This window comes from Alligator mississippiensis, chromosome 10 (assembly GCF_030867095.1).
Source record: "Alligator mississippiensis isolate rAllMis1 chromosome 10, rAllMis1, whole genome shotgun sequence".
Taxonomy (NCBI): Eukaryota; Metazoa; Chordata; order Crocodylia; family Alligatoridae; genus Alligator; species Alligator mississippiensis.
The window spans coordinates 64,679,321-64,823,499 of NC_081833.1; the positions used below are offsets into that span (position 1 = coordinate 64,679,321).

At 40.8% G+C, this 144,179-nt stretch overlaps 1 long non-coding RNA gene across 1 annotated transcript; it reads right to left on the minus strand.

The window, feature by feature from the left end:
* Positions 1-23,786: 23,786 nt before the first annotated feature.
* LOC132243462 (uncharacterized) lies at positions 23,787-101,631 on the minus strand. Its single transcript, XR_009455046.1, has 4 exons — positions 101,539-101,631; positions 96,915-97,040; positions 95,947-96,036; positions 23,787-24,088 (listed from the first exon to the last, which is right to left on the minus strand). It is a non-coding gene; the product is annotated as an uncharacterized LOC132243462 (long non-coding RNA).
* Between the last annotated feature and the right edge of the window lie 42,548 nt (positions 101,632-144,179).

A 144,179-nucleotide genomic window follows, 5' to 3' on the forward strand; every position in this document is an offset into this window, starting at 1 on the left:
TCATAAGTGCTGAGCACCCACGGTTCCAGCTAAAATCCCAGAGGGATCTGCAGGTTCCTCAGAAAGATGCCCCCTGCAATATGCATTTGGGATCCACCCCATTTTGTCACTAGCTGAATGGGTTTTTTTTATACAACAGAAATATTACTATGTTCTAGATATGCCTCACATTCATTACATTTTTAGCAATAGTATAAAATGTCACTTGTGTACTTTTATTGCAAGTTCCTAATAAAAGGAAATAAAATAAAATAATTCTGCTGCTAGGTATCCCATAGCATATGATTTTGATGTATACTTTAGCCAATGAAAATACCGACTGCTGAAAAGGTCAGTCGTTTCATCCCATCCCCACAAATTAACAAAGAAGAAAAGCTGAAGAGAGAGAAGTTGTAAACAAGGAAGAAAAGTGGAATTTTCAACAATCCGTTTATAGAATATTGAAAAGGTCAAAGCAATACTGCATACTTCTCTAATTCTTTGAATATATGAGGCATTAAAATTCTGATACTTCATTCAAGGTTGTAATGAGAACATAACACAAATGTGAACCTATTATTTTGACAGTGATTGTAATGAGAATGTGAAATGATATAAACTTAATGATACTGTGAGGGACTCTGTTGTCGTCTTCCAGCTCAGCCCCCTCCCCACCCTCCTTTCTAATAATAGAGTTCAGAATCTCCTCACTTTCTTTTCTACCTTGTAGGCTATAAAAGTAAGTTGAATAAGGAAAGGCATCAAATTCCCAAATAATCACAAGGTGAGATGATCTATAGTCGTCGCTTAGGTCAATTCTTTGCTTCTTTTCCCAACGTAAGTGGGCCATCTTAGAAGTTACAAAAGGCGACATAACAGTTCATTTATTCCTGTACATCTCACTCTTTTATTGAACATCCCTGGGCATATAATTCAAGATTGCCCATTAATTAATTATCTTGTAAAAGGATTGTAACAGTAATGCATTCATAGGATATTTGTGTGGTTAAATAAAGCATTTGCAAAGTGTTTTTAGAGATTAGATAGATAGTACTACAATAAAGCATTATCAATCTTTTATGTAACCTTCAACTATCCATCCATTTTTCTTTGTCTTCCCTTTTGCTTTGGCTTTAAGATTAATGTTTGTCTGCAATTTCTGCTACATCTAAATTTGAGAGGCAAGGATTTCTTAGGGTGATATCTTTTATTGGCCCAACTGTATATAACATCTCTCTAACACCACTACATTTAAATTCATATATTAAAGGATGAGAGATTGCTAGTTTTCTTGTTGGTAAGCAATATAGCCTTAAAAGTACTACATACCTAGTTTAGGTTTCACTTCAAATGGCTCTCCTGCCTTAAGAGTTTGGATAAATGGAGTAAATCTTCCTGTGTGTTTCATGACACTACATTTATTATTTAGACAGCTCTTAACTTTATAAAACTCTGAATATAGACAAAATGATAAAGACAGGTTTATGGAATATTAATTGAAATAACATTCAGTTATAAGCAGAGTCATAACGCTTATGGGTAAAAAAAAAAAAAAGTACCCTTATTCTACTCTATCAACAACACTGCAATCACATTGATAATATAGTTAAATCTTAAAAAAAGAGCCTGATCAATTTTGTTAAATATACTGACCACTTTCTGGTTTCATAAAAGTGTATTCATTGCAACAACATAACTTTCACAGTTATTAACAAAATGACACATCCACACATGCATTCTTAAAATGTCTCTGTCTTTATTTAGTATTTACAGTAGATTGAGACCATGTAAGACAAGCTAATTCAAGTAATTCACTTTCAAGATTTTTTGTCTCACCCCCCCCCCCCCACACACACACCCCCCCTAAGTGCAGACAGTCAAAAAGCCTGAGGCTGAATGAATTCAATCCTCACAGGTTAGTTTAAACTGCATAGATTGAACTGATAAGCAAATGAACATTCACTTTTGATTCTGGAAATGCAGCCACATGCCTGCAGTGGCCCAGGACATAAGCTGGATGGTGCTAGAACATGTGTTCCTGATCAGCAGGAGCAGACAGCTTGGGCCAAGGCTACCCCACGCACCCAGTGAGAAGAAGCTTCCTGGGGAGGTGCAAAGCCATCCTGGGATGCTGAGGGACTGAGAGTTAATTTGAATCTGGAGGGGATCTGGGGCAAAAGTTTGATCAACTTAAATCAGCTAAGTCTGATACTACATTCATCCATGTTTATCTTAAACTGACTTTTGGCCATTTTGAAAAAGGTTTATGTGCACTGAGTTCCTATTGTGTTACATATTTGAACCAGTTTCCTATCACTTATGTTGGTTTACATGTCATTTCTGTCCCTAGCCATACATATACATATACAAGCTTAGTCTGTCTGCCTGTATGTCTGTCTGTGTATCTGTCTGTCTGTAATGCCTTTGGCCAACTGCGCATGTGCTGCTGAGAGGGTGAGTAGCAATTGGCTGTGCGGCTCGGGCTGTGTGGGCCCAAGTCTGAGCTGCTGTTGGGGAAGTTTGTGGTGGTGGCGAACATGTCTGGGCCACCCAAGCAGCAGTGCTTCCCTACGCCACCCTGCTTGAAAACAAAGAGGAGGGGTCATGGTGGTGGTGCCCCCCTGCCACCCATCCCTGATGCCCCCCAAAACAGCTAGCAGGGAAGAGAGGCAGTGGGCAGAGAGGGAGGGGAGTGGGGTGGAGGGAGGTGAAGGGCAGAGTCACAGTGGTGGCTGTTGTTGGGGCCAGGCAGCAGGGAGGGAGGGGAGTGCAAAGGGGGCCCCCGACAACAGCCAGAAGGGAGGGGGAGGCAGTGGGGAGGCAGGGAGGCTGCATGGGCCTGGGTGGGCATGGGGCAGGGGGTGGCAAAGGCAGGGGGTGTCATGGTGGTGGCTGTTGTTGGAGCTGGGCAGCAGAGAACAAAGGAAGGGAGGGAAATGGGGAGGGGAGAAGAGGAGTAAGGAGGTGGGGGGTCATGGTGATGGCACCCCCCCCCACCTCCCGGCTCTGACAATAGCTGGCAGGGAGAGAGGTGGCGGGGAGGGAGGGAGGGAGTGGGGGCGGGGGGGGGGTGGAACCCTGCTTCAGGGTGGAAGAGGAGGGAGTCCCCATGCCAGAGGCTGGAGAAGGTCGTGGTAGCAGTGGAGGGAGTCTTTACATAGCCCACCCCAAAGGGTGAGTGGGGGCAAGGAGGGGCTATGTAAACACTTCCTGGAATCGATCACACACACATCTACTCTCTATTTTGAAGCCTGTGGACCAAATACATATAATGTATCAACACAATATATATATATTTGGCCTACAGGGTTTATAATAGAGTGCATTCATTATCTGGAATTATTCAATAGGTTGTTTTGGGTTTTTTTTACTGAATGATTCCTACTTTGTAAATTTTTCACTGAATAAGCAACATGCCACAATTTGCATTGTGTTGATACTTTAAATGAGCTATACAGCATTGTTTGGATAACTTGCATAATTAACCAACAAAGAATAAATTGAGAATGGAACATACAATTGAGTCTGTGCAACTGATTAGTTGTATGACATCATGTCTGTTCTTCAGTTGGTTGACATTTGTTGCTATCCAAGGAAACAATTTCATATAGTGATTTATCAGCATAGATCCTTTCATCTATGTTAAATCCAATTGAAGTCATTACCCTAAATCTACTGACACACACCAAGTATCCTTTCATGATCAACGCCCACAGTGATAATCTTTCAACTGATTGGCATATCTTTCCTTGATGTCATGGCATTTGAGTTGTATATTGCAAACAGACCAGGGGATGGGCAAAATATGGCCCATGGGCTGGATCTGGCCCACCAAGGGATTCTATCTGGCCTGTGGCAGCCTTGGCTGTAGCATGTGTGGCCATTCCCAAAAATGAGGGCATTCAGCAGGATTGGGGTGGTGCAGTGGCCAGATTCAGCTTCCCAGCAGTCCCTGTGGTGGCATCTCACTCTGCCCAGATGCTGGTGCCAGTCTACCCCACACTCACTTCCGGGGCACCAGATGGATCAGGTGGGATGGGTAGGGTCTCCATGGAGACTGACCCAGAATGCTGTAGGCAGGCTGTGCTCAGCTGGGAAAATGGGATGGAGCATGGGCAGGCAGAGAACGGCATCCAGGAGCAGGATGGATGGGCAGGGACCAGGGCCAAGGGCAGTGACAGCATGGGGTTGGGGCAAAGCCACGATCCATTCCCCACATGACCCTGCCCACAGAACTGGTGCCAGTTGCAGCATGCACATCCATCCCACTCACCTGGCTGACCACACATAGCCCACAGGAGTCCCAGTCTGGTCTCCATGGAGACCCTGTCCACTCACACCATCCACTCCCCTGCTGGTGGGTGTGGGGCAGATGGACCTAGGGCTGGTTAGGATCAATTGCATCCCCCTCCTGCTACACCAGACCAGCAATACCTGCCTTGCTATGCCGTTCTGGGTCATTTCCCTCCTCTCCTGGCCTGCAACAGCTCACTGTCCTTACATGCCTCTACAGCCCAAATAGACCCTTAGAAACGTTCACCAGATTAATGTTAGCACAAAATAAATATGAAATATTATTTAACAACAGGGAGCAGAGATAACATGAACATACATAAACTAAGGATTGTTTTAGAATGGGCAAAACATTGGCAATTTCTCCCCACTATTTTCTCATGTTGTTTCATAAGCACTCCTGAATGAACAACTTGTGAGTGATTTAGGTAATGATTTTTACTTTTATTATTTGCAAGTTGCTCACAAAAAGATATTTTTTCAAATTTAGTTTCTCTTAATCTGTTAGTTTTTAAAACAATTCTTGATTCTTGGACAGCATACATGTAGTTGGTTTCATAAATTAGAAGTCTGAGCTGCTCTGCTTGGAAATTCAGGGTGCATTATTTTCTAAGCCAGTGGTTCTCAACCTTTGGTACCTTACGTTCCCCTTGCCGATTGATGTGGCAAAAGCGAACCCAGAAGTTCCACCATGGCACTTTTGGTTTCACTGCCCTGAACAGGGTCCCACCTTTTCCTTACGGACCACAACCCAGGCAAAGCAGCCTGTGCAGGGCCTCCCTCCCTGTCCTCTGGCACACTGACACTGGGGACTGAAAGCCCCGGCACACCAGATGTGGCGGGAGGGGTGGCAGCTGGAACTTCTGGCCTGAACAGACAAAGATGCCTCCAACCTACTGAGCAAGGGGGTGGGCCAAACTCAAAACGCAGCACCCGTGTATCCCCTGCCCATGTCTTGCATACCCCTATGGGCACACGTACCACAGGTTGAGAAACACTGTTCTAAACAAGGAGTATAATCTTGTTTTCTGAAACCCTGTACTTGAGCTTTTGCCTTTTGCTTGTTTTAATGCACTTTCCACTAATATTCTACTATATTCACCTAAAATTTGCTATTTCTGCAAACATCATTGCCTGTAAAACCATTGGCTAGAAAGTCTACTTAAATCAAATGTAAATGAGGGTAGCAGAAGAAAATTCATATGCAAGTCTGAATAAATATTCACATAAAATATATTGCACTATTTATGCAGCACCATTGAAAATTGTTCGAACATTACCAATGTTTTATTCACATATTGACCCACTATATAAGAATTAACTAGAAGAATGATCACTTAATGAGAGTCAGAAGTCATTGTCATTCAAATAAGAATAAAAACACCAAAGATTTTCTCTATAGTAATGTTTCTATGACAAATTTCTTCCTCAGTCATAAAGAAGTGCATTAACAGAAATGTGAGGACACTTTTCCAATTTCTCTCTTCGCTATATCTCTCTTTAGTGTCATTAGTTCTTCACTTTGATAAATATAAAATTTTAAAACAAAAGACTTCCTCTTCATTTTAACCTTGAACATATCCATTAACATTATGCTGATGGATAGATAAGCCTTTAAAAAGCCAACTTTCAGGAACTTTTAGCATGTTGTATATGAGGGACAATTTAGCCATTGAATCAAAAGATATAACATGCTTAGGTGGGATGGGCTTCACCTCTCCCCCAAAGGTAAGCATGTGTTCTCTTCCAGGTTGGCTGATCTCCTCCAGTGGGCTTTAAACTAGGCATGTCAGGGAAGGGGGAGGAAGAGGACCAAGGAAGCCACAGAAAACCAAACCAAGAGACACCCACAAGAACAGCCCAGCCAAGTCAGGTGATGAGCACAAGAAATACCCAGGTAAGAGACAGGGGCCCAGACAGTCTGGGGAGGCACATACACCCTCAGGAGGCCTTAAATGCCTCTACACTAATGCTTGCAGTATGGGGAACAAGCAGAAGGAACTTGCCCTCCTGCTAGCTAACACAAACCCAGACATAGTAGGGCTCACTGACACTTGGTGGGATCCAACACATTACTGGGTGTTGAACATCAAGGGCTATAGGCTGTATAGTCTGGATAGAACAGGGAGGAAAGGTGGGGGTGTGGCACTCTACGTCAAAGAGCAATACACATCCTCTGCAAACAACATTGGGTCTGAGGTGGGGCAGATGGAGGTGCTCTGGGTCAGAATACAAGGGGGTCAGGGGGAAAGGGACCTAATGGTGGGGGTCTACTACAGACCACCTAACCAGGGAGAAGAGCTGGACTGGGAATTCTCAGGTCAGCTTGCAGAGGCAGTGAAGTCAAGGGACCTGATCATCATGGATGACCTAAACTACCCAGACATCTGCTGGGAAGAGCAGTCAGCCAGGTCTGACGGCTCATGTAGGTTCCTAGCTGAGTTACAGGACCTCCACCTAACCCAGGAGGTGCACAGCCCTACCAGGGGAAACGCCTTGTTGGACCTGGTCCTGACCACATGCGATGACCTGGTGAGGAGACTGTGGGTGCTTGACCACCTGGGTGATAGTGACCATCACCTACTGGAATTTACTATCCAGCACAGGGTGTCAAAGGCCTGCAGCAAGGCAATAGCCCTGGACTTCAGGAGGGTGGATTTCAATGAGGTAAGGAGACTAGTCAGGGAGGCACTGAGGTCCTGGAGGGGAGGGGAAGGGAGTTGGGAGTCCAAAAAGAGTGGTCGTTCTATAAGGAGTTGATCCTCCAAGCCCAAAGTGTGACAATCCCCACATGGATCAAAGGGGGCAAGAGTGGTCAAAAGCCCCCCTGGCTCACCAAAAGCATCCATGAATGCCTCAAAACCAAAAAGGAGGCATACACCCAATGGAAGGGAGGGGCCATCACCAAGGAGGATTATACCTCCTTGGCTCAAGATTGTAGGGGGGCTATTAGGAAGGCTAAGGCAGAGATGGAACTGGGACTAGTGACCTGGATCAAAGAGAACGAGAAGTCCTTTTTTAAATACATAGGGGTACCAATAAATAAAAAGAAGGTACCAAATAATGTGGGACCTCTTCAGGACATGCTTGGTAATCTGGTGGTAGCACCAGGTGACAAAGCTAATCTCTTTAACAGATTCTTTGCTTCCATTTTACTGAGCAGGGACAGGGACATCCCCCCACTGGAATTCCAGACGGAACCAGGGGAGGCACAGCCAGGCCCAGAGTCAGTGAGGACCTAGTCAGGGAACTTCTGGAGGGACTAGATGTTTTCAAATCAGCAGGTCCTGATGATCTCCACCCCAGAGTGCTTAGGGAACTGGCAAAGGTCATTGCAGGAACCCTGGCACAGCTTATGAGCACTCGTGGTGCTTTGGTGAGGTGCCTGATGACTGGAAAAGGGCCAATGTGGTTCCCATTTTCAAAAAAGGGAGGAAAGAGAACCCAGGAAACTATAGGCCCATTAGTCTTACCTTGGTCCTGGGGAAGCTCTTTGAGAAAATAATCCAGGTGCACATCTGTGAGGGGCCAGCAGGGGAGTTTATGCTTAGGGGCAACCAACACGGGTTCATTAGACCAACCCAGTGGCCTTCTATGACCAGGTCACAAAAGCCTTGGATGCAGGTGTTGTGGTGGACGTAGTCTTCCTGGACTTCAGGAAGGCATTCAACACTGTCTCTCACCCCCATCCTCATTAATAAATTAAGCGTCTGTGGTGTCAATGCCTACACAGTCAGATGGGTCACAAACTGGCTGGCAGGCCACACCCAGACAGTGGTGGTGGACAGATCATTTTTGACCTGGAGAGATGTGGGCAGTGGGGTTCCCCAGAGCCTGGTCCTCGGGCCCACACTGTTCAATATCTTCATCGGCAATTTGGACAAGGGGGTGAAAAGCACCTTGTTCAAGTTTGCGGATGACACTAATATGTGGGGAGAAGTGGCCACACTAGAAGAGAGGGACAGGCTGCATCACGATCGACAGGTTACAGAGGTGAGCAGATGAGGATAGAATGGGTTTCAATACGGACAAGTACAAGGTGTTGCACCTGGGAAGGAAGAACCAGCAGCATACCTACAGGCTGGGGAACTCCCTTCTCATCAGCACAGAGGCAGAGAAGGATCTTGGAATCACTATTGAACATGAGCTGCCAATGTGGGGACGTGGTCAGGAAGGCTAACCACACTTTGTCATGTTATGTCATATGTTATGTCATGCATCCATCACGAGAAGGTCCAAGGAGGTGGTCCTCCCCCTCTATGCGACATTGGTCAGGTCGCAGTTGGAGTATCCAGTTCTGGGTGCCGCACTTCAGGAGGGATGTGGACAGCATGGAGAGGGTCCAGAGGAGGGCCACTCGCATGATTAGGGGGCAGCAGGGCAGGCCCTACGAGAAGAGGCTACAGGACCTGAACCTGTTCAGCCTCCACAAAAGAAGGCTGAGAGGGGACCTGGTGACCACCTATACACTTGCCAAGGGGGACCAGCAGGCAATTGGAGAGTCCCTGTTCCCCCAAGCACTACTGAGGGCAACAAGGAACAATGGCCATAAGTTAACTGAGAGTAGATTCAGGCTAAATATCAGGAGGTACTACTTCACAGTCTGGGTGGCTAGGCACTGGAACCAACTTCCAAGGGAAGTGTTGCTCACTCCTACCCTGGGGGTCTTCAGAAAGAGGCTAGACAGCCACCTAGCTGGAGTCATTTGACCCCAGCACCCTTTCCTGCCCATGGCAGGGGGTCAGACTTGATTACCTGCTTAGGTCTCTTCTGACCCTACCAACTATGAAACTAAAACAGAATTACCTTGTCCTTCATCCTTGTCTGGGAAAGAAAAGGCACTGGTACCTCTAAGACAAGACAAACCCAATGATGTATGACAGAATTATGATTATCCATCCTGTATACTGTATAGAGAGGAGGTCAACTTGGCAAAGTTTTCTATGCCAGTTTTTACTATGTCTGACAACAGGTGGTACCCATTTCCCATGGTGGGTACGTTCACATTGATAGAGAAGATAGTGTAATGTCTGTGGTCTTGTAAAGGAGAAATACCATTTTTGAGATTTTTATTAGAGGTAAAAGTGAGATTTTTATTAGAGGGAGGAATAAACCCCAGTAAAGATCTTTTTTCCTGACACACATAAGAGAAAGTCAGATTGGAAGCAAATTTAGTTACAAGGATAGAGTTGTAGCCCTTGCTGGTAAAAAATATAACAAAGTGGATGTATTGCAGCTACATAGAACTACCCTATGTGCCCACTAACTTCTCATCCCTGCACAAGAGGTTACAAATATGTTAATCTCTCTCGCTGTTTGCCCAATTTCTGAAACAGCAGCTTTGCCTTTTTTCATTCACTTGACTCCCTGGGATTGTCTAGATCATGAGTGACTGGTGCTTCCTGAATCTGGGGAGGCACCTGCAGAAGTCACCGATGGTGGTAGCCCTACCGACAGCATTAGTGTTGCCCGTCGGGGGGGGCACTGGCCACATCGGGGGGGCACATGCATCCCCATGCACCCCCTATCAGTAGCCTATGGTCTAGACAAGCAGAAACATGGTTTTTGAGGTGCTGCAAAATGCATGTGGCACATGTAAAAAGGTCCTCCATGCTGCATATTTTCAGTGCAAAGCCAAAATTAGATACCAGGAAATCCTGGTAGGTAAAAAAAAAAATGTGCCAAAAATAAAAATCCAAATAAGCAAGACAGTGCATGTGGCTGCAGCAAGCACTGCCCAAAACCAGAGCCTGGCCTGCCAGAGTTGCTACGCCACCCAGGGCAATTTGCTGTGTGCCAGAGCAAACATTGAAGGGCATTCCCGGGGACAAACAGCAGCAGCAAAACTACGTGCTGCAGCTATTTGTCCCCAGGGAAATACATGCATGTGCTCATGGGGATGAGTCTCCTGAGTCTAAATACCATTTATTTTTCTGCTTTCCAATCACTTAAAACATCCTCTAATAAAATCAATTATATGAACATCCTGATCTTCACTATGCTCAAAATATTAACATTGCATTTCCATTCCTTTGCCATCATAACCTATAAGTGCTTTCTGTAATGTATATTATAATTTAATGTGTGTGTGTGTGTGTGTGTGTGTGTGTGTGTGTATTGATATTAAAGCACATAGTCAGGTTCAAAGCCTTCTCTGATATTCTTGTACAAAGAGTGCTAAACAAATTAATCCATACTGTGTTGTACAAGATAGCCTGGAAAAAAACATATCCATGTTGCATTTTCTCTAGTAGACAAGACAGATTAACTACAAAATGTAATGCTGTGTCTGTTGAAGGTTGGAAGCAGGCATGAGAGCTGATGAAAGTTACAGCACAGTAAAGATATAGCAGCAACTTTGAAAAATGAAATCAAGATGTAGGACCATTAGGGCTCTCTAAAGCTGGAGGTTATTATGAATGAAATATCCCAGGAACTTAAAGATTAAATGAGAAACAGTATTTAGATGCTTTGGAGACATTTAGATTATTAAGCATTATCAGTGAACTGGGAACCATCAACCATAAAGGGAAACTGGATTGCTGCATCAGGTGATTATAATCTATATCTGACATTGACAAGTCACCAAATAAATATTCAGTATTGAATCAGTGCAGAGATGCTTGAGAAATCATTGCTGAAACCTTTTTTTGTACAAAGTGTTGTTTGAAGAGAGAGCTGAAGGAAGAGAAGAGTTGCTATCATTTATTGGAACAGCAGTTTTTAAAAAATCCTAACATCAAATCAAACATTTTTCCAAACTTATTCTTCAGTCACCCAGTGTTGTATTACAAGTTGACATCTCTCTGCTATTGGTGTTCAAGTGACAGCTGAGCCCTTTGCCTTCAGCACGAAAAACCCAAGCTTGTGCCTATAGAGTAGTAAGTTAGGATGGTAAATGCACTTACAGCGCTTGAAGCAGCTCTGGCAAATGGGAAAATATTGAAATACATTCACAACTAAACACTAGCCACAAACCCGGGCTCGTGTAGAAGAGGAAGTAAAGAGGAGGTAAAGATTAGCTGGAAGATGGATGTCTCAATAAGACAAATTTACTGTGCCAGCTGTAATACTGCCAACTACTTGTATGGTAGAAGCCTACTTAAATGACAATAAGGCACTAGTAATATGGGAAGGTTCCCTGCATAATGTACTGGTATCTGAAATGAAAAATAAGGCCTGTCTTGACTACTGTTGCCAAGTGTTTAAGTGCTCTTCTTTCAGCATTTACTTAGAAAGCCTTTTCACTGCATCTGGGACTGCTGCTACTACCTAATGCGTTAGTCTGTATCCTGAGAATAATAGCCCAGTTGGCATTCTTAAAGGTAATACGGAGACATCTCCACAAAATGAGTCTGCTATTGTTTTGAGAGCAGAGGCCCATTCATTTTCTCACAAGGGTAGAAATAATATGGCTAAAGTATTATTAGAATCAGCATGCTGTTAAAAAAATGAGAAACATTTGATCATGACTCCTTTAATACTATAAACACAAGAGATTTTCAAACTGGGAAATGCAGACCTCAGGAGTTATATGAAGACTTTTAGGAAGGTCCACCATGGTGCTTCTGTTCTCTCTATTAATAGAAGAAAAAAGAACAAGACTTGGCCATTTACAAAAGGCATTAAATCATATTCTGTATAGATAAGTTACACAACTAAAAAAAAGATGGCACATTGCATGATTGATCATTATTACCAATTGTATTGTTAATTCAATAAAAATATTAATGTGTTTTATTACTATCTATCAGTACTTTCTTCAGGGAATGCATGATGACATGATAAAAAGACTAATCCTGAAGACTTTTTGTCAATGGAAATTTGATTTCCAAGTAGGGCATCAGGCAAACTTGCTAGCTTAAAGGATAAAGGGCAGACAGAAAGCAGTGATCTTACAGCTTGGTGAGGGAACAACTGGACCAACACCCATCACAATAAACAGGGTCATCCAATTGGTGGCCCTGGGGCTGCATGTGGCCTGCAAAGGGTTATGTTATGGCCCCTGGGCTCCCACCTGGCCACTGCTCACACTGGCTAGGGGCAGGCATTCAAAAAGCCTGAGCCTCAATTGATTGAGTCTTTGCAGGTTAGTGTAACCTGGCTAGACTGAACCGGTTTGTAACTGCAAAAACATCCCAAAAATGCAGGCACATGCATGCAGTGGCTCAGGCCACAAGCTGCGGAGCATGAGAACAACCCTCCCATCCCTCCCACAGCACTGAGCTGGGGGGGGGGGGGCATGGCCAGAACCAGGCAGGACACTCTGGAGGCAGGGAATTGATAACAGTGTTTATCACCCAGCCACCCCCCGCCCCCATGGCTGCCCTGCCTGCCCCAGCTCCTGGCCCTTTAAAAAAAAAGCAAAAAACAGATTTAGCAGCTGCTGCAGCATCCTTGGGTCTTCTGGGGGCTCCTGGAAGACCCCCCCCCCGTGGCATGGGGCAGTGGGAGCAGTGGGGATCACCCCCACCCTGCCTGGCAGGAGCCAGTGAGTGCAGGCTTTTTTTTTCAAAGAGCCAGGAGCTGGGAGAGTGGGCAGGGCAGCTATTGAGAGCGGGTGGGGGATGGGGCTGATTTGGAGATTCAGCCAATTGGGCTGTGGCTGAATCTCCAAATCAGATTCGGCCGAATCAATTTGGGGCAGTGATTCGAATCCTTGTCTGGAATCCTTTTTAAATCCCAGTTGTCTAGATTGTTTAAGAAAACAGATATCCTCAGCCTTCTCACCTATTTATAAGCATGCTGTCAGACTTGGACTTCACAGATGATACATGTAGCAGACTATCATCTTTTGTAAATCAGAAGCTGGCATCCTTTTGCAGCCATGGACCAGAGCTTGCAAACTCACCCCCTTGCTGTGACCCACAGTTCTCCCTATCCCCATGCAAAGCTCAGGCCACCTGCACTTACCTTCTCTGCAGATAACCAATCCCCCTAAGTACAGCCGAGAAAGCAGCAGGGAGCGTTGTGGAGGAGGGTGATACTAACATGATGGGCAGCACAAGACAACTGCATGCCTGAGCCCCCATGCCGCCCCAAGCCAGGCTGGACCTTCCCAGGCCAGATCGGACCTTCCAAGGTCAGATCCAGCCTACGGGCCATAAATTGCTGACCCCTGCCTTAGGCACAGACAAAGAAAGCTTGTATTTGGTAACAAGTTTGGGGCATTTACAAGCCAGATCAGATATAAAATAGCAACCAGGAATTCAAGGGTAATTTTTCTCTTAAATTTTAAATTTAGTCTGAAATGCTTTTACCTAATGTTACAAAATTCTGATTTTGAAATTACTTATTTTCAGTTTAAGTCTATCATACACTCATTTAAGGGCCTAGTTATTCGTTTCAATGAACCACAGGACAAAATTTTCAGATAGTGGCACAGAAATGCATGTGCATGTTTGAAATTTTGGTGTGCGTTGTTTGTGTAAATCAAGCATTGCTAAACCATTGTGCGTTTATGCATGGTGTAAACACAGACACATGTCATTATGACATGCTATATTAAAGGATGATATTTCAGTTACTCAGCTGCTGCAATCATGGCTAAGACTAGATAAACTTGGAATTAAATGCCTTCTTCAGAAGTTTAATTTCCTCAAGACATCCTTGACCAAGATCATTAAAAGATATAGAAAATCAAATTGACAGAGTGCAAGAAAAATTAATAAAAGCAACCGACTGGGAATATAGAGATTTGCTCTGACAGAATATGGACCACTGACCATGTGAGGGAAGCTATACTGTAACTTAAGCACATCTAAACCATTAAACCATTTACAAAATTAAAGAAGTATATACTTCTACCAGGTTTTTGAATATTTAAATATACCTGTGATTCAGTGAGTCACATGAATCCTCAACTGGAACACATTATTTTATAATCAGGGTTAGCTTCCTGATGTAAATATACCTAGACATATCACACACTGCAACAAGCAACTAAATACCATGCTCGCTCCAAACTAGCCACACAAAGAACTTAAAAATAATAGGTACAAGAGAAAGGCTTCTATTTTGGGCTGCTTTTTAGCTGAAGAATGTTTTATAGCACAGCCTACATTTGCTTTAAAGCACTGACATTATGCAAATTAACTATGTTAATCCCAAGCAGTCTTGTCACTTTTAAAGTTTTTCCCCCATTCGTTACCACCAAGATGAAAACAAAAGAAATAGATGCCTCCTGCCAAAAAATAATAGCTATATTCAATGTTGCTCTCATTTCCTATTGTTCAGAACGTGTCTCCTGCCATGACCTGACTTCAAATGCATTACTTGCACATGCTAAAAACCTAATTAAAATTTGAATACAATAAAACACTTCTCCAAAACTTCAGACAATCGGAGTTCATCAAGCAGCATCCTTTGGTTATTAGCTATTGTATTTTTTAAGGGTGGCAGGGCTCTGAGGAGTTATGATCTCCCTCCCTTTCTCCCAGGATCTACATCTGAGGTAATTATGTGCCTTTCATTACTGCAGAATGAGTGCCTCATAATCCTTACTTTATTTGTCTCAAGGAACATGCTTGCAGTATGAACAGGGAAGTATGAACAGCCCCATTTTACAGCTAGAGAGCTGAGGTTTAAAGCCTAAAGGGTAGACAGACAGAAGTTCTCAGATGCTACAATTCTCAAACATCACAATGCCTCAGGTCCAGACATCTCGGCTAGAGCCAGAAATTACACATAAATCAGTATAAGTGATCAGAAACCTGTTCAAATCTGTAACACAACAGAAATTCAGTGCACACAGACCATTTTCAAAATGGTGACAAGTTTAAGATAAACCTGGATGGATGTAGTGTCAGATTTAACTAATTTAGGTTAAATCAGTTTATTGAACTTCTGTCCCAGATCTCTTCTAGATTCAAGCTGTCTGCTCCAGCAGAGCAGGGAGGTATTCTCTAGTGCCCCCAGCTTCTGGTCTGGGTCACTGCAGGCATGTGGCTGTATTACTGGAATCAAAACTGAATGTCTGTTCACCTGCTTATTAGTTCAATCTAAGCAGCTTAGACTAACCTGAGAAGATTGAATTCATTCAGCCTTGGGTTTTTTGACTGCCCAAACTTAGCCCTGGACTCAAAAGTGGCATCAATAGTCCTAAATGATGCACCCAAGCTCCTTATATGTATAGTCCATAGGGAGAGTTACCAGAACAGGACTGGCAATCATCAGCATATCAGTCAGGAAGCTGCCTAACTTGGCCAAAAAGAAACACTGAAGAGAGAGTGTTTCTTTCATTATCAAGCTCTTCCCATCTCCAGGATTTATATGCCTACCTATAACCCAAAGTCCTACACCTTTACTTCCTCTACAAATCTCCATCCTAGAGTTAGGAGGGCTTTGGTGCCTAACTGATGGCTTTGGATTCCACAAGGCCCAGAACCTAAAAGTCCCTTTTCAGATATACCCTTTACTGATGGGATCAGATCACCCATAGATCATAACTGTCTCACCTTGTTTTGACAACAGGAAAAGTGTCCCAAAATTACAAATGCTACAGGTTCTGTTTTTCCTAGGTACTAATTCAAGAGTAAATCAGCCCCTACAACACCACCATAAGGTGGGCAATATGCCATAAAACAGAGGCCGTGTATGTAACCTGTGTGGACCTGTAAAAGGCCGCCTCTCCACATAACTCAATATTAAGTAGTGAGAGTGGGCAATACTGCTTTTCATCTCAGTTTTGGCCTTTGCAACTAGCCAGAAGAACGTCTCACATAGTGATATGGGAAGTGTATGGCAGTCACAACCCAGAGGCCTTTTTTTCAAATACCTGGTTTGAGACCACCTTCCTGAAGGGGTGCATTATAAACACAGACATGCAGTGCGACTGTTTTTCTTCTGACAATACTAACAGCAATGTGTTTGACTGCTCTATCCCTCTTCATGAAGCTAGTCAAAAATCCTGATCACACTGAATTACACAAATGTTTGACTCAGCCCTGTTTAAATCACAGAGTTATAGTGAATTAGTTCCAAGAACTGAGGTCTAAGTTCTGTGTATGGCTAAACAGGAGAAAAAATACAGGTTTTACAAGACTATATATAATAGCAATTTTTATATAAGTGTGGTTCAAGCAACTGAACACAGAAGTCATTAATAGATAGGAAGATTCCCTTCCTTTTTTACTACACTTGTTATGCAAGTGAAATGTATGTGCTATCTTATTCAAACATAACTAAAGGGACTGATTGACATTTCAACATCAGTTGGAAACTGTTGTAGAGATAGCATTAGAATGGATCGAAAAGTAATGAAAAGTGTAAGCTGTGACAAAAGAAGTAATGTCTCTCACTCATCATGTACTGGTTCATTTGGATATCTTTCAGGCACAGCAGTCATCTAAGTTAGCTTCTGAAACAAAGCTATTTGATTTTCTACATTTAATATTTTCAATGCAAGGGGAAAAAGCAGCTGAATGTGAAATAGATACATTACTACTGGTTTCCTAGATTTTTATGAGAGCACATGTAACATGCTGTTATTAGTACCAGCCAAAAATCAGAGAATTTATTGCTGGATCCACAAATATTTTTCAGAAAAATTAGACAGGTCATTGAGGACTCTATTCTTGAACCACAACAAAACACCATCTTTGCTTTTCTTTCAACACCTGAAAAGAGGACCAGAGCATTTATATGATGAAGTACTTTTAGAGCAGCCTGTTTTATTGTGATGAGCAACTATTTATTTCACTATGGGTAAATGAATACAAAGGGACATTTCAAATAGTACTGCAAATTTGCTTTTTGTGTGCGTGCATGCCTAAAACACACGCTGAATATAGCATGAAGGTGTAAGTAAAACAAAGAGGTACAAGTAATAGAAGGGAAGGTAATTTGCTTTGCTCCTGGCTGCTTTAATATTTATAGGGTTTGTTATTCAAACTGGTGGACATTTTTTTCTGTTTGTTTTTAAAAGCACTACAATGGCCTTGAATCAATATCCCCAAGCGGAACGACATTACATTTTGAACAACATATTTAGAGTAAACAGTTCTGCTAGTTCAGGGGGCTAGTCACAAACACGAAGATTTCTGGTGAGCTCCTACTCCAGTTTTCTGAGTAGAGGGAGGTGTCTTTAGCCTGAGCACAGCAGTAGCTGAAATGGGAGGCTGGTTTGTACCTTTTGATCTGCCTCTACTGTCCCTTCCTACCAGGATCCCAACAGCCCTCCCAGCTATTTGCTTATGTTTTTAAACTTAAAACCACAGGCAACATGCAAGTGCTGACAGTGAGTGGGCACAACTCTGGCCCACTATTACAGTGGGGAGTGCAAAACTCTACACCACCCCCCACCACCTGCACTGCTACCGGGCATAGGGTCTGGCCAGGCTGCAGCCCCACGCCCTGGCATTGGCATGGAAATCACGCTGCTGCCATCACCCCCACTACTGCTGAGCCTTGGTTTGGGCCAGGCTGCAGCCCTGTGCCCCATGCCCCACTGTCGAGGCAAATATGGCGCAGGGGGAATATGCCCCCCTCACCAGTTCTCCCTACAATGTGTCACCTATGGTTGAAACCATTACAAATCTCATCCACATAAGCTGAGCAGTACCACAGGGCTACAGAGTCTCCTATGGAGACATGACTGAGTGCAGTAGAGATTTGTACTGTTGCCACTGCCTTAATCACATGTTCCAATGATGTCTCAGTTTTTGTGAGAACGGCGGCCTTTTTACCACATGTTCCAACATAGCTGTTCATGTTGTAAGTTCGAGTATTGCATCTAAAGTATCCAGCTAACGCTTGGGACCCTTGTTTCTCTCTGTTTTGCGGTAATGGTTTGATGATGCTACTGGGAGATGTTTATTGCATGCATTATTCTCAAAGTATTTGGGATATGCATATGTTTCTTCATTTGCATTACTCTCCTCAGAGATTAAAAATTCAGTGATTATTTATGGGAAAGAGGAGAATAAAACAATCATCTGCATACTGTGAAACCAAACCAAAGCCAGGTGTTCTTCTTTATTGGGAAGGTTAAACAGGAAGGTGTGAGCAAAATCCAACCAGCTGAGCCTGTGCCAAATTTGCAGTGGCTTATCCAGCCACTGTACTTCAGAGTCTGGCAATAGTTGTAGAGTGTGAACTCCGGTAACCTGAATAACAAACAGAAGTTTATGATATACCTGTATCTTCCTGGAACAACCTTAATTTAATTTGCTGTAATATGTAGGAATGGATTTTCAATAGTTGACCAGTAAGATATTTCCTATTGGAACTGATTGAGATTAACAAATAAACTGAGGTCTGTTCACTGTGTATGGATAACTCTCAATTAGTTTGTTATGCAAGTGAGAAATGGTGTGCTGCCTGGAGAGAAACCCAGTAGTGTTGAGTGGTCTAAGGGCAAATGAAGCTATCAGGAGAGACTACATGCAAAAGAGAAAAGGGAATGGGAGGAAATAGCCCTGAAATATTCAACAGAAGATTGGAGAAATCAAGAATGTCATTATGGCTAGGTCTGACAGCAATGAAAAATGGACTAGAGTCTGGAGAAGCCTAAAACTGTGAAAACCAAGAAATGAATCTGGAGAGAAATGAAGGAGGTTTAGAGAGTTGTACTGAATAAGAGCAAACAGTCCTGAAGAGAGGTCCTTGGGGAGACCCTCTAGAAGTCAGATGGTAACAATAAAAAACAGGTGAGACTTGATAGACTGTTAGCCTGAATAAGCTGATGGACTGAAAAATACATGACAGCACTAATTTCTTTCAGCAGTTACCCTCGGATTTGCTTGTAACCCCAGGATAGATCACACAAAACTCATTTCCAAACACTTGAAATATTTTCTCAAAAACGCACACACCCAAACATGTTTCAGCATTCTGATGCCAAGGAAATTCTTGTAGTAAACAGCTGTAGCAACTAGATTTCATTAAATATATGGCAACAGCATATATGCCGCGAATAAAATATTTTTAATAAGCCAGTAGCTATAAGTGAATAATTGTATATTGAAACAAAAAGTTACCAAATTCACAATGCTTACACTTTAAAAGCTACCAATATAGCCTTAATTAAGATAATACTGAGGTAACCTTATCTTAATATAAAGTATCTGTCACTTTGATATCCTACTTGAGATACATAACAATTAGGTAGATGACCTTGGAGAAGAGGGGATATGCACACTGCATTATTCTGAACGCATTACGCCGGGATACGGAGAACTCTTTACACAGTTGTTACCTGTGCTTTACTGAGAAATAAACACACACCTAAGTGATATACTGACATTTTCGTGCCAATATGAAAATAATACACAGCCTCTGCTAGCTGAAATCCAAGGCCAAAAGGCCTAAGCAAAACCAAGCATATTACTGAATCTCCAAGAAAGAGCAGAAACACACCTTTTTCTCAGTTCTAGGCATATTTAGAGATAGTCCAATTATCAGGCTCCATCTTCCCCTCTCTCTACACACTTCATGGAATTAATTCCCGAGGGCTGCCCAGATGGGTAAGCCAGCGCTTGGATGGCAGGCCGGCAGCAATTTCTGACTTTACCCAGAGGAAGAGGATTTAACACAATCTTGAGCTACCATTAAACAAGGTATACACATGCTATCACAGATCCTGTGGACTTGATTTTCAGAAGTGCTGGGCACCAAGCCCTCCAGCTAAAGTCAATGAAATCTGTGGAGTCTCCCTCTGAAAATCAGGACTTTGCTCTCCCTGGGTAGAGATGGCATTTTCATTTTCAGAAGCAAGTCATGTAAAATCCTTCATGTTTTTTGAAAGCAATGGTAAAAAAGCTGAAACTAGGACTCAAGAATTATTCTATTCCTGCTAAATAGCACCAATCCCTGAAGAGGAAAAAGAAATAAGACGCTTCCTCGGGTCCACTGTTGCTTCATGTTTGGATTTTTATTTCCTCTTGAAACATCTTCTCAAATCCTAAGTAATGTCAGTTCCCTTGGTTATTATTAGTGGCTGTTCTAATTTTTGTTTATCTGAGCTGCCAGATAATGCTTTAACACTTCATAATAATCTCTGTCTCATTCCTTCTCCATTAATGTTTGTCGAAAGGCTGATTCTTATTCCATTGAGGTTTGGCTGGCTATGTCTGCCAATGTTTTATTTTAGTCTTCAGTGATGCTAGCTTGATTTTCAGGGAGGGGTTTTTCCCCCTCTTTATTTCAGAGTTGTCTGCTACATGGTCTCTCTCACTCATATTTTTAATTATTTTTGTTTTTCCAAGTTTAATACTAAGGGAACTTTGCCCTGCTTCAATTCTACAGTTTGTATTTCTTTAGGATAATGAACCACCTGCAAAGTGAAATTTATTCAGCACGGTAAATTTCTTGTGGTGTGTGTATGCACAGCTTCTTTCCCCTCTTGTTCAAACTCCTAATTCCCTCTGATAATTGTTTTTGCAAGCTTCTGTGTTTACAAAGTGACCTAATCTAGCCACTATGTGGTTTGCTGGTTGAGATATTCAACTTTTTTTTGTTTTATGTCCTTTATTTAGATATAGCTTAATGACAAACTCTGTCTTGGTCTTATTCACAATTTAATTACAGTGATTATCACCACAAGTCATGGTAAAAAAAAAACCCATGAGATAGAAACTCAGCTAAACATTTGTTCACACTACCAGTAATAAGGACAGAAGAATATTCTTGAAGTGCAAGTACTAGCCTGGGGATCTGGATTTACTTCTGGGTCTGGCACCAGCTTCCTGTAGGGCATTAGGCAAATCACTGATCCAAACATTTTTTAAGAGCTCAGTTTCCCTTTAGGCACTCAAATCAATGGCCAGATTTGAAATGAGTTCAGTATGCTGCTTGCCAAGCTCTCAAAAGTTTGGCCGCAAGTGTCACGATGGGAGGCAGAAGGTGCTGAGCACTCTTGAAAATTTGGCTCTTGCAAAACCTTTAATTGGCAACTGAGCTGTTAGGAATATCTGGGCCCTAAGGCCTGCTCTTCAGGAACCACGATACCATATGAAGTCAACTGTGGTTCAGTTCTCCATCTCTAACATGGGATAATGTTACTTCTCCATCTTACATAGGGGTTACCTGCATAACTGTGTTCATGTCTGTAAAATGAATGGCTATAAGGATTCTTTCGTTCACAAAATACTGCTGGAACTCTCTCCTTCCTACCCAATACCCCATATAATGGCTTAGTGTAAGAGGTTCATCACACAGACTGCAGGAGACTTTCACCCCTACAATAGGACAAATGACAAAGTTCCTGCCACCTGGAGCTTGTGGGATATGAATGTTCCTACCAGTCACTATGTGTAAGAAAGAATGAGGACCCTAAAAGGCTAGCAAGTAGGCCTGTGCGAGTAGGCAGGTATTTGATCCGGCTTGGATCTGGCTGCTTTGGATGTCAGCAATCTGATCCGGAGCTCTGGATTGGTTTTCTGCTTCGATCCAGCCAAAGCGGTTCTGAAGCTTTGGAGCTGCCTCGGAGATCTGGTCATAGGGTATAATGGGGGTTCAATGAAATATCTATAACTTTGTTGTTGTGTCTCTGATTTGGGTGACACTTGCAAGAGTGGTATCCTCTGCTAAGAGCATGAAGCCTGCCAAGTTTCAACAAGATAGGTGCAGGGGTTTGGGGGGAATTGCACCCCAAATTCTTGAAAGCAAAACCCATGTCATGTCTATGTGTTACACCACAGGGAGGTGAAAACTGCAGGGGTGGTGGCCCCCAGTGAGGCCACGGAGCCTGACAAGTTTCAAGAAGATAGGTGCAGGAGTTTTGCTTTCAAGAATTTGGGGTGCAGTTCTCCCCAAGTACCTGCAGTTGGTCCTGGATGGAAGGAATAGTAAAGAAGCCGGAGGCTGGCCTTGCCCACAATGCAGGCAAGAAAGCTAGTCGATGTAAATGGAAATAGAGGCATCAGGGGGTGAGGGACAGGCTAGGGTCAGGGGTAGGAGGGAAAGGGAGATGTAGCAGCGCAGGTAAAAGTGCAGTGGTGCCTGGGGTGTCAGATGTCCAGCAGGTCGCAGTGTGCCAGAACTCCACTGTCTAATCTATATTGAGTCCAGGAGTTTCTGTACCTACTACCTGGGAGGCTGATGAAGTGCAGTTCATAGGACAAACTCTGAAAAGAGCAAATATAAATTCAAAGAAATTACTTGAATAGTAATAGTAATTGAATAACTAAGCTAAAATAAGCTAAATTCTACCCAATCCTGTCTAACAACAAAAAGGAGCAGGCAAGTTCAACTACTGAGTAAAGCAAGCTGAAATGCTTGAGTCTGAAGGTTCCTTTCTCACGCAGTTCCCTAGAGGGAACAAGGTAGCAAAAGGCACAGCATGCCCCAAACAGAGGGTTTTATGCTGTTTCTAGGTTCCTCCCCCCAGACGCAATCATTGGAAAGGCAGCCAGAGAGAAATCCTTCTCACTGGCCACCTACACATGTCAGTCTTCCCCCCTGCTCCCCCTCCCCCCTCCCACTTTCCCTCCATCTTCTAAATTTCACTTTCAGTGTCCAAAGCATCCGAGGCATCTGAAGCACTTCGGAAGCTCTGAACCACTTCAGATATCTTAAGTGAGCCTGCACTTCGCTCCAGGCATGCTGCTTTGGACGCCAAAGCGTCCAAAGTGGCCGTGGATCTGAAGCACGATCCAAAGCCTCACACAACCCTACTAGCAAGGTATTTTTGAAGAAAAAAAATGATAAGTATACTACCAAAGAATATAAGGAGTGATATTTGAAAAGTGCTCAGTTGCTCTGCACCAGGGTTGACTCTTCAGGAAGGCTATGCAATTTTTATATTTTTTTTTTTTTTTTGTAAATTAAGGCCTCAAGGGTCACTATGGCCATGCTATCTCCAGAGGGAACAGGTACAGGGCTATCCTAACCAGTGCCATGGCAAGGAAGTTTGGTGCCCAGACCAAAGCTCATAGTGACAGCCTGCACACAGATCCAGGGGGCACATGCCTTCCCCATGCTTGCCTGGGAGTGCACACACTGGTGGGAGATGCCCTCCCCCCATCCCTGGGCCCCTCTAAACAAGCCACTCACGGCTCCGTCCCATGCCCTGCCCCAGCTGGGCAGCACCTGTTGGCAACCCTTCACTTCGGCTTCCAGGGCAGTTGCCCTGCTCACCCCCACTTGCTACTGCACTGATCCTAACGTCCTTTATAGCTAAGTAAGGCAAATTTTGCCCTGGCTGAATGACAAAAGTCGACTGTAATTCAGCCATAGATTCTGAATTGTCCTGGCTCATTGGCCAACTGGGGCAACATATTGGAAGGAATCTCTTTCTTTGCATTTTCATATCATGGGACAGCAAGAATGAATCCTTACAGAACAAAGGCTCCAGTTGGGATTCCTCTAAACTGTCAAGGATGCTATTTCTTGCCTTCATGTAAAGTGTGTGTGTCTGATCTGCTGCAGATCAGACACATGCAAAACAGTTCATGTTTATGACTGCTTTAACAAAGTTGAATCTATAGTCACCATTAATAATGACAGCTACCACATGGAGGTGCCTTAGGCATTCTTTACAAAGGTCAGTCAAAAACACATTTCAATTCACTGCTTTTTATTTTTACCACTGCCTACCAGCACAAATCCAATTACTTCTGTTTTGTGTCAGTATCTTCATCAGCAACACACCGCAGAAAGCAAAACATACTTGGGTGACACTTTCTTAGCTGTAGGCAGATCTGATTAATGAGGCTGGGCTGAAATTAACTTTTTCTCCTCATGTCAAGTAGATTTCCTGAGTAGTGCAAAATTCCCTTTATAATGCTGTTCATTAACATTTTAACCACCAATAAGCGTGTTGAAATATAATGTACTTCTTAAGCTGTAGTAGCCATCCATCCATGTCCTATTATCCCTGTAAATATAATGAGATATGATTTGATATTAACAGCCTCAGATTTATCCATTTAGATAGGAAATGTAGCTCTCAGTGCAGAGCTAACTAGCTGGAAACAAGCTCATGGTCTTCAAAGAAGTTGCACTGATATAAGTAAGAGGAGCATGTGGCCTTTATACTTTGGGTTACTTTTGTAATAAAAAATTACACATAGGCAGAAGTTCATAGAAAGTGTATAAACTGTCATCTAAAAACATTGGTATTTTGATTAAGATTATAAAGGTTTAGACCCACTAGAGATACACTAGTAATGCCACATATAAACAATCAAAATAAATGAAACAATCAATCAGGATAATGAGAAGCAGCATGGGGATACAGTTAAAATTAACAAGCAAAGGAAATCTTCCAAGTATACTGCAGTTTTGTCAGATTTTTAAGAGCAAACCTCTAAGGTTGATAAATGCTGCTATGCTCCTTACTTCATTTATGAGCGTTTCTACAGACTACCAGATTGAAAGACAACTCACAGAGTAGTCCCACTGAAATCAGTGGGACATTACACCCTGAGTATGGGTACTGTTCATATTTGTTACAGGTAAAATACAAAACACATGACAGTTTGGCTGAAGAAAACAATGGGCTAGATCCTCAGCTGGTATAAATCAATACAGCTCCATTGGCTTCAATGAGGTTCTCAATTTATGTGTGCCTGGGACCTGTCTATATCTTACTGTGTGTGTAATTAGGCTAGGAAGTCTTTAGTCACTGCAGAGGACAAACTTATGGCATGAGTTACTCAACCAAACCAGCAAAGCATTAAAAAAAGATAAAGAGCGTAATTACTAGTTTGTAGAAGGCAAAACATAAAGATCTAATACAGAAACAATAGACATATTTGTCATTGCTAGAGCAATAAATGTCATCCTCTTTAACTCTTGGGCTGATCCCATGAAGGAGCATTCACAGGATTGTGCCTGCATCACAAGAACATCTTCTTGAGGAAAACTTCTAGCCACATTAGTAAGGGTTTAATTTCCCCCCTCTGAATTGGAGACATTGCCAGAATAAAAACAAGTGTTTCTCTCCACTTAGACTGCTTAAGGAAAGCTAGTATTTTTCTAGTCTAGCAGGTTTGTATCCATGTACTCCTTTTTCCCTCCTCTTCTAGCACTGTTAATGTAGTGGTTTAATTAAATCTACTTCATTTCATGAAAAAATACACTAAGATCTTGCCTGTCCTTGCTTATTTAAGAACAGTTGGAGTGGTCAGTTGAAATGTTGTCATAGTTATGAGTTTAGCTTGCTTGGTTTACCCAAGTCAAAGCAAATGAGACATTTTACTTATGCACCACAACCAGCATAGTATTATAATATATGAGTTCTCAACATCACATCCCTTCTGAAGATGGGTGACAGCATTGCACTGTACTTACCAAGGTTGTGTTACAGTTTGTATACATTTAAATTATTAAAAGTATTTCTCAACCAAGAAGATGGGGGTGATAGAGAAATGTTTAAATGCATTCAGATGATTGTCAAAGTATGTCCCAGCACTGTGGCACTTCTTGAACTGAATGTGGGATTAACTATTTAATACCTAACCATACAGACTGATCATGACACCATTCTTGAATTTCTGATTATTGCACTCCCTTGAATAAATCAAATGTGAAAATGACCGGTCAATAGTGGAAATGAGCTGATGACACTGAAATATTTTTGGTGCTGCTGCCTTTGGCAATATGCAAGGAGTAGGCTTGTTATTAGAGAACAGGGTATTCATAAGTATATTCAGTTGATGGCTTCCAGACATCTAGGGTGGAATTTTAAAAGTGGGATTTATAATTTTACCATTCACTTCATTGGGAAAAGAACCAACACTAAGCAATTTTGAAGAGTCCTACCCCAACGTAAAAATGGTCTGTAACCAAGTACAGTATGAGGAAGTAAAACTACAAAAATAAAAATAATGTTTAAAAAGTCAGTATCAGAGACACTTAAAGAATTATGGCAACATTCTTTAATATTATACTACTTTGGCAGCTGCTATTCCCTATACAAATATTTTTCATAATTTTTTGATAGGAGAAAAGAAAATCTAATTATTCATAAAAACACTTTAAATCATTAGAGTCTCCAATACCTGATTATCACTACAGATGTTTGAACTACATAAAGAAGTGCTTTTGACAGCCTATTGTATATATTAGTTATTAGGCTAATAAATCATATTAAAATGCTTAATTCTTTGCAACAGTTCCTTATGCAACATCTTCCAGAAAATTCAAAATGAGTTTTTAAAAACTCTTACTACATTCAGTTATGTTAGAGTTTTTATTAACAGAGCCAGTAAATAATGCATTTTCCCCTCAGAAAATGTTGTTACAATAAGCATACTTTATCAATAATGCACCATAAAAACTCCATTGTGCCTTGATTTAAACTCTAAAACTCATTTATTATTGACCAGATCTGGAGAAAATACCTTTTACTTGAAGTTGTCAAGTGCTTCATCTAATATAAATCTTAGATCTCTTGATATTCAAATGACACCATGTTTATATCACAGCGCTGTTTTGTTGCAAAGAAAAGGTCAGAAGCCTTGCTTTTAAGAATAAAGAGCCTACAATAGATCAGTGTTACATTTCAAACAATAGACTCATTTTCAACATGTTTCTGGAGGGCAAAGTAACATTCGTCTCTCATTTTGATATTGCTATTTATGTCTTGTAATTTTGCATCAGAGAGAAAGTCTCTTATGTACTTAAATTGACATTTCACATTTAGACATTTGTCTTCAGTTCCTTGATGTTACCATCATTAATAAGTAGCCACCATTTACCTTAGCAAAAAACACTTTACAATTATAAGTCGACCTTGTACGATATGTACTATAGCTTATCTTGTATTCAGCAATGAGTTATGGTAGAATTCATTTCTAGTTCTTTACAATAAGGTGACTTCATTTCATTCCCCTCTTCAGATTGCACATGGATTGTGTTTTTAATTAATCTGATCACTTAGGCTGCAGCAAGGATGTCCTCCTATTCCTTTTGCTAGAGTAGATCTTATCAGTATACTCAGAAATACTTTCCTTATGTATTCTAAAGATGTCTAGTTCTAGTTAAATTAATGAGGTTGGCTGTTTGGCAGTTAGAAGTCTACACTGTGTATTTTTGCTTCCATGTCCAAGTGCTTTATCACTAGTTCTGTTTCACAGAACTTCCCCATTTTTAGAAAATGTTTATACCTTATGCATATAGACTCTGAATTAGTCTGTAAAGTGCAACTCTGCTCTGCTTTCTGAGCGGCTGAATCAGATACTTTATAGGAAGATGCAACAAAACCCTGAAGGACGCATCTGGGTATATCTTTCGGTGTTAGGTCTCCCTATAATACCTACCAGTTTGAGTTTGACTTGTTTTTGCTTTTGGCTTAAGTTCTGATGACTGGGGGTTTGAAACATATTCCAATATTTATGCAGCATTGGTCTCTATAGCCATATTCAGGACTTAGGCTGAGTCACCTGATATACATACTCACATTCTGTTCATCCTGAGTTAGAAGTGCAGAATATGACCCAACAGTAGTTAGCAGTAATTAATTTAATTTGGATAGAAAGAATAACTGAAGTGCTGTCACAAGAGTTTTAGTAGAGAAAAGTTGCACATTTTATTCCATTACTGCTGGCACTTTTGTCTTTACGTTCAGTAATTTTATAGTCGGAGAAAGTGCTAGGTAATGTGTAATTATACTTGTGCAACTAAGTGATGACTGTGATAGTTTGCTACACTGCAACTTCAGAAAGTATACAACACAACTCAATGAAGCAATCAAAATTAAAAATGTATATGCAAGTCTTAAGTACTCAAAAGAAAGCTCTTGCTAAAACAAATCATGGTACTGAAAATTTAAAGAGATGCAATTATGGTGTCTTGGTACTATTCACAGAAGCCTGGGCTATGAACAGAGTACACACAATTATTTTCAGACAGAGTATAATCATCAGAGCAAGTGCCTTTAGGACGCAAAGCCATAAATTGTCACTGGCCTCTTTTATTCTTTTAACTATCCAGTGATGGTGCATTCTATGGAAAGCAATTCAGAGTGCATACAGATGTTCAGGGAGGTTAGGGGAAGATTAGCGCGCGTTAAAAACGGCCACTTGATCTAACTCAGTTCTCCCAGGCGCAACCTTATGCTTAGATCTCTAGTTAGGTGGATCTAAGTGAGAACTGTACAGAAGATCAGGAAGGTTATAGTGGTCTAAAATGGCCAACTCAATCTAACTCAACTGTACAGTTACCTTAGGTCAGGTCCAGTGAGACCGATCTAGCTGAACTTCTATACAGTTCTGAGCACAGCCCCATGGCTGGAAAGGCCTAGCCACTGACACCAGCCCCCAGGCCTGTGCTTTCCTTATCCACCTCCTTAGCAACGTGTTATTTTTGTCGCCTCTAACTCTCACCCTAAATCCACCAAACCTCCCATCCCTCAAGCAACTCCCAGTGCCTGTTTTACCAATGTTTGCTGGTGCTAGGAGTGAAGGAAGTATATTGGGATAGGGGGATGGGGCAGTTGGTTCACTAAGGGAAGAATAAAAATATCCCCTGTTCCTGGGTGGGTGGGTGAGAGATCTCCCCATCCCCCCAAATCTCTCTGAGGATCTTGGAAGCACCCCTGATCCCACTAAACCATCCCAGACCCCACCAACTCCCCCTATAGACCCTGCTAGTCTCCCCAGTCCCTTCTGCAGATGCTGCCTGCTCCCCAATCCCTCAACAGATGTCACTTATCCCTAATCCCCTTCCACAGACTTAGTCTTTCTCCTCCACATCTGCCCCCAGAGCCTGGTTGCCCCCTGATGCCTCCAAAACCTCCTCCTGCTAACATCCTCCATCCCAACTTTCCTTAGATCGGTGGCCATTTTTAACTAAATCTAACCTCCCCCAAAGTCTGTAATTATCCTCAGAGATTATTAGGACTCCCACTCAGGTGCTGCCAGTTTATGTACATGTGGGGATACTTGGCTAATTCTCCAAGTCTTACACTTGAGCCTACCCCTCCCCATTCTAGGACAGCTTCTTTAGTCCTTCCCCCACAAAACTCTTTAGTGCCTTTTCTCTGCCAGAGAGATGATACTTCCCATATTCTTACCAGGAATAACTTAACTAGTTAGCTGTCTTCACTTTCAAAAACCTTAGCACCATGGCATCTGAGGCCTGGGCTTTCAAAGAAGCCTGATACCAACAGAACCCAGAAAAAAACTGTTTCACTGAGAACTACCCCATTAAACTACTGAACATCTCCTTTTAACCTGTCAAGATCAGATCAGAATTTGGACTTGCTTGAAGTTCGGGACAGTTATTCAGAATAAAATATTCTCAATCAGTTATAAAAATAGGTACAACAGAGAAGTCCAGATCTGGAGTCATATATTTCCAGCTTTCAAAAGAAACCATGGGTATATTAGGGTATACTGGATCTATTCCTCTAGTGTAGACCCACCTTGATCATAATAACCTCAAAAAACAAGGTCATCATTATAACTGTACTGAATTCCAACACACAAAGTTTCTCTGAGATTATATTTTATGACATTATTAATATCCTGCATATTAGAATTGCCCTTTCTACCATTCTTCTTTTTGTGAAACGCATGTTATAATTCCATTCTATGAATGTTTTGTGCATGGTACAAGGACAGGTCTTTGTTTTTATAGAATTGCAAAAAAGGAAAAAAACCTTTTTCCTGAAACCACTGTTTCAACACAAGATAAAACAAAACCATGTAAGTCTAATACAATCATAATCATAACTTATTACATAGCAATACAGAATTGCAAGTGAAATAATTCCAAAAGGCAGGGTTTCTTTTTTATTATTATTTTACAGCAACACCATCAAAATTTACTGGTATATTAAAAGTTCTAATTTGACAATAAGTTTTCTGTTTTTTTTCTGGGAAGTAATATATTATACAAATTATATTAAGGGAAGAATCAGTCTACACAATACTTAACAACTCAAAGATGTTCTAAATGCCAAAATTATTTCAAGGGCTAACGAAGAACATTTAAAAACAAAATCATAAATTATGAAAGATATTAAGGAACATAGATACTGATGAAATGACTAAGCAAGTTTGTAAGTGCATGTATTTTCTGAAAAACAAGCAAGGGGAAAGAAAGGCATAAATTAAGAATGGGAAGTTGTCAGGATTGATTAATAACTAATTTATATTACACACATCATAAAGCCTCCACAAAATTCTGTAATAGACAGTAAAACTGTAGATTTTCAGTGTAAAAACTAGAAACAGAAAGGTTCTTTTCCCTCCCCTCAAACATTCCTATTCCTTTACTCACACAGACTACATGATGAGTAGGCTGTTTTTTTCCTGATAGAAAAAGGAACAAAGCTTGCATATTTCCCATTTCCCCTTAGAACAACAAAAAGCCCTTCTGGGACAAAATCAGGTTTATTGGCCAAGTACAGCAGCAGCCTAATGCAACTGGTTAGTTCAAGATCGTTGGCAACTAACAGGTCTGTCAATTATATAGAGGCTAAAAGTCAGCCAAAGAAGACACAGAGTGTTCAATAAAAGAAAGAAGCACAGATGCAGGACTATATGTGAGACCAAAACTATCCAATATTTGTTTTCAACACAAATCTCATTATTGTCTTCTTCCAGGTGTTCCTTTTGCTGACTTGACTTTAATAAATCACCCAGTCTGCTTGTAGATGCTCATATGAATAGAGAAATCTCTGCTCTTACCCCAGCAGAATTTTACTCAAGCAGCGACAAATATTTACTGATACAGAATCAGGTGCACAGTATTTATGAGTGAAAGCCAAGCCATTTTAAGGATGATTACAGTTTACTCTTTTCCCTTTGTCAGCTGAGAAGCCTAAGAAAAACATGCTGAAAACAAAATCTTCCTTTTTCAGGCTGAGTGATCTTTGTTGAAGTAGTGGAATAGCGAAGTAACAGCCAGTAGTATTTTGCATAATAAGAGACTTTTAAAAAGTAAAGAAAGGCAATGCATATTTTGAAAGGTAATGTACTCTTTGGAACTCTGAAAAAAAAAACCCTATGAAAGGTCCTCAATGTTGTGATAAATTAAGAGCCCATTCTCTAATACATTTGTTTCTTTTATGTCCAAATAAGATCTTCCATCAAGGAACAATAGCAAATCAATTATAGAAATGGCTGTTTTCAAAGGAATGATCACAGCTGGGTAAAATTTCTGCATTTTTTAGTATATTCAGTTTATTGTAGACTTCCCAGTGTGAAATGCAACCCAACTTAATCAAGTTTTCCCATCATCCTTGTTAGTTTCACTGTTATTTTTTCTTCTGAAATGTTTCGTGAAATAATGAAAATGTCATTGGGCATATCTATACATGCATTAATGTGCCATAGTTACTGTGCATTAAGTATAAGTACCTGTAAAACATTAAGTACCTGTAATAATAGGTACTAACTTAATGCACAGTAACCAGAGCTACAGCACAGTAGTGAGGGTGTGTGCCTTTTTAGTGACTTTAACCTGAAGTAGACCAATTCTACTGTGCATTAGTGCAATAGCACAGAATCTGCCATGATGAGCTAATGTGCAGTAGAATTAGTCTGCTGTGCATTAAGTGTCTTGCATAGACATGCCCATTGGACACTTAATTGTAATCAAAGATCTGAAGATATGGTAGCCTTCAGGCACCCCTAAGAAAATCCCAGCTTTTAGTTTTCACCTTTTTTTTTCTTTTGACTACAGAAAAAATAATACAGCATTCTTTTTTTCTGTTGCAAAGAACTCAGAAAGATGACAACAGATCAGAATGTTAATTCTACAGACTCTCACTTGTAAACTCTGGGTTTCTCTTGTGAATCATGTTTGCCCACCTAACACTGCTAACATTGCATGGCACCCCTGAAAGGACCTCCAGGCATCCCAAGGTGCTATGAAGCCCTGGTTGAGAATCAGTGATCTAAAGAAAGTATTATTTTTTTTATGCAGCAAGGAGAGAAAAGAAAGACCATAGTTAGCACCCATCAGGGAATAATATTTTTTATGACGGAAAGATGCCATAGCATGAAGAGAGACATTTCCAACTTTCAAATGCAAGTGTAACTGCTCTTAGCTATAAAATGACTAGCACGCTAACACAAAGTGACTTATGGGGCATGATGTAGAGCTTAGCAGGAAGCTAGGAGTCTTTACTCTTTCACTGATTTGGGCAAATTCCTTAATCTTTGTTTCAGATAGATAGTTCATCTATACATTTGCATAAGAATGTTTCCACAGTAGGAGAGATAAAGAATGCTTTTAAAGAACCATGAAAGCTTAGAATGAAAAGTATCAAGGGGGAAAAATAGTAAATGTACTATATTATTTCAAAGGAAGAAAAACTCTCCATGCCATTCCTCCCTAAAAGACTTTTAATTCAAGAAAAACAAAACAGAAAAAATGAATCTTTCATGCTTACTATCAGTGTAGAGATACAATGCAATGTTATCATAGATAGCAACATGATAACTGTTGATACATGTTGCAAAATGGTTGTTTAAAGATGTTTGCATCGGTATCAACTATCATTCTTCTTTTACAAACAAATGAAAACCCTTACATACTAAATGCCCTTCACTTCAGCATATTTGCTACTGTGGTACGGCATAGTTTCCAAGTCCCACTGCTACTGAATCACACTTAACACCTAGCACCAGAAAGGCTTTCAGAGTACAGACTGGGTGTGGGGGTGGCACACTTTGTGAGTTGAACACAGCAAATCAGGGAGGGCACAGGCAACATGACAGCAGATAGGGCAGGAAGCAGAAAGCAGAGTTAAGAGTTGGGGCAGGGACCATAAAGTAGAGTAGCAGATTAAGCAGAAGGGAATTAGAGTTGTACTTTGAGAAGGTGGGGCTAACTTCTGGCATAGATTAGAGCATAGATTTCTAACCAAAAATGAGCAGATACGAAATGCTAAATTGCACTATTTGGACACAGCAACTGAAGGAGAAGAAAACAGTGCCCAAGAGACTCCCTTACTACTGAAATACTACTGTAAGGGAGTCTCTTGGGAACTGTTTTCTTCCCCTTCAGTGGGTGAAAATCTGTTACAGGTCCCCCAAGCATTTAATTTGCAGAGGCTGAGAATCTGGGCATGGACTTGTGTTTTGAAAATGTCCCCAGGCTCCAGAGAAGATCCAAAAGCAGTATTTCATGGGGTAGTAGCCTGCAACCTGCTGTTAGTGAATCATGCCATTAGTAGGGGGGAAGTTGGTCCTAGTCTGCTTGCCTTGGTAGCTTCTTGCAATAGGCTGTTCACACACAAAGCCCAAAATGGTTTAGTTTGACCCCAAAATCATTGTGAAGTAATGTTGCACTTGACCGGATTTGATCGAGTGTAAATGTGAATTACATTGGTAGAAACATGCCACATGGCTTAACCAGCAGCTATAGCCTCCAATCGGGAACCTTCATTTGTTAGCTTGTGTAAGATATAGAAACCAATAGTTTTGCTCATGAAGGTTCCTGCTTCATTGCTTGGTATCCGATAAGATGGTGTTTGTCACAGATGTAATTTTTTCTCAAAACACTTCCTAGATGTTTAACACAGTTGGAGGGTGTTTGGGCCCACTAACTTTTGTGGGGTTCACCATCTCCCTCTGACTGTTATACACATTACAGTCAATACTACTTGCTGTCTCTCCTACCTGTATAACTTTGGCCCTGTGCTCCCTAGAATTTAGGAGCTTCCTATCTTTTATCTGGATCACGCAAGGGAAGAAAGAACCTATAACTTTCACAGCAAAAATTCCCCTTCCCCAGCTTGTCAGCACATCAGCAGGAAATGAGAGAGAGAGAGGAAGACCGAAAATTATTTGTAACATGAAACAAAGCAAACTGCTATAATGTGATAATTAGAGCCACTTTAAATGCTAGGTGATAATACTCCAGTGAGGTAAGCATTTGTTAATTGTACTGCACCTTCACTTCGAGGATGCAGAATGACTGCCAGCACAAAAGCGTCGCAAGCAGCTCACATATCTTTTTCCTATTTAGAGAAACACTTTTCTATTTACCCTGCATCACTTTTGTGCTAGATCACAGGTGTCAAAGAGCCCCACCTGGCAAATCCCTCAAGACTGCTTGCACAAAGGCATGGCAGGCTGGAAAAAGACACAGCCTATCCACTAGCCATTACCTCTAAGATGGAAAGGAGGGTTGCCCTCAGGGCTACTTTAACAGGACAAGGGGCCAATCTGGCCCCCACACTGTCTCTGTTAGACCATTCAGATGAACAAGAGCCTTTTCTCTTAGTCTCAGAACATGGATAACAAATATTAATGTATAACGTATAAAAGAATCCCCTTGTTCAGGGTCTTACCTAGCCTGGAGTTTCAGAGCTGAGCCCTCCCCTCTGCTCCCAGAACCACTGCTTCAATGAGACCTGCCTGGAACACCTGTGCAAGTCTGGGTTGCAGTTAACTCCTTGTCTACCAGTGGATATGATGAGCCTCTGATTCCTCTTACAATACATCCAAAAATATGAAAAATATGTTATTTTAATGACTTCATTGCTCTAGGAAGCAATGGGTTGGAAATCATTCCCGACTGCTGTTCAGGGTTCAAGACTAATGGAAGTTTTTCTGTCTCTTCTCTCTTTTGTCCACAGGCCAACTGGGCCAACTTTGCCTGTTTTCTGGACTCTACTATACTTTGTAGTTTTGCTTATTCCAAATAACGATTCTTCTAATTGAGTTTTACTGCTGTTTCATGTGTATAGAACAAACACAAAATCTGTCCCTATTGTGCTCCACTTGATTTACTCCCCTTTCTTGTCTTATCCTGTAAGCTGCTGTTTCAGACTTTACAGAAACTCAGGCAATGAGAAAGGGGAATCACCAGAGAAGGAAAGTTCAAGGCCATCAACAACTATGTCTCCAGCTCAGCAGGCCCATTGAATAGTGAGCTATGGGAATTATTTTTCTCCAACTGTCGTTTCTCTTTTTCTACAACTAGATTCTCCCTGATTGCTGCACCAAGATACTACGGGAAACAATACCTTCTGAAAAATAGCAGGTTGTCAGTGTTAGATGACAGACTAAGAATAATTGTCTTTACTCACTGTTGTCAGAAAAATTCTGTGATGTGTAGAGGCCGTGTACTCGTACACTGAAGAGGCAATTCCATACCCAGTAAAATGCATGTTCTCCTTCCTGGGGCAAATCTTTCCTAACTCTCTGGTAGTTTACTTCATTGGCTGCTCTAATACGGTATCATACTCTTCAGGACCAATTTATACTTTTTGTTGCACACAAGAAAACAAAGTTGACCCCGCTTAGCTGTGTTCCTGCAAATATTTAACAAGTTATTACTGTGAATAGCCCCATTGAAATCTATGACCCTTAATAAACACCTAGCCTGTAAAGATAAGCACATGTTTAAGGGTTTGTACAATCAAGACTTTACCTGGAGAATCTGACTATACCAAAGACTGGCATCATACGTGTGTACTATCACTGACATTATGCAGAACAGAGCCTTGTGAATGCAACTGTTATGGGTATATGCTGAAGCAGACTTTTACTTACTTAAGGAAGTCTACTCTCAAAGGCTAGATACAGACATTCAAAAGCCTGAGGCAGAATTGATCTAAGTTATGTAATTTTCTGTAAGCGGCATAGTTTAGATTGGTAGTGAACAGGACACACATTCATCCTTTGGGGGTAGAAGGGTGGGAGGACATCCCTTAGACTGTGTTCTGCCATTTTTAAACCAGTCTATGTCTGCTGAACATCTGTTCTGTTAAATGTATAGACCATTTTCTGATCACTTATAATGCTAAAAGTGTAATGGTTGTACCTGGCCAAAGAGTTAGGAGTCTCTGGGTTTTGAAGATCAAGTTTTGTTCATAACCTATGTTCTTTGCATCTGTAATGGAGAGAGATTTCTTTCTTTCTCTCTCTCTCTCTCTCTCTCTTTTTGACATCTAAGTGTCAGAACAAATAGGTAATTAGGATGAGTTAATAGGGGGCTAGGACTTGCTGCACAGCAGCTAAGTTTTGGTAACCTTGTATCCTGAAGTAAACTGAAATTGAACTGCGGTAGTTGAGCCCTTTCATACTGAAAAGTAAACTTCTACGGTCTGGTTTTCACTTACTGGAGGTAAGAATGGGCACATAGAGAGTTAAACCAGATTCCCTTACACATATTAGATGACTGTTCCACCCTGGTTGAAAAAACAATTAATGCATCTGTAACACACCATCATCTTAGACTTAAGATTAAGTCTCGCAAATGTAGTGAGGAGGAAGACCTTTTCCAGGGATTTGAGCAAGGTAGGATAGGATTGCACTTAGGCACCTAATGGGTGAAATAGGTTCTGGTTCTTATTTTGTATCACCTGTTCCTACTACTTTTTAATTCGCTATAATGTGTTTATTTAGCTACATCCTAAAACTGCATATAGGTTCCAAAATTAGGCCCTCAACTTAGAAAATGTTAGCTATCTTGTACATGCTTGCATATATTTACAAATTTAAAAAAATGTGTAAAAAAAAAAAAAGCCTGCCTAGAAATGTACAATACAGATGAGATTTTATTTGTCTTTGTTTATAACTCATTTGCAAAATTATTTTGCTCATACTACATTCTGGTGCTTTCCCCCAATGACTCCACAAATATTTTTCAGTTAGCAGAGCAGTTCATTCATTTTGATTATGCTCAGACCTCCACTTATCACCTCCACCTACCTATCTAATCTGATTAACATAAAGTGATGAATGTTACCACAGTTAACTATAATGAGTATAAACCTTAACAGCTGGATTTCCTTTCTTGGCAAATTAGCATAGCATTTAAGAAAAATGTATTTTGTTGTTGTTGTTGTTCTCGTCTACTCTTTATTATTTTAGAGCTTTCTCCTTTAATATTGTTGTTGCACCAAACAGTGACAGACAATCTTCAGCAGGATTCAGAGTAGATTTTATTTGAGTCTAGATAAAGCTCTCTCTTTAAAATGATTTCAAAAGCATGACTGAATAACACTATGTACAAAGCATATAAAAACACCTGGAGAAAAAGAGGCTCCCAGGGGCAATATACCTGCATTACCTCTAAAGCAGTGGTTTTCAACCTTTGGTACCTTGTATACCCCCTGCCGATCGACGCAACAAAAGTGAAACCAGAAGTCTCACCGTGGCACTTCCAGTTTTGCCACCGTGAGCCAAGTCCCACTTTTTCCTTACAGACCATGGCCTGGGGCAAAGCAGCCTGTGTGGGGCCTCCCTCCCTGTTGTCTGGCGCACTGACACTGGACAGTGAAAGCCCCAGTGCATCGGACATGGTAGGAAGGTGGCAGCCAGGACTTCCAACCCTCCAGACAGGCCGAAGTCAAAATGCAGCACCTGCATACCCCAGGTCATGTCTTGCATACCTCCAGGGGTATGCGTACCATGGGTTGAGAAACACTGCTCTATAGGAACTCAAAAGAGAAATCACATGCTGACTATGCAGTCACAGAGCCTTCTGAAAGGGGTAAAGTATATTTGACAATTAGACAAAGGTGTAATTATTGAACCCTATGAGGGTCCTTCATTTCATGTCTTTCTAAGGGCACAGTGATCAAGGAGCCTACTCCTTTTTACATTACACCCCAGGATATGGCGTTGGTTCTGACATACTTGCATTATTGGGGCTTTATCTCTTCTGATAGCTGACTCCTAAGAGCTACCTCTTATAGTGACATATTTCCTGCCATGCTAGGAAACTTTACATTTCTACATCTAAAAGTCTACTCACCTCCCAAATATATGGGGTGGGGAATACCTGCACAGCAACAGCTTTTCCCTCTACCTCATTCAGGTTCTAGAAATACAGATAGCTTATGCATATGCAGAAAAAAGGTGCCTTTACTTTCTCCTACTCCCCTGCCCTGAAATGAGAATGTAACAAGGTTGCCCTTTTGGCATCAAGATGCCAAGAAGATAGCAGATGTAATAGAAACCATCACAAAATATTTTAAGAAAAATTGTAAGTCTGGAATTTATCTCTTAACTGAAGTCATACCTAGAGTTGTTCTTGGATTTTGAGATAACGACACTCTCCAATCAGGAAAATTATATGCATAAAACTTCCAAGCCTAAAATTATCTTAATAATGTCTGAATCTTGTAAGCTTTTTTTTTTTTCTTAAATGTGCACAAACATAGTTTGCTATCCAGATGGCACTGTCACATAAGCAAGCAGATACTTGTACATACAAATGATTAGTTCTGCATCTAATAGGTTATTTGTGGCTATAAACACATGCTCAATCATAGTGATATAGTTATTTGGCTCAGTTTTTAATTCAGCTTCTTATTGTTCTGTCCTTAAATTCATTCTGTGAGTTTAGAAGAAAAGATAAGACTATTCTGGCACATCTATACATGCTATTAGCATGTAGCATTAAACAGTTTATTGCTCCTAGGTGCACTGCTTGAACATGTACCCGGGATCTCAGCATGTTGAGCCGGGTTGGAGGAGCCTTTGCTGGAAAAGAGCCCAGGGCAAGATTAATTAATGGTAGAGTCCAGAACAATTGATGCCCAGAGTCATAGACCTAGAGCTATAAGACAGCAAAATAAATTAATAACAGTGGGTGCATCTACACGAGATGCTTAGTACACAGACTGATTAACCTTGCATTACAGTTGCATGGCAAAAACCATGCTATTACACTAATGCACAATAGCATTAGTCTATTGTGCATTAATCATCATGAAAAAAGTTTGCAATCAAACTAATGTGTAGTAGGGCAGCTTACTGTGCATTTATTTAGCACTTAATTTTGCAAGCACCAAATTTAATACAGGCAATGTGCATTAATGAATGTGTAGATGTGCCCAGTGGTACTGAAATTTAGGCCAGTATAGATTAAAACTCTGACTTGGATTCGCTTCATTGCTTGGATGTATTACTTATAGCTATGATAACTACAGAGTCTGAAATTAGCCTTTCTTTAGAAATTATTCAATTAAATCTTATTAATGAACATTTAATTCCTTCAGAGTTGCACAAGTCTGTAACACTGCCAGAGGTTGGGAAGGATTTGTCTTGGACATGTAATGAAATTAGGAGGACACACACACACACATATATATATATATATATATATATATATATTCTTCATAAAAAGTCAAGGCCCTCTTATATGCAGGAACTAGTTTCTGATTCAAACAATTCTAAGGTTTATGAAACTAAGGTTTATGATAAAAGGATTTACAACCAGTGAAGAAGTAACATTTTTACATCCTTTACTTCAGGTCCCCATTCCTTTTGAAGTCTCCTGAATCTTGTAGTTCTTCCTAGTAATAGAAGACATTTTATAGGTGGATTAAAGACATGTCTGACAGTCAAGTTTATAGGAAATGGGAGCTGTATCAGTTAGCAAACAGAATTATTTTCTAAAATTGTATTCTATTAAGAGAAATTGCTGAATTATTACAAATACCTCATTTATTAGTGAAAGATGATTCAAAGTTTAAGGTACTAACCTAGGACTCTGGATACTTAAGGTCACTTTTATCCAGCACAGGCTTCCCTTTGTAACTTTGGGCAATTTATTTAGGCAATATCTATATTGCTGCTGGGGAAAACCTGGGAGTGCTCTCCAGAAGCATGCCCTTACTCACTCACACCTGCTCAGCTTGTACCAAAGCCCATGGGCTTTACCTAGCCTAATACATCCCTATGCATATGCCAAGAAGTGTGACGGAGATGGAGACCCTGAAGGCGCATCCAGGCAAGCGTGCATGTACAGTTTGCAGCATTGCAGACCCATCTGCAGTGCCACAAACCACATTTGCCACACATGTAGGTGTTCACCATGCTGCTAATTTGCAGTGCAGTGGGGGGTTTTTTCACACTCGGATATTCCAAAAACCCTGTGGCAGAAAAAAAGTGGGGTGGCACAGATGGCAGCAGCATGTGCCACCCAGAACTGGAACGTGGTCAGCTGAAGCCACACTCCAGCTGTTGACCAGGCTCTGCTCACCCAGGTTGCCGCTGATGGATCTCCAGGAGCCCCCCAGGTAAGGCTGCTAGGGCCAAGCTAGGTACTGGCCTCAGCCTCCCTTACTCTACCTGGGGAAACTTTCCACTCACCAGAGTGCATGTGTATGGATGTTCCTTGGGGACAAGTAGTAACAGCAAAACTATGTGCCATTGCTATTTGTCCCTGGGAAAATGTCTGGGCACGCTCATCTGGACACACCCTGAGAGTGGATCCGGGATTACGTGAGTGGGATGTACCTTTCAGTAGCTCTCCTGACTCCTGCAGAGGCAGTGCAGACACATATACCCATAGAGAGGGCTATTTAAAGGTATTTTGGCACCTAATGACACAGATAAGCACTTAATAAGATTGTCTAAAGCCCTTGGGCATCTAATGTCCATTGATTGAAAGCCATCATTTTCAAAAGTGACTTAATAGCTAAATAGAATAGATGTATTAGAAAATTTTAAAACCAGGAACAAAAATAATCCCTGTAAAATTAGTGCACAATTGTTATAAATGAGAAGAGTGTCTCGATAAATAAGAAAAGGAAAAGCAAATGCAGTAGGGTTAATATATTCAAATTAATAACAATGTAATTTTAGCCCTTCAGAAAACAGGCTCTATTTAAAGATCAATATGGGTGAAACAATTAGAATACTATATTCGAAAATAAAAGGTGCTCAACCTTCCAAAACAAAGGAAGCTATTTGCATATGAAAAAGGCTTTGATTGCAATAAGAATTCCATGAAGAGGAATCTGAGCATGCTAAAGCATAGCAAAAAAAGAGGATACACTGAATATGTTAAAAACATTCAGATTAAGGTATTTAATATTGAAGAAGGCAGGCTTGGAAGGTTTTAAGGTATTGATAACATCTTTAAGATATGGATTTCATTAATCATTCGTGGCTCTAGGGATGGATATCTGTTAATTTTAAGATTCAACAATTGATACAGCAAAGCAGCACAGATTTCTAAATTCACAGGTAACACATTCATATGCAGCAAAAGATTGTCTGAAATCTCTTATTACCCCAAAGCAGTCAAGAACTTAATTTTACGTAACAAGTGCCAATTTCAATGGACTCAACCACATGCTTCAATATTTTACTGAATAGGAGTGGGATTACTCACTTGCTGAAATTAAGTGAATGCTTAAGGGCTTTGATGAACTGGAACCACTATTAGAAATTCTGGACATCTCATTTTGGATACAATATTCTTGATATGATAAACATCAGTTAAGAGAAATTCTCTTAATAGGATTCACGAATTCATAAAATGTGTGAATTAAACACTCATTTTTATCTTAATGTTTGTCAAAGGACACCCCAGCCACAATGTATGTGTGTATCAATTACCAAGTAAAAATATTATGTGATGAAAAATAAATATATGTGATGGAAATAAAAATTATTCAAGGTATGCCCAACAAAAAGGTGTCTGAAGTAATAAAGTCACTAGACTAGTTAATTGTTTGACTGGAAAAAGTATGCACACTGTAGAAATGATTCTACTGCATAGCTGCAAAAGTAGAGAAAATACACCCAAAAATAGACTAAAGATTTATAAAACTGTCCACCTTATTGGTGTTGATCACTAATAGACAAAGGTGTTCTTAACACTACAATTTTATTTTAAGATGGTTTTGGTCACTGATGTGAAATGTAAGTCTACTTAGTGAAGTTTTAAAATACAGTGAATAGCTGCACAGAGATGAAAGTCCGCAAGGTTCTCCTAAATCCACCAAGTTCCTAGGGAATTATGGAATGGCAAATGAGAATTGATCATCTCGACACACTTTGAGACACTAAAGGAGAACATTACAGCAGAGGCTTATGGGTAAAGCCTACTTTGACAGTAGGGTAGCAGTGAACTACACAGAAGCAGAAGTTGGTGTTGTTGGGATTGCTTGAGATGTGTCTTGCTCAGTCTCTTTCCTTAGGGTTATCCCAGGGCTGCAGGGCCTCCAACCATGGATTATAAGGGCTGCACAAGTAGCAGGAGCTTTCCTCCCCCTTGCATTGCGCCTGTGTTCCTGTGATGTGTGGGACCCCTTAGTTCCTGAGCAACCTAGCCACATGCTCCCACAGCCCAGCAGGCCACAAATGACTGCCCATAGGGGTAGGGGTAGGGGCAGGGGTGGGAAGTGGATGCTGGATGCGGCAAGGGGAGCCTAGAGACTCTTGTTGTAGCAGCAGCTAAAGTGGTTGGGAGAATGGCATCCAGATCAAGAGCCCAGAGACTTCCAGGTTAACCCATCACAGGAAATCTTTACACTTGAAAGCACCCAGTGCTGTATCCCTTGCAGCTGTATAAGTGGTGAAATGCATGTCTGAGTACAGAAAATGGCAGTGGTCCACTTTTGAAATCAAACACATAGAAGGTGTTTTAGTTCAAAAGTGCTCCGCCACCATTTTCTCTGTGCTGATGTGCGTTTAGCCACTTATAAACTGGCAAGTGATGCAGCACTGGGTGCATCAGCTTGTGTGTGGAGCAGACTTGATTAATCAAATCTGCTCCAATGCATCGGATCTCCCGTGTGCCCAGGCATGAAAGTGTATCTATATAAATGCTCACAGACTTCATGTGGCCCGTGGGTGACCAGTTGGACAGAACTGTCTTTCCATATTGTGATATGTCAATGTTATTGTGGCTGGTAATGAAATGATCAGCCTCACAGAAAGTGATCCAGTCGCTGAAAGTTAGGAATAGATACTGGCTAATTTTTATTAAAAATAAATTGATTCCAGCTTTTTTAGTCAGATGCTATAAGCGATCAAAATGAACATTGATCAAATAAAGTTGAATAAAGTATCTGCACAATGGCAAAAATCCTGCTAGAGAAGCAAAAAGGAAAAAAAGAAATTGGATTGGCCTAATTGGTGCTGGATCATGCTTCCTGTAACCATGTAATGGAAGGTGTCTATTGTATACATGTAGAATATAAAAGTTCAAGGCATATAACAAAATTTGCCTCGATTTCAAAAAGCATAAAATTAAAAACAAATATGTGGCCCTGGCATGGTAAAACCCTACACATGCTATACATATCAAATATTGGGTGTGATAAAAACTGCATAAAATATGATATTTATTAAACCAGCATCTTTATATGTTACTCAAAATATTTACTTCTTCAAGAAGATGATGTTTTAGGAGTAGAAAATGTCCTTCAAATAGATAGGGTAAGATTTTACACTCAAAAATATGTGCAACATTTCCTATCTATGGAAAAACATTGCTTTTAAACAACATTGCTTTTAAAAATGAGTGTTTAAAAACAAGCTGTTCTAACCAGCAAAGATGATAGACTATGCATACACACACAAAACTAATACATAACAATGATTTTTTTTTTTTAGTTTAATAATATAATCTCTTTAGGGCTATATAAAGTAAACCACATTTAATTTCCTCATTAAAGTAGCTATATAATATTAGTTCATTTTGAATACAATGCATAGATTGTATTCTGCCACATTATCCAACTGAAAAAAAGCAACAAATGAGCAGCTTTTTATTTAAAAAACTTGTTACTATATTCATATATGAGGGAAAATATAATAATATAAATCCTTGAAATTTTGTATGGCGTACAATAGGACTTTACATACTATATCATATCCTGAACTCAAATTTTGGTTTAAGCACATTTTAACTGACCCAGAACAAGAATCAAAATTCTGTTCTGCACAGCTGGTGCAGTGCAATATTCTTTTACTGCCAAGAAATATGTGTGAACACAAAAGGAACTAGATGACTTATTAATATTGTTCCTTTAACATTTAGACTTTTATGAGGACATCAAGAAATTTCAATAGAAGTATAATAAAAAGTTTTACATTTGGCATATTACAGAATAGTAAATGTAACAGGCTAACCTTAGCACAGATGAAGGGTGCAGATATTCTAATTTAATGGTCCAGACTTCCATTGTTGTTATGGGTATCTATTTGTACCAGCTGAGAATCTGGCCTACCTACTTTCAGTTGTGGTTATGGATCCAAGTTAAGGGTTATTGTTATTCTGTTTGTTTGTTTGTTTTTAGTCTTTATTTTTATTTAAAGCATGCAAATGCATGCAAAATAATACAGTAAGAGAGATGAAGGGATTGATCCTGTCTGGTTTTGACCACACAAACCCCAATCTAGAAAAAGAATTGTGTACATTCTTAACTTTAAAGATATTAGAACAGCCCATGTGTTTACCCCCTTGTAAAACTAAACTCATAATCTGGGCCTTTAAGAAAATTCTAACAAGTAAAGAACAGTATTTAACAGTAGAGCTTTATCATTTCAACCATTTCCTTCTGGCTTTTAAATATCAGCTCTCATTTTCTTCTTCCTAAAGAAACTCTCACATGCCATTTTTACACCTCTGAACACCAACATCAGCCTTTGTGAAACACTTTGATGGTCAGGTGACACTTAAGCCTATTTGATGAGCATAGGAACTGAAACATGGGGTTAGCTTTAGTTAATTTAGGTTACTGTGCAGTAAATGTGCACGTGTAGATGTGCCCACTGTGTAGTTATACACGTGTAGATGCTGATGAAGCAAATTTGCTCCCGGTCGGCCTAGCCACCAGGGGTCCATGGGGGACAGGGAACTCTCTGTCCCTGGTCCTGGAACTGCTCAGCTGCAGCTCCCTCCCAAGAGGGAGTACATTTAGACACGCTTCTGGGAAGGCTCACTGTGAAGTAGTTTACTGTGCAGTAAGCCCACTCTGAATTAATTGCATGTGTAGATGCATCCAGTGTGTATGCACACATGCAGAGCACAAGCAACCTTGAATTCTATCAAAGTACTTCAACCCAGTTTCTCAGAAAAAGATATGCAAGATACCAGAACAAGAAGGGTGGTTGAATGGTATCTCTAACTTTTGGCATCAGTTTCTAAGACCAGCTGAGGTTTCCCTTTTTCTTGCTCACTAATAGCTCTACTAGGAACATACCAAGAACTCTGGTGATGTGTTAAGAGTCTTCAACTCCAATTGAAAGCAATTGGGTGCCTAACAGGACTGAACCCTAAGAGTCCAATCCTATTCCCACTGAAAATAATAAACATCTTGGAGTGAACATCAGAGGAAATCAAATCATGCTATCAATGCTGTGAGCAGTTTTCCTTTATTTTGTATTTTTAAGACTAACATACAAATTTAACATAAAAATATCCACAAAAAAAGAAGAGGAGCACAAGAAGGACTTTGAATAATAAAATGGATAAAATATGATATTATGAGAAGGTCAGAGTTGGTCAAGCTTTACTTCACATTGGGCTGTCTTTTGAATTACAGTTTCATATCTTGACTTTTTGAACTATTGTAGAACTGGGTAAACAAGAACACTTCATAAATATAAATAAAGCAGGGGGTTGTTTTGCCAGTTTCCCTGAGGTTTTCAATGTTGGGCGAAACTGATTTTTGTATGATGTGTTTAGAACAAGTGAATTATGAGTCTGGATCTCAGTCAGTACAAACCATGCTGAGTCACAAGATACATTGGTGAAAAATGTATAAGGTGGTGCTCATAATTCAGTTGTTCTAAACTTGTCACAAAAAAAAGAAGAAATATTTGCCACCAATAAAACAAAATTATCAGGAGAAATTTGTAGAGCAGCTCTACATTTAGATCAGGTTGTCTTTTAACAGAAAGACAGAAAGAGCCTGATTCAGCAATCAAAACCATACAGTGGAACCCTGGAGGGCCTCCACATGTGCTAAAGAGTCTGCTTTCATAGATCAGATTGCTAAATCAGGACCAAGGTTTGCACGCAATAGAAAATCAAAAGCCCGCTGTTTACTATGAATTTGTTTGAGAAAATGGAAAAGAAGAAAGAACCGTATGGCCCTTGTGCTGGTGAACCATATCCGCAGTGAGCAATAACAGTTTCAGCCTAACTACTGCAGTAGGTTACTATGCAAGCTATCCACATTAAAATGTGCTATGTTACTCTCTGTATGTCTGTACAAACAAAAAATCTGGATATTTGCCTGCAAAAGATTTTTAAAATTTCATGCAAGAAAAATACAAATACATTTGCACAATATATGGAAATAATAAAAACATTTCCATAAAGCATTAATTTAATGATTTTAATAAGTAATGAGGCTGTAATAAAAATGTTAAATCTTTTGAAGTCTCAACTCCAGAGCTGCAAATGTTTGTGCAGCTTTTTAAGAGCTAGAAGCAATAGAAAAATAATGAGAAATATCTATATAAAAATAAGAATGTTGTGTGGTGGAGAGCACAACTATATTAACAAAAGTGTCAAAGAGTAAAATAATAAAATAATAGAAAATGAGGGTTGGAAGGGGCCTCAGAATGTCATCTAGTCCAACACCCTGCTCAAATCAGGACCATTCCCAACTAGCTCATTCCCGTTACGGCTTTGTCAAGCCAGGTCTTAAAAACCTCCAAGGATGGAGAGTCCATAGCTTCTCTGGGTAACCCATTTCAGTGCTTCACCATCCTTCTACTGGGAAGCTTTTTCTAATATCCACCTAAACATCCCTTGCTGCAACTTGAGAGCATTGCTCCTTGTTTTGTCATCTGCCACCATGGACAACAGCCTAGCTTCATCCCCTTTAGAACCCACCTTCAGGTAGTTAAAGGCTGCTATCAAATCTCCCCTCAACCTAGGGACAGAAGTTACACATCAACAGGTTTAAGCAATGAGAAACTTGTTTAAACCTATAACTGAACATAAGTTCAGTGCACATAAACCAGTTTCAAAATGGCCAAAACCAGTTTGAGATAAACCTGGTTGAATGCAGTATCAGACTTAAATGATTTGGGTCAAACCAGTTTATGGAACTTCTGTCCCAGACCCCTTCCTGGTTTAAGTTAAACCAGAGTCCCCCAGCATCCCAGCATGCTCTCTGGGCTGGGCTGTGCTCTCTGCTCCAGTGGAGCAAGGCTAGCCCAGCCCCTCTTCTCCCTAGCTGGACCAGGGATGGGCAGGGGCCTGGCCAGACACTGGCCTCGGAAGGGAGCAGGGAAGAGGTTTATTCCCCTGCTCCCTCCCCTGTCCCACCAGCAGAGACCTGCCAGGCATTTGTCCACTCATTGATCTGGTGGCAGGGGCATGGCCAGTCGTGGCAGTAGCCTGGGGTGTACTGGCCAGAGAGGGGATTTAATTTCCCCACTTCCTGTTCCATTGGAATGGACCCAAGTTGGGGTCTGCCTGGTGCTCCCCCCTCACTGCTGCAGGGGCAGAGGCAGGGGCAGACACTGGCTGGCATGGCCCCCTGAGGCAGATGTGAAGAGATGAGGGTTATTCCTCCCTCTGCCAACTCTGCCCTCGGGGGACTGCAGCCAGGGTCTGCCCGCCCCGACCTCTGCCACCAATTGCTCCCTGCACAGGGATCAGTGCAAGGATAAGCCCCCTCCTGCCCCCTTAAGGGGCCATGCTGGCCAGCCTCTGGCTGCACCCCTGCCCTGCTGCTCGAACAGAGAGGGGGCAGGAGCCTGACATGATTTCCTGGAGAGCATGAGCCTTTTCCTGGCAGGGGGACCACACTGCTTGCAGAGGCAGAAGCAGGGGGTCAGAGCTGCCACAGACTGCTCAGGGTAAGTGGTGGCATTGGGGCTCAGAGGGGTGGCTATAGCCCCCCCCATTCCCTCCCTAGTGCCACCACCACTCACCCCACAGAGCAGCTCTCCCTACCCCAACCAGCCCCTGCCCCCACCTGCAGTGTGGCTCACCCCACCAGGAAGAGGATCAAACTCCAGGAAACCATGACAGGGGGTGCTGCCCCTGTCAGGGTCCCTGCCCCCTCACCACTCCAGCATCAGGGTCCCAAGCCTGTAGCAGTAGATAGAATTCTTCCATCCTACGTGCATTATTTTGTACTTGTCTTTGCCGATTGATACCAAGTTATGGGGCAAAGTTAACACACCAGAGGGCAGGGAGCAGATACAGGCCAATCTGGACAGGTTGGATCAATGAGTGCCGCACTTCAACAGGGACACGGGGAATCTGGAGAGGGTTCAGAGGAGGGCCACTCACATGATTAGTGGCCTCTGTGAAAGACCCTATGAGGGGAGGTTGGGAGATCTGGATCTCTTCAGCCTTCACAAGAGATATCTTGTAGTTGCCTTGTAGCTGCCTGTAAGTTTATCAAGCGAGGCCACAGGGAATTGGAGATGCACTGTTTACCAGAGCTTCCCTGGGAGTAACTAGGAATAATGGGTGCAAACTAGGGGAGAGTAGATGTAGGTTAAACATTAGGAAGAAATTTTTTACAGTACAGGTGGCCAGAATCTGGAATGGGCTGTATTATCACCCAACTTGGAGGTCTTCAAGAGGAGGCTTGACAGTTACCTAGCTGGGGTCATCTGACTTCAGTCCTCTTTCCTGCCAGGGGCAGGGGGTCGGACACGATGATCCTTTATGGTCCTTTCTGACTCTACAGTCTATGAATCTATAAATCTCATGAGATTCATTTTCACCCAATCCTCCAATTTGTCTAGGTTACTGTGAATCCTAGTCCTACCTTCCAGCATATCTACTACTTCCCCCAGCTTGGTGTCATCTGTAAACTTGCTAAGGGTGCACTCCATCCCATCTTCCAGATCGTTAATGAAGATATTGAACAAAACCTGCCCCAGGACCGACCCCTGGGGCACTCCACTTGAGATTGGCCACCAACCAGACCTTGAGCCATTGATCACTACACACTGAGCCTGATGATTCAAAAAATGTGTAGTGGAGTGCTGAGATTTTGATCTTCTCATATCCTAACTGTTAGAAACATTTTCTGTTCACCACACAATCCTGTTCAAGAAGGCCAAAAGATTATAATTTTCTTATAAAAATAAACTGTTTGGATTAAGGTTCAGAAAACTGGGAAGCCAAAAGGGTGGATATATTTGGCTGGGATGATCTAGTTGGGGATGGTCCTGCTTGGAGCAGGGGTTTGGACTAGGTGAGCTCCTGAGGTCCTTTCCTATCCTAATTGTCTATGATTCTATTGATGCTTTTCTATAAAACAAAAGCACTAATAGAGAGATGGCCTAAAACAATAACAGGGCTGAATCAGTTACTTTACATCCAATGCAAATTTAAAACACCACAGAAGATCACACTACCTTGGGCATTAAAAGCAACATATCACATATGTTGACCAGGGTTTTTACACATTCACAGGAAACAAGACCTTAGTCAGTTATTATTTATTTCCTTCTTTCCTTTTCCATCTCCCACAAAATAAACTTTTTAAATGAATGTTTGTCATAGGACTACCTTTTGTTCATTAGAATCCCATATTTTCCATTAAGTAATATTGAGCCCATCAGTTACTTTCACTGACTATGGCAAGACTCCCAGAGCTTCCAGTGGGAGCTTGATCAGGATGTAGCATGGACACAAAGCATAACACACCTGAAAAAGGAAGCTATTGGCAGAGGAACTTCAAACTTACCAAGAATCATTCCTGAATATAATATTTTCCATGTGTATTTGGGATAACTCTTTGTTACACTGTTTTGCTTTGTTTTATCCTTGAAGCAACAAATACAGTTTAACTGGATGAAACAGGATCATGTATCCATAATTACTTTTCACTGTTGCCCCTATCCTTGGGTCAATGGCTTCAGCTGTAATGGTACATCTAAACTGTTGCTGTAGACCATGGAAGCTTAGGTATTACTATATATCTATTTTTCAATGCACATTCTTATCCCTTACTCATAATCAAAAAACCATAATCATAAACATAACTTTGTTTTGTATATTCTTAATGGCTATGACAAGCAGTAATGAAATAATAACTAATTGTGTATGATGTCATTAGTTTAGTCTTTAGAAAGACTAGTGGGAGAACAACACTTGTATTTTAAAGATGACAATTTTATGTTATTTAGTATAACATATTTAGATCTCCAAATTTGCCGTATTACCTATTTTGTTTGTTTTTAAACAAGCTTTATATGTATTGGGAAATACTAGCAGAGACAAGCTTACATTCTGAGGTGTGCAAAGTAAGAGTTACCATTATTTCTGCCAACAATTTATATTTTCTGAATAGTCAAAATCCAAGACAAATAACCCTAAATTCTGGTCATAACAAAGATGGTAAAAATATGCTGTATTCTATAGGTCCATGCCTGATGTTTGGATGGAAATTGTATTCAGTTTCTAAAGATATAGATACACAGTTGCACACCTAATTTACACGTACAATTACTCTGATTGTTTGTACAAACTGAGTTTACAGTTATAACAAGAGAATAAGTATGCATTATGTGGGGGAACTGTATTCCTTACTTGGGTTTAACTTATGCAGTTATAATGTTTGGAGGTAAATCTCTCTCTTTTTTTAAATTTTTATTTATTTTTTTACACCCTTTGCTCGGCACATGGAGATTAAAAAATGACCGATATGTCAGAATCAAGATCATGAATCTGGAAGTTGAAAGTAATAAGCTGCTAATAATAGGAAAGGAATTTCAATTTGCATAACAAGCAAAGTAATGTGATATGGAAATATTAAACTTTTGCAGTTAAAATGGATAACATTTAAAGTAATTAGAAGTGTTGATTGCTACAGTGAATAGTGTACATAAGAGAAACAAAACTTTAGGGTCAGTGGCATAACAAATTGAGATGGCACCCAGGCAAATCCTGAGGGAGCACAGGGAGAGGGGTTGGTGTGTGGGTTCTGAGAGCAGGGGATGGGAGCCTCCAAGTTCAGGGGACCATAGTTCCAAAAGCAGGGACAGGGGACGAGCAGCCTTACCCATGCCAGGACTCCTACACTGTCTTGGCTGGGCTGCTGCTACCACCATGTATACTCTGCTCATCCCAGCAGTCGCTCTTAAAGCAGCAGCAGCAGCTGAGAACCATTTTGGAGTTCCTGCCATGACAATGCTTCCAGGGTGCAGACGCTGTGGTGGTCAGGGGCCAATTCTGTCATCTCTCCTAACTTGGTGCCTGAGGACGGTGCCCCTCTCATTCACCCCTAAGTTATGCTACTGTTTGGTCTTACCACTTCAACTTACAAACCTGTTATCAACATCTTATAACATATTGAGGGAACATTAGTGAAACCAATGACCAATCAAATGCTATCAACAAAGTATGTGACTCGAGCTCTTCTGCCTCTTCATCACCACTGACTTCTGAGGTTTGTCTGAGGACTAGTTCTGTTACTTTCTTGGATATGCTGTAAAGCTCCTTTTTTACTCAGACATTTTAGCAAGAAGTGTTGCGAAGAAGCTAGTTGTAGGCAGAATTTTGTTTTATTCTTATCTTTGTTTTGTTGCTTGGGAGATTAATATAGACAACTGATGGTGACATATTTTGATGCTTTGGAATTTTTGTATAGGGATGATGCCCAAATGTTCATTTAATGTGGACAAAATGAATATAAATATACATAAATTAAACATTTCTTATAAATAACTTTGACTAATACACAGACATATAAATGTAAGATCTGTTCCTAATATAATGGGGGCATCTACATGTGTGCTTTACTGTGGAGTAGTCTAATTAGCTCTGCAGTAAAGTGTCATAGTTGCTTTGGCCTACACATGCTCTGGTATTAGGATGCAGTAAACTAGTTACTCCTCTGTGAGATGGTACTGTCCATCTGTGGGATGGACCCCAACCACCTGTGGGACAGACTTCTGCCTGAGCCTTATGCTCCAGACAGCCCTTCCAACACCCAACACTGCCACCCAGAACCCAGGCTGACCCCCCATTCTGCATGCCAACCCAGGACTGTTCCACCCCAGCTCAAAGTGCTCCTGTCCCAGATTCATGTGTAGATGCTGCACCCAGGAGCAGTTGACTTCAGCTGAAAGTGCCTATACACCAATGCTAAAAGCATGGGGAACAAGCAGGATGAATTAGCATTCCTGCTTGCAGAAAACACTTACGACTTAGTGGGGCTAACAGAAACCTGGTGGGACTCTACCCACGACTGGGTGGTACACATTGAGGGCTACAAGCTGTACAGAAAGGACAGAGTGGGGAGGAGAGGGGGAGGGGTTGTGCTCTATGTCAAGGAGCATTATACATCGACCCTTATCAAAATGGATTCAGAGGAGGAGAAAGTAGAAGGATTGTGGGTTAGGATACATGGAGGACAAGGGCAAAGAGATTTGGTTGTAGGGGTCTCTTACAGACCCCCACACCAAGGGGAAGAACTAGATTCAGAACTCCTGAGGCAGCTCTCAGAGACCATAAAGGCTATGGAGGCGGTAGTCATGGGGGACCTAAACTACCCTGACATCTGCTGGCAGATGCAGACAGCAAATTCCCACCATTCACGCAGGTTCCTAACTTGTGTACAGGACCTCCACCTGACGCAGGAGGTACATGGTCCCACTAGTGGGAATGCCATACTGGATCTGGTATTGGCAACAGGGGATGACATGGTAGGGGACCTACAGATCAGCAGTCACCTGGGGGACAGTGACCACCAAATAATAGAATTCGTCATAAGGCGTAGAGTAGGTAAGGTAACTAGTAGGGTGGAAGTGCTAGACTTTAGGAAGGCTGACTTCAGCAAATTCAGGCGTTTTGTCTGTGACACACTGCAGAGTAAGAGATTTAGGGAGATGGGAGCCCAGGAAGGGTGGCTGTGCCTTAAGGAAACTATCCTTTGGGCACAGAGGGAGATGATCCCAACGCGGAGGAAAGTGGGGAAAGGGGTCAAGAGGCTTCCTTGGATGACCAGAGAAATCCAGAGCAGCCTAAGGGCAAAAAGGGGGGCATATAAGCAGTGGAAACAGGGAGAGACTACTAAAGAGAAGTATACCGCCTCAGCTCGCAGTTGTAGGGAGGCAGTTAGAAAGGCCAAAGCTACCATGGAGATGAGGATGGCATCCCAAGTTAAGGATAACAAAAAACTGTTTTTCAGATATATAGGGAGCAAAAGGAAGGCCCAGGGTGGAATAGGACTGTTACTGAATGGGGAAAAGCAATTGGTGACAGACAGGGGGGACAAGGCTGAATTCCTCAATGAGTTCTTTGCCTCAGTGTTCCTAAATGAGGGGCAAGACAAGTCTCACATTGGGATTGTAGAGAGACAACAGCAGGGTGCCAGACTACCAAGCATTGACCCTGAGATATTGCAGAGTGACTTGGAAGAACTGGATGAGTTTAAGTCGGCAGGCCTGGATGAGCTCCATCCAAGGGTACTGAAGGCACTGGCTGATGTCATTGCACAGCCACTGGCAAGAATATTTGAACACTTGTGGCGCACAGGCCAGGTCCCAGAGGATTGCCAATGCCAAATGCGGTCCCTATTTTCAAGAGGTGGAGGAAGGAGGATCCAGGCAACTATAGGTCAGTCAGTCTCACCTCCATCCTTGGCAAAGTCTTTGAAAAGATTATTAACGCTCATACATGTGAGAGCCCAGCAGGGAAAATTATGCTGAGGGGAAACCAGCACGGGTTCGTAGCAGGTAGATCATGCCTGATTAATCTAGTCTCTTTTTATGACCAGGTTACAAAACACCTGGACGTAGGGGTTGATGTCATTTACTTAGACTTCAGGAAGGCCTTCAATACGGTATCCCACCCCATACTGGTGAACAAGTTAAGAGGCTGTGACTTAGATGATTACACAGTCCGGTGGGTGGCAAATTGGCTAGAGGGTTGAACCCAGAGTGGTGGTGGATGGGTCGGTATCTACCTGGAAGGACATGGGCAGTGGGGTCCCGCAGGGCTCGGTCCTTGGACTGATACTCTTTAATGTCTTCATCAGTGACTTGGATGAGGAGGGAGTGAAGTATACTCTGTGAAAGTTTGTGGATGACACAAAACTGGGGAGAACTGGACACACCGGAGGGCAGGGAACAACTACAAGCAGACCTGGACAGGTTGGACAAATGAGCACAAAACAACAGAATGCAATTCAACAAGGGGAAATGCAAAGTGCTGCACCTAGGGAGGAAAAATATCCAGCACACCTACTGCCTAGGAAATGACCTGCTTGGTAGCATGGAAGCAGGAAGGGATCTTGGAGTCCTAGTGGACTCCAGGATGAACATGAGTTGTCAGTGTGATGAACTCATCAGAAAAGCTAACTGCACTTTATCATGCATCAGCAGGTGCATGACAAATAGAACCAAGGAGGTGACACTGCCCCTCTATCGGTCACTGGTCAGACCGCAGTTGGAGTACTGCATGCAGTTTTGGGCGCCACACTTCAAGAGGGATGTGGATAACCTGGAGAGGGTCCAGAGTAGGGCCACTCGTATGGTTAAGGGGTTGCAGGCCAAGCCCTATGAGGAGAGACTGGGGCACCTGGACCTCTTCAGCCTCCGCAAGAGAAGGTTGAGAGGCGACCTTGTGGCTGCCTATAAATTCATCATGGGAGGTACAGAAGGGAATTGGTGAGGCTTTACTCACCAAGGCGCCCCTGGGGGTCACAAGAAATAATGGCCACAAGCTAACAGAGAGCAGATTTAGACTGGACATTAGGAGGAACTTCTTCACAGTTAGAGTGGCCAAGGTCTGGAACGGGCTCCCAAGGGAGGTGGTGCTCTCCCCTACCCTGGGGATCTTCAAGGGGAGGTTAGATGGGCATCTGGCTGCAGTCATCTGAACCCAGCACTCTTTCCTGCCTATGCAGGGGGTCAGACTTGATGATTTATTGAGGTCCCTTCCAACCCTAACATCTATGAATCTATGAAACTGCTCTGGAGTTTATTGTTTTAGGTTAATTTCACATGTAGACATAACTACTGAATATAATCTGCAATGGAACCAGCTTCTTATCCCTGGTTGGTGACATTTGATTTAGATAAAGAAACAAAATATAATTTGTAGGTAATTTATTTTAAGCATTGTGTAGATTTTTTAGCTTTTCAGGGTATAGTGTAGATTGTAATCAACTAGGTACTATTCCAACAAATGATATTCTGAAAATACTTACATGCATGCTTAACTTTACCACATGAATAGTTCCAGTGAGATCAATCATTGGAAGCTAATGTTTAATAATAAAATTTTGCCATCTGGGCAAAAAATTATGTATCATATGTTATCATCAAAAGTTCAAAAGCTCCTGGGTGTTGGCACTGGATTTAGGACCCAGCCCTTGAACCTTTATTCTGGATGAGCACAACCCTCAGACTGACAACAACCGTGCCATTCGATAATAGGCAAATGTATTTATTTCTGGGGCATGAGGACAGGGACAGGGATGGGGGCCCTTTTCCAGGGAGGAGAAGGAGGGATTGGAAGGATGGGACAAAGGGAGAGACCCTCTATGGCTATATGGAACTCTGTGCGAGACCCACGCTCTTTAGAAATCAATTAACCCCTGCTGCCCATCTTGAACCTGTTGTTGGGCCTGGACTTAATTAATGCCTAATTACGTGCCCAATTAGCTGCTGTCTTACTAGTCCTGTTTCCAACAGGGGCATGGTTTTTGGCCCCAGTCCTGACTAACGCATTAACCAGGGCATATCTAATCACTGCTCAACTAACCTGGTAATTAATTGGACTTTAACTAATAAGGGCACTCACACAGTTATATAAATTAAATGAATTCCACCATTTATTAAAAAACAGGCAAGTAAACAATTAAATAAATAGTAAACCCCAATCCACCAATCACTCAATTCAATTAACGAACACTGACAATTCTTTTTCCTCATGTATCTAAATCTATATACTTATTGTTATAATCTAATCCTTATCTAAAAACATAAACTTTAAGGATGGACTGAACTTTATTGTAGAGAAGGGAGGACTTTATTAAACTTGGTTCCAGTAGTTTGGACGCTGTCTGCCACTTTGGGTTGCCTCAGGTAGCCACTTTGGGACTTCACCAACCATGCCAGGAAAGAAACACCCAGGACCAAAAAAAAGAGGGAAGAGGAAATGGGTGATACTTACCAGCTAGAGAGCCATACCCGGAGAGAAGAGACCCGGGGAACCAACCCTTTCTACTCAGGTGGAAGATGGAAGATCTCCCAGGGTGAAGACCACTAGAATCCCATAGCAACTGGGACCAATGCAGTTAACCTCCATGATCCCCACCATCAGCTGGTCACTCAGTCTCTCTCTCAACTTTCCTACCAGCAAGCCCCTGCACTTTCCTCCTGCACCAAATGCTCCTCTCTCACTCTCCCTCAGACATCCACTTCCACACACACCTCCATACACAGACAACCCCAGACATACACGCTGTCAATCAAAGATCCTTTTATAGGGGTTGTGCACCCCATCCTCAAGGACTCTGCAAATGACCCATGAAAATTTACATGGCACCTCAATCTAAGGCCTCTGCAGGTGCATTATCTCATCTTTAGCATGGGTGGGTCAGACAGAGGTCACTGGTTGACCTACTTATAGCCATCTATAGGATCATACATCCTTGGCATGACCTCAGGCCCCATGTTGTCTCCACACCTTATAATATATATATCTATACCTATAAGCCAATTCCCAAAAAACAGACCTTCAAATGCCATTTCCAAGACAGCACTGGGTGATTACATACAATGTGGGCCAAGTGATGGAATATACCAATACAACACATCTACATTCTGTTTTTCATCAAGGGTCATAATAACTTTGTTGTCCAAATTTTTATTACTGGACTGAGGCTATCAAAAATAACTGAGCATGAAATGGCTTATGAACTTTTTTTGAATTTTTTAAAATTTGCCAAGCAAAACATTTTTTTCTTAGAAAGCAAGAGAGGGAGAAAAAAACCCCAGAATAGCTGAACCTTTGGTGCTGAAGATACAAAACTGGGTGTGGAAACCCCAGTTCCAGGTCTTCTTTTAACACTATCCATTGAGCTATTGGCTGTTCGTCATTGATAATCACTCTCCTGTTGGAGCTGTCAGTTTTTTAAATGGCAGGACATACCTTGGAACAGCGTCTAGAACCAGGGGCTATCATATTGCAGATGAATTTCCTTACCAGGGTTTTTTAGGTTCCAAAACAGATGACAATTTCTCTCTATCTGACCAGAAATTATTTCCTTCACCTTACAATCTTTCTTTCTGATCAGAATCGGTACCTTCTTAAAAAGTGTCAGGTTTGAGTAATCAGTATTTTCTGAATAAAAAAAAACTTTTTTACATAAAAAAAAAAATCACAATCAGCTCTTATTACAACTGGAAAATTATTTAATGGGAAATTAGTTTGGAAATAGACCACAGTAACTGTATCGTCTAAATCAGGAGTTTTCAACCTTTTGAAATAAGTGTACTCCTGGTAATCCCCTTTTTAATAAATGTACCCCCGGGGCGGGGTGGCAAGCAGCCAGATGCAAAGTGTGGGGTGGTGCGTGGCGGAGCAGTGGCAGTGCAGCCTTGTTGTCACCCTTTCCAGGCCCTGCTCCTGTGAGGCAGTGGCACAGGGTGGTGGTGCTCTGTCCCCACCCACCCCTGCATACCCCCTGGGACCTTTCAAAGTACCTAGTTGACCACTCTGATCTAGATTACTCCCAAGCCTTCCTGCCTACTCTCTTTTAAGTGATTTTTACCTGAAAAAAAAAATCAGAAAATTATTGCTGTTTTTGTTTTATTAATAAGTTCTACAAATAACTAGAAGATAATAATATAGTAAATAGAAATGTAGACCATCAAGACCTAGTTTGAGAAAAAAAAATATATTTACTCCAGAAACAACAAAAAAATTGACCATGCGGTAGTAGGGATAATAGTCATATTACTATTTCTGTGCGGATACTCCCCCTGCAAATATGTACAGTATATATAACCTTCCCTACTTGTTTGATGTTTGCTAAAATTCTTTCTGATTTGTGTTTCTGTAAAAATCTTATGCTTTTCCTTATTCCACTTGATTTAAAGAAAAGAGAGAAAAAGAAAAAGGAAATCCAGAACAAAAAAATCCCGGTGCAGTTTAAGAAAATGAAACCTTTCAATGATTTTTCTTTATGTATTCTGATAGATTTTCCTTGCTCCATGATTACTAGCAGTTGTAGTTATGAATGTAGTTTGAAATGATTGATGTTCAGTCTCTCTGTTTAGCACAGGGCTGTCGAATATGTTGGCGCCACGCTGTAGGTGGGCAGTCAGTTATTATTTGTTGGCAAGGATTCTTCTGTCAGAAATGATCGCAAACTGTCATAGTAATGAGCTTATTTCCATCAAAATGAGCTCATTACTTTTATTTTTTCCGGCTTTAAAATGATTCATGTAACTCTTTGCAGAATACTCTAGGGGTGCTCCTGGTCATCCTATGGAGGATTTTAAACTCTCAGCCTCTGCCCTTTGAAACTAAAAAGACAAGCCTAATTAATAACATCTCACATGTAGGTAGTGCTTCTGTCAGTCACTAATTTCTTTGTCATTGTGCACTGCCTGACATACTGTGGTAGATCAGTCTTTCATTATATCCAGCATAATGATAAGGTCTCATTGATAGCTAAATGTGAGTTTTCATCAGCATTTATTGGGTGGTGACAGTGAATTGATTTTGAACTGTAAGTCTACCAGGCCTAAAAGACAGCATTAAAATGGGTTGAGAAGTTGACCCCTGGACCATATAATTTTATGAAGGTTAGATAAGGGGATATTGCATAGCAGAAAGACTTCATGACTAAGAAACAAAAGGGAGCACATCAAGCAGATTATAGTTCACTTAATTTAGTATAAAACGATCATCACAAGGGAAGATTTAAAATCAAAGTTTAAAGCAGGATAAATAGAAGGGCTTCTGAAGGGTATGATCCCTGCCATCTAGATCCTAACCAGTTATTCTTTGGTGATTATTGCTGCTGCATATTAATACAGAGACATGCATCTTATAACACACTGCAATAAATCTGCAGACTCTCTATTTTCCCAAAATAGGGGCACCTGCCTTACCAGAGAATTGGGAATTGGGCAAGTAGTAAAACATACACTCAATTATAAGACAGAGAAACACTGTCTCACTTTCTTTGATATGAATAGTAAACTAATTAGCTCAGTAGCAGGATTTTGCATGTTTATTTCCTGTTTAATAAAAAGCTGACACAGCGGTCATTAGCATCTTAGGATGTGCTTGGTTAAATATGCAAAGCACACAAAAATTAACATAGTAATTATGTTAAAACAAACAGGATACAAAGTGTTTAAATGAATTTAACTCATTAAATAATTCTATCTCTTATACTGGCCCAGTGTCTTCTACAGATGTTCACTATATTTTCTAACATGTGCTATAGTCAGATAAATTAATTCTATGTTAGATATCTGCTCCTTGTCCTCACATAGCCTTCTGTTAAAATAGCTCTGATGATGGCAATGAGCTGCTGGATGTTTAAGAAGTTAATTCTCCCTGAGTAATCTCTTTTGGGTCTCTATCATTTTTCTTATCAGGCTATTGTAAGAAATGGGAACCAGTGCCTCATTCTTCCATGCTGGATATGAGTACCCTTTTTAAAATGGGGAAGGAAGAATAGCATCCCACTAGGTGTTGTAGGTATAAGCTGGAAGAGTGTGAAGATTAAAGAGCAGAAAAGAAGGGGAAAGGATAGGAGAAATCTCTGCAGTGCGTAACTGCAGATTAAATCCAGAAGGGTGATATAAATAGCATTCTGCTCTTAAATCTTTTCTGTGGGATTTGTGACATATTTCCAGAGCCTACTCTTATGAAGTATATTGGACTACCAACCAAGACAACAGGACAACAACCAGACAGAAACATCCATTTACCCTTTTGAAGAGGGGTAGGTATATGGAAAATATAGACTCATTATGGTCTGGTAGCAAAAAAAAGCAGATAACAAAGGAAATATTTCCATCTGTTTCTTCTTCGGTTTTCTTTAAAAAAAGAGAATACTTTGACCCACAAATTAAGGGGGGAATGATGACTGTAATAGTAAAGCTGCTTAGTTGAAGTCAAAGAATATTTAGAACAGCTAAGGGTCTAACAGCAACAGTCACTCAGCACTGGCATGTATTCAGTCAGTTTTATGGTAAATATTTTAAAACACAGGAAACATTATATTGGACTATGCATCTAACAGGAAAAGCAGTTAGGAAAGGCTACCTACATATACTACTGCCAAATTAAAACTATTGGAGTCCTAATGGCATTTATCGTTGCTTTTGTGTTTTGTTTTTTTTTAAATAAAAGACAAGGAAGGAAGAGTACACTTGCCTGTGGAGCATCCTAATTTGTTTTCTGTGCTTACAGTTACACCCTGGCTTTGATGAAAGAATATGTTTGCTTTTGTGAAGGGTGGAGAGTCATCAGAAGAAGGAACATTTTCTGCATGCTCTAAGATAATTTGCAACCTTTGGCCATGTTCACACATGCAGGTACATGCTTTTGCAGCAGCTCAAATAGCAGTGGCACAAATTTATGCTGGAAATTTGTGCCTCAGCACATGTGCCTGAACATGTACTTTGATGTGGGGCAAGTTGTGCTGCTTGGGGCAAACTGACCCTGCCAAGCTCCTCCTAGATCTGCAGCCAGGGGGAGCAGGAGGTTGAGGCCAGCTTCTGTGCTGGGCTCAGCAATATAAAAAGCAGGGGTGTGCAAAGCGGGCCGTACTCAATTTGAAATTGGATTTGGCCCAAATCAGGGACAGTGATTCAATGCATTGATTTGGATTACTGTCCCTGATTCGATTTGGCCAAATCTGAAGATTTGATGCTGATTCAAAGAATCAGTGATTCAGACATAGACACAGCTTTAAAAGTTTTTACATACCTTGAGGTACCAGCATAGCTTGTTAACACTGCAATGCTGGGGCAGATGGAGCGTCCCACGAGTGCAGGGGGACCTTCCACGTGCTCAGTGGCAAACCCAGAAGTGGACTGGAAGTGACTTCTGGGCTTTTGGTCCACTTCTGGGTCTGCTGCCAAGTGCACTGGGGAGCCCCCTGCATTTCTGTGGGACACTCCATGCGCCCCAGTATTACAGAGTTCACGAGCTGCCTGCTACCTAGAAGTATGTAGAAAAAACATTTAAAGCTGTGTTATGCAGTTGCCGCTGGGCATGCTCCAGGAGCATGCCCTGTGATGCTTTTTTCAGCATGTTTTCTTTTGATACCAGGATTTCCTGGTATCAAGCTCTGAGTCCAGACTGCAAATATGCAGCACAGGGGACATTTTTTCATTCATGGCATGCCTTCTGTGGCATCTCAAACTGCTTTGAGATGCCACAACAGGCACATACTCACTCATCTGGACATGGCCCTGTTGTGCAAACTGCTTTGAGAATAACCCCCTTCTGTCTATCCTGGGGATAATTCATAATTCTCAAGAACGAAGCTGTGTTTTGTTTAATAAGAAATAAAATGACTTTCTACTTATTTCTATTATTTTAATTTTCCTTATTCCTCTCCCCCCCAAAAAAGAATCCTCAATATTAGATCACAGTGGACATGTCTACACATGCTATTACTGTGCTTGAATAAATTGTGGAGATTATTGCTCCACAGTTTATTGCTCCTGGGTATGACATTTGAACAAGCACCTGAGACCAATAAGCTTTGCAGTTTATTCATGTGCAGCATATGGAGCCAGGTCAGAGCAGCCTGGGCTGGCAGGAGGCCCCAGGAGTCAGCTTGCCAGTCCAGGACTGTTCCCTCTGGCTCAACATACTGCAGAGGAGCTAGCTTACTGTAGCCTAATAGGGTATAATTTACTCTAGCCTAATAGGGGTGCATATATAGACAGTGACTCATTTCCTGGGCAGCTAATTAATCACAGCTTGGTATCATCAGTGAACTTAATCATTGAGCTTTCCACCCACTCATCTAAGTCATTAATAAATATGTTAAAGAGCATGGATCCAAGCACCAATCCCTGGGGGACACTGGATGAGGCCAGGATGAGGCCATCCCATCAATTACAACTCTATGGATGTGGCCTCTAGGACAGTTGTCCACCCTGGTCCAACCCAGTACCCTCCAGTTTGTTTGAGAGAATCCCATGGGAAACAGAATGAAAGGCTTTACTGAAGAGTAAGTAAATGACATCAACCTCATGGCCCTCGTTCAGCTAGCTAGCCATCCAGGAATTAGGTTGGTGTGATATTTGTATGTCTATTATATAAAAATACATATCTAGATATGTATGCATATATGTATGTATGTATATACATATATACATACACACACACACGTATACACACACACACACATCACACCAACATCACATCATCCTAATTCCTGGATGGCTCATGTAGTTTGTCAGCTTTCATATATGGGAACTTTTTCCAAAATAGTTTTTTAATTCACTATGAGAGTGGTGGTCAACTAACAGTACATATACACGTGAAGACAGATATGGATCTTCACTGAAAATCAAAGCAGTAACTTTAAAGAAACTTATATTTTTAGAGTGGTATAAAAGTTTTTTTGTCAAATATTTGTCATGTTCCTGTGCCTCAGTTACCCATTTGTAAAATACACTGTATTATTTCCTACCTTAGATAAAGAGTATGAGGATAGTTAACTCCATAGAGATTTAAAACTAGAAGGATCTGATAGACCATCTACTCTGATTTTCTTTGTATCACTTTAATCTGTTAATCTTGTGCTGATCTCAGCAATTTGGGTTGAAATAACTCATAATTTATGTTGGATTAAAAACTACCTTCCAGAAGAGCACATAGGCTTTAGCAGTCTCAGTTGTACCACATTTTTCCCATCACAGAGTTTCCACTTTTGCTCATCACCCAGCCTCCTAACTAGGGTACAAAAACATCTGAGAAATCTCTTCGCAGCCTTTTCCATGAAGGTTAAGCTCATTTGACACAGTGAGTTCGTATCATTCTTGCTTTCTCAGTACCCTCTTCACCCAATGCATTCAAGATTATAAGTTATTCAGATACTATGGTAATTTGGGTCATTACTACCATAACACTAAACATCCAAGGCATTTTTACATGTGCTCTGAGAGCCACTCTAATTAAAGTGCCACCACATCTCCTGCATCAGTGTCCCTGCCCTTAAAAATGGTGGTGGAAAAAGATGTGGTTTAAGTGCCGCCCCCCACGCTATTTTTAAGCATGGGGATGCTGATACACAAGGTGCAGGAGGCTTCTCAAGTGTGGTAATTGTCACACTCCAGCAAACTCGATTAATCTTTGGAATTCCAGCGTGTCAGAGCAGCCTCCGTGCTCATGTATAGGCACCCCAGGCACTTTTATCAAGCCATTACTATTATATGCAAGTACTATCTTTTATTCACCTTGTCATGGGAGCTGTAGGCTTTGGCTGATTTTTTTTTAAATGATTCCAGTGTAATGGGGAAATTACTTTCGGAAAGCTTGCTTGAAGAAACAGACTTTGCATTCAGCTTTGAATGCTGTGTGGTAAGTGATCCACATACAACACTCATCATCCTTAGAATGGTTTTACTGTTCATAGGACTATTTAAGCATGTCATATTTCATAGAATCTAAGTTGTGTAGAGGTTTAGTTTGTGAATATTTTGAGTTTCATTTGTACAGAGGGTGCTCATGTGCACATGAACAAACAAGCTTAATGATGGGATCTTAAATAAATATTTCATTTTCTTACCGGTGACACACACAATAGAAAATAAATAAATATGTGAAAAACTTTTTGCCCAATAGACCCAGCACAAAAATCTGAGTTTGTGGTATAATTTGTGCAGTTAGAATGTTGGACTGTGTAAAACCAGACCTCTCCATGCCTCACATTAACCTTAAAATACCTCATCCGTCTTCATAGTGACTAATTATTGATTTTATGTAAAAACTATTTAATTAAATAGATAACTGGGAGAGAGAGTTGATAAATGCAAAGGCAAATCTTTGTAGACGCCTATTAATTCTCCTTCCAGATGGACACTTGCTGAATCTTTATTTTATTTTGCATCTTCAGTAAGACACCCTTTTTCTTATTTGGTTATGTTTCTACAGTGCAGCATACTGCATGCTTATTTTAGATTGCTGACATTTCTGGGAACAGTTAGTTTGACATATATGTACTCATAAAACAGAATTGTTGAAAGATTAATATTTTGTTGGCGAAGGTCATCTGTGTGATAATGACTTTTCCTTGCTGTTTAAAACTTTTTATAGAAGGTTAAAACAAATTAACCTAACTTCTGTCAGTCAATCAATATATGCCCCCATGATTTACCTGCTCGCATAGTAACTGTTATATAGTTCAGTGGGTATTGTATTCACTTATAAAAGCACTAGAGATATCAGCAACTTATATGCATTTATTTTAATTCTTTAGGCTTTTTCTACAGACTGATTTGTCTATCTTTTCAAGAGAAAAGCAAAGCAAATCCACAAATGTGGAGGTCAGTAGGTGGGTAGGTTTGAGTAATTTGGGACCACATTAGTGTAGCATACATGGCTCAGACACCTGATACAAATTAAACTGAATACAGAGACTGCCTAGAAACTAGGGACTTTCTTCTTTGTGGTGAGTTTCTCAAGCATTTTAAATTCTGGTGTGTGTGTCTTCTCATTAAGATCCAGATCGAGCAAGGGATGTAACCATGTCCTTAGCTCAAAGACTTCAACATATCTAGTCACATTCTGAATTTAAACATGTGCTTTGCTAAATCAAGGTATAAAATGTGTCTAGCTGCTCTTGGAAGAAGGAGTTCCACATCTGACTTTAATCAACTATAGCTGCAGTCCTGTGTTCCTGACTACTAACCCAACAGAAAATGAGACAGAAATTTGAGATATATTATAGAAAATATTAAGTCACATGCTGTTATGGAGCCCTCAGCTCATTGAAACCTAATCATTACAACTTGTAATTAACTTCAACATCAAAATATTTTAATAGCAATAGCCACCCTCACAATTTTGAGATAATATGAATATGAAGATTAAGGTTAAGGGATATTGAAAATGACTATTTCTCCAATTAGCACACACAAGCTGGGTACAGATCTTTGGGGAGGTTAGGGCCATTCCCCCTGAAAATGGCCACCAGATCTAACTTAGCTCACTAAGGTGCATACCTTACACAAAGTTTGATCTAACTAGGGATCTAAGTGCAAACTGTATGCAGAAGTTCAGGAAGGTTAGATTGGATTAAAAATGGCCAACCAATCTAAGTTTACTGTACACCTGAGGTTGCCTAAATTAGACCAGGTCTAGCAAACTTCTGTACAGTTCCCAAAACAGGCCCAGGGCTGGAAAAGTCTGGCCACTGGCCCCAGCCCCAGTGATTTGTGCTTTTCCTACCCATTCCCCGGGCACTGGGCTATTTTTGGTCCCCTAGCCCCTTGCCCTTCCCCCGGATAGACATCTTCCACCCGAGCTCGCCAAACCCCACATCTGGCAAGCTGCTCCCCATGCCAGTGATACTAATGTTCACCAGTGTCAGGAGCCGATCAAAGTAATTTGGAGTGGGATCAGGGGGAGTAGGTTCTCTGGGGAGGGCTTGTTCATCTTGGGGACAGGGTCTTAGGGAGTTAAAAATAGTCTATGGTCCATATAGGGAAGAACCCCACCATCCCCCACAAGTGCGTCATAGACCCCCACTAGCCCCCCTGATCCCAGCAAAGCTCCCTGACCCCAGCAAACCCTCCTGGACCCCACCAACTCCCCCTGAGGACCCTGCTTTCCCCCTTTAACCAACCAAACTTTCCCTGTGCCCACCAACCCCACAGTGGACCCCACTAGCTCCCCCCCCAATTCCACCTGCAGACCCTACTTGCTCCCTCCCAATCCCCGCTGCAGACTCCACTTGCCCCCAAATTCTTCCCACAGACCCCGCTTCTCCCCCTGACCCTCTCCTGTACATCCTGCTTGCTTCCCTGATCCCCCTGTCAAACCCCACTAGCAACCCCCTCTTACTAACTCCCTGCACCCTAACTTACCTTAGATTGGGTGACCATTTTTAACTTGATCTAACCTCCTCCTAACTTTCCTACATGTCTGTGTATACCCTGTAGAGTAAGACTCTACTCCACTTATTAGGCATCTCAGTTGATTTAGGCACCTAAGTGAGATTCTATTCCACTCTGTCCAAGGGACTCAGGGACTCAAAACAGGAGGGAACATAAATTAGGCAGCTAAATCCATTTATGTGTCTAATAGGTTGAATAAATTCTGGCCCAGGCTGCTAACCTTCTTTTCTTGTTCAAAGTGCCAGAATGCCACATTACAGTACACTCACTTAGGAGATAAGGTATTTAAATTTATACTAAATAGTACCTGTCTTAGTAATTTTACTAGTAAAACAAATACATGAAATAATTATTTCACTATTATACTGTCTCATAAAGAAAAATGATGTGTCCCATTTTTTTTTTCCAAAATGAAAAGGAAGAATGAAAGTTTTCTTATTTTGAATTTTTCACTGGAATTTCATCAGAAGTGATATTATTTTGGAAAAAAAAGTGTTCAAAATGCATTTTTGGGGGGAATGTTTCTACATACACACTATGTATTTACATAGTGTGTATGTATGTAGTATATAGTTATACTAACAATAGTTATACTAACTATACAAGCTAGCAGAGAGCAGATTTAGACTGGACATTAGGAAGAACTTCACAGTTCGAGTGGCCAAGGTCTGGAACGGGCTCCCAAGGGAGGTGGTGCTCTCCCCTACCCTGGGGGTCTTCAAGAGGAGGTTGGATATGCATCTAGCTGGGGTCATCTAGACCCAGCGCTCTTTCCTGCCTATGCAGGGGGTCGGACTCGATGATCTATTGAGGTCCCTTCCGACCCTAACATCTATGAATCTATGTTTTTGTGTATGTGTGTGTATGGGGAAGCCTGGGGAGAAGGGGCTATATTTTTAAATAGAAGCTTAGATGTTCTGTACTCTTTTGTCATACTATAATAAGCTCACTGGAAACAACATTTCATAGTGATATTACAAACTGAAAAAATTATGAGTTTGGAAATTAGAGTTTAGCCAGCTATAGTTTGGTCTTGGAACCTAAATATCATCTAAGCTACTCCAGTAAATCAAAATTTATTTCCTCCCTGTTTTCATATGATTTTTTTTTTTTTTTTTGCTTTCTTATTGTTTTCTAACTTTTGCTATAGAGAGATGAAAATAGGGAAGAAAGATTTTCATTTTTCTTTTCTTTTGAATGTTAAAGAACACCCATATTTGTAATACTTGTTTATTCATAAACCTAAATCACTCCAAATTTTACAAAAAAAATCTGGTTTTGTCCGAGATCTCAATTTATAAATTTAAAGAACAAATCGACTATTGTGTAACACGTAGTTTGGATGAGATTAAAATGATAACCACTAGAAAAAACCTTAATTATGGAGTGATGTTCCATTCCCATAAGAAAGAATAGGAAAGAATTTAAGTCAATCGAGAAAAGTGGCTCACAGAATCACTCAGATGAAGGCATATCCAGTAATTACCTAAGAATAAAGTTGATGCGCAGATGTCAATTCAGCTTAATTTATATTCAAAGGTCATCATAAAAAATATCACTGTTTATCTGTGTTTCCCTTGACCGTCAATATATAGTAGTATTTCTCTATGCTTGTAAATGTACATTATTTCAGATATGGGAGTACTTCAGATGTTGGTAAATTTGATTGTGTAGTTATTACTGAATATTGAGTCAAACCTGCTCAGAAATTACTTAAGTTTCATTGTGAGATGGTCAGGAGCCTACTCTTTCTCCTCAGTCCTTAAGGTGACCCTGAACATGTCCCATACAAAGTTCCTACTCCCTAACCAGGACTGGCACAGCAGTAACACAGAATTCAAGATTAAATCACATCATCAAGCTCAAGGGTGTCAAACATACAGCCTGCAGGCTGGATCTGAACTGTAGAACCATTGCATCTAGTCCACCAGTATAGTCTGGTGGGCTACTAGAAGTATACCATCTCAGCTCTGCACTACTACATGCCCCTGACACTGCTGAATGGCCAGAGGTCTACACCTCTGGACAGCAGCATGGAGCAAGGGACACATGGCTGCAAAGAGCTGTGTTTAGGCAGCAGTGCAGAACTCTGGCTGACCAGCAGTACTTGGACAGAATGGGTCAGGGGACATGTGTTGCAAAAGCAGAGTTCGGGAACTGGTGATGAGCCAGTGGTGTGGAGTTTTGGCTCAACACAGCCCAAATAGATCTTGCCAGGAAGAGCCCTGTAGTCAAAATCCAGTCCAAGACCCAGTGCCCAGGGCTTGGGGTGAGTTTGACATCCCTGATCCAGCACCATGTTATTCTGACTGCAATTGTTTGTATGAAGTATCTGCCTTTTCCACATTCTTTTTCCTAAATGACCAAAACATTCATAAAATGGTTTGTAATACCAGGGTTGTGAAATAGAATCCCAGAGCTTCAATACCCATGCAATCTTTTTTAATCCTATTTCTGAACCTCCCTATCTAGCACTTAAACACTGCAATGAAGTATCTAGCTGCCAACACTGACATGTATTTTCTTATTGTATTTTTTAACGCTTTTGGGACCATCTCTACTGAACAAAGGTCTTGTCTATCTAGCACTAAATTGCCAAGTCCAATAGTCATTAAAGAACAAATAACTTTTATCACCAAAGTACTATACAACTTGTAGGGGGGTCCATGAACCATGCACAAGAAAGGAGAAAGAATGAAGGATAATGCATGAGAATTCTTTAGATGTTAATCATAACTAACAGACATGGGAAACAACAGAGCTGTACCAGAATATTATGCATGCATTCTGCCAGCTTTACAAGCTTTATTATGTTTTCCTGTTTGGTTTTATTCAAAACATTATACATTGAGAGATGCATTCTGAAGGCTTAAATTCAGTAGAAAAATAATATTTTTTCTTATAAAACTAGATTTCCACAGTCAAAAGAAATTAATTTTTCATGTCTTCTATATCCTCATAGAGTTACAGTGATGCTGTAACTGTGATGGTCCAGGAATTATGTGAGAGGCAAGGATTTGTTAGAGCAATATCTTTTATTGGACCAGCTGCGTTGTTGGGATAGAGTAAGAAAAGCTTTTGAATGCAACACATTCTTCATCAAGTCCTAATAAAGAATGTGTTGCATTCAAAAGCTTGTTTAACTCTATCCCAACTATGCAGTTGGTCCAATAAAAGATATCACCCTAATAAATCCTTGCCTTTTCTATAGTCCTAACATTTGTAATGAATTTAGCCTTTCCTGGGTGACTTGTGAATTACACAGTTGGCCAATAACTCATCAAGTATATACTGTCTGCCACTGTATGCTTTTTTCTGACATTTATAAAATACACATTTATAACACACCCCCTCACACACACTTGCACACAGAGGCATCCTCTACACGTTATAGCTATTGTGCAATTAACTAGTTAACTATGCAACTAAACTGAGACCAGCTATATGTGCAAAGTACCTATCATGCCATAAAAAGGTCCAACAAACTATAAAGTTAGACCTCAAAAATGTGTACTAACTTTACAGCTGGTTTCTCCTCAGATGTAATTTGCATGGGTAGCATGGTCACCCCTGTGGCTAGGAGCCCCTTCAGCTGACCAGGGTCCCAGTCACAAGGGTACACCATGTTCAGCTATGACTGGGAATCCTGCAGCTAAGGGGACTCTTGGCCCCTTCAGTGCCCAGATGTGGGGCTCTGGATCCTGGCAGCAGTGAAGCATGGCTGTGACCTCCCAGCCCCAGGGGTGCGTGGTGTGCCCCCATGGTTGGGAGATCACAACACCTATGATTTCCCAGGTGCACGTGCCTCCTGGTTCTGGGGGTGGGCTGCACCCAGGGATCCCCTGCAGCTGATTGCTGAGCTGGGGGGGCAAGAGAGGCAGCCCTCAGCGTGCTCTCCAGCAAACCTGGAAATGGACTGGAAGTGCTTCTGGTCTACTTCTGGGTCTGCTGCCAACCATGCTGGGGACCCCCTGTGTTCCTGCGGGATACTCCATCCACCCCAGCATTTCAGCATTCACAAGCTGCCTGGTACCTTGAGGTATGTAGAAAAAAACATTTAAAGCTGTGTCTATGTCCAAATTGCCTAATTTTTCTGAATTGATTCAGAGGGTTATGATTCCATGTGGAGATTAAAGGGTCTCCTGATTCGATTTGGATTTGGAGACATATAAACAAGTACTAAATGACTGCTCAGTAACCCAAGTTAATGCGCAGTAGCGCTGATGAATTTCTTTTTCATGATGCTACTGTGCAGTAGCTTAATACTACTGCACAGTAGCATCACATTATAGTTGTTGCCATGTGATGCTTCTGCACAGTAGTATTGGGCTACTGCACAGTCAGCTTCTTGTGTAGACACAGCTTTTGAGATGATCAACTTCTAACAAATAGGAATATTCTCTTTCAGAAGAACATATGGATGAGTCTATCCTTATACACAGAAAACCATGTTAATGAAGCTGTAACAAGACCTATAATCACATGAGGTTTCTATGATATTTCTGGTAACTCAAAGGCATCTTCTCTCTTCTATTATAAAACCTCTGGTATCTCCATACAAAGTATTTTTTGAACTTCTAGAACCTGGCAAAATAATTATTTGCAATTTTATTTTAGTTCTGTGTTGAGCTTTTAGGTACATAACATTGAGGGGCATCATAAAAAAATGTTAAGCCCCCCCCCCCCAAAAAGAAGCAATGCTACTTGTGAGCAAGCATTTCTATTTTGCTGAAATATACCCAATAGGAGTAACAGAAGGTAATTAGCAAAGAATCTAATCAGTAACACTGCTTTAGTGCCCAACATTAAAAAGCTAAATTATTGTGCTATTTTTCTACTCTGCTTTTATGAAGACCTCATTGATGCACAATTTGGATGCCATTGCAATAGTGAAAGTTTTATAATAGGATTAATTGCTGCCCTCAATTGCACCATATAACCATTACCTGCTACCTTATATAACCCATCTACAATCCATTATGCAAAGGCAACACAATACTGATAACAAGTACTGAAGTTTGATGATACTGCACATTGTATTATGGCTTGTAATGCCAAGTAAAAATTGAGGACAAATAATATACAAGTTTGTATACATATAACTTACTCAATATAATTTTGAAAGCTATCACTTTTTTAAAAAATCAGAGTATTTTGTTTACTCAGCTGATTTTGGCTAAGGATATTTTGATAATGCTGAAAAGTCTTAAGGCATGACACTTGCCTATGCCACAAGTTAATGAGCCTACTATTGACATAGAATAGTTGTAACTAATTAGACAGCAAGCTGCAATGTCACAGGGATAACAAATCACAGGGATAAATCTAAAATCTTACAGAAAGCATCATGGTCTACTCAGTGAACATGCAGATAATGGTGATGCATTGGAGGGCACTGGGGGGGGACACATGCCCCCCCCAGATTTGTGCACCAACAGTCTGGCACAGGGCTGAAACCGAGTTGGAGCCAGGGCCCAACAGCAGCAGGGGTGGCAACAGCAGTGTGATTTGTGTACTGACCACAGAGCATGGGGCTACAGCATGATCAGAGCAGCAGCGGCAGCACAGAGTTGTGTCCCCCCACTGTCAAAACTTATGTATTGTCTATGTAGACAGGGCAGACAGAATTTTGTTTTTAAAAGGTTTCTTCTGCTGTGAACTACACAGAGCACAATTTAGTCATCTCTGAGGAATTAAAAATTGATATGACCCTCATGGGATTGAATTTGCAGCTTGGAGAGCCCATATTTTTCAAGTCTGATGCTGCAAAAATTAAGCTGTGGGAAATCAGTCAAACCAAATTTGGCCCCCTCTGAACAAGGCCTTAGAGTACTTATTTTGAAGAGGGGAATCTGAGGAAAATTATGAACCTAAGGAATAAAAATTTCAACAGAAAAATAAGAATGGAGATTTAAGGCATGGACAAATATATCATACATTGGAAACGGTACCTACTGCTCGGAAGCTTATAGCAGCTGACAAACTCTGGGCCTTGGTACACATTAATTTTGGGAAGCCCCATGAGCTCTTAACACCTGGACCATCCACACATTAACACTTGAAACTAGTTTTAAGCACTTGAGGGCAGGATTCTCTCTGAACTGTGTTACCCAGGTCATGTTACACTAAGTTGTAGACTAGAATGGCTAAATCTTAGTGTAAACACCCTTTCAACCCCCACCCCTCTAAACCAAATTGGGTTCCCCCCCCCCCGACACTGTCTCCAGCACCCCAGATCCTCAGTCACTGCCTCCCCCCCCCGCCTGCTTACTTGTGGCTGCCCATGCTGTCAGTCTAGGGGAGCAGTCCAGAAAGGGTTAACCTGTCTGCCCAGTCACCACCACCATCCCTGCCACTCTCTGGACAGGCTCAGGCTGGAACCAGTGGCAGTGAGGGCTGGGCAAGCTGGTTAAGCCTTCCCTGCCTGCTCCCCAAGACAGGCAATATCAAGGTGGGGTGGGAAAAGCCCCAGGAATGGAGGGACCCTGAGGGGCAGGGGAGAGACCTGGGGGAAGGAGAACTTACGAGGAGGATGAAGTATTTTCTAGTTCATTAGTAACAGAGAAGGTATTGAACATCAGTGAGAGTAAAGATGTTTTAATTCAGAAGCCACAATATCTTGCACCCAATGTTCCTTAAAGAGAGTACCATGGAGAATTCTGGTTCACCAATATTATTTATTAATAAAATGTAGAATACTGAAAACATGCCAGGAGACTGAAGAAGTGCTTATGTGATGTTAATATTCAAAAAAGGGAAGGTGAATACTCTGAGTTTTTACAAGCCTGCTATTTTGACATCAGTCTTAAACAAAATGATGGAAATGCTAATACTGGATTTATATTATAAGTCATTAATGTTAGGAATATAATTAATGCAGATCAACATACTTTTCTTGGAAATATATCAAACAAGCAATTTCATTCTGAAGGGATGGCAAGTTTGCTTGCTTCAGGTAACTCCATAATGCAATAGGTAATCGTGTGCCTAGATATTCTAATTAAACATGTAGTACCTTTCCATAACCGGGTGTTAAGTAGATTAAGAGCTGCATAAAAAACAAATCTCAAAAGGGTAGTAACCAAATGGGAATCATTGTTGAATGGAGATGCCTCTGTTGGGTTCCTCAGAAATTGGACTATGCCTGAAAGGACCGAACTTTTTTATGAATGATCTGTAAGTAAATATAAAATCACCTCTGGTATGATTTATGAAGGACAAAATATAGACTAATACATAATGGTGAAGATAGTGAAGCCATGCTGTGTTACTTGGCAGCTTATGCCCATCAAGTAAAATGTGTTTTAATACAATCAAATGCAAAATTACACATCTAGGAACAAGAAATGCAGAACTGATGACCATATACCTTAGAAAGCAATGCCGCAAAAGGCTTCACAGTGAATAAGTCATTTAACATGATCATATGGTGCAATACTGTAGCAGAAAACGCTACATAGGATACGAAAATAGGAAAGCAGTGAGTAGAAAAGTGAATATTCCCTGTGCATGACCTTGATACAAGAACAGTATACACCAGGGGTGTCCAACCTTTTTGAATGTGGGGCCGGATCATGAACTTTTTATCACCCAGTAGGCCGGTGAGCCATATTCAAAGACCTCACAGGAAGCAGCATCACAACACCTCCCCAAAACGAAAGTATAGTGTTTACTTTTGTTTCCCATCACAGCACCTCAGGCCTCAGAAAACAGCTTGGAGGGCCATATGTTGGAGAAGCCTGGTATATACGGTTCTTGTATCTATATATTTAAAAAGATGCTGAGAACTTGCATAGTGTTTAGAAAAAAAATGACTCCAAGGTTAGAGAATAAGCTTTGCTGGGTCAGATTTATAGACCTCAGTTTGTTTAGCTATCAAAAAAGATAGAAAAGTTACTAGATTATAGTGCATGAGTACCTTCATGGAAAGAAAGTACCGTATTTTCTCAAATACCACATACCTCCACATAAAATGTGCACTTTTGCTTGTAAAAGGCAAAATGAAAAAAAAGAAAAGAAAAAGATCTTTCCTTGAGAGCCTCTGCCAGGGGGGAAAGAGCTGGTGTCCATGGTTGGCATCTTGAGAGCCATGTATGTAGCACTGTGCAATTTTACTTTCACTTTTTCCCAGAAACAGAGACTTAAGCAGCAGAAACTACAGTTACCACCCCAAGTTCCAGCAGCTCAATTTTGGAAAAAAAGATACATATTTATGCAAAAAACAATAGTACTTGGTACTAAAGAGTTATTTAATTTAGCAGAGAAAGACATAATGAGAACAAATGTGTGAAATCTGAAGTTAATAAAATTAAAAACAGAAAGTCAGTATCATCATTTAACAGTGAGAGTGATTAGCCACTGGAACAAAATACCAAAGGAAGTGGTAAATTGTCCATCTTTTGAGGTCTTCAGATCAAAACCAATGCCTTTTGGAAGATATGCTGTAGCCAAATACAACATTTTATGTTCAATACAGTGTTAATTGGGTGAAAATAAATACGCTATAATGTACAGGAGGTCGGACAGATGATCTAATAGCCTCTTTTGGCTTTAAACTTCAGGAATCAATAAACATAATGCAGTAATTTCAGTAGTGGCTTCCCTAGTTTGCTGCCTCTGTTCTTGAATAAGACAGTGGAGGATGATGGCACTCAATTTATATTCATATCTATTTATCCAGACCCGGAAGTAGCAATCGTTTTTCAATTATTTTAAAAGTGAATTTTACCTCACAATGAGAATTGGTGGTAGTGAATATGCAATGAAGGATGGAATACATAAAGGAAAGTACAGTAGTATCAAGCAACTGGACCTCACTGCCATGTCTCACCAACCAGACTGGTCATAGTAGATATCAGTAAAGGTAAATCATATCATTACTATTATATTTTGAAGTAGGTTAGTTATATAAAACCTAAAAAAAAATCCTATGTATATGAGACGCATATAATCCTAAACTCATTTTTATCTGCCTTTTAACTCACTAAAAGTGTAAAATTGAGCTCCTAAACCTTGGCTCAGCAAAATATACTTCCTGCCTTGAAGAAGAATTAGATTTTCTAAAACCCTATCAAAGTGTAGTACAAGTCCTTTAGTTTTACTTTCTGATGATGGACTACTTCTTAAGTTTCTTTTGCCAGTTCTAGTACATTTCTATTTTATGAGATCACTGACTGATATGGCTGTAATTTTCTCCAGTGTAGAATTTATGTACACCTTCAATGGCATGACAATTGATAAGATGCTATTATTCTTGCAGATAATATGTTGATGCCAGTGTCACCTGCTTCTGAGAATGCCAGGTACATCACTCAATGGGCAAAACATTTACCTAGGGACTCATAATACAGTCACTTATAATCAAAACACTTTATAACTAATTGGCCATTGCAACAGCTCTGAAAAATAGATCTGTTACCATCTGCCTTTTACAGATGATGAAAGAAAAGGACAGACAAGAAATGACATTCCCATGAACACCCAGTAAGCCAATGTTAGAGTCAAGACAGAATCCAAACATTTCTGATTCCTACCACATTCATTTCATGTGTGGGATATTAAAAATAAATCAAATTCAATAGCAAAAATAATTCCTCATAGGGTGTGTCTACATATGCATTTGATGTGGGAGCAGTTTACTTACAAGTAAGCTACTTGAGAGTAAAAGCTCCTAGGCAGGTGTCTACAGGTGCAAGGAAGTGGAAGCAGACTTGCACAGATTGGTGTCTGTGCTCATGGGTATGGGGACATAGTCTTGACCCGGGCTCTGGTGGTGGAGCCCACCCTGGCAACAGGCAGCTCCTGGGGACAAGTAGAAATCTCTCACCCCCTGGTGGCTGGCTGACTGGGAACAGATTTGCTCCTAGTCAGGCATCTACACAAGTGCTACTGCACAGTAAGTAATCACAAGTAAATTTATTACTTGCATTTGCAAGTAGCAAATTTATTCACAATTAGGGAGGTTTACTGTGCAGTAAGCATGTGCACATGTAGATACACATGCTTACTGTGTAGTAAACTATGCTACTGAGTAGTAAAGCATCTTGTGTAAATGCACCCATTGGATAGTGGGTTTTTAAGCCTTGAAGTACCTTAGGACTTTAGAGAGGGTGGAAGTGACAAGTCTGAGAAAATTGATGAGCAGGGTAATACGATAGTTATGTCTCAGAATTGTATTAGGCCCATTGTTAGATATTATCCCTACATGAAAAAATGTAGAACTAATTATGCACAATGCTGTGTGTTTGCCCAATCTCAAAAAAAAACAACCTCAAAAGCATCTTAACATAAGTTGATTCTTATCATTTCTTGATAAAAATCAGATCAGAAAAACATGATGCATAAGAAGGTGATTCATAGATTTTAGGGTCAAAAGGGACCTCAGTGGGCCATCTAGTCTGCCCCTGCCCCTGGCAGGCAAGAAAAGGGTCACCAAACTTGGGGTCATGTGAACCCAGCCAGGTGCCTGTCCAGTCTCCTCTTGAAGACCCCCAAGGATGGGGTGAGCACCACCTCCCTTGGAAGCTCATTCCAGATCCTGGCAACCCTGACTGTGAAGAACTTTTTTCTAATGTCCAGTCTAAACCTACTCTCCAGTAGCTTATGGCCATTGTTCCTCGTTGTTCCAGGGGGTGCCCTGGTAAACAGATTGTCGCCTACTTCATGTTGCTCTCCCCTTATGAATTTGTACACTGCCACAAGGTCCCCCCTCAGTCTTCTCTTGGAGAGGCTGAAAAGGTTGAGGTCCCTTAGCCTTTCCTCATAGGGCCTTCCCTGCAAGCCTCTAATCAGATGAGTGGTTCGTCTTTTGATATTTCTATCAGTAATATACATGTTAATCTTTTAGTTCAAAATCTCTGTAGTTGTACCCTGGAACTCCCACAGTGCCAACAAAATATTCATGCATGTTCACTTGAAGACAGGGAGAGTTAAGATGCAGAATTTCCATTTTTAGAGATTTTGCTATGCTGACAGAGTGGCCCTTCAACAGCTAGCCTGCACACATACCTATTTGTGTATCTCTGACGATAGTGATGTAATACTGAAAAAAATACTGAAGCTCACACATTCCTTAGCTCATGCAAGGAAAAATTTCCCCTTTCTTGGCAGGAACATGCAAACCTGTTCATATGAAAGTCTTAAAACCTGTGGTTTCTTGAACATGACTGCTTTTTTTGTTTAAAGTTTAAAGGTTGTAAGATGTGACAAATAACTTGCCATTTTCACTAGTAACTATCCATCACGTTAATTATCACACTTTTCATTAGCAAAATAATTCTATGTAAATTTGATAGCCTCTAGTGAAAGCTTAGAAAAACTGAGAACATCATCAGAGAGGAGAGGTCATAGTTGCCGGGGAGAACATGGGTACTTTTGGAATAACCAAAGTGAAGAGTTAGTATACTAGTCAACTGATCTGTAGAGATAATCAAGTCTCTGATTTTATAAAAACCCATCTGGGGAAATCAGTAGGTGGTTAATGGAAACATAACCATAACAAACATTATTGCTTAACCCTGCTGTTTAAGGAACACAGCATGATGGAAAGCACAGAATTATTTACCCTTATGACTGTGCATTCCATGTATGATCTACCTTTGATAATAAATTATCATAACATCTTTGCTAAACCAATTTATGAGCACATTTTATATGTTAATTTATGACTGTCCCTTCAGACTGTATAAAATTGAGTGTACGAAAAATGTTTCTCACACAGTTGTGCAGAGAAATAATTCTCAGTTTACCTACAGGGAAAACTAAAGTATAGAATCCCATATATGCTGCATAATGAAGACATTTGCAGACGATAAGACTTTCCATGCTATACATGGTACATTGTTTTAAGAGGCTTTACAAGAACCTGATGCATGACAGATTGATTTATTTCTTCTGCTTATATGGACACATACTCTTGTATCTAGTAATCTGAAAATGATATTGTGGGACTACATGTACAATTAGTAACCTTGTGCATGCTCTATTATTGGATTTATTTCAATACAGAATATGAAGTTTGATGAGACAGAGTATTACTAAACATATATGCAAAAGTATAAGTAGGAAAAATGAATATTAACAATCCACAGCCTATTACTATTTACAGTCACCATTTTAGAGCTATCTATGACTTGTGTTCTGTGGAATCCCGAAAAAAATGGTCAACTAAAACAAAAATCTTTTGTGTAATGTTCAGTCACCGTATCCAACATATTATTTTCAATAGTTCTTATTTTTATTTGGGAGTCCCCTGTGGTTCAGTGGTCGAATCCTTGTCTACCACACAGGAGACCTTGGTTTGATTCCCAGACACTTATATAACTACAGCTGCGGAGGCACCAAACATCTGGACTCAGTCTGGACTTTGGATTCTGTCTCAGTGGCCTAAAGGGACGATGGAAGGTCTGAGCAGCTTCCACTCCTCCAAAAATTCCTGCAAAGGCATCAAAGGTTTGGGTGGCCCTCATGCATACACCATGATCCAGGAGGATTCACAGTTGCCACCACCACAATTTTTATTTAGATATGTTGTTGAGTTATAACATATTTTTACACATTCGTAAAGTACTGCACTGATCATGGTTAACAAGTTTATGAAATCTATAGTGCTTTACTTTCTAAAGACTTGTTCCAGAAGGGCTGAAAAAATAGGGATTCTTAATCAAAGAAGATCTCCCATTGACCACAGGAGAATCAAGAACTTAACCTTTTTTCTTGATTATGTATTTATCTAAGTAGTAAATGTAATCTTTCAGAAGCTGTAACAATTTCCATTTTTAAATCAATAATATAGGAATATACATAGGAGGGATGCATATTCATAGTTTTCTTGAACTGCTACAATACAGCAAAATGCATGGAGATCCAGCAACAAATAATCATACAAGTAGTCACAGCAAAGTCAAATTTTGTGAATCAGATACTCCAGTTTAATTCAATAGGGTTTCTCATTAGAGGACAAGTTTGTACAATCAGACTGTTATGCTGTTACAGCTCAATGTCAAAATGCGTGATATGAATATGGACATTTTATTACAAACTTTCCTTTATTATTGTTTTCAAAATGAAAATTCAAGTGACTAGTGAAAAATTCCATTACCAGCACCTATGCAAGTCCCCTCTTCTCTTCCCTTACCAAAAAAAAAAAAAAAAAGTGGGGGGGAGTCTAATTGTAGTTGCCTTGCTCTTTATTTAAGCTAAATAGCACAACAGTGTGGATGTTAAGAGAGAATGAAAAGGAAGTACAGGGCAGTAATTGGACTATCAACTCTACATATCGGGATACTCTACATGCCACTTTCTCAAGTTATACACGGGCTGCAGCTTAGTCCAGAATTATCTCCTTGACAACACTCTTCTCCTCATCTTGAAGATTAAATTAGGCTAGTTCTTTGACTGACAGCATAATATGTCTTGGAGACTTTACTAGTAAGTGGTACATGTCTTCTGCTTCATAATTAGAAGTCAGTCTCAGTCTTCAGCTACCTACCAACTTTATTTTCTTTGACTGATATTAGGCATTATTGGTATCCGTGCTCATGGGTATCCTAATTCTAGACTGTTTTGAGTGTTTCTAATTTGTAGTTCTGATTGTTGGTAATAATCCCTACTAATGTTCATAGATCACCACATTAGTTCCCTTCCTCCCCCATCCTTCCCCGGCCTTTGGTACATACTGAACCAGGTTTGGGGGATAGGTACTCACTTCTTACACTTGAATCTGCCAAGGGAACTCTTAGGTATGATGCTCTATGGATTTGTTAATGAATTACTGATATTAATTGTAGTTAATTATTAATATTAATTAAGCAATAGCATTGGAATGCAGGCAAAGATTACATGGATATTATACTGTTCTATTGGTAGACTAGTCTCTGGAGGCAACTACTGATAGACAAGGATTCAAATGAGGCAAAATAGCTGGGCTGTGTAATAAAGCTCATTTATGAAATGTGTAGAACCTATTCATTTTTCAGGGTAAAGGTTTCAGCTTGGAGTACAAGTTTCATTATTGAGATATCTAGGAACATAGGGTAGAGACAACTGGCATCTGAGTTGTATGGAATTGCGCTGAATGACAGGAGTAAAACAGTGCTGAGGTACTGTTCATGAAATAGTCCTACTCTGTTCACTTGGGTGATAGGGAAGAAACCCTTGAGGTATGTCATAGATTCATAGATGTTAGGGTCGGAAGGGACCTCAATAGATCATCAAGTCCGACCCCCTGCATAAGCAGGAAAGAGTGCTGGGTCTAAATGACCCCAGCTAGATACTCATCTAACCTCCTCTTGAAGACCCCCAGGGTAGGGGAGAGCACCACCTCCCTTGGGAGCCCATTCCAGACCTTGGCCACTCGAACCGTGAAGAAGTTCTTCCTAATGTCCAATCTAAATCTGCTCTCTGCTAGCTTGTGGCCATTGTTTCTTGTAACCCCCGGGGGCGCCTTGGTGAATAAATCCTCACCAATTCCCTTCTGTGCCCCCGTGATGAACTTATAGGCAGCCACAAGGTTGCCTCTCAACCTTCTCTTGCGGAGGCTGAAAAGGTCCAGTTTCTCTAGTCTCTCCTCATAGGGCTTGGTCTGCAGGCCCTTGGCCATACGAGTTGCCCTTCTCTGGACCCTCTCCAGGTTATCCGCATCCTTCTTGAAGTGTGGCGCCCAGAATTGCACGCAGTACTCCAACTGCGGTCTGACCAGTGCCCGATAGAGGGGAAGTATCACCTCCTTGGACCTATTCGTCATGCATCTGCTGATGCACGATAAAGTGCCATTGGCTTTTCTGATGGCTTCGTCACACTGCCGACTCGTGTTCACCTTGGAGTCCACTAGGACTCCAAGATCCCTTTCCACCTCTGTGCCACCCAGCAGGTCATTCCCTAGGCTGTAGGTGTGCTGGACATTTTTTCTCCCTAGGTGCAGCACTTTGCATTTCTCCTTGTTGAACTGCATCCTGTTTTTTTCTGCCCACTTGTCCAACCTATCCAGGTCTGCCTGCAGCTGTTCCCTGCCCTCCAGCGTGTCCACTTCTCCCCATAGCTTTGTGTCATCTGCAAACTTGGACAGAGTACATTTGACTCCCTCGTCCAAGTCGCTGATGAAGACATTAAAGAGTATCGGTCCAAGGACCGAACCCTGCGGGACCCCACTGCCCACACCCTTCCAAGTTGAGACCGACCCATCTACCACGACTCTTTGGGTGTGACCCTCTAGCCAATTCGCCACCCACCGGACTGTGCAGTCATCCACATCACAGCCTCTTAGCTTGTTCACGTGTTCATGTGTATCATGTCATCTCCATTCAGCATTCCCATTACAGGCAGTCCTCAGCCTTATGAAGCGGTTCCGGAAAACTGCGTCTTAAGTTGAAATGTTGTAACTCGGAATGCATTTTTCCATAGGAACACTGTTACAAATGGGGGATTAGTTCCCTTATGATGGTTGATACTGAGTGCAGCTGGTAAGTGGTGGAAGGGGAGGGGAAAGGGAAGTGCCATGGGGGGGACAGATCAACACCCCCCGTGGTGAGGGAGAGGCTGGGGCTGCTTAGCCAAGGCCAGACAGATGTGGGGAGGGGAGAGGGCAGTGGCTCCCACTGCTGTGCACTGCTTGTCTGGCAGCTCAACCAGTGGTTCCCATTGCTGCTCCTGCTGCTGGTCCAGAAGGGCATGGGGGGAGTGTGCCCCCAGATCTGTGTGGGCTGGGACAGGCAGGGCTGGGACTGCACCAGGCTGCACTCTGGGTGGGTGGCAGGGGCTATGGTGAATTTTTGGGTGTTTGCAACACACCCATAGCCCCTGCTCTGCCACCCATCCCACCCCAATCTGGGGGCACATGTCCCCCACCATGCCCTCAAACCCACAGCTCATCCAGGGAGCAGCTCCTGCCCCTGTGTGATGCTTGTCCAGAGGCTGCACAGTGGCTCCACCCCATGCCTGTCCTGTCTCAGCTGGGCGAGCACCGCTGGGAGGGCATGGGGGGGGGGTGCCCTCAGATCTGGGCAGGGTGGGAGGTGGGGTATGGTCTATGGGGACTGCAGCCACCTAAAAATTCACCATAGCCCCTGCTGCCCGCCCAGAACGCAACCTGATGTAGCCCTGACCCCACCTATCCCACTATGTGCAGATCTGGAGGCACATGCCCCTGCCCCATGCCCTCCCAGACCAGCAGAGGAAACTGTCGGTTGAGCCACCAAATGAGCAGAGCATAGTGGCAGAAGCCACCCCCCACCCCCAGTGTGCCCACCCAGCCCTGGCTGAGCAGTGCTTACCCCAGTCCCTCCCTCACCACAGAGGGTGTTGATCTGCCCCCCACACACCTCCCCTTCCACCATTTACCAGCTATGTGCCATATCAACCATCATAAAGATGAAACCCACATCAGAACATTGAAACAGGGTGTCAATTTATGAAGACCTTAAGTGACGTTCGTCACAACTTGAAATGTTGTAAGTTGGTGACTGCCTCTATTTTAATTTTCTTTTTATATCTTATCCTTCTGATAGATGCAATTCACTGTAGCCTATGTTCAGTGTGGTCTAGGTTCCCTTTTGGAATAAATAAAATGACGAGCTGGAACCCCCAGCTATACCTCATCAACTCTCAAGTTTTAGGAATTTACTATATTGTGGGTGTTTCTTACACTCAGTGGAACTCAGGAAACTTTGGCCACAGAAATACTTCAAATAATTTTCATTTGACAAAGGACAGTAATAATATACATAAGGGCAATTGGTAAAACCCAGATAGGGCAAAAGGATCACGGGCACGTTAGAATCCCAGTTATGAACTTCCAGCTTGTTGTAATGATAAAATTCTTATTCCTTTAAAAACAAACAAACAAAAACATTTCATACACCCACAGCCTTACAAAGCCAGCAGGGTTTAGTGGTTGCCAAAGGCAAGCCAGGAAATTGGTCTCTTCACCTTGTTTGTTTCAGTCCACCAAAGTCTACCTCACATGATCAGTGCCATGAATGAGATTAATTGCTGCCAGTCCAGTCCCCAACCATCTCTGAATAAGTTTCAGTCTCCAAACAGAAAATCCATAAAAGAACAGTGCACATAACAAAGACCCTTCAGGCCTTTTGTTGAATTTGGCTCACTGCCCAATCAGAATCCACTACCTGTCAGCTCAGGGTGACCCACTTCTTGCAGGCTAAACATTTCACACTCCCCTGCCCTTTATAAATACATCTACATGCATAGTATAATGTTTCCAAAAACAGAACAGAAATTCCATTTCAAACATCACTACATAAAACACCGCACAGAAATACACTGGGGCACAAGTAGAAGATATGTGAACTAAATCTGCCAGAGCTAGCTATTTTTACCTTTCTCCTATAGTGGGGGTAGGGAACATCTTTCCTCTTAAGCCTTTTGGCTCTGATGTTTATACTTATATTCTGTATTTTATCGTATGATATCTGAGGTTATATTTTAAGGGGAAGAAGTCTTATAAAGAACAATTCTGTAACTTAGAAGAGCAGGGCTTTATTTCCAACTCCATCTTTAGACTGCCACTGTGCTTTCAGTTGGTTATCACCTCTCTGCCTTGGTTTCTCAGTTTGTAAAGAGTTGGATAAAGATCTCTGATGGGAACGTTGTAAGGATATATTTAATCATATTTGTGAGTCAATCTGAACTTCCTGGATGCAAAGTGCTGTAGGAATTGAAAGTACTTTGTCCTTTCATGAGAAAGTTGCAAATGTTGTTTTGTATGTCAGAAAACTCTGAGCAGTTCTGGAAACTATCTGAAACAACATATTATACTTATCTCACAAAACACACACATTAGAAAAATGTTTTAATTTACTCTACACACGTGTCCTTCCCAATAGACTTAATATTTACAGTACTGCCTGTTTATTTTGCTCTACATTAGCTAGTCTCAGTCCTAGAATTTCAAGTGAATGCATACTGCTTTAGCCCAGACCAGTCTAGATCTCTGTTATTATGGCACTGTGAGTTTATTTGCTACCATTATACATGATATAGCTCAGAGGTTATATGGATTATCAGCATTCGGGTACAATTGTTCCTGGCTCATTTGAGAAATATTTGAGAAGAGGTTTCAAGGTCTCTTCCATATGACTTCCCACTGAGAGAGAAAAGATGGCAGGACAAAGTAGGAATATGCCACTGAAATATCTCTTGTTCAGCCAGAACTAGCCATACGTGCAGAAAGGAATGTGCTGCATCTTATGCTCTGTAATGTATAGGTACTGCTCCTGAGCATCTCTTAGGAATGACCTAATGAAGGCAAGCTTCTTAATCATACAGTTTGGTCCTGAAAATGATACATATTTGTCTAACCAAAAGAACGCAAGAAGATAACTCCAGAAAATCTACTTTGCTGGCAAAAGCAGAAGGGTAGACCTGCTACTTGTTCCAACAACTGTGGGGAAACACAATGATGCGGTCATAATATAAGTCACAGCCGCTAGCTTTTTCAGGCATCCAGAGCTCCTGGTGCTGGTTTTGGCCGAGTGAGGCTGATGTCTTAGGACTATTGAAGAATCTACTCCTGCAAGCAATGAAATCTTCTCTTCTTCAGTGCCAGCTGCCACTTGGGGTCTTCCAAAGGATCTGGGGCTTTAAACTGATTATTATCAAGAATCAAATGTTGGCAAGTTACCACCAACCTAGGCAAGCAGTGGATGGGAGGAGAAAGAGATAGGATAACTCTGCTACCAAGAGGTGTGTGAAGGGAGAATGGAGTACAGGTGTACATACACTAAGAAAATAACTTTCCTGATGTAACAGAATGCTTGGTCAGCAACAGGAGCATTAACCTCCTTAGCAGTCAACCCCAATTTCCAAAGGCTAGGAGGGAGCTGCCTGAGATGTGGTTAAAAAGTAATGATTTATAATATATCAATTCCTGATGGACTCCCAGTATTTCTCTTTATACAGTTCTTTTCAAGAATATATCTTTTAAGCTACTACATTAAGATCTTAAATCAATTTTACACACAAGAAATCTCAAAAAGATGCTATCAATAAAGCATATTGACCCAATAAAAGTCTGTCTGACCTTTGCTGGTTTGAACAGGCTACTAAAAGCTGCTTTTGGTTACAGTCTTATTCTGGTTGCCTTAAAACAAACATATTTTTAAATGAATCTGACAAATCAATCCTTAATTTCTTAATCTTAACAAAAACTGTATTTGAGTTTCATATTAGTATCTTTTTCAAAGTCAACTTCCTTATACAAGTAAGTTGTTTTATTTGATCATAGTATCTAAGATTCAGATGCTTTTAGACGTGGATAATTTTACACACTGGGAATACTCACAGGCATAAGTGTTTGCATAAATGTTTTTGTCTATCAACCTATATGTGCTTGAAAATTGGTGGTGTGGTGGGGTGGGTAAGGCAAGGGGGTGGGAAGGAGAGGGAGTAGCAACAAAATGTAGGTCTTGCTCTATAAATACATAATTGTACACAATTGTGTAAAATTATACAATTTTAGTAATTTATCACAGTTGACTGTATTAAATTGTTATTGTTCCATTCCCATATTTTAAAAAAACTTGTGATGCTAGGAAATTTTATTTTCTCTGAAGTTGACCTGTGAAGAGCAGAATAGTCTGAAATTTCTTAATCTTGGGGTTTTTTTAGTCTCACTGATACTAAAGATTCATAATAAACAATATCACGGATTCCCTACAAATCTTTTCAAAATCATGATCTATATAAATAAAATAATGATTCTAGTTTTTTTATCCTTCTGCTAATTTAAAGTTTGACTACCCATTCCAAACTGCACTCACAGAAGCAGATAAATACAAGTGGAACGGTCTGCATGCATGTATTTATGGGTTAGTGTAGGATCTGAAGTAGGATCTCTTGTACTAAAACAAACAATAATGCATTTTTTAATGTTCAATCAATAGGTATATCGCTCAATTCAAAATCCATTCCAGTCATAAAAGGACAGGTGTCCTTCAACAGGATTGGACTGGCTACAAACTTAGCATCCAATTTTATTTGTTAGATTATTTTTTCTCTTTTCCTTGTAAATGATTCCTTTAAAAATTATGCAGTTGTTTGAAATAAAGCATAAAGAATTTGAAGCTTTATAATGGGTTCTTGTTAGCTCCTGCTATTTTAATGAATCAAGTGAACGACACTAAGTAATGCATTAACATAGTAATGGCCAGCAAGATTGTTGTTCACATGATGTATTAACAATGTACCGGCCAGCAGGAATCATACTCTGATAATATATTAAGAATACAACATCTGGCAAGAACCCATGTTGAAGCTTCAAGCATTACAATGCTAATTGTAGTGTTCTTCCCAAATTACTACTACTTCGACATTGCATGCATTGCTCACAAAGGGAAGGTACTTCATTCTTGTCGGGCGTATGTCAGAGCACGGTTTGACATGCAATTTATACCGGAAACCCAAAGGCAGGCATAATGCCCCGTAGAAAAAAAAAGCTTAAGCAGCTATTTTACATGCAACAAAGAACAAACAAACAAAACTCTTAGCTTATAGGCAATAAGATATACACCGGGAGGACATTTATGCTCCTCAGGCTCCCGGCAGCAGCCAACAGGCAGGCCAGCTATGGCCCACTGGATGTATTTCCCCCATTCCTGGCCTAAAGTCATTCCTTATGCCCAGGGAAAACGAAAGACAAATGCTTGCTCTCACTGCAAGGCTTAAGCATTGTTTTTTATCTGGCATTTACACACATTATTCACTGTATTTTTGGAGAGCCTATACTATGCGTATAACTCCCTGCTCCCAAATGGTGTATCTGTTTACTGAACCTAAAGTCTTTCCTGATCTAATGAGGACCAGGAGAATATTTACATCCTTTCAGAAATAAAGGTTACTAACCTAATGTCCTAAAGATACTGGCTCTCACTTAATTTCCCCACTGAGAAATGTCCTTCCCTGAATAGCCTATTTCTTAGTGTTATTTTTGATACAGGTCTCTCCTTTTAAAATGTGAATTTGTCATTGTCTGGAAGGGCCTGGCTCATGACTCTGTGTGGCAGCTCCTTTAATATTGGAGTTACTCCTGTCTACCCCTTCACTGCTGATAGGTGAAGGGGCCTATCGGCCCCACTGCTTGCTTCTGATGGCCAGGAGGTAAAAAATTAAAATAAAATATGGTTTTAAATATGCCACGGTGTTTGCCTTATACTACTTGCTACTGAAAGGACAAGAGGCAAACACCGTGGCATATTTAAAACCATGGTTTTTACCTCCTGGCCATCAGGAGCAAGCGGCAAAGTTGATAGACCCCCTCCACCATTCAGTGGCGGGATGGGTAATGGGGGAAACTCCAAGATTAAAGGAGCCACCAAGCTGCAAGCAGGGCCCATGATTTAAACCAGGCCCTATGCATGAGTAGCCTGGGTCATGAGTAGTCGTTAACCACACCCGTTTCTATTTCTGCTCTCTGCAGTGCCTTGCTAACCTCTGATAAAAGTAAGCTGTTGCTTACAAAAGTTTATGCGTCTTTGATTTCCTTAGTTTATAATTTGCAGCTCTACCCTGCATGCTGTCTACTTGGGCAGTGATCTTAGTTACGCTGCTTCGTGATCATGATGTTAAAATCCCCAAGTATTAATACTGGTTTAGGCATGTAAAGTAACACATAGAAAAGTGGGGTTTGAAGACAAAGAATACGCAGTATTTAATCTCTAAAACCTTATGATTCCAATTTGCATGAATGTTTCACATGTGTGAGAAAACTGACTTCCATGGAGCTGCTTCTGAATGACATAAGAATCAAGCTTTTATTTTTTCTAGCATAAGTAAATATCTGATGACTACAAGGAATGTGTGGAAGCAGGATTTATATAATACCTTTCACTGGATCAACTATTTGGTTGAGGGAGATGTTAAACAAGCTTTCAGGCATAAAATGCCCTTCTTTAGGACTGGGAGAAAAGCAGGTAGAGCCTAATCTAAATACCAAGAAGAACAATTACTTTTGTTTAACCCCATTATGTAAATTAAAGTGATCACTTAAAAAGAGAAGTGGGCAGTAAACCTGTGGAGTAAAGAGAAGTGATCAGAAGCAATTACAGACCAAGTAAAGAACAATTCGGAAAGATAAACCTAATTATGTAAAAGAACAAGAGGTCTGTTATTACCTGTGGAGTACCAACAGTATAGAAGAGAGAGCAGCAAAACTGTAATGAGCTATAAAAATGGTTCCTGCAATATATGGTTTAGTGTCACTAAAATTATCAATTTCTGTTCTCACATCCATCTTCTGAAAGTATCATTTGAAAACAAGTGTTATGAGGTCAGAAATGTCTGTGCTATAAAAAGTGGTTTCTCACCGATGGTTGGGTGCTTCTGTTTTTTATACTTTTTCAGTGAACATTCACTCTGGAGTGCAATGGTTGTTTAGCTCCATCAACGTAAGTTTCTTGAGACTATTTGAAATATCATATAATGTATGGGTAAGATTCATGCATTTTGATGCTTTCTGCAGGGTGTGTTGATTATAGTGAGAGTGGGGATGTGTTGTCACATTTTGCATTTCTTGCTTATGCAGGGTGTTATTACATGTGTTTGTTGATTAGAGAGGAGTTAGCTTCTACTGTTGAGTTTGAAAGATTGAAGTCTTTGAAAGTCTGAAGACTGGCTTGAGAGAGGTGGTTAGAACTATTTATTTCATCATTTTATCCCATTTAAATATAGGTTTTAACTGTTTGATGATTTTTCTATGATTTTTATAGGTTCCAGTTTTCCAGAAGGGTATGTTATTTTTAAATACAGTAGGCTTGTGCCAGGTTTTTTGATAGTTTGTTCAAAGATGAGGTCTATTTCTCTGGTAGAATGTCCTTATTGGGAGAAGATGGTTTTTACGCTGGAGAGGTAGGTGTCTCACTGGACAGGTAGGTTTTTACACTGGAGTTTTGCCTTCAGAGAAGATGCAGTAGTATCTGAGGACATGGTTAAGGGTTATATCTTTCTTGGTGTGTCTGTGAAAATTACTAATTTTGTGGAAGTAAGCATAGATCTGTGACTCTTTTATATACAATTGTATGTGCAGTGCCATTCTGAATGTGGATTGTAGTATCCAAGCAGTTTATGGTAGTATGACAATGTTCCAGAGAGCATGCGATGGAAGAATGATAGTTGATGAAGTTATGGTGGAAGTCAATAAGTAGATCCGTATTTCCTAGACTGCCATGGCCACAATACAGCTACAATACTTTGATGAATACAGTATACATTACACAGTCCATACTTTCTAAGAAAATGAACAATTCACTCTTCTTCTCTTACATGACTACTAATATTTAAAGTATTTAAACTACAGAATTTTAGTAAAGCCCAGGCTGGCAAGCTGTGCAGAACTAGGTCAAATTAAGAAGTGTACTGCTGTCACCATCTATTGGTTATCCATTTAGGTATGAAAACTAATTCATTTAGAGAACTAAAGAAACAGAAGGAAAAAAAACTAATTAGAAAAATTAGCAAACACAACAGGGAAGAATTAATAAGAAACATTGCATTAGAAATCTCAAATTCAAGCCATTAATTGGGAACAATTTAAAAGTCCACTTAAGCACATGCAGGGGAATGGGAAATAAATGTGTCCAGCACTTTGTGCTTATCACTAGAAAGATTACTTCACAGAAGCTGAAACATCTAAGAGAAAAAATGAATCCTTATTCCTGGTAACATAAGTAAATTAACTTCTGACACTCTAGGACTTAATGCAAATTGCCATAGTAATTTGCCTTGTTTATCAAGGATTTCCCTAATGGACTAGGGACAGACATTACACATAAACTGGTTTAAGCAATCAGAAACTGGTTTAAACCTGTAACAGAACTGGCATTCAGTGCACATAGACCAGTTTGAAAATAGCTGAAACTGGTTTGAGATAAACCTGGTTGAATGTAGCATCAGACTGAACTGATTTAGGTCAAACCAGTTTATGCAATGTCTGTCCTAGACCTTCCCCTGGTTTAACTTGAACCAGTCCCCCACCATCCCAGATGCTTTGCAGCCCTGCACGGGGCTCTCTGCTCCAGAGATCTGGGCTGGCCCCACCCCTCTGCTCCCTGCTGGAGCTCTGGCAGAGACTGCAGGTATAGCCATGTCTGCCCCCCACTTCCTGCTCAAGTAGGGATTCCCCACTTCCCTCTCCCACACCAAGGACCATAGCCAACATGCGGAATGGTAGCTAATGCTGAGAGGTGTCTGTGTAGGGCAGATAGGACAAAAGCAGACAGGGCAGTGTCCACTTAGGGCTTTTTGGAGCTAATCAGTTGCTCAGCTGGTAATGTCACTCCCTTTCTTCCTTGGGAAAAGCCTGTTTAAGAAGAGCTTGAACTAATGAGAAAGGCTTTTGTTTTGCTGATGGGCTGATAAGTGCTCTGTTATCAACTCCCTGCTGTATAAGCAAATACTGGTTCCCTTGCTGGTCAGGAATAGTTGGGGCTGGGGGGGAGGGAGGGCTCCCTAATCAGAGCATTCTGCCAGAACCTGGCCATGCCCTCCACCTCAGCTCAGCACTCTGGAAGAAAAGGGTGGGCTGCTCTAGTGCCTTCCCCACCTTTCCCGCGCCCCCCCCCCGGTTTCTAGCTTGAGCCACTGCAGGCAGTTCTGAGATGTTTGTGCAGTTACAAACTGGTTCAGCCTTGGTAGGTTAGACTAACCTGCAAAGAGTGAATCAATTCAGGCTTTTTGAATGTCTGTCCCTAGCGCTTACCTTAACTGGTTATTCAAAGAAGACATGGCAAAAGTTTCCAGTGTCCATAAATCCTATCCTTCATTAGTGTGGCTTATTTTGGAATCATTACAGAGGATGGGATTAGCAGTGTCTGAAAGTGGATGTGTAATCAGCTACTGTAATTTTGGATTCAGGTAAATAAAATAATGGTATTTCTCCTGAACAACAGGCATGAGCACTGTGTAACAAGTGGACGTCTTGAGGACGGTCCAACCGTTGGCCCGTCCGCTTGTCTCAGGGCTAACGGCCTGCCTACTTCCCCTGCCACACCTTTGATGATACAATTGAAAAATGATAACAAAGTGGGAGGCTGCCCATTTACTTGCCCTGATGCCAAGGGCTCATGTACATGGTTTCGACCATCCCTATACCATGCCCCATGCCTTGCAGATGGCATCCATATTACTCCAGTGCCTCACACTGAGATCTGCACTCCTGTGCCTCACACTGGGACTCTAGATCCCCCCCACGCAGGGCTCCCAGTCCCTACCTTTTCCTTGGGTTCCCTTCCCAGATCAGGACCCTCTTGGTCCCCTCATGCCCCAACACTGGGGCCTCATAGCCTGCCTGACACTGGGCCTCAATCCCCTGCCTAACACTGGGCCTCCCACCCCACTGGAGCTTCACATCCAACTCCTTAATGCAATTTAGGCCTCACAGTGAGCCTGGAAGCTGCCCCAGGTCCCTTCCTGACCTGGGCCCTGCCTCAGGACTCACAGTGAGCCTGGGCTTTTGCTTTTATTTCAGGGCATACTCCCCTAGTTTGTCCCTTCAATGGGGTCGCCCACAAGGCAGTAGGAGCTGAGGCTTTCTGCAACCCCATACTTGCCTTTCACTGGGGAGGCACAGATATAGCATTTCCTGGATACTGCCCTGCCACCAGCAGTTCCACCACACCATCCAACCCCAGCAGAGTGCCATTTTAGGTCACACCCCAGGACCAGGATCCTCCACCTTCCCCATAGCTCCTTCCCTGTACCTCCAAGGTGTTATGAGCAGCAGCTCCAGCCAGGTGACTTTCTCCCCTTAGTTGGTAGCAGCAAACTGCTGGCTTCACTGCTCAGAGCCCTGTTCTTATAGGGAACAGCTGGGCCCTGTTCCTACTCAGGCAGTTGTGCCTGACTGAAAGAGCAGCAACCTGCAGCCTGCTTTGCTGTCTCCTTACACCCCTGTGAGTAAAAGAGCACACCCTGTGCTCTGTTACACTCTGGTTGAAAAATTGTTAGAAAACAAGTCAGTTTGTGTATGGTTTATATTTAAAATGATGCCATTTTCTAAGGGCCTTGTTACAAACATTAATTTTAATTGGCTCCTGGAGCTTTTAACCCCTGGATTATTCACATATCAACACCTGAAGCTAGTTTTATGCATATTTTAGGCAGCTTAAAGTTATGTCACTCCACAGTAGATTTATCTCTGGGCCTTGTTACACAATAATTTTGAGCAGTTTCTGGAGCTCTTAACCCCTGGATTGTTGGCACATTATCACTTTAAAGTGGTTTTAAGCACTTATTATGCAGTTGAAAGTTATGTTGCTCCAGAGCAGGATTCTCTCTCATCTGCACTACCCAGGTTCTTGTCTATTAAGGTGCATCCATTCCCCACAGGTGTGTCACCCAAGTTGAGGTCCTCCAGTATCCCAGGATCACAGACCCCTGCCCATATGGCAGGGATAGAAGCCTGTCCTAGCTCACCAGCCCTCTAGTGGCAACTCACAGCTACAGCTCCTAGTCCTGCTCCTGCTCACCAGGCCTGTAGTGGCAAGTCACAGCTATGCAGGTGGGGGGCAGTCAGAGAAGGTTTCTAGACTAAGGAAGTGACTGCTCCAAACTCCAATCAACATGTTTGGTTCATAGCTTAGGGTGTAACAAGGCCCTCTGATTTGTATTACCCAGCTCATGTTCCATTAATTTGTGGCCACTCCCCACAGATAAGCAGCCCAAATTGCAGTTCTTCAATGCAGCGTCCCCTCCCCCACCCTCCTGTGACACCATTTCCCACCCCTTTAACTCTACAGCCCAGGAAGTAGTTCTGGCACCAAGCCAACTACTGCCTTTGGCCCTGTAAGTGGTCTTCCTATCCCCAAGGCTGAAACCCAGTTGAAAAAGCCTGCAGAGTCCTGCTTGCAAGGTGTGACTTAAGCTAGTCTAGTACCAATCTACATTTGGGCAGCTCAAAATGCAATGTACAACAAGGCCCTAAGAGTCCACTCCTATTGGCTAGCATCAAAAACTTTGGGAGGGGGTGGGGGGACAAGGATTTGATTCAAAGTAAGTTTTAATATCTCTTTAAACAATGGTAATGATTTATTCTGGCAAAAAACATTCTAATTTTTAGAGTGGTCCTAAGATGTGAGACTGTACTTTGCAGGTGCACCATATAAAAAAAAGAATAAAAAGTAATAGTAAAACTAATAGTAATAAAAGTCAAAGAATAAGAAGTAATACTTCTGAATTGTAATGATACCTAGCTCATCCTCAGCCAGAAGTCAGTTATATACTGTATTTTTTTCACATACTATACATTCCCAAATATGACACACCTTGTTTTAGGGAAGGCAGAATGAAGAAAATAATTTTTCCAGAGTTATGGCTGCCTAAAACAGGGAAAGAAACTAATCTTCACCTCACTCTCCTTTCTTCTCAAAGAAAATCTATAGTTTTGACCTTTTTACATATGAACTGTCAGCAGCTCAGGCAAAGCTGAAACAGTAGGTGCTGCTGAAGATTGGACTCCATGGATGGATCCACAATTTTTAAAAGAGTTCAAAAAAACAGTCTGTAGGCCTGTGACATAGGAGAAGAGACACCAGGAATAACTAACAGACAGCAAAATTCCAAAGAAAAGAACAGCTTGATTAGTGGAACTCAAGACCAGTAAAAAGGAGAGTGAAGAGTGGAATCACCCATGGACTGAAGAGTGATTAGTTGCAATCAGGTAGCTTATAATGAGACAGGAAGTCAGTTGCCTCCCTCTGCACTGCCTGAATAGACACTGCTGCTGCTGGGCAAGGTGGGTGAAACCACACTACTCCACCCCCCTGGATCTGCCCCTATTGGAATCCCTCCATCCCTCCATGGTACCGCACAGGAAGAGAAGGAAAAGAAGCAACATGTGTCTTATAGTACCTCCATATTTCTATTTCGGTTAGAAAATCCTGGCATTTATAGATGTGCTTGGGGGGGGGGGGGGGCAGGAGGGGGAGGGAGCATTTTAACTACTGCAGCTCCAAAAGCTGCACAAATTAAAAGCACCCAGAACATCATGTGCACCAGTGTCCCTGCATTAAAAAATGGCTGCAGGGCACTTTAAACTAAAGCTCGTCAAACGAGCTTTAATTTAAAGCACCCCACCACCATTTTTCACTGCAAGGATGCTAATATACATGACACTGAAGTCTGTTAGAGTGCAGTAATTACCACACTCCAGCGGACTCGATTAATCGAGTCTGCTCTGACACTAGTTGCAGCTCGTTGGAGCACCTTTCCTGCTCTTATATAGGAGACCTCCATTTCCCTGCTTGTGACATGAATTCCCGTTTTGGATGACAAATTTGTTGAGGGAAAAGCTGGTCACCTTTGCTGGATTGAAGTCACTGGCATCATTTTTGAAGAAAGGTTCGACTCAGCCTGAAAGGGGGTATCGGACTTTGGGCTTAAGGGTTCCAGCAATACCTAGCTTTATTTAGACCGAGAGGTTCAAACTGGGCACCGCCTGTACAGACAGAACAAGTAAACACACCCATTGTCAAAATAAGCCCCCAATACAACAACAGGGTTCACAGTTCAGCCCAAACAAATTATTAAAAATCTGCTTGTTTGCAGATTATTCCTGAACTGAAAACAAGGCTAGATTTGTCATATAGGGCTGTTCACTCTGAATCATTCACCCAGCTCTCCACCAAAAAAATAAATCTTCTCTTTGTGTAATTGAAATGCTCCCTAATTCCTTATGACTGACCAATTATTTAAGTGTAAAGTTAATACTATATGTAGTTAATCTGCTCACATTTTCTGCCACACAAGGATTCTCATTTTATGTACTAAAGTTCTCAATTTTACTTAAATGATGCCAAATAAATTAACATCAAGGTTTCTGCCTGCTAGTTTGCTGAAAGAGACATGTCTTTTTAGATATCTTTTAAACCAGCTCTGACATTTTAATGGGATATAATTATTATAATGAGAAATCCATTATAGAGACAGGATTGAGGTCATATTAGGGAAACATCCCCCCCCCCCCCTTTGTTATCACATGTAATGAGGTCTGTTGATCCTTTAAAATTGATTTAGATTTTAAAGAAACAAAATAAATATAAAATACTCATACTTGTACAAGAAAGCAAGTCTAGCTTGCAAACATTTTTGTTTTTGTAAGTCTACGAGAAATCATTTCACATCTCTATTGGCAGTCATTTTAAATAACTTCTAATACCATTTTGTAGGTATGCAGTCCTCAGAGAAAGATTGGAGAATCTGTGAATTCCCTCTTTAATTTATACTGTCTTCTGTTTTATTGATCCATCAAACGATATAAAATTTCCTTTGCAACAGTGATCTGTAGGAAGCTTTTTTTTTTTTTTTTTTTTTTTTTTTTTTTTAAAGCTAGTGGAGGTTTAAACTCCAATAATCAGAATAAAATTTAGTTTGCTTTTTTGTACACGCACTATTTATTTACTGTAGAAACTTGCATGGAAAATGTAACTGTACACAAAACCATTAGTATTCTGTTGGGAGGATTTGTGTTTTGTGTTGGAGGCAGTTCACATTAAACTCAAGGTCTTAATACTCCTTTGAGGCTTCTGAAGCCCCATGGCAACTCTTGAAAAGACTTTTATTTCTTCAGCATATGTAAATTGGATAGGGTGAAGTCAATGTGATTTAAAGCTAACATCTCTTCAAGAACTCAGATGAGACAAAGGTTTTATTAAATGAAATAGAGGAAATTGAAGTTCCAACATTTCAGTGTAATGTGATCATGAAGATGGAAAATAATATTTAGTGAAATTAAAAGTGCAGGCTTGAAATTTACATCACTCTTAATCTACATCTGTTCTTTTCATTTAATTTATCTGACATGCCCCACTTCTTTCAGGGGAATTATGGAACAAGATCTATTGGATATAGGGATATTAAAGAAGCTGCTTTTGGGTCACACAGTGATTTATGCCACATCATTTATATGATGTTAATCAGACAGAGATGATACTAAATTTCAAAGAGAAAATATAAAGAAGCTCTATCATTCAAACACACACACAAACACACACGCACAAGTAGCTTTGCCAATGTTTTTACTTACATTTAATATAATATTTACAATCTTCTGTCCAACACTGTTATTTTATATTGCTCAAAGTGGGGAAATTATTTTTCTTCATGAAGCCTTAGCCTGAAAATATAGAGCCTGATTGTAAATTATTTCCATTTGAAAAGTGAGAACATTTAACATTCATTGGGAACATGTCTGATTTAAAATGGGCTAACATTAGGGCTTAATGAGATATTAGTATTTGCCACAGCTTGATCTATGACCTGTACCAAGTTATTTGTGTCACAAGATTATTTTATCCTGTGTAGCTCATCAGAAATTCTTAACTAATTGCTACCATTCAAATGACTGCATTATTTGCTAACATGTTGCAAATACTTCTTTTCCACACATTTGGAAAAGTTTAAAGGAAACAAAGAGAGATAACCTTATGTAGAACTTTTTCACAGCAATTTGAGTTTTAAATTAATACACATTTGGGCTGGTAAGACAGAACACAAGGAAAAACAAACCCTGCAAATGTCAGAAAGGGAGCTTTCACTCTTGCAGCTGCAGCAAATGGACTCATGGGCTTTTCTGTTCTCAGAGGTATTGGCAGGTGTGAGGCACTGGATCAAGGAGGGTCAAGAGCATTATTTTTATGCCTAGACAAGTTTTTCAGGCCCCCTTTTCAGACACATGCTCTTGTGCATCCTAATGTTTAAATGCAGTTTTTCTTCTCCACATTACGACACACACATTAAGTATTTAGATGCCAAATTACAAATTTTGGCACAACATCTCATGAACAAAGTGTCAACCACCATTCTGGATGCTGATTTTTAAGGTGGTTTTGAACAGGCTCAAGTACTTTATTACCAAAAAAAGCATTTAAACATCTTACTTATCATTTGTAATTTCTAGAGCCCCTTTTTCTGCTAGATGCTGGACACTGGCATAATTAAGGTATAAACCAAGTCTTAAAAAGCTTGAAGTCAAAGGTTAATAAGGTCACTCACCTTGCCATGCACCCAAAAAGTGCCTTCTTACTTCTCTTGTATAATCTATCCATATCATAGATAGCAGTCCACAGAGGTGCTATTTTTTTTCTTCCTCATAGCAGGAGTGGGCTGAGCTGGCTTGAGCTAAGGATGAAATTGTGCATCAGGTAATGGGAGCTAGTGCCCCTGGACAAAGGGAGCTATCACAAGTTTGAATCTGAGCAATAAGTCTGCTTTTGTGCGAGCACAACAGTGCACTACCACTGACTTATGTTTTGTGCCAAGGCCAGAGTTAAATCCTGAGGAGGGCCATATTATACCCATTTTAAAAGTGAGGAACTGAGGCACAAAGAAAAATGACTTGCCCAAGTCACATAGGAAGTCTAGTTCTCTAACTAGAAAGCTCTGAAGAAAGCACAGCAAATAAGAAACAAGAAAAGGTTAAAAGTTTGTAAATACGGTATCTCCTTCCATAGAACAGCCCTAGACTTCCTTGTGCATCTTGTTTTCAAAAGGCAGAAAAGGGGGGAAGGGGGGGGGGGGGGAAAGTTTCCCAGAGTTTTAGCTTCCTAGAGCAGGCATGCAGTTGGCCCTCCCTCCCTTTCCTGCTTAACTAAAAGTGAAACCATGGATCTCACTGACGACTGGTCCCCCTGAGGGGATCTATGATTTTGGAGCGAAGAACAATGAGTCATTAAGTCAATTGACTCCCCCAGCTTCTTGAATAGTAATACAACAGTTGCTGCATTATGGAGCAGGAATCAAAGCAGGGTGCCTGTATCTCAGTCATAAATCAGCCTTTTCACTTAATACGCACCCCCAATTTGGGGGGAAAAGAGTTGATGTTGGTGGGAAAAGGTTTATGTTATATGTGAGAAAACACATGATATAACTACACCTCTCTTAATACCTGCATTAGCCAGCATTTATGAACTTGATGTTGGAAAACCTTCCTGAGACACAATTCAATCAAATACAGAACATCAGAGCATATAGGCAGAGCCTTTGGAAGATATTAAGGTAGGTAGTGTAGTATAAAGATTGGCTTTTTTTTAACAAGCTAATTTGGGTAGGGGTAGCAGTGTAAGTGCAAGAGCACAGAGATTAGTGTATACTATGATAATTTACCCAGCCAAAATGCATATGCATCCAAGTTTAGAACTGGTCACTGCTAGCTCATTTAAAGCTAGTTTGGGTACTTTCATACTACACTTCAGCCCAGACATACTTTTAGGCTGTAGGCTCTCCCCTACAGTACAAGGGGTAAAAGATTTCTAGAAACTTGCCCCATGAGGAAAAACCACCAGAGCTGGTAATTTCCCTAGCACTGTGATCTATAATTAAGTATTTCTTTTACTAGGAACTGATACACTCTTACTATCTGTCCTAGCTCTCTGTTAATTCAAGAGTGATACATTAACTAAGCACATATAGTCAATTATAAGAAAATGTCACTTCCCAGTTAAGAACAAGAAGTGTGGGAGCAAAACTTGTTTTTCCACACACTGGACTACACCTATAAATCTCTCAAACCAGGTTAATAGGCAGACAGATTGAAGACAAAACATAAAGACTAGACCAGACCTCAGGCAAAAAATACATGTAAAAATGCATGCTGTATGCCTAATAAACCAGTCCTCAAATGCTTAATCAAAACATGCATTGATTTCAACTGAGTACAGTCAGTATCAGTATCATAATTCATAATACAAAATAGATAACCAGATACTTCTTACAATGTCAGGGGAATTACAGGCTGTGATTTTAAGCGTAGAAATCAATGGGAGCTTGGACTAAGAAAGGACTTCAAAGAATGGCCTTGTATGGACTCAACTCAAAATGCCATTGTAAGGGAAAATGAAGTCATTCATTGTTCATTCAGGTGGAGATTTCTATTCAGGTCATATAACCCTTTGGAAGTGCTGAACACCTTACAGTAGATGGCCATGAATACACATGCAATCCATTTACCAAGGGGCACAAGACAGTGCATGTATTGGAAAGGTCTAGTTTTCACTTTGTGAAAAGCATCTGACCCAAGTATTTATTTATTGAAGTAATCAGTAATGAACCAACTCCTCTGCTTCACTAACTGTAAAGTCAATACAACTGAAGGGTGGAGGGAGGAAACGGTGACTCTAGGATATGTGGTCCCAGGTGGCTCTGTTCCCTCAATACTGGACCAACCAAGAGGCTGAAACAATCCTTAGCAAAACTTTCAGTAGTTCTAAACTATCCCACGGTAGCACAGAATGCCAGACTCCCTCTGACTTGTGGCCTTCATCTGGCGTGCCTATTTCCTAATCTTCTTTGACCCAATAGAATTGCTCTGTGGAAATGCTGGGGGCCAGATTGCATAGACCAGATTTCATCAGAGGAACTTTAAAGCAAGGCAGCCAGATCTGGGCTGCAGGCCCAATGTAAGATTTTTTTTCTGATGAGCAACTGCTATCAAGAAGATACATGCATGGAAATTAAACAACCGTACTACTTATAATATATGTTGCGTGATTCTTAAAACTGAGAATGAAAAGTATGACACTCATAGTCCCCTGCTACATGTTATACTTAAGACATGATTAAGTAGCTAATTATGTCTCAAGTTGAGACCCAGCCACACATTCAATCAATTAATGATGTGATAAAATGAGGAATAAGCCACACCATTATTTCACAAAAAAATGTGTAATAACTTTGTGGCTCATTTCTATCAAATCATTAACTGAACATGTGGTCTGGTCTCCCCTCTGGCTGGGAGCCCTGTCAACTGTGGGCTCCCAGCCATGGGAGCTTGCTACTTGCTGGTACAGGGAGCCCCTTTGTTAGCAATATGCTGTGCTTGGACCTGATGTTGGATCCCACAATCATGCGTCCTGTTATGCACATGTGGCATGAAAGGAGTCAAAATTGCATGGATCATGCATCACATCCTATCACACATTTACCTGAATGTCTGGCAGGGGCCATGTTGCCCACAGTTATGTAATCTGTCTACTGTCACCTCAGCACAGCTATTCCATAGAATACAACCCAGATTCATAATTATAATATGTAACTCAGTGGGAGCATCTACACGTGAAATTAATTTGTTTGAATACTCTGGTGCAGTTTGCGCTGGACTTAATCGATCCAATGCGCACTGTTTGAATGTGCTCCCCGGACCACAACATGCTGAGCCAGGCTGGAGAAATACTGGCTGGCAGGGGACCCAGGAGGTAAGTCTGCCAGTCTAGGGCTGATCTGACCCAGATCAGTGTGCTGCAGAGGGCTGGCTGGGACACAAGGGCACTCCACTGCAGGGCTAGTTGGAAGCAAACCCTGCACTAAAGCACCCTCATGCCCCAGCCAGCCCCATCAGTGTCTAAACATGTGTTGCAGTGCATTAAATGCTGCTATAGCATAGTGTCATGGCGGGGTACTTCAGGAGGGCCGTGATCTCCCTATGGCCCCCTTACCGTGCCAAGTCGGCCCAAGGGCACCCTCAAATTCTCGCCCGCCACATCTTTGATGTTGAGGTAAAGTTGGGAGGCTGCCTACGACTCCCTGGGCACGGTTAGCTGGGACCTCTGTCCCCGTGTGTTCCTGGACCCCCTGGGGGTCTCCTGGTACGATGGGTGCTCCCCAGACACCCTAGCCTTATGGGCTATGCGTGGCTCCTACCACCCCTAATACCACGCCCCAAGCCTCGCTGATAGGATAGACGTTGGTATGTCTTTCTATATGTACACAGCCTGTCTCTCGGGCCTCCTCTACTGTGCTGCCCTCTCTTGGGCTCTCCGAGCCCACTCTGGGCTTCCTTGGAATGTCGCCCCTCTCTGGGGGTCTTCTCTGTAATGTTGCCCCCTGTCTGGGGCCTTTGCAATAGTGCCCCCTCCTGGGGCTCTCCCTGCAATGTTGCCCACACTCGGGCTTCTAAAATACAGCCCCCCCATCTGGAGCTCTCTGCGCCCACTCTGGGGACTTCCCGGCAATGCCCCCCGACTCTCGGGCCCACCGTGCTGCTCCCCCCTTCTCTCAGGGCTCACCGCGCCACTACCCCCTCTCACCAGGGCAACCGCAGCACTCTACCCTGCTCCGGGGTTTGTCACAGCACTTGCCCTTCTTCAGAGGCACACCGTGCCCGCACTGGGCTTCCTAATAATATTGCCCCCTCTCTAGGGCTTGCTGTGCCCCTACAGGGCTTCCTAATAACACTGCCCCCTCTCTGGGGCTCATCGTGCCCCTACTGGGCTTCCTAATAATATAGCCCCCTCTCTGGGGCTGGGGTCTACGTACCCTGCACACAACCCGGGGTCTATGTTCCCCGCCTGCAACCCACTGATTGCACTCCTCACTGCAAGCTGTGCCTTCACTGGCGCTGCGCCTTCACTGGCACAGGGGTTCCCATGCCACTGGGGTTCCCCCTGTGAATACTGCGCCCTCACTGGTGCTAGGGTCCCATCCTCTGTAGGTCCAATGAGAATACTTCACCCTCCTCAGGCGCTGGGGCCCCCACACTCCCGTGGGGCCCCTTTATGAGGCCTCCTCCAACCCCTATAGCCTCACCCAAACCACCGGTGTAATATCAAAGCCAAAGATAAACTTGAGCCTCCTGGCTATAACTTGAACATAAAGCCTCCTGGCTAAACCATGGTGCTCAAACCTCTCAGAGCTGCCATCCTTCTCTCAGCTGGAGCGGTTCCTGCATTGCTCGCCTCCTAGCTCCTGCCCCTCTGGCTGCTGACAAGGAACTGCCAGCCTGGCCTCAGCCCTGGGCTTTATAAGGGCCAGGCCCTGCCTCCTACAGGCCAGCTGACTCTCCTTAGTTGCCAGGGCAACCCACAGCTGTGCTCGTTATGTCCTGCCAGGGCTCTCTCTCCCTGGCAGTTTCCACTCTCTAGGAGCAGGCACTGAGGTGCCCTGCGACACATAGTACTTCTGTTGACAAGTACTAATCTATGGCATTGTTTACTGCAGCATAATAGGGCTACACGTGTAGACACTGAGACTTTAATAACGCAGAACTAATTAGGCAACTCTGCACTAAACGTCTCAGGTAGACATACCCAGTCTGTATAAAATATAATGAAGTGAATTCAAAATGAGCATGATATACAGATTATACGAGTTTCCAAAAATCCAGTCAACTTTTAAGAATACAAGTAAGGATTCTAAAGATGGGACAAATGGAAAAAAAACAAACATATATCCACTATTACCTTGGCCTGTCTTCACTTCACATCTTACTCTACACAGGTACATGAGACTCGTTTAATAGTATCTATGGTGCAAAGTGAAATCTGTACTATCCTACAGTTTCGAGAAATTTCTGCATCAGCAGTTCAGATAAGAAGAGATTCTGATCAACAGGTTTCAATTCATATCCAAGCTTTGGGAATTTCCTAAACAAAATGGAATCTATTGGCCCTTTATAATTTGGCAATTTCACATTTCTGTAATGTTTCTGGTACTTCATGAAAGGTTTAGATACTAAAAGTGTAGGAAAAATACAAGTCATAAAGCACTGAACGATAGTTCCAAGAATGTTAAAACATTATTATTTTCAGGATTTCATGGTTTAAATTCCAAAAGTGCTATCATCAGAGAAAAAGGTAAGTACTGTTTAAGTCAAATAAGTGTATTTATCAGTGACTATTTACAGTGGACTCATCTACAGAAGACATTTACTGCTCAGTTAACTAATTAGCTGAGCAGTAAATGTTGACATGTCCCCCAATTAGGCCAGAGTAGATTAACTACACAGAAGGATAGTACTTATAAATACTATCCTGTAAATAGTACATACACGTACTATCCTGCTATGGAGTATTTTAATCTGCAGCAGTGCACATGTAGACATTACCCCAGCTGGTAGAGCACGAGGGTGCTTCAGTGCAGGAGCTGTCTGCTGGCTAGCCCCATACTGAAGCACCCTTGTGTCCCAGCCAGCCCCTCTGCAGCACACTGAGCTGGTGGGGAGCAGCTCCAGACTGGCCAGCTGACCCCCAAGGTTCACTGCCAGCCAGAGCTGCTCTGACCTGGGTCAAGGTGCTGCACCCCAGACACACATGCAGATGTGGTATCTGGGAGCAGTAAATTTTGGCATGATAAACTCTGGAGTTTATTAAAGTGCACTAACAGCATGTGTAGATGGATCCAGTAAGTACAAATCTAGACCCTCCTATGGAAATAGACCACCTTTTGCTTCAAGAAAAGAGGCTTCCATCAGCCATGCCATAATGGGAATCATGGTATCCTAAATGTTGTTTTTCTCCTTCAAGGAGGAAGATTGTGTCTTTTTTTTTTTCTTTTCCAAAGATCTCTGTAGTAGTCATCTGTATTTTTCTTTCTTCCATTTTCTTGATTTGCAAAAAATCCATTTTATATGTCAGCTATGTATCTTAAAAAAGGATGGAACAAAACACCCATAGAAACAATACTGAACTGATATCCTGCTTTGTGCTATGATATTTTAGTAGCAGATTAACAGGTACTAACACTAGGCAGTATTCAAGGATAAAGTCAACATTAACTTTTCTGTAGAACATTTATGATTTTAACCTTCATATGTTGCTATTGGCTTTCCATGAATCACGTATGCTAAGTGCACATTAAGTTGAACCATTTGACCTTATTGAGAAAGGAGGTGGAAGAACGTCCGAGTCCTATTCTGAGTAACTGAATAGAAAAGAACCATTTTCTTGTAGCAATTTAAGGCATTTACATAAAAAGCCTCAGTCAACATAGTGACTTAGGAGTGATGTTGTAAAAATAGACAGAATGAGTGAAAAGCAGAAAGACCTTGATTTCCCCATTTCAGCTTTTTTTTTTCCTTGTAATTCTAGAAACCAAGGAACATCATAAACCATGACATGCAGCATTGGATTAGTTGGGTTAAAGATAAGGATTGCCTATTTGTTAGTGCCATAAAGCCATGGTTATATAGAGAGGAGCTGACTTACTGTTTATTTATTTATTCTTTACTCTGTGTAAATGTGTATAGATATAGTGTAATGGTTAGTGTTTACTTAGGTTTTCTTTTTCTGGGGTGGAGAGAAATGACAGGATTTTCCCCTTAAGGAGTACGTTTATTCTCTAAATTGAATCTTTACATGGGATAAACAATCAGAGACTATCTTTTCCATTCAAATGATATATGAACATTATATGTACGATTTGTATAGATTTTTCTCTTTTACAATGGTTTTTGACCACCCTCGCCAGCAATTTATCTGATGGGTTAAATTTATCTTTCTGAAGAAGCAACAACTTTTTCTCTATCTTCCTACAGGTCGGGAATTTAAAAAAATGTGGTGGTTACTATAATAATAATAATGATGATGATGATGATGATTTAGGATAACAGGAGCAATAGCCAGTTATATAACCATTTAAAAATTCAGCATTGGCAAAAATACAATTAAGACAAAGTCCTGATTGTACAGAGAAAATATTCAGTACCTGAAGATGCACATACTTATCTTTACTCACCTGAGTTGTTACATTGAGTTTAACCAGACTACTCATCTGCAGGTTGGATCAGTATCAATGACAGTTGAGTAAATCTAAACATTTTATGCAAAAAGTCACACAAATTTAAAGCAGAGTTCATTTTGGCTGTGATCACTCTCTGTATGTTTACCTTCCATGGGCATTTGAGCAATTCTATTTTACTTGCACCAATTGCACCAATTCTCTCAGAAAATTAATTTCAAGCCCTTACAGTTGAGTGGCATATGTAATATAGAACAGGACACTACTGGAAAGAGCAAGATGAGCTATCCCCCAAACCATTAGCTAGAGTTCTAACATAAACCTACCATAACTAGTGCAAGATCTTATTTCACCTACAGTTATCTTTGTCAGGGGTGTCAGACTCACCTCACCTCCTGAGCTGGACCTGGGCTGTGGGACTTCTTGTGGGGCTTCTAGGTGCCCCCCCAGACTCAGGCGTCAACCCGCTGAGGCATGGGGACAGGTCCCAGTGTGCTCCCTGGTGGACCCAAAAGTGGACCGGAAATGCTGAAGGAACATTACAAAACTAGTGGTTTTCAGGGACTCAAGCTGGGCATACTGGATCACCTAAATCACTCATAAGCATATGTGAAAAAGGATCCAGTCTTCTATTTCCCAACACTAATTCAATTAGCCTCCCAAGTATTACCATAGAAGGAGTAGTTATAATGAGTCAGTACATAAGTGCTGGCTCAGGTGTCATCTATGTGTTCTGAGTTATGATCCAGGGAAAGAAAAAGACTATCCAGTGTTTTGCCAAACCAGTCTACAAGATAGTGTCAGTCTCTCCTTATCACTTCTGTGACTTCTATAGCTTTTTTCAGCTTGGAATCATTGGTTAAAGCTTTTCTTACCCAAAGAGTAATCACTATTTAAACTGATGGCGAGCACATTCCTTAAATTATGGAATATTAGGAACCTGGGGCAATCTCAAGACATGCAAAATTGTGGAAGGCTTTGTGCAGTAATAAATATTAAGTAATGGGCTGCATAAAAATATGTTTTCTGCCATTATGTTCAGCTGTGTTAGTTCACATTTACACTTACACCAGTTTCTCAGAGAAATAAACATTGCCCATTCTATCACCCGAGTCAGCAACTTTAGTCAATGCAGATGATTTAGGAGAACATCTGAGTAGCTTGGAGCAACTGTGGATAAACACAACCCAGCGTTGCATTCAGGCTCTCCAGGCACCATGGGTAGAAATGGACATCTTGCTTGTGGTGAGACAGACAGCTCTGTTTCAAAACAGAGCAATTCCCATTCAGACATCCCTCACAGGTGTCCCAGAACAAAGCCCAAAATCTGATGTTACAAAAAAATGCACTTAACAATTTTTCCTGGGACATTGCAAAGGACATCTGAAAGCATGTCACCAGCAATATGACAGAGTAGGGGACCCAGGTGTCCCACAACCACTGCTTCTGCTCCAATCTCAGCCCCTCTACCCCAGGCACATCTGTAAGCATGGGGCAGGGAATCCCATGGGGTTCCCTTGCTCTTCAGCATACAACCCAGGTCCTAAGTAGAATCCAGGTATCTGGGACAGAGGTCCCACAGGATCCAGCTCTGAAATCCTGGGAGCAGCAGGAGCTGGATCCTGTGGGCTAACAGCACCAGGTGAGGTCTGTAACTGCCCATCATTTGGGATCAACTGTGCCAGGACACAGACTAGTATAGCTGATCCCATGACAAGAATTATATTGGTTTCTAGGGGCCCTGCTACACATTCACATTTAAAGGTAGATGGGAGCCAGCTATAGACTTGTTACATTTTCAAGTGCTAATTTTTTACCTGGTTGGCTCTTTTTAGATCTCAATAGTCATTTTTATGGTGTGATAATTACTTTGCATATCTAAATTTATTGCACGATTAACTAGTTTATTGCATTCTATATACATAAAATGTAGCAGGGAATTAGGAGTCTTGGGGCACACACTCAAGGTGACTCAAGTCCACTCCAAAACCATCTTATTGTTCACGCTTGCTAAGAAAACATAAATAGGCAGGACTTATTTCTTGTCAGTGGTCCTGGATTCACTTAGGAGATCCCTACTATCATTCTCACACTCTGTACTGATACTAAAATCCTTTTAATTGGCCTTCAATAACATGGTTATGTTTGTTTTTTTTCCCCTTGTAGGTTGGTTCCATATTCCTTGCTTGCTGTCTAGACTATCTCACCCTTATATTTAATGCATGATGTTTAAAGATTAATATCTGTACAGTGTGAAGAGCACCGATAGCATGAAATAATAATAAGTGTATTTCAAGATAGCTAAAGAAATTATTATATGAGTTCCTCACAGTGATAACAACAGGCATTACACATTGTTAGCCCATCAATAGTTTAACTACAGTGCACAGATGAATTTATATTAGGGTGGGCAGGTAACTACTTAAAATACTGAGGTGAAAGGAGTGATCAAGAGCCATAAGCCTTAGCCAGGTAACCTAAGAGTTAAAACTTAGGCTGGATACCCATCAGGCTTTATGTTAGAGTTTGCACAAAATAAACACATGGCAGGAATATATTAAACCAAATGTAAGTATAGTGTTAGATATAATAAAATATAAGTTATAAAACAGGATGGAACAGTAAAATAAAATGTTATATTAACATATACCAGAGTCACACAGCAACCTCCAGTCTTGGAACAAAGAGATAACAAGTTGGCTTTGCCTTGAAACCCTGGCCACTGGCCCACAAATTCACAAATTCAAACTCCTTCTCTCATGCAAAACAGTCTCTTCTTTCTCAAATGGTCACCTATTCCAGAGATTACATATACCAGACCTTTTTATAGTCAGACATTAAACCGCTAAGGTAAATACTACACTCAGACCATCAGGTAAATACATACTATCCCTATTGCCTTCCAGATCCTTAGCCTCACTTTCTCTGGGCTTCCCCACCAGAAAGCAGAGGGTAAGTCCTCTGTCCCAGTATCAGGGTGATACTTTACCACAAGCTATGATTCCTGTGGCTCTGGAACATAATGCAGAGAAATTACCAAGGACTCAGTTTGAGAAGAACTATGTCCAAGTTCAATTCGCCAAGAGTTTTATATCAAGCACACACTTGGATCATATACTGTGCAATCAAATTGTCATTTACCCCATGCAGTCTGCAACAATTCCCATCATCACACTTAGTATCAAACTCTCACCTAGACCATGTCCTGTCCAAGCAACTGCCTGTGCACACACTATCACACTATTGCACACAGCACCATACCTTACACTCAGCACTCAACAGGTGGATACTAGCCACTACTCATGCTCCATAGCAAAACTAGGTTGCTTATGTCAGCAAAGGGCAAGACACTTGCTAGAATAATCTTAACTGAACATGTGAGTCTCAGTCTCACCTCCATCCTTGGCAAAATCTTTGAAAAGATTATCAAGGCTCACATTTGTGAGAGCCCAGCAGGACAAATTATGCTGAGGGGAAACCAGCACGGGTTCGTGGCAGGCAGATCGTGCCTGACTAATCTAGTCTCTTTTTATGACCTGGTTATGAAACGCCTGGACACAAGAGGAAGGGTGGATGTCGTATACTTAGACTTCAGGAAGGCCTTCGATACGGCATCCCACCCCATACTGGTGAACAAGTTAAGAGGCTGTGACTTGGATGACTACACAGTCCGGTGGGTGGCGACTTGGCTAGAGGGTTGCACCCAGAGAGTCGTGGTGGATGGGTCGGTTTCGACCTGGAAGGGTGTGGGCAGTGGGGTCCCGCAGGGCTCAGTCCTTGGACGGGTACTCTTTAATGTCTTCATCAGCGACTTGGACGAGGGAGTGAAATGTACTCTGTCCAAGTTTGCAGATGACACAAAGCTATAGGGAGAAGTGGACACGCCGGAGGGCAGGGAACAGCTGCAAGCAGACCTGGACAGGTTGGACAAGTGGGCAGAAACCAACAGAATGCAGTTCAACAAGGAGAAATGCAAAGTGCTGCACCTAGGGTGGAAAAATGTCCAGCATACCTACTGCCTAGGAAATGACCTGCTGGGTGGCACGGAAGTGGAAAGGGATCTTGGAGTCCTAGTGGACTCCAAGATGAACATGAGTTGGCAGTGTGACGAAACCATCAGAAAAGCCAATGGCACTTTATCGTGCATCAGCAGATGCATGACAAATAGATCCAAGGAGGTGATACTTCCCCTCTATCAGGCGCTGGTCAGACCGCAGTTGGAGTACTGCATGCAATTCTGGGCGCCGCACTTCAAGAGAGATGCAGATAACCTGGAGAGGGTCCAGAGAAGGGCCACTTGTATGGTTAAGGGCCTGCAGACCAAGCCCTAGGAGGAGAGACTAGAGAACCTGGACCTTTTCAGCCTCCGCAAGAGAAGGTTGAGAGGTGACCTTGTGGCTGCCTATAAGTTCATCATGGGGGCACAGAAGGGAATTGGTGAGGATTTATTCACCAAGGTGCCCCCAGGGGTTACAAGAAATAATGGCCACAAGCTAGCAGAGAGCAGATTTAGATTGGACATTAGGAAGAACTTCTTTACAGTTCGAGTGGCCAAGGTCTGGAATGGGCTTCCAAGGGAGGTGGTGCTCTCCCCTACCCTGGGGGTCTTCAAGAGGAGGTTAGATAAGCATCTAGCTGGGGTCATCTAGACCCAGCACTCTTTCCTGCCTATTCAGGGAGTCAGACTCGATGATCTATTGAGGTCCCTTCTGACCCTAACATCTATGAATCTATGTGCAGTACAAAATCTTACAGGGGTTTAGGTTGTAGCTGTGTTGGTCTAAGGACATAGGCAGACAAGGTTCCTTGAGTGAATTTGATATATTTTATTAGACCAACCCAAATGGTTGGAGAATAGTTATTAAGCAAGCTTTTGGGTTCAAAAACCCTTCATCAGGCAAAAATCTTACACACCCAAACAAGTCAACTATAACAACTTCAGCAGAGGAGTTGTCCAGTAGACTAAAAATTCCTTTCATCAACAGGGCATGCTTGTTACTACTCAGAGAGGTCAAACTTTCAGGAATTTTATTAATTTAAGTTTTTTGGTGTACATATTTGTGAGCATGTATAATTTAATATAAAGTGGAAGTAAGCAAACCCTTTGACAAGAACATGACATGATTTTCTATGAGTAGCTGTTTTTAATATTCACACACTTGGAAGTCATCTCCTTTTTTTTTCTCCAAATGTGCAATGCATCTTAGGCTTACAAGTCACTAACTGAAATAAGCAGCCAGTTCTAATTACAAAACATTATTTCCAAAAGTGCATTGTCCATGGGATCTTGTTTATTCTGAATTTACATTACATTGTGTTTCCTTAGCCAAATATGACTTGGGAAACTTAATATTTCACAGATCCATAGCTTGTGAATATTCAGAGATAACAGTCAAAAAGATAAGATTCATATAGGGTCCTGTAAGAAAATTCTTTTCTACTCTGGAATTCAAGGGGAATGCAAGTAACAATAACTCAGGTATTTTAGTAAACCCACATTGGAAATTTTGAATAATCAAGACCACTTTCAATTCCACTTCAAGAATTGTATTTGTTTCAGATTGCACACGTCACTGCAAACAGCATACAAAGACTGCACATCTAACATTTAGATAGTAGTAATCTAACGTTTAGATAGTAATGAGGAGAACATGAACGATTACCAGGAAATTCTTACTATAAAGTCAATAATCTAAGCCTTGAGCAAGGCCAGCTTGAAGTGGTGGTGGTGGATTTATGCCTTCATACAGCTGAAATAATAGTTTTCTGAACTTGAGAAAAATTATGGAACTTCATTAAAGCTGCCATCACGGACAAATTTTGCAACGAAGACTGTGCCCTTGATGAATGATACCGTGTGCCTAAGTGCATTGGTTGATTTAGAGTTCAAACCTTTTGTAGTACATTCCTATGAAGATAAAATATTTAGTGTCACTATATTTTGGGCTCTATATTTTTGACAATATGTTTCATGCCTCATTTGCCACCAAAGTAATGAGATTTTAGTCAACGTTCAAAGACTGACTTCACATTTTTCATGGCAAAAGCCCAAATGGGTTATTTTTCTATACTAGTGTACTGCTACTTCAGTGAAGCCCTGAAGTATATGTAGACCTTGAGGCAGCCAAAATGTAAAACATTAACTTCACAACAAACAGAAAACAAGAAACAAAAACACTGATTGATTGTGGCTTCCTTTTGATTTCTATAAAAAACCCCAGTACTCTGCTTAAAGACTCTTTTGCCTAAAGAAGAAAGGTGATTTTTAAGACAGTAGATTTCTTCATAGAGGTATAAATGTATCGTGGTGATAATGAAACATTTTGGTCTTTTTAGCCCTTCCTTTGCTCAGTTTGATGTGTTGGACATCACACTAGACTTTGGAACAGACTAAATATGAAAAGAACAAAACTGTGTTTTTTTCACATTATGTATTTCAAAGTCATAGATTCATAGATTGTAGGGTCGGAAGCGACCACAATGGATCATCATGTCCGACCCCCTGCCCCTCGCAGAAAAGAGGACTGAGGTCAGATGACCCCATCCAGGTGACTATCTAGCCTCCTCTTGAAGATCTCCAAGCTAGGTGATAGCACCACTTCTCTTGGAAGCCCATTCCAGATCCTGGACACCCTTACTGTGAAAAATTTCTTCCTAATATATAAACTAAATCCACTCTCAACTAGTTTACACCCATTATTCCTAGTCATTAGTCTCAAACATTTTTGTTATGAGAAATTAAAGTTAAACCTGTATCTTTATTAGGGTAAGGTTTTAAATAGCAAAGGCCACCATTTCTGAAACTGTTCACGAGACTGATTGATGGTAGCCTTCTTGCTTCCAGTTGCAGAGAGAAGCTAATCATGTAAATAGGTTTTTGCTGTTTTCAAAATGAATCATACTGTAAAGGCATACTGTAAAGCTGTGAAGGTGAAGATAACAAGAAAGGGAAGACAGAATGTTGAATGCATGTTCAGTCCCTTTGAAGTTAACCTAGAGAGAGAGAGAGAGAGAGAGAGATCTGCAGTAGCTAATTATCAATGATGTTCTACATAGCAGTTACAGAAGTATAGCATAGACATACCCAAGATAGCTTTAAAATAACAATCTAGCCACAGCACGGACCTAAGTGCAGGGAGCACAACCCACCAAGAGAATCAGGGTAAGTCAGCCGGCATGAAGCATGCCATTATTAAACTGCTACTAGCACCTGAACTAGCTAGTTTAAGGTCACTTCTATCACTGAAGTGTTGACATACCTGGAAGATAATGCAAAGTGTAGTGGCTACTGAAAAGAGATAACATTTTTCAAATGCAAGGAAAAGTTATGCTAAAATTTTCCCTCTGGATGCTGTAGGAGTGCAGTTTTATGTACTCTTTTTTGAAAGTCAATATTTTAAAATAGGCCACATTCTGGCTTGAGGCTGTTGGAAGTAAATATTAAGACTACCCAACCACATTTTTCCAAGCCCTTAAGAGCTACTAGTTAGGGTCAGATTCTCAACTGCTTGAAATCAGCATCTCTCCATTGATATAAACAGATCAACACCATTTTTTTTTTTTACTAGCTAAGAATGTAACCCATCTTGCCCGCAGGCATTTTTGTTCCAGCAGTTCACCTACAGCAGCCAGGTTGAGCCTCAGAAGATCCACAAGAGAGCCTTAAATGTTAAGAGTACTATTACCTGGTGTGCAGACTCACTGTCAGGAAACAAACAATAAAAGTCTAAGTATAGATCTCTTCAATCCCTTTCCTCAGGGCTTGCTTTATTTCCAAAACCAAAAATTCAGAACTAGAAAAAATCAACTCCAAACTGCCTCTAAAAATCTCTCTCATGTCAGCCATCTGGGAGGAGACAATATAATTCTTCTCTGGCAGACTCATTTTCACTATATTTCCCTTTCTTTTTTGAATGTTCCCCAGGGAAACTGAGCTAATTGGTGGGAACCCATTAATCCTTTTCATGTCTGAGCAAGTGGAGTCACTGCCCAAATACTTTAGGGCAATACTTCAGTTCTGCCATTGATTTGAATGGAGCAGGTTTTCATCTTATGATGGATTTCCACTCTTCATGACTGTATATTTCTCAGTCAGTAACATAGAAGGGTAAACTCCTTTTGCTACATTTAGGAGAGGCTGTTGCACCCATTTTCCATAGCTAGCCCCCAAGGTAGCTGGGAACAGAAACTGAAAAGGCATTGCAAGCTTTGTCCCTAGAACAGAGGAAAAATGTTCTTGTTTCTCAGTGACTATGCAGGCAACCTGGTCAGCTTTGGAAGGCGTGAGAGTCTTGAGTATGCTTAGTGAGGATGATTTCAGTTTGAGGAAGATGGAAAAATATGGCCCAAATGGTTAAAATTAGGGAAGTTACAAACTGATGAAAACAAGTTCTGTTAGGGTATGGACACACGTCACCTTAATGAAGTTTAAAGCTGAAACAGACAAGTATACAAGCTTGTTAAACTAGTTTAAAGCAGCCTGGTGGTTCAAAAAAGTGTGCTTGGTAAAATGAGAACCCTTGAACTGGTTCACTGTTATGTCTGGACACCAAGTGTTTGGTGACATGGACTTGGCTGGTTTTCCAGACATCCCACACGGCCTTGTTCTTCGCTCCTCCCTCCTCTGTAACTGACCGCTCTGGTATGCAGCCAGAACTCTGGTGCCTTCTCCTTTTTATTTTTTAAAACTTTTGTTGGCACTTTTTATAAATAAGATCCCTTGTACTGATTGTTCAGTAAAACTAGCCGTTATTATTTTCTAATAATTAGCCATGCCCTCACTCCCTGCTCAGTAAGATCCCTCATAATGCCCCCACATAACTGAAAACCCAGAACCTAAATTTCCCCACTCCCAGCCACCCATCAGACAAGCCCATGGTACAGGCCAGTCAGGTGCGGGCTTCTGAACTTTACCAAACTCACGTTTAAAAGAGAAGGAAATTCAGAAAAATGGAAAGAGCCACAGCTGCAGGTCACTCACCCCCTGGGACTCCCAAAGGATGGGTGTATGTTTTCCCCAAACTCACTAATTGCATTACATGCTGGGCTGGGTGCTCACTCCCATCCTGAAACCATAGCATTTCACCATCTAAAAGGTGTCCTTTCTACACATAGAGGCATTGTACATATAGACATCTCTGACCCATGAAAAGGGTGAACTGGTGCCTATTAGTGACTTTTGGAAATGAGCCCATTCTCATATGTGTCCACAGCCTGAAAGAGAAGAATCAGGTAACCTAAGGTGTTGCTATTGACTCTGTCTTTAATGGCTGATTTTAAAAACTCACTGAGGATGAAGAAAGGACCATTTCCAATTATAGTTGAGGTTTTGAATCAGATCCATTTGACCATATTGTAGATTTTAAAAGAAATTGCTCACACGACACTTTTAATGCAAGGGTAACTACCCTTAAATATATCCTTTTCAGTAGATACTATAATATATCTATTTAATCATTAATTGCAAATCAAAATCATTATGCTATCATTAAAGAAAGACAAAAAAATGTATACAAATTTTACACTCAATTTTAACCAGCAAAATACTTTAATTGCGGACCTTACTTTTTCTCTTAATCATTTTAGCACAAGACAATTATATATAAATGTGAACAGATTTAATATTCAACTATCACATGGAATCAAATGCTTTAAAAACTGAATGCATCTGATACAGCATTCATCCAGCTATGAAAAGATTTTCCCCTTGTATACTATATATCCTAGAGTATACATAGCTACTTATTTCAGGTAGTTTGCATTAATATCATAGATAATCCTTTATTCGTTTCTAATTAAACAATTGTGTACATTTATAAATAAACGTGGTTCTACTCCAGCTGTGGTGAATATGAAGACTTAAAAGACCTACATATACTACCTAGAGCAGGAAAGAAAGAAGTTCTGGTTGTTATCACACTAATTTTAAAATACATCTAGAAAATGTTTTTGAAGCAATAGAAACCTACACATGAACTCAATGCTAGAATGAAATCCTATCTTCGCTGAAGTCATGAGAGTTTTGCCATTAATTTCAATGGAACCAGGATTTCATACCGGCTCTTTATATAACATGAAAAAAAGAATGAGGATTTAGTTTCAAAGGAAAGGTACAACCATTGTGCTAGGCTGTCTCTGATATGTTAAGGAGCAGCTATGTTTAGCCAGCCTTCTTAAGACATGGGAAATACTTCAAGATTGCAGCTGACATTTTTACACTTGTGTGTCTAAATTAAGGCTTTGACTTGAGAGGGAGTGAGAGATGTGTAGTACCTCTAAAAATTAAGCTGCATACTTGGTGCACAAAACCAAATTTAATGGGCTGAACTTCAAACATCAAAGTTTAATAATGTAGGCTGAAGCTACTATGATAATGTTCTTTACCACAAGTATGAAATCCGTGTATGGTTTTTGGTTTTTTATCCTAAGAATCCACATGAAAGAAGATGTTCAAAAAGGTAATGAAGAGATCTTTTGATGCTTAGGATGCCTATGGTCAGAGCAGTTGAAATTGGACTCCGCGGCTGCAAAGACCTTTGAAGGAATCATCTTTTCTGCAGTTGTCTTTCACTATTTAATTCTTTTCTGTTCCAGGACTGGAGTCCAGATCCAAGATCCATTCAAACATATTTCATAATCTGGATCCAAGATTCTACTTTGTCTAAGTGCTATATATGCCAGTTGGTCCCACAGGAATGGGAAGCATTACATATGTGTAGTATCTATCTAACAACCCAGTAAGGCAACAATTTCCTACTTAGCTAGACAACAGGAAACTGGACAAAACAGGAAAAAGGCAAAGGGGACCGAGCAGTCTCTTGGCACTGAGCTGGCTTTAATAGAGATGACATACAGATCTCATTATATTTTAGAATTCAAACATAAACGCAGACAAGAGCTGTGTGGTTACAACCACATACAAGGTCCATTTTAGCAGAGGGGACTATCAATGAAAAAGGAGAATCTAGATATTTTGACTTTGGGAATTAATTAATATTTTGAGTTTGGAAATGGATTGATTTTGGGAATATGAATCCAGAGAAGGATCTAATAGTTGTTTTTTTCCAAAAACTAACCTTGAATCAGTAAATATGTACTCAATTAATTTCCTTGGGATTGAAAAATAATAATTAGAAAACTTTGTGAAAACATGACAAAGAGTATCTGGACTTTAAAGAGTAAAACAAGAAAAAAATTTCAGCTAACACACGAATAGTAGAAAGAAAACATTACATAATTAAAACTATAAAACTATTCAGAAGGAATACCTCATTCTCTCTACAGGAATACTGCTTACTGTACCAATCAGAAGTTAATTCAGCAGTGAGACATGGTGAATTCCACTCATAGCACTGCAGTAGCTAGCTTTTATTGATGCACACAAAAGTCTTTCATCTACTGTAAGAATATATCAGAAATGCTAAAATTATGTATGTATTTGTATATTCTCAATTAAGAGATCAGCATGTACCTTAATACACTAATATTTACCTACATGTATATTTTTTATGAAGCATCTTACGCCATGTACCGACAGCAAAGCCATCAAAAGGAATAGAAGTTAACTTTGTAGTGTCAGGATTTACTAATAGTTCTCTTGCAATATCATACTTGACTTCAACTTGAAATTTATATTTTACGTGAAGAGAACAATTCTGATATCTCAGTTAACGCACCAGCATTTCTCATTTTTTTTCTTAAAGGATGACCTCTAAATTAGAGAACAAACACAAACTCAGGAGTCCTGCATGGTCATTTCTCCATCTTAATGATATGTACAGGAAATATGAGTTCAAGACATCATATGAATGATCATCTTTCCCATGTAGATTCTTATGACCTCATCCTACATAAAATTTAGGAGCAATTACTTAAAAAATGCTGGGTTTTGGAAAATGCAACAAGTATCTGTTTTGCCAGCTCACTTACTTTGAACAGCAAGTCCAATGAGGGTACATATAGATAAATGGTGGAATATATGCAAGGCTCTTATGGTGAGGATTCCTGAGTGATTTTGTATGCCAAATCCCACAGATTTCAGGCCAGAATCAGAGGGAGAAATTCTGCCTTGTTGAAGTCAGGAGTTAGGATTTCACCTGGTCTGAATGGTTCACAGACAGTAGCATAACTGATGGATCAATTGGGACAGCAGCCCCAGGCATCATCTTTGTGGGGTGGAGGGGTGCAAAAATAACCTCAGCCATAGCAGCAGCTGATCACGTCACTGAAATCAGCCCCACAGCAGCAGACACTGGACTAGATGCCATGCAGCTGCCCTGGGTGCAGAGCTTCCTGCCTACGCCTCTGCTTACAGCAGCCCGAGTTGGTTTCCTTGTCATGTACCCATCAGTCTACTGAACATAGAAGACTTTGCATGATCTGTGAGTTAGCGCAAGAAGGGGAAGTTTATGTTGATTAAGTCAATATGCGTGTGCATGCACGCACGCTTGCGTGCACATGCACACACACACACACACAGTCAATTCTCATAGTAAACGATGGCAAATTGCAAGGAGCACGTGATCTATAGTGTAGACTATTCTAAGTACTCCCTCTTTCCAGTCACATTGTTCTTTTCTTTCCTGTAACATTTCGGCAGTGTGACTTGTGCAAAGGTAATGGGAGTTTATAGTGGCTGGATGGTATCATGGGATAATGCTACAATGCTGCACTGCCACTCCCAGCAATTTCTGGCATGATTTATGTCCATCTGCTCCCCTTCATACTGCAGTCCAGAGGGGAGCAGATGGGATCTGCTCGATTGTCTTCATCTGAGGCTCATATTCATTATAACATAATTTTTAAAATTACAGTCTCACTGTCAGCAATGCTACCAGCCATGTTTTTTTTTTTCCTCACAGAAACAAAAATAGCTCGTCTGATGATGGGCTTTTTCTCTAAAGGTCACAATGTTAAAGAGATACTAACAAATGAACCATGTCTCTATTCCTAGAAGCAATCTTGTCTCTGCTCCAAGCCTGGGGCTGGATCTGGGCTTGGCTCCCTTTACATGTCGTGTGGCTTCAACTCAACTCCTCTTAATATTTGCAGTCAAGGCAGAGACAAGGAAGGTTTCTTCTACGCTGTCTGAAACTGCTGCTGTTTGTTTCACTGGTTTGCAAATTGTGAACCCCTTTTCCCTCTTTTTGCTCTGCTTCAACAAAAGAGGCTTTACCTTGAAGAGCTTTGCAGTTCTGTAGTCGCTAAATCCTATGTATTCCCCACCTCCCCCGAGTATGGCTGTTATATTTTCCACTGCTGCTAGATTTAGGCCTAGCGTTCATCTGAATTATACTCATTTTAATAACTTCTAATGGGATCTAAGTATACAGCATTTCCCTTTTCCCAGTTCTAAGTGGATCATTCAGTAATGCCATCTAATTAGCCCCATTACACATTTATTTTCAGATGGGTTCTTCCCATTTTCATATGGATAGGAAGAAGTTAATACCTCCAGCCACCCTTCCCCTCCTCTGGCTCTACCCTTTAGTCTGAGAAAGGAAATGACTCACTTGCTAATTAACTATTTTACAAATAAAATAACAAAATACTTCAGAGGAATGTGATGACTGTCACAGCTTGCAAATTGCTTCTGTGGATAACTCTCTAAAAGCTTCTGCTCCTGACACTTGCTCTTTTTCCTAATGTGAGTAGGTACTCTATTGCTCCCAGAGATAAGCTGCATCCAACACATACCTGTAGGACCATGCAAACATGTATTTGTAAACCAGACTCTTGCCCCTTTCTTCAGAAGTGCTTTACAAGTTTTACAGAGCAAAGGACTGGTTTAGTGGATATTTTTATATGTTAAAATTACAATTAGCAATGCTGCTGTGAAGCTAGTTTATTATTTAGGCTGTACACAAAGACTCCCTCTACACTCCTGCAGGAGCTCCCTCAACTTTGTGAGTAAAATGGGAGGGGAGAGGTGAGAGTGGATTGTGCTTTGATTTAAAACCCTTATACATCACAGGGCCTAGAAGGAAAAATGAAGGACAAAGGAGTTGTACTGTAATAAATACCAACTACCATCTAATTCTTCCCAATAGCCAACACACTGTTCATGAGGTTATGCATCCCCAAGCTACTCTATAGGCAGGGCTTGTGTGAAGGTGACAGTGAGAGGTGACACCTCTTGCAAAGAAGGTGTTTGGTGGGTGTCCATCTAGCCGACCTAGACAGCCCAGCTACTAAATTCCATCATAGCATTTTGAAAAGTTTTCTTCAACTCTCTTAAAAAGTGAGCTTGGTTTTTTTTGGTTGTTTTGTTTTTCCCCACCCCCCCAAAAGGACACGGGAAGGAAATGTATTCATAAAGTTCGGAGTCACACTAATTCTGAGTCCTGCATTCTCCCTCTTCACAATGGAATACATGAGAACTTTACAAATAGCAAGTCTCTGGTTTTTTGTTTGTTTTTTTTCTCTTTCCCTTCCCCACCCCCTATGAATTCAGCCTGAGGTTTAATACATGCCTTTATATCTGCTGGTAACCTTGAAGAATATCTAGGAGTATGCAGAATCTTAAACATTGCTCACCCCCTCAAGTAAACTGGAAAACTTTACTGTGTGTTCCATATACATAAGTTACTGCTGTCTAGTGCTGATGAATCGGGCATACCACATACCAGTTTAGCCAAAGGGCAGGAATGGTTATCACTTCCTTTTTTCATTGCTTAGGTAAATTATTTAGTAAAAGTTCAATTGAATTCTAAAATACTAAAAACATATAAGTTGTCTTGTCTCTAGACTCTAATTTTATTGCTTTTATAAATATTCCAGACCTTTAAAATGTAAGCAATGCAAAACAAGAATCTTTATATGTATTCAAAAAGAAAACAGAGCTAGAGCACACAGGTTACTGCTTTAGTGGCATGGTTTTAATCTACCACATGACATTCAGTTGCATATCCAATTAAAGCATGGTTCATACATATCCATATTTTTGCTTTAATGAAGTATCACAAATAAATGAGGAAAGGGAGTGTTCTGACACAGTTATCCACTTTCCCCATTTTCCCACCATAACTCTGTTATCATTTCTCTCTCTCTCTCTCTCTTTCAGGATAACAAATCTCTGCTTTTCTTTGAAGGCATTTCAAAGTAGCTAGGGTCAGGAGGGATCTAAACAGATCATCTAGCCTGACCCCCTGCCACAGGCAGGAATGAATGCTGGGTTCACAAGACCCCAGACAGGTGATCATCCAACCTCCTCTTGAATTTGCCCAAGGTAGGGGTGAGGACCACTTCCCTGGGAAGTTGGTTCCAGATTTTGGCCACCCTAACTGTAAAATATTGCCTTCTGATCTCTAGCCTAAACCTATTCTCCATCAGCTTATGACCATTGTTCCTTGTCATCCCAGGTGGTGCTGGGGAGAAAAGGGCTCTGCCTATTTGCTGTTGATCTCCTCTGATGAGCTTGTAGGCAGCCACCAGGTCCCCCATCAGCCTCCTCTTGCTGAGGGTGAACAGGTTCAGGTCCCTCAGTCTCTCCTCATAGGGCCTGTCCTTGGGCCTGAAGTTATTTTCATATTAAATAGGAAACCCTCATAAAAGTGTTAGGAAAACTTTAGAACAAGCACAGAAAAAAATACCCAAGAGAGTAAACAGCAGGATTAGTATTATGTAGCTTGGTTGTTCATTTGCATTTCATTCCAACATAACTGACCTACTAGGGGAAAGAGTGCTTTCATTCTTAATTTCTCCATAGGAGAATTGTACTTTTCAGTAGAGAAATTAGACTCAACTGCAAGAACAGTAATTGGCAGTTTACTGGAGCCATTTTGGATTGGATGCTTACAAGGTATGAACTTGTTTCCAAGACATTAGAGACATGCATAATTAAATAAATAGCTTTTAGCTATTTGAGATGCATTTCATCATCTACAACTTTCTTTTGATTTAATAGCACTTACTTTATGCTGCCAGATGCCTCTATGACTTGATATGCAAAGGTTAATGGCATGCAAGTATTGAAGGTCAGGCCCTAGATGAATCTGAAATTATAAAAAATTGATAGGTTTTGACATGGAAATATCATTGAAAAGAAAAAAAAAAAAAGAGGGAGGGGACCAAATAATTCAAAAGATCCATTTTGGGATGAGGGAGATTAAAGACTTATTTTATGTTAGATCTTATGTGTTTAATTCATTAGTCTAAATTATTTATGTTACATAGGTTCAGAGTGAGAGATGATGTCATGTTTCACACACGATCATCCCTGCTACCAGAATTCATGATTCACTATGAAATGTAAAAGTTTTGTCAAAACAAAAACATTTTTTTTCTGAGTAGGAATCCTCAGCTAGCAATCATTCTGTTTTCTCTGGGAATAGATATTTTTTTCTCAAATACTGTTGCTTCATACTCATACATTTTTTGCTTGTTAGTAATTTTTATATATACATATATATACATATATATAGAAAGAGAGAGAGAAGAAAATTTTCAAGTGAGTCACTTCATAGTTTAGGCCCAATTTAAAGTCTGTGGGATTTTGGATACTATGGCATCCTATGGCACCTACACACATGCTGGATGCCTGCTCTGATGCATGCTAATTAGTATATGTTGGAGCAGACTCAATTAATCAGCATGTTCCACAAGCCTCAGTGTCACATGTATTCAGTGTCACCCATGCTTCAAAATGGTGGTGGGAATATTCTAACTAAAGTTTGTTGAATGATCTTTAGTTAAAGCCCTCACTACCGTTTTGAAGTGTTGGATGCTGAATACATGAGACACTGTGGGCACTTTAATTAGAGCAGACATAATCACAATCATGCAACTTGTTTTAAGTTTCATGAGCACAGATTGGGTCCCACTTGTGGAAACGTTCATCAGTGCCAGAAGCTACTCCAGGAAAGTGGCCTAAGTAAGTTGGGGTTGGGGGGAAGGGGAGGGTGGAATCAGGAGGGCTAATGTGTCCAAGGACAGGTTGACAGAATTGGGGGTTTGGCAGGTCCATGGGTTGAGCTAAATATAGCCTTTGCACACACCCACCATTACAAACAGAAGTGATATTGGCTTAACTTAAATTATTTTAAAACTGATTTTAGTTAAACTTGTGCAAAAGCCTACAGACAGACTATTATTACAGTTTTTCCTTTTTCCTTCTTTCCTCAATTAAGCTACATTGAAATAAACCAAATTTAAATCAAAATTATACATTACATGTTGAACTGTACAGGTTTAAATAAATCATCTCAAAAGTATGTCTTCAATTAAACTATGCTACTTAATGCACAAAGACTTAGATTTTACTCTTAGAGCACTTTCTCTCTCCTGCTGCAGTTTTTTTCTTGTCTATACAATCACTACTACAAGGGAAAAGTTTACATACTAAAATGTACATTCTGGACATGCTGCATAGAATCCCCACTAGTCTCATTTACACCCCAGGGAATTATGCACAGAAAAAGTCAAAATTATATGCAAGAAAACTCAAAATTATGCAAAATTAACTACTTATTAAACCAAATATAACACTATTTGAACCTTCTTTAAAAATATATGCATGTACTTTGTATGGTTGGGTGGTGGGTACGGGGTGTGGGTGTGGGGGATTTGTGAAGGTGTGGGAGAAGTGGGTGTATGTGGGAATGTGTGGGGTTTTGAAGGGATATGGGGTGGATATGTGGGCAGGTGTTGGGTTTGTGGGGGTGTGGGTATGGGAATATGTGGGATTTGTGGGAGAGCATGGGGTTTTGTGGGGAGTTGTGAAAGGGTGTGGGGTGTGTGGGGGTTGTAGGAGGATGTGGAAGGGGGTTGTAAAAGGATGTGGGGGCTTGTAGGAGGATGTGGAGGGAGGTTGTGAAAGGGTGTGGGGGCTTGTGGGTGGGTGTGGGCCCCTCCCACCACAAATCTCCCCCATGGTTCACATCCCCTGCTGGTAGTAGCTCAGCAACAGGAGGCAGTGGCAGAGGGGGGAGCACTCATTGCCATGGCAGGTGGGACCCACGTGCCATCAGGTTGGGTGGGTTCTGTGCCTCCATTTGCAGCATTGTGCTGGAGTGGTGGAAGGCCCACATGGAGGGCCAGCCTGGCCCAATGGTGCATGGACTGAGAGCCATGTACCTTTGGACCAGAAGGGCTTCATGCCTCTGTGTGGGGTTCCAACACTCCAGGAGAAAGCTACATGTGTAGGCAAGCAGGAGCCCACCTGGCTCAATGCCTTCGTGTGTGGCTTCCCACCCAGCACAATGGTGCATAGCTCCAGGTCCATGCACCATCGAGCCAGGTTGGCCTTCCATGTGGGGCTTCCAGCACTCCAAAGAGAAACCTTACATGGAGGCATAGAGTCATGAATCATCAGGCTGGGTGGGCTCCTGCTGGCGCCCGCATGTAGCTTCCCACTGGAGTGCTTGGAAACCCCACGTGGAGGCATGAAGCCCACCCATCCCGATGGTGCATGGCCCACACCCACCCACACACACCCCCATGCATATCCACAAACCGCACACCCAACCCCCACTCTTGCAGGCAAGAGCTCCCTTCCCCATTTACTCAGCTGTCCAGTCTCTATGCCTCCACAACATGGGGCTCCCAGTTGGAGTGCAAATTATGCAAAATTATGCAATTATGCACAGGCATATCTTTTATGCACAAAATTGTGTGGGCACATAACTGCATAATTCCACAGGGTGTACTCAGTGTCTCAAATGACCTAGTGTTCCACGTCCTACTGAAGTCCCAACTCAGTTCTTGTTCCTGGCCTGAAAATCTTATATTTGCCCTTCAAAAATAATTTAGTATTTGAGACAAAGCACAGAAATGTAAGAGATCTTTACAGGTCGGAGTTCCAGACTGGGTTAAGATGGAGAATTTTGTACTTCTTTACTGTACTAAAACAATGTAGAGTCCAATGTCTGAAAATAAGAATTCATCCCTTTGTCTTCAATAAGAGTGGGCAATCAATGATTTCGGTCATCCTACCCACTACTTTCCCTTTATCCATTAATTCTGTAATGTTACGCCTCAGCTCTGTATTCTTGGGCAACCCTGGCACAGGATGCAGTCTGTCTGACTCACAAAGGACTCCCCCCCCCCCTCCCTCCCCTCCTCTACATAAACGAAACTGATTAAGATGCAGTGAGAAACGCACCTAAAACTCTCCAGATAAGGGTGATAAGAGTGAACAACTGCCCTCGGTCTCATCTGCATCTGAGATGGAACCAGATGACCATTCATTTACATGAGAGATGGAAAACAGAAAGCCTGAAGCAGAGACTGCAGTGAATTCTGGGACCAGAGAAGCAGGAGAGCGCTGCATGATGGGGAATCTGTGCTTCCAATGTTAATTAACCCTTGTTCACACACACCCAGCTCAGCATTTATCAGACCAGTTCTAATCTGGATTTGCTAAGGACTTTTCTCCCCCCAGACACACACACACAGCTCTAAGTTTAATAGGCATCTCGGGCCGTACATTCCCCGGTCCCAGTATGGGAGGCCTATTTAAACTTGATTGACTAAAACTCGGTTGCCGGGTTAGGGAATGCTGAGGCAAGAGACCGAGTCCGAGGGGGTACGGGCAACATTTGAACAATGGTTAAGGGTTCATCACAGCATCCAGCCTGTTGGAGCCCTAATCCCAGGTGTTGTCGTATCTTTCCCGAGACGACTGGTGGGAGTCCTCTCCACAAAAGGTTATGAGCACCCCAATAATTGCTTTAAGTCTGTTAAAAGACTATAGTAAAATCTGGAAAAGTCATGCTAAGCTGAGACTTGTTCACAACAAGTAAAAATCCAAAATCCTGATACTGCAAGCTATCTATTGTTCCTGAAGAAACCATGAGATATCCCATCAGGATATCTGCCATCCATAGGAATCTCAAGCTGGCTCCCAAGTATTTGGGTTACTCCCTAATCTTAAGTGTTTCCTGATTATCAATCAGTTTCCTGAGATGGTCCAAACCAGATAACCCCTTGTCAATATAAAAGACAATGATTTACACTACTGAGGGTGCTTCAAAACAACTGAACTGAGGGTATAAAAATCTGTAAGTGTGTGTGCTTAAAAAAAGAAGAAAGAGAAGAAAGAAGAAGAAGAAGCAGGGAGAAAGAAAAGGAGAAAGAAAGAAGAAGAAGAAAACTCCTGTGCTGACACCATCCCCTGTCGTTCTTGGGACGCTGGAAGAACAGATCGTCTCTCTCTTCAAGGATTGTGCTACAGACTGTGCCTGTCAGCTTTGCAGCCTGGGTACCGTGGACTCGGTGAGATTCCCAGCGTTCTCTCTTCTTTCTAGGCATAAACTTCTGAACCTGAACTGTATCAGTTAAGCTTGAGCTAAGTTTCCCCAAATACTTAGTGAAACCAGGGTAGTATTGTCATTGTTTGTGCTTGTTTTTCTTTTGCATGTCTATTACTACTAGTACTATTATATATTTCATATGCTTAGCAATAAATAACTTTTATAGGCAAACTGGTAGTAATTGGGTATATTTTTCCTTCTCTGCTTCTTTTTCCTCCTGTGCTCTGCAGCAACGTTTCTTTTACCTATGCTAAAGATCCCTGTGAAGCCTAAATTATTGTGGGGTCTGCTCATCAAGAGGCCAAAGATTGGGACGTGCTGAGTTTGAGACACATAAGGGGATCAGCTTGTACAGGCTGATTGACCCAGTTTGACTCAGACGTGCCCTTATGAACTGAATGCTGGCCCATGAGGGTGTCAGCTGGACACCCAGCCGGATTCAGAGGGATTCTGTTCACCTGTGTGCTTGTGTCTGACTGCATTTTATTGTTGCTCTTATGAACTGATTCTTGGCATATGAGGGTGTCAGCCTGTCCATGCTGATCAGCCCGGCCAGATCAGGCGTGTCACGTTAATTTGTGTGTGTTTGTGTGTATGACTGATTTGGTGACTGGAGGAACCCAGTCCCATTGAGATTGAGTCCTGCAAGATAGCTCCACTGGGGGTGAGGGCTTGCAGAAGGGAGAAATACAGCTCCGTATAGTAACACAAGTAGCACATTGACAGAATCACCAAGACCCTAGAAACTATCCCTAATAAATGAGCACACCACAAAGTAATGGGCAAATTTGGTAACAGTAATTTGCCAGTCAAGATTTCTTTTTAGTAAACCAAAGTAGCAAGTTGTTTGGAGAATCATTATTCTCTCAAGGTTTAGTTCATTTTTGCTGTTAGTGTCCCATTATATTACTGGGGAATGAAATTAAACTAAGTGGACAATAATAGCTTCCCCTCCCCCTCTTTTTTTCTTATTGAAGTTCAATAAATATATCTATTTTTCAATAATCTTCCAGTTCTTCCCAATTCAGTATAGTAATACAAGTTTCCTTTACACATAACTTGAAAGAGGATATATCTGTGGGCCCAGCAAGAGACATTAACAGAGAACCAAAGTAGGCATTTCTTTCTCTGGATTGTGTTTTTTAACCTGTGACTGTGAAGGAGTGAATAGGATAAAGCAGCACCAACAGAAATACTGACTGAGTGCACTGACTTCTTCAAAGCAGTGTATGCCATCCTGCATACAACTCTCTCCATTTGAGAGGTGCCTTTTCTGGAGCAGGCAAAGGGACAGATAGTACCTTTGAGGTGCCTCCATGAATCTCTTTACACTGATGTCCCCTAGAGCACTTAAGTCATCCCCAGCTATTTGACCTATGTAAGACTGACTTGTGGATCCTACCTTTGTGTCACAAATAATATTGATATGTTTCATTAATTCCCTTCACTCTCTGAGACATATCATTAGGCTGTGTGTATTCAGATTTTTCAAATATATAGGTACTTTGCTGGTAATTAATCACTCTTAGTAATCCTGCACTTTATCAGTATCCACAGCATTATTATAAGTTTTAAAGTAGAAGTCATCTTATTTTTAGTTTTTTGTGTAAAAGACATCATTATTTTCATCCTCCTGCTCATTAAGCAAAGTCTACATGCTTCCTTTTCCTTCAAAGTGTTCATTAAAATGACATCTACTCTTAAATATTTTGTTTTTTCCAATAAATTATTTAATTAGATATTTTCAGCTGATGTTTCCTTGTGGCTTTTCTAAATGAGATCTAATTAACTACTTGACTGTTTACTTTGCACTAAAATACTGCATTTTCTCAATATCAGTATTTATTTTTACTGACCTCCCAATCCTGAATGCTAAAAAGGGCAAAAGAATGGAAAATGGTAATATCATTAAATTTCTTTGAAAAAAAAACTCAGGGAATCCATATTCTAGTAACTATTTGCTATAGATTTGTTCTCTAACCACTTAATTTCTATATTTCCATGTGACAATACCCACATAAATCTCAGTAGTGTTGTCACACTTAATGCATCAGTGTTCTTGTGGTTTGAGATTTCTGGATGAAAATCATCCAAAACAGAAAGTGTGGGTCCAGGTCTAGAATCCTGCAACTTGAGTTTTAATTTTGATTCTGCCACTCTCCAACTATAAAGAAAACATTATCATCTTGGTATTTAATCTGGAGTTCCTTACTTGAGAGCATTGAGTTTTGATTTAACAAATGCTGGATGCTGTTGCTGCCATTGACTCCATAAAATGTTGTAGGTGTGCAATATTTCTGAAAATCAGGCCTAAATTCTGTCAAATTCAGCACTCAAAAACAGAGGTGACAAAATAATGTATGGGAATAATAAATCTTTATATTTTTGTAATGCACTTTGAGATCTTTGTATGAAAAGCGTCTATAAATGTGAATGTTTAGCAGTGCACTATTATCATATAAGTTTGTCCTGAGTCTTCTGTATGTCTAAGTATTTTGTAGGGTTTTTTCCTATGGTAGTTGGTTTTAATTTTTTTTTCCTGAAATACATTTTGCAGCATTTAGAGATGATGTAAAGTTGAGGTGGATTGATTTGACTTTGGTAAGTAAGTATCATTTGCGTGACAAGAAAGGAAAGGCATAAGGTAGCATTAAAGTCAACGGAATGAAGAATGTCAGGAAGAAGGAAAAATATGATTCCTTTCGATTAATTGCTTTTCCTGCCACAACTTTGTTGTCCCCATGTCTAATATAGGTTGCCCTGAATCTGGTCCATCATTCAAGCCCATGCATTTTGTTTAAAGGTTCAAATAAATCAGATTCTGAACCTGTCTTCCTACTATTTCAGGGAACTTTCCATACTGTAACTCCTGCTGTCTCACTGGTATGCTCTAATTTTTATATCAGCGATTACTGTGCAATGTAATTCATTATTGGCTGGCTTCCCTATTACAGAATTTCATTCTAGTGTATACATCTAACATAGAATCCTCACCAGATCAAAGGTCTCTGGTTGTACCATTTCCATGATGAGATATTTTCACTAGTTCATGGTACAACAGCAGATAGACTTCAAAACTAATATGCCTCAGTCTCCATGTGGTATTATTACTTATAGATGGAACAAGTCCTCAGGCTGCACTTTGCAAAGTGTAACCTCCATCCTAGTTTGTAATGATTTTACACTGTATCACAAATTACTGCAAAGCTGGGTAACTTGATTATAGATTTTACTTGGTTATTTTTACTGCTCTTTCAAGTATAGAATTAATTTCCCTAAGAGATTAGAACCTGATTTCTAAAGTTTCTTTCTTCAACCATAGGTTATTCCTTTCTATTAGCACTGCTAGTGATATAGACGTCAACCTACACAACTGTTACCATATATCAGGTAGTTTGTGCCAGAAATTATAAAATCTGCTGTAAAACTTAGCCACTGGAGTCTTTAGTCACATTTAAATATTTTAAAGGTCACCTGTTTATTATTGCCCTTGAATGTCCATATTGATGCGTGCTCATGAATGATTTGGTGCACGCACATCAATGTGGCTATAGCAAGATACATCCATAATTTATAGGAGGCCAAATCCTGCTTGCTGACAGCTGAACTAAACAGGCTGCATGAAGGATAAGAGGGATTTCCTTTGGCTCCTGTTCATTCTGGTTAAATGAACCCTCCAGTGTAGAACCAGATTTATTCCCTATAACCATAAATACAATTTGGGTTAAAATATAATACAGATATACTTTGTAACAGGAAGTCAGGGACAACCTGTTACTATAGAGAAAGAGCTGGAAGTGGGGAAGTGTTCAGGTGCACTAGGCGGCTCCCTAAAGAGTAGTGGAAGGATAGGCCACCTGGATCCTAGGCTGAAGAAGCATTTATCGCTGAGGTAGTACAGCTACTATAATCCAAAAGGGCAGAGAAGAGGGGGGATTGCGGTTTGCCTACTCCAAGGCTTGCTGCACCACAGTAGCACTGGGAAGCAGGCCAGTTAACTCATATCACCTGCAGCTGGGAGCAGTTCTGAAGACCAGTTGGCCTAAAGAAGGACACATGTGGTGGCTGGGAGACCACAAGATTTGGAAGGGTGAGACCTAGGTCCTATTTAGCCCCAGGGCTTGAGAACAGGAGTTAAGTCAGTCTCTCCAGGCTTCCAGGGAAGTAGCTCATCTGTGATGACTGTGGCTAATAGATGGCCTGAGAAATTCTAGCTGCTCTCTTGCAAAGGAAAGGGCTCAGTGCTACCCTAGGCTGAGACCACTGGAGACCTTGAAATGGGCAGAGTACTAATAAGGAACTGTGAGCTTTCTTACATGGCCAGAGTGCTTGATTTTGATTATAGCCAGAGGGTTGAACTTTTCTCTTATGATATGCACTGGTGTACCAGGTTTGTGACTGATCAGGGAATGAGGAAGTCTCAGCAGTGCCCAGAGACACAAACAAGGTTGAGAATGTCAAGAATGGAGTCCAAGCAAAACTATACCCAGAGAGGAGGAGAGACAGAGCCAGGTACAGGTGCCCAGCAGGAAAAGAATTTGGAGAGACTGAGGCCAACCAGATGCCCAGCACTGGAGTGAGGTGAAGCCAGGGTCAGGAACCTGTGGCTCAAAGAAGGGAGGAGACTAGGGCCAGAGGCCTGCAGCAAAAAAGGGTGCAGCCAAGGGCCTATAGCCCCAGGAGGGGCAGAGACTGATGAGAAATGTATGTGCCCAAAAGGGCAGAGAAAGAGGCTAGGGCTAAAGGGCTACTGAACTGATCAGTTGGTGACACCTGCAAGGGGTGGGCATGGCTAAAAGGGATGTTGGAGGATAAGAATAACCAAAAGGATACAGAAGTTATATGTAGATGAGTAGGCCAGGCCAGGAAGACCCTAGGACATGGGCAGCTCCCCCCAACTCCTTTTCCTTTTAAAGCATCATCAAAAGTGGCAGGCAAGTAAAAAGGGAGAGACCAAGAGGCAGAGAATAAGAGGTCACCGGGGCAGATCCCACTACTTCTGGACCCCAGCTCTGCTACAACTTTCTTGTAGTCTCACTCAGCCTTACATCTTCTGCTACATACTAGACAACTTATTCACTGAGAATGTTGTCTGAAGTTCATTGAAGTTAATTAAAAGATTCACCTTTACTTAAACAAAGATGTATTATAATGTACATGGAATTTCTTTTTACTTTTTTAAAAGGAAAAAACCAAGAAAAAGAAATCCATCATACAAACAACTGTAAATGCTCTGTTCTGTGTAAAATGAGGCACATCATGCATCTGACAGATGGGCACAATCTCACCACTAGATTTCCAATTTCCATTTGGCCCATTTTTAAAAATACAGTTGCAAATTGCTTTTTACAATGTAAAACAATTACCACACACTTATTGCTTAGAAAGGGCTAAATAATTTTGACTTAAATTTTACAAATTACTAATCACAAGTAATTAATTTATGGCAAAAACATGGCAGAAAGTAGGGCAGAGTAGCATCCTAGGGTGCCTGTGGACATGTGTGGGAGGCTGTTCCAACGCACTGTAATTACAGCATGTCAGAGCAGACTCAAGTAATTGAGTTTGATGGAGCATGCTTATTAGCATGCTCCAGCCAGGATCTGTGTCTCACATATAAGCATCCCCACACTTCAAAATGGCGGCAGGGTCACTTGCACTAAATCTCATTCTATGAGTTTTAGTTAAAGTGCCCCCACCGCCATTTTGAATCATGGGGACACTAATACAGTAGATACTGTGGCACTTTAATTAGAGTGGGTCATGGAGCACATGTAAAAATACCCCCAGAGCATGTGTAAAAATACCCTTAGAGACCAATTCAGAGGCACAAGATTTCATAGGCAACAAGCTACTTAACCAGATGCTATTAATAGAGAAACAGAAAAAAGAACTGCCCTATAATTTGCTTGACTTCAGGCTAACAAACCTAGCTGCTTCAGCCCAAATTGTGAAAATTTGAGAAAGTTTGAAGCAATGGAATGAAACCCATTAAGCTGAAAATGGTTAAGCAAACAATTTTAGAAATATCCCAGAACTCTGAATTCATCATTTTTTGTAAGCAGACATGGACCTAGAATGAAAGCCTAATGAAAAAAGTCTATCACTTCCCCCACTGAATGGCCCCACCATGCCAAGATAATACAATTAACGTGACAATTAATTTAGCTCATCCAGTGTTCTAGGTTTCCTAATGCACAAAAACATTTACTATAACTCATAGTCACAAAAGAAGGCTCTGTGACAAATAATAATTCTCTTGATTCTATGCCTTTAAGTTCACAATTTAACACTGTCTTAGGGATTTAATGTGTACAAGCCCTATTATGCTTTCATCTGAATTTCTTTTTGTTTAATCATTCATTTATTTCCCTTGTTATTTTTACTATATTTTCAATACAGCTGTCTCATTAAGATAGCTTTTGGCCACCAAGTTACCAAAAATCCCTGCTGAGGATGCAATGTTTCTCAACTACTACATAATTTTATACACTCTAAATGAAAGATTAGCATAATTTCAGCTTTTTGCATAAGCATATTTTGCTACTCTGAACAATGTGGCTTAACAACTCCAATGCACTTAATTAGTTGGGAGAATATTCCATGTTATAAACCAATACTTTCTTGGACTTAAAAATTCATATCTCAATGAGATAAGGTTTCTTCTATCTCACTCATTGCCCTTTTATAGCAAATGAAATAAGTTTCATCCAAACAAATGGTATTGATGAATGGTTACAAAAATATGGGCCTCATCTATGCTCCAGCCAGGATATGGCACTGTTTTTCATTGACTTCAGGACATTTACACCCCAAAGGTACATGGAATGTGTTGGAGGATATTTATGGTCTGGATTATCTATTCCATTGTATTGATGTATTAGGGCTTCTTCATTGCCCCTCATACTTTACATGTTATAGATAGGTAGGCCTCAAGGGGAAAGCTGAATTTCAGACTGTAGAGGACGTGGTCTTAGACTGTCTTTTGGATTTCTTACCCCAAAGGAATGAACAAGGAGAAGATAACAAAAATCCTGAGGTAAGTGGGGAAGTGGCTGGAAAAAGGCAAACAGGGCCCATATTTAAGAAATGGATAAAAGGAGATCAGATCAATCAGCCTCACCTTAGCCCTTGGAAAAATCTTGAAGCAGATCTTAAAGGAATCCATTTCTAAGAACTTGGAGGAGAAGACAAAGGTGATTAGGAACAGTCAGCATGGATTCACCAAGGGCAAGTCATGCCTGACCAACCTAATTGCCTTCTATGATGAGATAACTGGTTCTATGGTTGTGGGGAGACCTGTGGATGTGATATACCTCAATTTTAGCAAGGCTTTTGATTCAGTCTCCCACAACATTGTTGCAGGCAAGCTAAGGTAGTATGGACTGGATGAATGGACTATAAGGTAGATAGAAACCTGGCTGGAAAGTAGTAATCAATAGCTCAATACCTGGTTGGCAGCCAGTGTCAAGTTAAGTGCCCCAGGAGTTGGTCCTGGGGCCAATTCTGTTCAATGTCTTCATCAACCACCTGGAAGATGGTATAGAGTTCATCCTTAGCAAGTCTGCAGATGACACCAAGCTATGGGGCATAGTATATATGCTGGAGGGTAGGGCTAGGATTCAGTGATCTAGACAAAATGGAGGATTGGGCCAAAAGAAATCTCATTAGGTTCAACAAGGACAAGTGCAAAGTCCTGCACTTAGGATGGAACAATCCCATGGACAAGAGCAGGCTGGGGCTGACTGCCTGGAAAGAAGTTCTGCAGAAAAGGACCTGGGGTTTACAATGGACAACACGCTGAATATGAGCCAGCAGTGTGCCCTTGTTTTAAAGAAGGCTAATGGCATACTGGGCTGCATTAGTACGAGTGTTGCCAACAGGTCAAGAGAATTGATTATTCCCCTCTATTCAGTACTGGTGAGGCCACACCTGGAGTACTGTGTTCAGTTTTGCAACCTCCCATCCTCCCTGCCCCCGCCCCACTACAGAAAGGATGTGGACAAATTGAAGAGAGTTCAGCGGAGGGCAACCAAAACGGTGAGGGAGTTGGGGCACATGACTTCTGAGGAGAGGCTGAAGGAACTGGGCTTATTTAGTCTAGAGAAGAGAAGACAGAGGAGATTTAATACCAGCCTTCAACTACCTGAAGGGGTGTTCAAAAGAGGCTGGAGCTGGACTGTTCTCAGTGGTGGCAGATGACAGACCAAGGAGCAATGGTCTCAAGCTGCAGCAAGGGAAGTTTAGATTAGATATTAGGAAGAATTTTTTCATGAGGAGGCTAGTAAAGCACTGGAACAGGTTACCTAGAGAGATGGTGGAAGCTCCATCCTTGGAGGTTTTTAAGACCCAGCTGGACAAAGGTTGGGAGGCTAAAAATAGTAGAGTCAGGATTGGGTTGTGGGTAGGAAGAGCACAGCCCCAGCCATACAGCTGTGCTCCCAGTTCATATGGGTGGGGATAACCCATTCCCTATAAGTTAGTTCACCTCCTTAGGTGTATTAACTTGGATTAGGCCTGTCATATTTTGGCAATATAAACTTCTCTGAATGCTCCGTTTAGATTGACCTAACCCTAGTTAACTCAATCAAATGTAATGCTGCCTATACATGTCCCAAAGTAACATACAAATGGCAACCCATCCCAGAAATAATGTAAAGAGTACACAGTAGCTACTTAGCTCTGCCTTGGCTTCCTTTTTAATGTTCACATCTAGAACAGTCTTAATGTGCAAAGCCTAATTAACATAGGCACATCTATGAAAGGCAATAGACTCCATGTTCCTCCAAATACAAGGACTAAAATTCTACAGACTTGCAGTGTGTCAGGCAAAACTTGTGCCTAAGTAGGCCTTGCTTACTTAACCAGTTGCACTAACTTTACTGAGATATTCGGCCTGAGTAAAGAAGTATTACTTGCATTATAAAAATTAAGCTAGAATTTGCAGAAACTAAGTAAGCCAGGGCAAATATCCTACTAAATAAGATTCTCATTGGTACTAAGAGTTGTTTTTGCAGGAAAAATAGTGTATAGTTTAGTCAAAATGAGTATAAAACCCACAAGATGTTAATGGACATGGGAATTTAATTTCTTTAAACTCCTTTGAAAACCCAAAGCTGAATTCTCAAGAGAAGACAGAAGAGGACAGTGTTTCCTTAAAAGAACTTTTCCATCCAGGGGATACTGAGAATGCTTTAATAGATTCAGAGTACTGAATAAAGATACACACTTTAGGATTAGGATAAGAATGGTTTGATTTAGGAATAGCTAATCCTGCCTTCATGCAGAGCATTTGGCTACATGACCTTTGATGTCCCTTCCCACCATAGGATTCTGTAATGCAACCACATCTTGCATAAGCATTTAACATTCCCATTGACATCAACATATAAAAATGATATTAAAGTTTCTAAATTTACATATCTAAGTATGCCTCCCAAAATTGTATCTTGTGTTGCACATAATGGGTTCATACCTATATATCTGTACATTGTGAGTTTCTGCATGAAGCTCATGTGTATTGTACAGTCTGCAAAGAAGCATTTATACTGGGTTTCTTTTTAAACTCATTTTAAGGCAGTGATTGATGGAGTCGCTGACCTTGTAAGAAACATTTTAGATACTAAAGTATAAAGGTTCTTAAAGTATTTTTAATTCTTTATTTAAAAAAAACCCAACAAAATAGCTCTGAAAATCCATTATCTTTCTTTTTTTCCATACAGCTTAATAATTATGGATATGACTCATACAAATCAACCTTTCAAATATCTTGTCATAAAATAAAGGTCAAGTCACAGAATATCTTAACAAGAAGTTCTTAAAGAATATAAATGGATACGCTGTAGCTTTCATTAGAGTTTTAACTTTAAAACACTCAGAACTTATTATTAAAGTTAATTTCTGATGACTGTTTTTGAAACTACAGTTTTAAACTAGTTATGCCATGCAGCTAATGCTAAACACTGAAAAACTTTATGACATGCACTAAAATGTTTATGGCACTGCTGTAATTTTATCAGTAGTTATCAATCAGCTAGGGAAAAGGTCTGCAGTTTTATACACCATCATTTTATATTCTTGGCATCCACTTTGAGTGTGTTCCAAATCTTAGAAATGTTCCAATCTTATGTAAAATGAAACAGAATAAAGAAAAAAGTGATATACAATCCAACTTTAATAATCTATCATTATCAATTAGCATTGAGAACAAATTGCCCTCTTAACTGAGGAATTATAGCCAGCCATAGAAAATGGAAGAGAATTTTTCATTACAAATCTTCATCACATAATTATGTAGAAATATCGTATTTAATTGATCTAAATTTAGGTGGCTCTTGACATAGTACAATTATAAAGATGCAAGGAGATGCTGAAAAGTCCATCTGGTACCACTGATTTGTAAGCTGCCATCTCCTACGCTATCAGGTTCTGTTTTTTATTTATAACCAAGGCACAAACTAAACCCAAATAAAACAACTCTTTTGTAGTCAGTTTGACTGAACAAAATGGAAAATGAATTGCACAATGTTAGTGGAAGTCTTGGAGAAATTGCTGAAATGCAGAAAAAAATCCTTAAAAAACAAACAAACATAAGGTTTGATCCAAAGATCATTTTAAAAGGAACAAGTGTCCTGGAAGCTTATACTTCCCTCCTCCTCACTTTTGTCAGAAAAATATTTTACTGCCTTTCTTTTAGAGACTTTAATATGAATTAAAATCTCTATAACCAAATTAACTCATATTTACCTTGCAAAGTAGCCTTCTGTTTAATGGTTCCTTATGATTTTCCATTTAGATTTTTAGTAATAATAGTCAGAAGTGATAGAGTTACAGTTTGACTTTTCCCAACATCCCAATTACAGTTCCAGACATTTTAAAGCAGCTGTGATTATGGAAAAATGGGAAAGGCGTGTTGATACAGATATTTATGTATATTAAAATGACCAGCAATGTTTTGAGTCAAATACAAGCATAAAACAAACCAAGGAAAATGGTTTCCACAAATTATGCACAAAGCAAAGGAAGGCTTGTTAAAGTTCACTTTCCAAGGTAAGAAGAGGGAAAGCCAGGAACAGCTGTATAATATAATTTTTGTTCCTTTTATTGTCAGTGCTCTCACTTCTTTTTCAGTCTACATACCAGACCCTATCTCTCTCTGATCATGGGCCCAACCCTGGGTCCATAGAAGTAATGGGCTAACAATTCAGGGCTGGGAGCAGTAGCAATTATATTTAGACTCATAATTTTATATCATTTTTGTCATATTGCAGCAAGAATGCCAACAATTTTCTCATAGCCCTCAGAAGATATCCTACAGCCCTGGGAGTAGGTAAAGAGGTTATTACCATTAGCATACAGACATCTGGCCTAACCAAGCCATCATTTTCTTGGTGACAGATTTTAGCATGCTTAGGCCCTCATCTAATCTGGTTACTGGACAATAGTCTATGGTGTGGATCATAATCTACACGTGGCTTCATCTGCAGTTTTAATTGTCCCCATAACCCCACCTGTGTCTGTTGGCAATGCACTGGCCTTGAAGAGCATGGAAACAGTGCAGGGGTGACCACGGGCAATCTGGTAGATCAAAATCCTGATTGTTGAGTAGGGCTTCTAACAGAAGTGGTTAGTCGCTGCCAGCAGGACCCATGCTCTCTGTCAGCAAACCAACACTGAGAAGTTACATCATAGCAAAAGTGACCATAGGAGATGTTAGTAGTTTAAGCTAGTGGAGGGAGGGTTAAAGAGATTCTAGTAGATCAGGAAGTCAGATAATTTTCCTGTCATTTTGACTGGAACATTTACATGTTGGATCAGCAGCTGAATCAAGTCATTCAGTACTGGCCATCAAGGCAGAGATGTGATTCCCTGATATAATATGCATTATGGCCTGGAGCTACACATTAACCATCCTAATGTGGGATGAGCAGACCTAGCCTGCAACACAGGAGTGAGGGCAGATATCCAAAGAGTGTAAAACCCTTAGGCAGATCCATCAGAGTTGCCAAATAGAGTGTCATCCATCTTGCTTTTGGCAACCCATTTTATCAAATGGTTTTGGTACATTTTGAGACCAATGCCAAAATAGGCACAGAGGGAGACATTAAGTTGAAGTCACAGAGGTAACACAGGGGTCACAGAAGCATTATTTTAAAGTGTTCTGCTGCAAGTACCTGATGCAGAAAGAGTCTGCTGTAATCGGTGGTATTTTCAAAGTAAAATCAGACTGAAAATTAAATATCCCAGAAGTTATCATCAGGTTACTTTACAGATATAAATTCAGGCACATCACTGATGAACAAGTTAAAAAAGAATTGGTGCTTGCCACATACAGAGCCTTGAGGTGTGCCCACTAAGTTAAAGTTTCCAGAAACTGATTGGGTTGCTCATGTGGACTCTGAAAAAAAATGTACTTTCTTGCTTTGTTCGTATTGCAAAACATCTTGAAACAATGGGGGAGGAGGTTTTTTGTGACTATAGGCTGTTCTTGCAGTAAAGTATTAAGTGTTGTCAGATTTGGAGTGATTATGCAACATGGTTTGATTGACTACAGTCAAAAATATCATCATTAGAGGAGATCAGTAACATGTAAGGAAGAGGTAAAACTACCCTACAAAGCACATATAGGGTAGGTGCACACATTTGTGGGATCTGATCTGTGATCATGGTCATGCTGCTTAAATTAACTATGTGATTGTAGATTGGATCCATGCTGCGAATGAGGTCTAAACAAGCTGGGGAGGGTGGTACCAGGGCGGAGGTAGTGAGTTCATGGGTGGCAAGGAAGGGGCTGGCAGGATTGAGAAAACCAGCAGTTCACCCAGGCAGGAGGGATGGTAGAAGTGAAGCAGGGACTGGATGGTTCATCTGAGGGTGTGGGCCAAAAACACTCAGGGTGGATGGGGTAGGAAAAGCATAGCCCTGGAGCTTGGTTGAATGAGTGGGCTTTCCCAGCACTAGGGCTGCACTCCAAACATGTGCAGATGTTCATTACATCAGTTTAACTTATTCCTGATCTAACTTAGTTAATCACCTCTGGTGAACTAATTTAGGTTGGGCCAGCCATTTTTTGCCCTATCTGTACAGATTGGACAAATTGGCACTTAGATGGACCTTACGCTCATGAGGTCAATCTAAGTGTAATGTTTGCACATACCCATGGAAAATAAGCATGTATTGAATACCAAGGGAAATTCACAGTAGATCCCAACTCCAAATAGAATAGGTAAAACCTAGACTGCCTAACATCATGGACACACAGTAATCACTTCTTACCTTGCAAAAATCATTTGCTGTGCTGCAGATTCATTCAGCTGAGTACATTCAGGATGATTACTGATGTTCTGCTACTTAAGCAAAATGTGTCATATCACTTAAGTTTCACCTTTCCCAGTTCTGTTGTTGCTCCTTGCACAAACCATTCCACATTCTAAAAGGCCTGCATTGTGCTGAACTTGTGAATACTGTCTATTATGGTTGTAAGATGATTTATCTCTAGATATTTCATAATAAATCTTTAATTCTAACAAGTGATCTTCACTTCTTGCATGAAAGCTCCTCTACATTTTAAAACTGAAATGTAAATACTGTTCCCACTCTTTTTATTTCAATGGGCTAGTTGCAAGAACGACAGTTTAAAACCTATATAAAATAGGGCAATAATAAGCTGGTAGAGCAAAGTATTAACCAATGGATCATGCTAACTATATCATTGTAGCATTGGGGAAAATGAGAGACAAAAATTAATTATTCATTTTATGAAAATTATTATTTAAAATATTTTTTCAGTGAGACTAACAATAGAGGGCATATTATCTCCCTTTATAGATTAAAAAAATGTGAGTGTAAGCAAAATTTATGAGAAGGGACCACATTTTAAAAATCTGCAGCAGTCTGGCTCTTCTTTCTGTTCATAAATCTTCTAAATGTAATTCTAGAGGGCTCATTATGTGCCTTCAGAAACATCACTGCTTTTTTTTTTCTAGTTTAAATCATTAAGAAGCCAATAGTGAGAGATGTTATAGAAAATACAGGGCCACAGAGAAGATCTCTTATCTCCTGGGAGTCAGGCACAATAGCCAGCATTTTCAGCAATGGGATTTTCTCTCTCAAAATTACTTCTTTTAAGAGATCACATAAGCACATGCCATTATTTGTCTCATTAGCAATTTGTTTTTTCAATTGGGATTTTTTCAGAATTAAAAAGAGAAGCATTTGCCCAAGATACAAAACAGTCAGTGGGGTTATAGTTCCTTAAGCACTAGCAAATGTAGCAGTACTGCTTTCATTCAAGGAAATGTATAAAGCTCCTATATTTGGGCTCCTATTCATTCAGAAGTCATCTAGCACTCTTATTATTTGATTATTTGGGGCAATTTAAATAGGCAAGTTGTAAACCTACTCTCGCTCACACAACAAATATTAAAACCACTTTCCCTCTTCCAATAAACCCCTATTCTTCATGGGTTGAGTTCAGAAAAGGATTCTGATGGTGCACAGTGGGTTTACTTTGCTTGAAGTGGCTACATATGCTCTTGTTATTTAAAAAATATTATTTACTTGAAAAGGATATTTCAAAAGGATCTTTTTTCAATTCAGAACACAAAGCAAAACTCTCCTAATATTGGTAAATGACTTTCTTCAAAAATCCAAGTGACCTAGGGAGAATTTCTGCCTCATTAAAGTCAAACAGAGATTTGCAATTGATTTCAATTGGAGTAGGATTTCACAGCTGATTAAGAGAGTGTCTAAGTGTCATATTAGTCATTTCTCTCATTGTGGATGAGCCTATAACTTGTTGAATGTCTGCCATCAAAAAATTATGTTTTTCCCTTTTTTTTTTTTTTTGGTTATCCACAAAACAAGTCTGATGATGCAACTTTTATGTTTAGGCTGGTCAGGATTCAATTTTTATCGGTAAACATTGATAAACATTGATTTCACCTCACACTTACAGACTGATGAAAAAATATTTCCACCATTAATCAAATAAGTTTATAAAAAGGGGCCATAAGAAAAATGATGTCTGATGGAGCATGTGACACCTAGAGGAGCACTCCTACAGAACTGTGCTGATTGTAGTTTGGACTGCAACTCCCAGAAAACCCAGGGGACTGGGAACAAAGGAAGAGGAAGTGACAAAGTGGAGGAGGGAGCTACAGGAAAGCAGAGCCAGGAATCACGGCAGATCTACCACTCACCTGCCCAGTAGCAGTTACATTTGTCATTAATAAACTGTCTACTCCATGCCCCTAATTTGTACAATCCTAAAAAAATTAAATTGAAAAAAAATGAGATAAATGCCTAAATATAAATTGATATTATCCATTAAAATGATAAAAAATAAGCATTGAATTCTGCCAAGTCTATTTGTTATGCACTTACAGTATGTTTTCCAATACCACAAAATAAAACATATTTATATTTTATTCAAACAGTCATTACATTCAAAAGAAGCTTTCTATTTACTATGTTTCTGACTCTTTTATGGATTTGCCATGAACATTTGATCTAAACATGACTAGTATGAATATAAAAAGTATATGAATTATATGCTGTAAGCTCCAATGTAAAATAGAAATACATTGACAATTGCTATTATTGGTGTTCTGAATTCAAGAAAGGTCAATTTGCAATATCCCTTTACAACCCCCACACCCCCAAAAAACCCCAAAAGAACAAACAAACCCTCACCCACTAATACGTTTTAAAAATGCAAAAATAAGATTAAGGAATTTTAAATCTATACATTATTGACATCTTGAGCAAGTCTATTTTACAAACTTTTTGCAAGTCAAGTTTAACAGACCTGATTTTCAGAGTAACACAACCCTGTAAAATAATAATACACCTGCCTAAAAAGTTTTGGTTTAGTAGAGCTAGAAGGAGCAGAAGAAAAAAACATTGCTTACAGAGATCTATGGTGACTCCTTTTGGGGGCAAAACTTGAAGTAGTAACTGTATGACAAAGAATAAGACATACATAATTATAATATATAATAATATAATATATGATAATGATATATATTATTCTGTGAACTACAATATATTTAGGCCTATGTATGAAAGAAACCAATAATGGAAACAAATTAACCACAGCATCCCTAGCTCTGAAGTGTTCATATGTAAAACTACATACTCAGTCCTAGAAACCTTACTTGTGCACAAACACTGCCCATGGATACGTGTTATATTTGCAACAGGAGAAATGCCTTTCTCCCTCAGCAAAAAAGAGTGGACAGACACTGATGGGGTTTCTTAGAGTGCTTTCCACTAGGAAAATCTCTCTTTTCCTGTGCCAGCCTGAACAGGTGTACACTTCTCCTGACCCTTCTCTAGACTCAGTCTGTGCAAGGCATTTCCTCACTGCTTAAGACTTCCCGGGACTAGGAGAACTCAAGCTACTGTTCCCCATGCCTTCCACTGATCGGGGTCATCTGCCTCTGAGTGGACAGCTGAAGAGGTGGCAGGGCTGGTGTGATCCCAGCCTGGCTCAGATCTGCAGGGTGCAAAAAGCCCCCCAGTGGGTGCTTTACCCCCACTCCAACCAGAAGGTATGTTCTCCCCTGCTCCCCCCACCTCTTGAAGGTGGACATGTTGGGGAAGGGGCAGGGCTGGGACCATTCCAGCCCATCTTTGAGCTATGGGGGGCGGGGGCAACCCACCCTCCCCCACTGGGTTTTGTCCCCCAACTGGGCAGATCCCAACTGGGAGCATAGGGGGAGAAAGGTGCCTTCCTATCGGCCCTTCCCCCACTATCAGAGACAGACAGATGAGGAGGGGACAGGGCTGGGAAGATACCAACCTGCCTCCAGCCATGGCACAGTTAAAAGTCCCCCTTACTCACCCCTGTGCTGGGCAGACCCTTTCAGGGGGGGAGGTGCTGGTGCCATGTGAAGGGGGAATAGCTGGGGAAGTGTGGGATGGAGGCAATTCTAGCCTGGTTGTGGATTGAGCTGCAGAAGAGGGGCAAAAAGATGTCTATCTCCATACCAGGCAGACTCTGGCTGGGGGGATGGTGCCAGGCCATGGGTGTATTCTGCCCTAGCCTCCCAAGCTAGTGAGGCCTCACCAGTGCTAAATGGAGTGGAAGAATCATTTTCCTTGATTTACAAGTGATAAATACAACCCAATATGCAGTTTGTTTATTATGCAAGAAGAGCACACTGTTGGCTTTTATTCTGTTTGTGACCCAGTTTATGTCTGTCCAGCCTCTTCTTTTGAAAGCTTCCAACGCAGGAGACTCGCAGCTTAACTAAGCGCTAATTCCACTGTCTTAAACTTCTTACAGGTATGTTTGGGGACGGTTTCTCATTAAGATTTAAGTTTGAGTAAACACAAAAGGTTTGGGAAATGCTACCCTAACGTTACTCTTCATCCTTCTAAAACCACAGTACCAGCACTGGACACAATAATCTAGCCATACCACAACTATAACCTCATTATTTGCATATAAGTGCTACTAACTCATTGTCTTGTATGTAATACTTCTGTTTATGCCTATCAAAACTGCATTTACTTATTATTTTTACATCATCACATTGTTGACTCGCATTCAGTTTTTCATTCAGCATAGCCCCCACATTTTTCTTGGTAGTGACACTCTCTAGCTAGTTATACCTCATTCTTATATATCTTTCTGTTTTTTTTCTTACTAGCACAATAAATTTATCTCTGTTGATTTTCAATTTGTGTCTGTTTTTGCCTACAAAGTTTGTTTATTTTTATGCAACGAAAAAGAGATAGAAGTGCAAATCTCAGTAGCTGAGCCCTCTAATTTCAGATATTTGAATCTGATGTTTAGACTGTGAATATCTGCAGCTGCAGTTTTGTTTTGGGTTTTTTTGTTTGTTTGTTGGGGGGAGTATATGAAAAGGTGAGTATGTAGTCTGTGCCTATAAATTCGTTATGCAATCAGAAGAACACTTTTTCCAAAAATGCACCCCATAATGGTCTAACATATCCCTTATAGTGTCTTTTTATGTGTATGAAATGGACATTAGCTGGACTACTGTGTCCTTGGAGAGATGAATAAATATAGCTTGTTTCTTAGTATAAAGGGCATTTAAGCATATGTAAACTAAACTTATTTATTTTCATTATAAGACTTTTTCACAGTGCCAGAGAGATGCAAAGGTCCTGTATTATAAGTGAGAACTAGACCCATAATAATCTACCATAGTTAGATGCACACACAACTGAGAGACCCCCAAAGCTTTAGTCTCTCCAAATATGCCCTTGTATAAAATAAAAGTAATCTACATCAAGAATCACCACTTTCATTTTGTGAAAACTCCAATTCTCAGATTATTTAGCTACTGGCAAGGTATTCTTTCTCATTTTCAGATCAGGGTTTTCCTGCAAATAGAATCTGGAAGGCTTTAAACACATTTTACTTTTCCAGTGCCTGAAGAACATTTGTCTCCTGGTGTTATCATCTGCATGCCTTGATTCATTAAAGAATTATCCATTCAAACAAGTTGATCAAAAGGAAGCATAGAATGAAACCCCTGCTGAGTACTGTACCGTGTATGAGCACAGGCTCTACTGACCTCTGTCCTGTGATGCTAGTTATTATAAAACAGACCAGTATAGGAATATAAATAATAAGTGTTTCAAGTATGGCACAGTATAATACCTGGTTCCTAACATATAAGTAATTAAGCCATAGCTTGTGTAAGATCAGTGTAAACTCTTAGCTGAAATAACAGCACTAAGTGCACAGATTTGCTGAACTGAAAACATTCAAAGGTCACAGATAGAAGAAACAATTGTGTTTCCAAATATAACTCCTCATGTGTCAGAAGAAGTATCAAGATGCATTTGCCATTGGGTTCTGAATGTTCACTTGTGCACTAAGACTCTTTCATATTACACACACATATACATTTCCTATGGGTGAAAACTGATTGCTTCTCCCAAAGCACAAACCCGAAAATGGAAAAACAAACATCCAAGAAAAGAACCTGTCCCAAATAGTGTGTATGTGTATACAGAACAATCTCAGTACTTTCTAGTTCTGACATAATGATTTTTATCACTTGCCCTCAAGCACATTACAAAAGAAGAAAAAAATCACTATCTCCATTTTTCAGATCAGAATACTGAGACAAAGAGACATGAAGGACATATATCAGATCACAAAGAAGGCCAGCAGGAAAACCAAGCATACCACTCAGCCAAGCCAAGCTCACACTCAGTAATCTAGTCTCTAGACCATACTGCTGATAATATCATTTGAAACTCTATACAGTGAGGGTAAAGCATTTAAGTAATGTAAAAAAATGACCACTCATCATTATTATTTCTTTCTTTTCTCTGCTATATATGGCCTATTGTATTAATAGTCCGGGTAAAATATGTGTTGTCTTATATGAAGCAGTTAAACATATTTATTTTTAAATGGGCAAAGACTCCAATTAACAAATAAACTGAGAACAACAACAATATTGTTTTAAATTGATTGTATTCATATCAGTGCAATTTCTGACAAGGTCAAAGGTGATATTAGGTCTGCTTAACTTGAACTGCTTCCTAAATTCATTTCCTATCCTTCCTGTAG